General features: G+C 32.3%; 2 protein-coding genes across 2 annotated transcripts; one reads left to right on the forward strand and one right to left on the reverse strand.

The window, feature by feature from the left end:
* Nucleotides 1-15,308: 15,308 nt before the first annotated feature.
* LOC115875312 (dorsal-ventral patterning protein Sog-like) lies at nucleotides 15,309-121,475 on the forward strand. The gene is made up of 5 exons (XM_030890732.1): nucleotides 15,309-16,162; nucleotides 46,114-46,224; nucleotides 91,144-91,247; nucleotides 117,359-117,488; nucleotides 121,453-121,475. The coding sequence occupies exons 1-5, from the start codon at nucleotides 16,042-16,044 to the stop codon at nucleotides 121,473-121,475; spliced, it is 489 nt and encodes a 162-aa protein (XP_030746592.1). The 5' UTR covers nucleotides 15,309-16,041.
* A 4,555-nt stretch (nucleotides 121,476-126,030) lies between these two features.
* Nucleotides 126,031-137,750, reverse strand: LOC115875321 (carbonic anhydrase 1-like). The gene is given in 8 exon segments (XM_030890740.1): nucleotides 126,031-126,178; nucleotides 126,603-126,824; nucleotides 127,014-127,109; nucleotides 127,711-127,749; nucleotides 127,751-127,805; nucleotides 127,807-128,083; nucleotides 133,996-134,030; nucleotides 137,632-137,750. Coding segments are annotated over 8 exon segments (948 nt in total). The 5' UTR covers nucleotides 137,718-137,750; the 3' UTR covers nucleotides 126,031-126,040.
* Nucleotides 137,751-139,997: the final 2,247 nt, after the last annotated feature.

The raw sequence follows: 139,997 nt of genomic DNA on the forward strand, positions 1-139,997 counted from the left end.
TAAATAACTCTTCACCGACATTAAACATTATCAGCGAGGCGCCAAACCAAATTAATTTTAACACTTTTATAATTGTTTTAAAAATAAGGAGCGAAAAAGTCAACAGTCAAAGTTTATTCGTATATCGAATATCGAGGATTCTTCGACGATCTTGAGATTTAAGTAGGTCAACGTTTTATGTTAAAATAAATTAATTATCTTTAATTGACTGGCATTATTATTTAATAGCTTGATTTAGCGTTTTAATAGATTTGCACACATAATGTATTTGTTACGCACTCACGCAAATGTAGATAATCCTCTTGTTGTTTCGACATTGATATTTATTTGCATTTAATACTGTTAAAGAATATTTATTTTATTGATATATGTACGAGTCCCAAGTTACAACTACTTCCCCAACCAACTAAATATGGTTCAAGCAATTTGGGACAAACTATTATTAAAACGATTACGATAGCTATATATACATCTCGAGCTACATACTACATCCTATTTTCCTCCTTAGTTGTCTTAATTATTTTGTAAACTAACTTAAATACAGTATGAAAGAAGAAAATAATGAATGATTGTAACATTTTACCTAGACTTTAAGTTTATTTACTTCCACTTGTAAGTTCAAAATACAGGGTGTCATAATATTCCGTAGATATAGAACTACCACGTATTTTTGGAATCAAAATTAGTTCATTCGAAACAATTTACTTCTTACAAAATATAAATATACAAAAGTACGTTGTTTGTCCGCTAGAGGGCATCAAATTAAAACAAACAAATTTTTTTAAATATTTTAAGAACCGTTATTCAGATTTGAATGAGATTTTGGATGTTAAAGAAAAAAACGTTAAAGAAATTAAAAATAAGCCTAATATATTTTATGCGCCTCCATAGCTTGATATACAGGGTGTCCCAGAAATAAGTGCAAGTATTTTAAGGGGTGGTAGATCTCGATAAAAGAATCATATTGTCTCTTTACCGTTTTTCAAATAAGTCCAAAATAACAGAGTTATTTTACTTTGAAAATTAAAAAAAAAATGATTTCGTGTTTCTGGGGTTGAACTATACTACCAGTTAAAATACTTGCACTTATTTCTGAAACACCCTGTATATTGCTTGATGTGACAAAAAATATTTTTTGGAAGTCACCCTCGGAAAAATATCTTTTTTCCTCAAAAAGTATGTGCGGTGGCGTTTTTTACAAGAGTCAAAATATGTAGTAACAGGAGCGCCGACTTTTATGAAACCTCGTGGGTGCTCATGATATATGGGTAAATGTAAAAAATTTCCAGATTGTACAGTTGTTGCATTTATTACACTTTTTTACATAATGTAACATATACAGGGTGTGTCTTAAATAAGTGCAAATATTTTCAGGGATGGTAGATCTCGATAAAAGAAACATATTTTACCGTTTACCGTTTTTCAAATAAATCCAAAATAACCGAGTTATTTTACTTTGAAAATTTCTAAAAAAATATTTTTTGCTAAAACTTTGAGAACCCGTAGATCTTTTCTGGATTTTTCTTCTTGTAAATTTAATCTACTACCTATGTTACCATATTATCAACAAAGTATATTTTTTAACTAAAGACTAAAAAATTTTCAAAAAATTGGAAATTTCCAAAAAAAAAAATTTGCAAAAAAAACCACATAATCGTGTTTCTGGGGTCGAAACATACTACCCTTAAAAATATTTGCAATTATTTAAGACTCACCCTATATAACAAAATTAGGAAAATACCATATCAATTTATGCCATTTTTGCAATTCTATTGAGTGTAATTTGAGTAATGCAGAAATAAAACTTTTTATATAAAATAAAACAGATACCAATTTCTGAATATATTAATTATAACCGTTACAATCGAGTAACGGCAGGCAGTAAAACAGACAGATACTGTGTTTTATATAGAGCTACAAAATGAATGAAGCTAAAAATTGCTGAGAAGAGCTACTAGTGGAAGGATATTAGGTAGTGGGCAGGGTTTCGATTGGCAAATGTATCCATCAAAACTAAAAATTCTCGAAAATGAACACAGTATCAACATACACAACGAGCTTTCAAATTACAGAGCACATTTCAAAGACTTAGCCAACTAAATTAATTTTCAATGAGTCAACAACAAACAGAAAATAAAATATTGTGTTCACAGCCGCAGTTAGTGGCGATGACCACAGTATTGTTAGAATTCCTTCTAATGGACAAACGAAGCACTTTTGTATAGAAGTAAAATGTGTCCAATACAGTGGCGTAGCGTGGGTTAGGGGCGCCCAGGGCGGAGAGCCTCTAGGATAGAGGTTTGCCGCCCCTACAGAATCAGTCCGCCGCCTTTATAACAATTTTTTGTCACCCCGTAGGTACTTGGAAGGTCGCCGCCCGTGGCATACTCTGTATATTTAATTCTAAAAGTTCTTTAGTTCTACATTGTTTCACTAAAAGAAAATGTTGTTTCTTAATTTTTTCGAAATGCGGTAAGTTAAAACAATAATTGCCGATCGACATTCCTCAACGGAGGACCGAAACACAAAATATCCTGTATGGAATATTCTAGTTTACCATAGGGTGAGCATATTTATTTTTTGGAAAATAGTAAAATATGCTAAAATGTGTATAAAAATAACATAGGTACAAATGAAATTAAATAGGAAATGTTTGCTTGTCGCATTCATCATTTTGAAAAAATAAACTTAAGTAATTAATCATTTTCTTTTGAAGTACTCGGGAGATCATGGCGGATATCTGTCCAGTTTTTGTTCCAGTCATATTTATTAATTCCAAAAACAATATTAGACTACATTACGAGCTACTCCTCTTTTCCAAAAAGGAGTATATTCATATGTACTTAGTAAGGTCTTAAAAAAGTCTGTAGGATGTAAACTAAGTTTCCAGCGACAACAATTCGAACATAGAGATTAATAGAATAGAGAAAAAGGTGTGGATACTATAATTTAATTAAAGAAATATAGTTGTCTTTATTTTAATAACCCACTAAGTGGATTTATCTTATTTTGTTATCAGAAGCCACAAAATCTATGACAATTAGGGCTCAAACATACTGACTATCAGAACGCAGCGACCAGCATTTGATTCAATGTTATTAGGAAACGCAGCTGCGACCAGTAATAACATTGAATCAAATGCTGGTCGCTGCAACCTGGTCGTCAGTGCGTTTGAGCCCTTAGTGTCAGAAGTGAAATTTTAAATGGTCTAGTGAATTTTTGTGAGTAAAATTTCAGCAGACCGATGACGACATATAGCAGACTAAGTAAATGGAAGAAATGCAAGATGTTAGAATGCTTTATGTAGACCATGAGAAGAAGATATTTTAATACAGATAAATTGATTTGTCTGGTATTTTCCGTTCTAATGGTGTTGCATATTGTTGATGTTATTCAATACTACTTTCATGTGCAGTTATTTGAGTAATTTTCCAAATTGCTACGACATAAAAACATAAAGTCCTTTACACACCGATTATACATTTTTATATCAACACATATTACTGAAAAATAATATTGGTTATAGTTGTCTTATCGGTAGTTAAACAATAGATTCTCCAATAATTCGATTATATATTTATTGTCGAATTTATTAATAAAACTAACTCTTTTAATAAACAAAACATATTAGATTGATAAGATAGCGATAAATAAACAATTTTACTTGATTTTAAGCAAATGTCTATTGTTATTTGATTTTTTTGGTATATTCGTAGAAATTAAGATTAGAACATTTTCGAATCGTATTATTTATTATTTCCGTAGAAGTAATATACCGGATAATGGCGGTAAATTTGATTAATAACGCATTGTTGAAATTTACAAATGAATTAGTTACGGGTATGTAAGAAGCTGATGTGGTACCTATAGGTTGTTACAAAGCTGAGAAACAACGGCGAATGCAGATTCTGTGGGGAAAATGCAGAACACCTTATCAGTAAGTGCACCGAGACGACGACCGTTCGTGCCATGAACTTTGGCACGGTTGATGTCGAGGATGGAGAGCTGGCCTCTGTAGAGCCATCTCAGATACTGGCCTTTGTTAAAACTCTGAGACTGAATAATGAGTTATAACTCGTTATAACTCAAGAAAGGGGAACACACAATAGATCGGTAAGGTCGCGGTAATTAACTCCCCTCCTAAACATTCTACATTTTCTACGGGTATGTACATATACAGGGTGAGTCTTAAATAAGTGCAAATATTTTCAGGGCTCGTAGATCTCGATAAAAGAAACATATTTTCTCTTTACCATTTTTCAGCTATGTCCAAAATAACCGAGTTATTTAAGTTTGAATATTTAAAAAAAATTGATTTTTTTGAAAAAATTTTGAGAGCCACCTAATTTTTGCTGTATTTCCATCCCTTTTATTGCCGTAACCATAGAGTAAAGGTAACTATGGTAATATCAGAAATTATACCGTGGGAGAATTTGCGGTAGACAGGCAGTTCTAAAAAGTTTTCGAAAAATATACAGGGAAATTTAAAAGAAAATGCACGATTTTTAACTTCTTTTTTAGCCAAAAAAACATCATAGACGTGTTCCTGGGGTCGAAATATACCACCCCTGAAAATATTTGCACTTATTTAAGACTCACCCTGTATACAAAATTGTGTAAAAGGTGGCTAGGTGACAAGTGTGACTGATGCTGACCCGAAAATACTGGATTTGATTCAAGGCTTGTACTGTGATGGTTTTAGTTATTTAAACAAAGCTATTTAAATAGAGAGACCATAGACCTAACCGCCACCTGAAGAAAGGCAATGTCAAAATGGGAAAGATATAATAAAGTACCTACAATAGTGCGTCGGGCCTCTGTAGCTCCTAGAATAAAAAACTTGAGAACTTCAAAAAAGTGTTAGTGGATCGGTATGACTTTTTTAAATTGTACACCCTGTATATTACTGCCTTTTTTGGCTTCCTTTCAAATCACTTTATTAAATCCTAAGATATGAGTAAATATATTTCGATAATTTCAGAGAATATTAATAAATAAATAAAACAAAAGTAGATAATTTTTCAACCTCCTTTAAAAAAATGATTACAAATACAAGAACTGTCCGGAAAACAAAACTATATTAGGTATTTGCTTTAGATGGTGTATACTTACTTTGCTAGAAATATCGTAATATTAAATCATACAAGGTGTTCAAAATTCTACGTCAACAAAGAACAAACTTTCTAAAATAGAAAATAATTTTCTTTGTTTTCTTGTAAATGTATTGTACATATTATTTTGTTATTAGATGGACAGTTGAAAAATAAAAAATGGTTTTGCAGATACATGCAGTATTCTTTCATATGTTACTTTCAACGGTAAAATACGAGAGAAAAACTATTGGGTGGTTTTGATAAAAATTTACTGTGGAAAATACCATATGAAATATAAAACCGCAAATATCCGCGAAACCGTTAATAATTTTGAAATATTCCAAATACAAAGATGTTCATTTTTTAATTCTCCTTCTATTGAAAAAATAATATACAGGGTGCTGACCATTTAAAAAAACGAAGAAAAATTATTTTATATTTTGAAAAGTTTGACATAGAATTTTGAACATTCTGTATGATTCACGACTACAATATTTATAGGAAAGGAAGTTCAGACCATCTAAAGTAAATACCTAATATAGTTTTGATTTCAGTACAATTCTTGTATTTGTCATAATTTTTTTTTGAATTTTTTTTATTTATTTATTTATTAATATCTCTAAAACTATCGAAATATATTTACTCATATCTTAGGATTATGTAAGGTGATCTGAAAGAAAGCCAAAAATGCAGTAACATTTAAAAAAAATCATCCCGATCCACTTACACTTTTTTGCGCCACCGTATAGAAAATTAGAATATTTTCCTGAAATACATCCTAGTGAGTATTCAAGGTCTGCAATTAAACAAAATTCCCAAATTTTTTATTCTAGAAGCTACAGATGCCCAACGCTCTATTGCCGAACCCTGTACACGAAAGAATATTCATATCTTGGTATAACATAAAAAGCATGTAGCTTGATTGAATAGCTCAATTAAAATCAATATTTTTCAGTGTTAATAATAAATTAGTAACAGATTCTTTACTAAAAAAAGTCTTTAAATAGAATACTAAAAAATAATTCCACATTATAAAACGATTAATGTAACTTATATTTTTTCGCAGACTCTCTTAGATCTATATAAAAACCCGTTAACATATCCTTGGCAAATTTCAAGATCAAGATGTAATTCTAATTAAAGCAATCCTGAACTCACCATGTATATTAATTTCGTGGTATGTTTCTAACGATTGTTATTCGTCAAGCTGTCATTTGAAAGTGGAACCGCACGAGTTGGCGGAATAAATGATAATTTACAAAAACGGCTATCTTTATCTGCGACAAATATTTGATTAATACCATTATAATATAATATGTCATTTTATTCAGCTCCGCGAATTCATTTTGTAATAGCTTACTTATTGGGATGTTCAAGACCAAATAATTTAGCTGACTGTTTTACAATTTGTTTATGTTTCTGTTAATTTGGAATTCAAAAGTGAAACGATTAATATCACCTATAGGTAAAAAAAATCACGCACAAAGGGTGTGTTTTATATTTTGCATATAAAAACTTATGGGAGTACTTAAATTTTTAATTGAACAGTTCTCGACCAACTAAAATAGGAATATAAATATACAGGGTGAGTTTCTTACGGTTCTCTATGGTTATCTCGGAAACTACTGGAGATAGAGAGTCTGTTAAATGGGAAAAGAATTGCAGTTTTGTGGGGTCACAAATATGCACCTTTCAGATTTTTGAAAAAGTTCATGGCTTACTAGATATTTCGAAATTTCGGCTCCTTAAAATTTACATTACACAAACTAAAACTTAAAAAAATAATATCACTACATAGATACACTTTAAGTTATTTTATAAAATGTTCAAAAAATCCACCATTGTTTTGAGTACATAAATGCATCTTTTTGAAACTGAATTTTTAGCTATTATCACATAACTACCGGTCGACTTAATTAAGCTTCTCCCGTACCGTATCTTCGAGTGCCTCTCTTAATTCATAGGTTCTTTTGTAAACCTTTTTGTTAACCATACCGCATAAAAAAATCTAAAATGGATAGGTCAGGTGATCGAGGGAGGCCCATGAGGGGTGGTCGACCTCTTTCTATCCTAGTCCTACATAATTATGATATAAATAATTTTTTAACATTTCTTTCATTGTGGGGGGGGTGGTATTGTCATAATAGAAAAAGTCATGGGACCTCTATTAATTCTATTAATGCGCGAGTATCTAAATTTAACTTTTCTAACATGTCTTGAAAACCGTTCTCTAAAAAACGTAAGTAACGTTCACCGGTCGACGTATCCTCGAAACTGTATGGCCAAGAAAAGTTGAACCAATAATCCTACACGCTTTTCTTCATTGGAAAATTCATATTTACAATTTTTGTTTAGTTTAATTTACAAAGTTTCGATGTGACAGTTTTACATTTCTGAGAGCAACGACGATTGAACTTGTTTCCATGGCTAACCAAGTGAAATTAGTCAAGAAAGATAAGAATTGGCTCCGTAAACTAACTCAGTAATTTTGTAAAAAAAAACATATTATACCTTATATCACTTAAAAAATGGCGCTTTTTATGAAGTCATTGCCAACTATGGTTTTCATTTAAAAAAACATATGTTTGTGTCATATGTCAAAAATGACAGGCTTTAGAAAAAAACGATGAACACGAACTCATTAGGGATTTGGTTACCTACAACTTTTATCTGAAATTTTTAAACTATCTAAAATTTGTTTTTTTTTTAAATATCTAGTAAGCCATGAACTGTTTCAAAAATCTGAAAGGCGCATATTTCTGACACCACAAAACTGCAATTCTTTCCCCGTTTAACCGACTCTCTATCTCCAGTAGTTTCCGAGATATCCATAGAGAACATCGTAGGAAACTCACCCTGTATATAGTCAAAATAATATGCCGTCGAGTAAACATAAGCATTTCAGAATGTTGAAGGGTTTTATTTTAGGATTTTGACAATTTGAAGCAGCATTTTTTGACCCTTCTTAAATCAATTTCGGTTTTCTATGTCGGCTGCGTCTCAAAACTGGCTCACCACTATAACTTTTTTATTTTTTATTATTTATATTAATTAGGATTGATTGGCATATTCAATTGTCTTTGGTCTCTTCCTGTTTCACCGGAAACGACTACAACTTTTGATTTTTAAATAAAACCCTCGGTATATTTATAGTTTATGATTATTGTTAGTTCTCACTGTTCCCAGTAGTTAGTAGGTACGCAGAAAAAAAATCGTGGGTGTTTGGGAAGGCTCGAAATGATACAATAATTATGTTTTTGCGCCGTTTCGCGACTCTTGATCTTGATTGTCGCTTCTTCAGGAACTATAGAAAAAGCAGTTTTTAAAAATTAACAAAATAAAATTAACTAGCCACTCACCCAAAACATATATTAATCCATATGCCTACAAACATTCATATATTACGCAAGAATTACGCTAATACGCCACCCTTGTTCTATTTGAAAAAAAAAAGATTGAGATGTGATTAAAAATACGATTTGAGCATCTTTTAACCAGCTAGAACAAGACACGAAAAACATTAGACGATCGAAACTATTTTTCCAAAGCTCCTTGATAAAAAAAAATAGTGTTAAACACAGTCATGGCACTCTAGATTGAATTTTGAAATTTTGAAAATTTTGAAAATAAGATTTTTTTAAGAGAGAATATCAAAAGTTGACATATGATATGTCATTCTATTCATTTTTATGTGTCAATTTCTATCAAATAAACATACCGAGGGTGCCAAAACAAAAAAACAAAATTGCAGTCATTTCCGGCCAGGAAGTGACCAAAAACAATTGGATACGTCAATCAATTCTAATTTATGTCATATACTAACATACCAAATCTCGACTTTTTATCTGAAAAAATAAAAAAAGTTATAGGGGTGAGCCACTTTCGAGACGCACCCGGTATACAGTAGTGCTAATTAATAGAAATACCATTTCTGTTGACCAGAAAAGAATAAACTATAGACAAAGGTGTTTCCCTTTTTTAATAGTAAAAATGAACGTAAATTTAATTGAGTCTTTTTGTGAATTGTGGTGGTTAAGGAAGGAAATATACACCGTTGTATTAGAGAGAGACAAAACGTTTTCTCAATGTACCTACAAGCACACTACACAGAGAGGTAAAAAAATGAAGTAAGATATTGCAGACTATGTGTGGCCCATGTTGCCCAATATAAAGTAGACGGATGCCCGGGTTGACCACATGGTACCTTATTGGAAAAAGTATAAAAGTGTTGATAATTTCATTACGATCTTTCCGAATTATATCAAGACGGTAATAAAATCGGCCAAATTCTGGGTAATAACTAGTTTAAATTTCCATTGACTGAAACACGTTTTCCAAATATATTGGCTACAGCTTTATAGTACTATCAAATAACATTGCCATTTTTCGGTAGTTGTAACCCGAATATTGTCCAAATTGCTGGTTTTTCCAGCTTTACTGAAAGGGCTGTGCTATTGATACTCGCTCGCAATCGGTATTTAGTGTTAGAAGATTGTCAGTCAAAATAAATACCATTAATATTACAGGTAGGTATTACTATCAATACAGGTACCTTTTTTGGTTTATTGCATGGCAATTCTGTTGTGCACTGGCTCGTTAGGCGATATTTAAGGTGTAAGCTTGTGGGTTTTTGGAGATAACGCGATGAGCCAGGTGTTTTGGTCCATTTTTATTTTGTCTTGTCAGTATTGAAATTATAGTCGTATATTATACCAAAAAATGTTTTTTTTTTAATTGCATAAAACCTTTGAATAAGAAGACTAAGGAAGAGACATAATGCTATCCATGTATTTCATGCATGGTGGGCGGAAAAAGCCACCATATAAAAAGCTCTCGTTGGGGATCCTTGACAGTTCTGTTTTGACGATTCATTTAATTTGATTTGAAATTTTGTGGATTTGTCAGTCTTTACGGGCTTATTTTTATGTTATTTATTATTTATTCTACTACTGATAGTTGTATAAGGTGAAGTAAATCTAGATGGAAATTGTGGCAGAACTTAAAATTAATAGTGACACTATCGCGATTTATCGAAAAGACTCTAAAATAGTTGGTTATTGTAGCGTGCGGTGAATCTCGGCAAAAATTGAGTGAAATAATAGAACAACTTTTCGCTAGTAAGTGACTATATAATATACATACGTGTATTAAACCGATCATTTAGGAAATTCACTTAAATTAACTAAATTATATATTTTTCTTACATTTAGCTTTATTACTTGTCCAAAGATTAGATGTCAAAATTTAGATACGTTAATTTGACTTACCTCCTTCAGTAGCGTATCGGATGTTTGTGTTAATAAATACTTATTATAACATCTATTTTATTTGAATTATATATTTTATAACAATTTTTGTAACTGCAACATTTACTCACAACGTAAAATAAAACAACAAGTGTGAGTTTACCCCACGTCTACCCTATCCTTAGTTTGCATTTTTAAATAAAATTAGAACGACACTGACTTCGAATTTAAGTCGCATACATATTTGAGGCCCATCGCGGTGTACCTAAGATTTTGATATGCTCCTTCCTTAGTCTTCTTATTCAAAGCATAAAACAGATGTTTTTTTTATTATAACCTTTATAAAAATTGGTACATTTTTCCAAATCAAAAATTATTTTTTCAATCAAAAATCAAGAAAATTTGGGGATATATTTTTTTAATATACTACGGTATATTGGTCCTTAAAAATGATCATTTCTCATTAAACACAAATAAAAATCACTTCATGTTTAATTTGTTACAATAAGTCAACTTAATAATTGTTTTGTTATTGTTCTTTTTTTAATGTCATAACTAAATAATAAATATTTGACATACTAAACAATCATGTGGTCGACCTTAAAAGAGAATAAAATATTTAATTAAAAAAAATATTAACTGTTTTTGCCCTTTTAAATCACAACTGACATTGTCTCTAACAACCTTTACAACTATAAAGTAAAAATTCAATTGTCGGATCAATTCTGTTATCAAAAATAATCTAAAAATTTATTATAAAGTAATCTAAATAACTTAAAATATAGTCATAATGTTTTAACATTTAAAACATATATGTAACATTTAAAAAAATACATGTTAGGGGACTAAAATTACACAAGCAGAATAATATTTATTAATAAAATAAATGCGAGTAAAAATAGGAGACTTTACATTAGATTAAGATGGCAGGCAGTATAATTAAAACATGACGTGTAACATATTTTATCAGTATATCTTGTTTTATGTATACTAAAGTTATAATCAATGTTATAATGAATACGACATTAATACCAGCCAGGACAAGACAGGAAAAACATTAGACGATCGAAACTATTTTTCCAAGACTCCACACTCCAGATTGAAATTTAAAATACGATTTTTTTCAAACGAGAATATCAATAATTCTATTCCAATTTTGGAAAAATGTTATACCAAGATATATAAAATATTTAGCACAAAATAGTTAATAACTGAGTTATATTGAAAAAAATTATTGAAAACAAATTAAAAAAAGTTTTATATAAATGTCCCATATTTTATAAAGGTAAATATCCCAAAAATAATGTGTTATATCCAAAAAAAAGTAATGATGAAGTTATTTTTTTTAATAGTAATTCCAATTTTTCTCTAGAGAATTGAATGCATATAATTATATGCATACAGTACATTATTTTTGTTTGATGGATTATATGGTGTTGCCATTCTATTTTTTATTTACTAAAATTTCGTTAAAAATTAAATTTGTATTAGAATTAGTGGTAAAAACCCGGGGTGAATTACACTTTATTAATACTTACCTATATTGTCCTATATTTTCCTGTATTAAGGATAAATGCCTAAAGGAAAATGCCTTTTATCCAAATTAGATGGGTGCTAAAAAACTCAAATATTGACAAAATTATAAATGAATATAAATAAATTCAAGTCAAATAATCCTACTAATTATTCCGCATAAATATTTAGTAGAATATAAGCAATAACCTAGTTTAATAATTAGTGTATGTTCCGATCAATAAACCACATGAAATCTTCGTTTCAAAAGATACATTGCAACTGGTTTCAACTAACAGATATTACATATTATATGAAAAGCACAACAAATTTGTTGTGCTTATGTGCTTTAACTCGAAATAATGTTCGTTTTTTAGTTCTGTTGTTCCGCTACAAAATGAGATATAGAATTATAAATATTGCAATATTGGCCACAGCATAAAAAAGACCCTGTATAAAATAAGGTGAGTTTACCTTTAGGGATTTATCCTGTTATCCTTGATGTTTAAGAAAATACAGGTATTAATAAATTTTAATTCACTCCGGTTTTTTACCACTTTTCGGAATATACTGTTTTTAACGAAAGGTTTAGTAAATAAAAAATAGCATGGCAACACCGCATAATCCATCAAATAAAAATAATGTACTATATGCAGAATTCTATGCTGCATCCAATTCCCTAGAAAAAAATGGGGGTTATAATTTAAAAAAAATAACTTCATCATTACTTTTTTTGGAATACCCTGTATAAAAAAAAAATGTTTTGTCTCCCTGTTATTAAACCACAACCTGCTTAAAAAAAACAGCAAATAACTTAAAAGTCTGGATTGGATTATCCGAGGTGTCTCACTATTGGAATTACATGTACATTTCTTAGCGGTCGTGGCAGTCATTGGCAGGCTTATGGCAGTCGCCTATGATAATTACATGGCAGTCATCAAACAGTCTTCTTCATAGTCATTGGTAGTCGCTTAGCAGTGGAAGGATATTTTGGCAGTACGTGCATTTTTTACACAGGTGAGACACCCCTCGGATTATCTCAAAACATATCTTCGAATTTTGGGGTATACATTTTTGGATTGAAATCATACGGTGTCTCCGTTATTCGTGAAGATAGAAGGGTGCGGTTTGCAAAAACCTGTGTCACTTTTTTGTCAAGCGGAAGATGCCGTAAACAAAATTTTCATAGTCCTCTACGTTTCTGAGCTACAGGGTATTTTTGAAAATTTTGGAATTTGGGACAATCCCTGTATCTCTGTTATTATTAAAGGTATCGAGACGGGGAAAACTGTTTATCGTAGAACTTTTTACGTAGAATACAGTGACGTAGTCTGTTATTCTAAGAAAATAACATTTTTAAAGATATGAACTAAAGTTATGTTTTCTTAAAAGGAACACCCTGTATATTTATAAATTATATGATTTGGCCAGTCATAAGCTTCTCAAAAATATATATCAGTCTATATTTATTTTCACTATTTAGTGCAATATTTAAAAAAATATATTAAAATATCGTATTTATCATTAGGCCATGATTGATAATAAAAGAAACTAAAGAATTATTAAAAAAGTATACTGCTATCTGTCTCTTGTTTTATTTTGACAGCCATTAATAAATTCTTTATACAGGGTGTCCCAGAAATAAGTGCAAATATTTTAAGTGGTAGTATAGTTCAATCCCTGAAACACGCCTATGAGGTTTTTTTCCCGAATTTTTTTTTTGAAAATTCGAAATTTTTTGGATTTTTTTTTAGTTTTTAGTTAAAAACAATAATTTCTTGATAATTTGGCTACATAGGTATTAGATAAAATTTACAAGAAAGAAAATCCAGAAAAGATCCATTGGTTTTCAAAATTTTAGCAAAAAATCATTTTTTTCGGAAACTTTCAAAGTAAAATAACTCCGTTATTTTGGACTTATTTGAAAAACGATAAAGAGAAAATATGTTTCTTTTATCGAGATCTACCACCCCTTAAATATTTGCACTTATTTCTGGGACACCCTCTATATTAGGGAAACTTAATTCTCTATCGCTATTTGTAAATCTTGGAAGCTATCGTATCGGATTTTTTAAATATTCCTTTAGCTAATTTACGTGAAATATACTTTCAGCAAGATGTACACCCCCCCTCACAACTCAACTTACGACGAGAATATTAAATTTTGAATCAATGGTGTAACCAATGAGGACCCATATGATGAAAGCCCCTGATTCCCGGATTTCTCCATTCTGGATTTCTGGTTTTGGGGATTTTTGAAATATGAGATATATCCTGGCAACTAATACAATGTCGAACACCTGGAAAATGCTTTAATAATGCAAGCTTTTTCGATATTTGCAAACCCATCCCGTTATAAAAAAAGAAAAATCTATTCAGAGATTCAGTAGTAACAGTTCAAAAGTAAAATATATCAAACTCAAATAAAATTTTAATGTGTATGACTATTTTAGTAAACCGTTTTGATTTTTTGTTATTTATCACGGCCTACTAATAAGAAAATGATCTATTTTAAATATTTCAGTAAATAGTGAAAATAAATATAGAGCAATATATATTTTTGAGAAGCTCATAGCAAGGCGGATCATATGATGTATAATTATACAGGTGTTCCATTTGAAAAAACCTAAATTTAGTTCTTATTTTCAAAAATATTTTTTTCGTTGAAAAACTGACTACGCCACTGTATTCTACGTAAAAAGTTCTACAAGAATCGGTGTTCACCTTCTTGATATCATTCATAATAATGGAAATACGGGGGCTGTCCCAAATTGCAAAATTTTCGAAAAGAACCTGTAGCTCAGAAACGAAGAGGGCTATGAAAATTTTGTTGACAGTATCTTCCGTTTGACAAAAAAGTGGCACAGTTTTGTGCAAACCGCACCCTTCTATCTTCACGATTAACGGAGATACCGTATGATTTCAACCAAAATGGGACAACCTGTACTTATATTGTGTTTTTGTGAATAACTATTAATGTGATTTTTAGCGACAATAATATAATTCAATAAAACTCAATTACTACCTTTTTGTGCTAAATATTTACAACTTTTTGTATAAATTTTTTCTAAAATTCAATATAGGCGACTTCACCTTTATCCGACGTATATGAAGTAAAATAAAGAAGAGACGCCTATGTATATCAAAAAGGGGAGATGGGCTTAGATTGGCACATTTTTATAAAACGAATTTAAACAAACGCGAATTTCGAGTTCAAATATCTTGAAATTAATTTGACAGAATAATTGACAGCCCCCGCCGTAGAAAAATACATTTATTGTGATTCATGTATACAGTATGTATAATATATTTTAAAAAATAAATTAATTATTGTTAAGTTTAGTTTGGTTTGGTTTGTTTTTTTGCTTCCTATATCAAATTAATCAGAGACTTGTTTTTATCTGTACAGAACTTTATTTTTTACATTTTTTTAAAATAATTTTATGAAACTCACAGAATAAATAAAACACTGACTAGGATACATTCCGTCTAATCTCCCCGATAAGATAAGAACGTCGACTTAAAAACACTACTACATGTAAAACTGTCTTTTTGAAGTGTGAAGCGGACCTGTCGGTGGAATTTCGGTCGTACCGTACGTGCCTACGTCGACAGTGTGTGTTTGTGTTCGTGTTTGGTCAGTACCGTCCGTCTTTCTGCTGCACGACATCCCGCCAAAGCTTTTCGGATTATGCTCGTAATCCGTCATCGTCATGGAAACGAAGAATTTCGGGTTGCGCGCCACCAATCAGAACGCAGAACCGTCGGCCTAGTGAGGTGTCCGAGCGCGGCGATTGGCCGAATCCGGAGGGCACACCGAGCCTCTTACTACGAGAGAATCCTTTAGTCCTTCCAGCAGGATCAAATGAGCATCGGCCCGACTCAGTCAAGCCACACGCGGCTCAGAGTAGGGGAACACTACATAGCACCACGCTTAACTTTCTTCTCGGCCAGTATAGTCAGCGCTTGCAAAGCGTTTCAAACGTCACAATTTTTGTCATTGTGTGTATTACATAAATAGATTCGCCCGGCGTGGAAAATATGTTTCACGTATAAATTTTTCTCTAGCTCATTTTCGTTTGCTCTCGGAAAAGGAGTTTTAATAGAGGACGATTTTTTTTGTGATCTGTGTGTCAGTGCGGCCGTTCTTCTTAGTGCTAAACATTTTTCTATACTAAAAAGAAAAAAAAATGGATATGTTACGGTACTTTGTTTGGTTCTTTTTATTCGTCTCCCTCGTTGGAGTGGTTAGTGCCAGAACCAAATCACCGCTCAAGGACGACGATCTCACTCCAAAAAATAAAGCTGCTGGTAAGTGTAATATTTATTAACGATAAAAAAATAACAACAAAACAAACACCGTCTGCGATATTACTTATATTCAGATATCGACATTTTCAACATAATATATCTTATTGCAAATATGTGTGCAATTTAATAGAGCGTTATTTTTTTAACCGGTAAACTTGACGTAAGTCGATACATCGATTAAAGGTCGAATATTTACCTTTAAACGCCTTTTTATTGTGTTGACTAACACCATACGTTAGGTGCAAATATTTTCAAAGAAAACTTTTTTATTTATATTTTCTCTTAGCGGTCTTTTATAACTCCATAGTAACATTTAAAAATTTCATTTAACAATAATATATTTAAATATAACTTCAAATGTTTTGCATATACATTTCGTTCGTGAAAATATAAATATAATAATTAAATGCGTTTTATAATAATCTTCAGGCTAGTTTTAGCTAAACACACATTTATTGAATAACTAAAATATGCGTGGGAAAATGTTCAAGCTATAATATGCAACTGTTTAAGTTGTTAAACATATTTGACTGACTGGCACATTTTTACTTATCAATTTATTCATTATTTTATCGGTTTATTTGTACTATTAACTTTTTTAAGTTATTTATTTTTTTTGAAAATGTTATAACCAAAATACGAAATGGAATATAATTAATGATTATTACTAGTAATTAAAGATCCTTGTAATTTATGTTCCAATAATTTTCGTTACCTTTAACCTCTAGTGAAAAAATCGTACGTTATCGCCAAAAAGCAGTTTTAACCTTCACCAAAATATCGAATGCAACTCAATATAGAATTTATTACTCTAGCGCCACGCCAATCTGAATGCAGAGAACATAAATTTTATCGGCTTCCTAGAAAAATTATCGTATTCCTGCATATTCCTTAGGCGCTAACCTTTGACACCGACTGCCAATTTCAACATAAATTATATTAAACGTTATTTATTATCGGCTTTCTGCAAGTATCCGTTGGGCCACACAAGGCTAATCCATTCATGTACATAACTATCAATTTACGCCTCTTGAAGTTCTTGATTACAATAAAAAGCGTAGTTGATACAGTTATTTATTTAATACCTCCTGTTGATAGAGTATTCTAAATGAAATAAAATAGGAGGTATGTCCAGTTTTAATTTTAAACTTCATTTTAAACTTAAATTTACCACATAGTTAGTTGTATTACATAGGAGGAATAGGAGGAAAATAAGAGTCTTTAAATTTGTATAAATAATTTTTTTCCTATTTATACCTACAGTATTCTTAATAAATAACTATATTAATCAAGTGGGTTTTGGTTTATAAATTATATTAATTTTAAATTTAACAGTCGTCTATTGTTTCATTTAAGTTGTGATTTGGGATGAGAGTGCAACAGTTTGGGCTCAGTTTAAAGGTTAGTTAACATATTCACTTTCATTGCTACAAAAAAGGGAGAAAAAAATAAAACACATAATAAACATTTTATTGCCACTTACTTTTTCCATTAAAAATAGACATGAGCAAATGTGAGACTAAGAGTATCTTGGTCTTGCACATAATAATAAGTGAGTCGTCAAGTTGCAAAACCCGCCTTATCCACTTATTCACTTTAAAAAATGGCCTAATCATATATACCTAATAGTGGACCCTGAAATCAACATAGAAATAGTCCCAAACTGCAGCAAAATCGCATATTCCTATATAAAATTCATTGCAAATTACGTTACTGCAGCAAAATCCATCTTATCCTCTTATATTTGCTTTTTATTGTCATTATTGTTGCAAATCCCGCATTTTTGCATAGTTTTTTTACACAAGTATAATATTACTACTGACGTCTTATCCATTTCAAATGCTTACCTAATTTTAATAAAATAGTATGTCTAAAAAATCAAGTTAGGATGCAAATATTTTGCTGTATCAAAACCCGCAATATGCATCATGCTGCAACAAAACCGAATCCGAAAAAATTATCCGAATTATTTTTGTGTTTTTTCTCTTCAAAAATTAAATATTAATTTTTATTTCAAGAAAAACGAGATAAAAAACAATAATTCCACTTAATGGGCATAGTTTTTTGTAAAAAACGCTTCAAATATTTGCTAATAGCAATGCATATAGCTTTCTCGAAACAACGTTTTTGGGATAAGACCTTGCAGAGGTTTTGCTGCTAGACTCGTGCAAGTATTGCATTTTTAATAGATTTCTAGTCGTTAGCGTAATTAGCAATTTATCCTGGAGTGGGCCTGGGGGGGGGAGCTGAAGTTGAGCCCGCCCCTCCTGGGCTCAATCCCAGGCCAACCTAGGGCTTTTTTTTAATGAAAAATAATTTTAAAAAACTCATTTTTTAATAAAACGTTTACATGAATTTCTCTATCAATAAATTTCATAGACTTGGTTATCAAACCGTGTTCAAAAAAATAAAAATTAACACATTTTTTGAACACAACAAAATAATATTAACTAAACAAAACTAGAAAACGTCATTTTTATTGCATCACAAGCAAATAAAAATTAATACGTAGCCAAGAGTCATAATTCAGGATTTCTCTGGGGGGTGCCCAGCTGTACCTGAGGGGGGCCCGGCACCTCCGGGCACCCCTGTAGTTACGCCAATGTTTCTAGTAGAGGCAATTCAAAAATATTCTTTTACACCTGACCTCGATGAAATATGATTTTTAGCTAAGGTTTGGAAAAATTAATTACAATTGGGTTTGGAAACTTTGATGTTACCCAACAAAATAAAACACTAAATCACCACAATACACCAAAACACTTTTACTTTTACACTGGACGCGCGTTTCGCTACCTATGTTAGCATCATCAGCAGATGATTAAAACTGAGAGTGTTTTATTTTGTTTTATTTGGTAGAATGAAGCATTACTCTAGCTTTGCCAATACCAAATTTAAATTCATCAGAAGATAAAAATGGTTTGGGTTGTTGGTTAGGTTATAGAAGCGCTTTTATTTTATTGGGGCACCGACTATTAACTGATGGGGTCTATATTCTAATAAATTTACCTAACCGAACAAATACAACACTAAGTGTGAATAATTGTATAATAAAAGTATCGGGTTGCGCAGGGTTTTCCCTACAATTAGGATACTGTAGTATAGCAGCAGGTGGTAAATGTATTTTTGAATTTAAAATAGTTAGCTTTATTACTCTATGTGACTTTTGTATAATATCTGAGAAATTATTGATACAAAAATAAATAATTATTCATTGTAAAATTTTATATTATATTCTTTGATCTTCTAAGAATGTATTGTTATATTATTCCAAGATCATATAAGTCTACATGCTAAGCATCACGTAAAACTTATTGTTTTTAAATCTAAATGAACACAATTATGTGATAAAATATTGGAGTGCGTTCACAGATATATTTTTGCGTCAAAATTATTTGATTTATTGTTGGCGCGACTATCAGATACCAATATATGCTGGGATATATGGTTTAATGCTTGCAGAAGCTTCCTTTCACATCAATATGCTGTAATATCTTTAGGGGATAGGGGTCCTGAACTGGGATTTCGGGATCCCGGTTTATGTTTATCTTCGAAATCCCGATTTAGATTTTTTTTTGGTATAGTCACAGACTAACCTAAATCTAATTTAGTTTGTGTGTGTGTGGTATAGTGTAGTAAGAAGCAGGTTGCTAAGAAATACTCATAGAAGTGTGCCTGTGGTGGAAGTATAATACCCCTAAATATATTTGCACTTATTTACATACATACATTCATTCATACATACAACATACATACATACTGCCATTACTCGCTGATGAGTATTCGACACGCATCAAAAGATGATCACGCAAGGCGTTTTCTTTCATGAGCTTTTCTGTGACTGAAAAGCCCGATACGTGATGTTGTTTGCCTACCGCACTCCGGAAATTCAAAAATCTCATTGCTTTGTTGCCTCTTTACTTTTTGGTTGTCGCTGTTAACTGAGTTTACAATTCTTCTCCATTGAGTTCTATTATGAACTGCTTCTTCCCAATGATTCTGAATGTTAATCCCCTTTAAGTTTTCGTGGAAAATGTCCTTGTACCTTTTGAGTTGTCCACCCGGCCTCCTCTTACCGTCTACAAGCTCACCGTAAAGCAGAGATTTTGGTATTTCTTGCATTCTGCATACATGACCAGCCCATCTTAAGCGGGATTTTGTAACCATGACTTCAATACTCTCGCAGTTAGCTTTTTCAAGGACCGATACGTTTGAGATATGACGGAACCACCGGATTCTTAAGAGTTGTCAAGATGTCTCTGTTGCAACTTGTTTAATGCGTTCATGTGTCGGCGGTACGGCACCCAGGTTTCGCTCCCATATAACATGGTGGGGATTATAATTGTTCGATACACTGCAAGTTTCGTTTTTGTACTCAGGTCATGATTGTAGAAAACCCTGTCTTTTAATTTCCAGAATGCTCTTGAGGCGCTGCTAATCCTGTGCTGAATTCTTAAGGCGCTCCTAATCCTGTGCAAATATATTTGCAGTTTCTTAAGACTGACCTAGCCTATAAATATATTTTTTTAAAACATTGTTATTATTGTTAATTGGTTTTTATTAAAATTCAAACGTTCCTTACTCCACTATTGTACTTATTGCTCTAGATTACTTAACTGAAGTTATCATATACATCATCGGGATATTTATAAGATATATACTTGGAGATGTATCTAACTTAATATTCATATCGTTGGATATTAATATCTTTTCAATCGCAGTTATTATTTATAAAACTGATACAAACATTATGAGCTCAGAAATATATTCGGAGTTGTTTATCACATCACTTAAATTCGTAAATATATAAAGTTTAAAAATTTATTTAGTCCTTATAGGCACAAAGTTCGAAAGATTTATGACTTTGTCACAGGAGGAATTGTGGTCATACGGTTTATACCAAACATATTATACCAGGGATCGCGGTTCTTCCAACTATTGATAGACCAACGGACTGAAACAAATATGGAACGATTATGGTTTCCAAACTTTCGGGATTTGAGGATCCCGGCATCCCGATGTATGTTTATCGTCGAAATCCAGATATTAAATCCCGGGATCCCAACAACTGGAAAAAATTAAAATGCTCAATCTAAAATGATTACACTTCAGTTTTACTAAGATGATATTTTTTATTTTTTGCAAATTTTTGTTTTTTTGCGTTTTTGAAATTTGTAAATATGTAAAATAATTTTCCGCGACAGGAAGGATATTAATTTTCAACAAAATTTTGATTCCGCATCTTTTGAGAACGCGGGGTTGATATATCGCTTCCATTTTGAAGCCATAAATCGTACACCTGTTATTTTTTTGAAGTCCACTATTTTCGAAAAGGCTTACAGAAAGAAAAAAGTGCACGTGATTCATGTAAATAATAGTAATCCGAATATTACAAATCGAGGTCGACGCGACCGTCGCATCGGTCGAAAATAAATTAAATCGGTTTTCTAGGGATGTCTAAAAACATCGATTCATCAAAATATCGATACTATTAAAAATATTGATATATAACCATTCTTGTCCTAGTGTTTTAAAGGTTACAGTAATTTTATTTAAATATAAAAACTTGGATATCTATACGGGATCATGTGCCATGGTAAGATATTTGTGTACAGATTTCATTTCAGCTTGATCATTTTCAGAGTTGTTGTTCTTCTTTCTAAGGGCTTCATCTTTATTTTTTTAATCTGCTTCTTTTTTTTTGAGTTCTTCAATGAATTCGTTAATATTTGATACTACTAGGTCATTTACATCTACCTGATCAAAATTGTTGTTTCTCTCCAGGCAACAACTTTCCTACATAGGCAATTTGCTCAGCAATTTGTTTAATTTGATACCAAGTCTCTGATACCAAGCACTTATCTATATTGCCGTTTCTCATCGAATGTTACAACTCGTTGATTTGTTCTCGTATTAAGTTACATATACATATAAACTTCTAATTTAATATGAAAAAAAAAAATGAATGTAAATGAACCGTGTACATCAAGAGGAAGCCACTGGGTCAAAAATGCAGTGCTGTACGAGACTGGTCTAAGTCTTAATATTGCACAAAAAGCAGAACCAAGACCAAACCCGACCAGTGCGAGACTTCCGCTGGACCAAGACCAAGTTTGTAAGAGACTTGTATTTTTTTCTACGTTTATATGATAAAAGAAATTATGTACATTATGTACAGGGACATCATTTTAAGTGTCTCACTGGATTTATAATTTTCCTGTTTGGTATTTAAAGATAGTAGAAAAATTTTCTAATGTAATTTTTCGCGAAGATGCCGATTCTCTACACCAAATTTTTTTAAAACGTCAGTGTTGACAGATACGACGCCATCTTTATATTTTTTAAATGGAAACCCCATCAAATTTTAACACTGCCCGGTAGACAAATTTTGGCTAATTTCAAAAATATATAGTTTAGTACACTTTGCACTTACTGTTTTCGATATACAGTGGATTTAAAAATGAATTGTTCCAGAATCATTTTAAGTGTCTCACCCAATTTAAAATTTTCCTCTTTTCTATTTTAAGATAGTAAAAAGATATTTTAATGTAATTTTTCGCGAGGATGCCGATTTTCTACATTAAAATTTTTTAAAACGTCAGTTTTGACAGATACGACGCCATCTTGATTTTTTTTAAATGGAAACCCCATCAAATTTTAACACAGCCCGGTACGCAAATTTTAGCTAATTTCAAAAATATATAGTTTAGTATACATTCCATTTACCATTTTCTATGTACAGGGGGTTGAAATCAAGAATTTCTCTAATTTTGATGTATTTGAATATGAATGCCATTCACTTACAACTGAGTGGCATTTGTATCCAAATACATGAAATTTACATAAATTGACCTATCTTATGATAAATGACTAGCATTTTAAAACTAAATTTTCAAAAAAGTTTTTATATACAGGGTGGTCCGAACTGTATTCCGGAAACTTCGGCAGCATATTCTGCAGATAAAAATAAGTAAAAAAGCTCGTATAAATATATGTCCTACAATGCTTAGTTTCGGAGATACACGGTGTGGAAGTTTCATTTTTATTTCGATTTTTTCCAATTAAATTTTAATGTAGAAAATCGGCATCCTCGCGAAAAATTACATTAAATAATCTTTTTACTATCTTAAAATAGAAAAGAGGAAAATTTTAAATTGGGTGAGACACTTAAAATGATTCTTGAACAATTCATTTTTAAATCCACTGTATATCGAAAACGGTAAGTGCGAAGTATACTAAACTATATATTTTTGAAATTAGCTGTCAATTTCAGCTAAAATTTATCATCAATTAGCTAAAATTTGTCTACCAGGCAATGTTAAAATTTGATGGGGTTTCCATTTAAAAAAAATCAAGATGGCGTCGTATCTGTCAAAATTGACGTTTTAAAAAATTTAATGTAGAAAATCGGCATCCTCGCAAAAAATTACATTAGAAAATCTTTCTATTATCTTTAAATACCAAACAGGAAAATTATAAATCGAGTGAGACACTTAAAATGATGTCCCTGTACTTACCTACTTATTCAAAATTATTGTTTAGATTTAATATCATATATTGTTTTCCCGATTACTGCATAACATTTTTAAGAAAGAAATACTCATTCAATATAATATATTGAAAAATAAAAATTTTCGTGTGATATACCGGGTGCGGCTCAAAAGTGGCTTATCCCTATAACTTTGTCTTTTCAATTAAAACAACGAGATTTGGTATGTTAGTATATGACATAAATTAGATCTCGGTATTTTTTTACTTTATTCGATAGAAAATGACACTCTGAATAGAATGACATATCATATGTCAACTTTTGACATTTTCGCATATGGTTTTTTGTTTAAAAAGTGTCCTTGATTAAAAAAGGCTCCTTGATTAAAAAAGGCTTCTTGATTAAAAATTAGTGCTTTGAACACAGCCATGGCACTCTATCTATCTCTCTGTTTTTGAGTGAATATGTCAAAAGTTGACATATGATATGTCATTCTATTCCGAGTGTCATTTTTTATCGAATAAAGTGAAAAATACCGAGGATGCCATTTAAAAATCAAAAGTTGTAGTCATTTCTGGTGAAACAGGAAGTGACCGAAAACAATTGCATAGGTCAATCAATCCTAATTTATATTAATTTATATCATATACTAACATACTAAATCTTGTTTTTTTTATCTGAAAAAATAAAAAAGTTATATGGGTGAGCCACTTTTGAGATGCACCCGGTATATTCTAATAATTTCTTCCTATTTGGATTAAATTACTATAAATAGTACTTATTTAAAGACTTTCTATACAGGGTTAGTCTTAAATAAGTGCAAATATTTTTAGGACTGGTAGATTTCATTCTGGGGAAGAATCCAAAAAAAATAAATTTGCTAAATTTTAGCAAATTTTAGGAAAACATTTTGAGAACCACTGGATCTTTTCTGAATTGTCTTTCTTGTATAATATAATCTACTACCTACGTTGCCATATTATCAAGAATTTTTGTTTTTTTTAACTAAAAACTAAAAAAAATTTCAATTTTTTTTTAAATTCCAAATTTTCAAAAAAAAATTCGCGAAAAAAAACTCATAATAGTGTTTCTGGGGTCGAAATATACTACCCCTAACATATTTCCACTTATTTAAGACTCACCCCTCTAGTGAAAATCTATTCAAAAGATGCAAGATTTGCAAGAGTCTTGCGGAAAGATTACCAAGACTAGGCTCTGTCCTAAATTCGGATGCATGAAAGTTAGGCTTTAAATTAAAATTTTAGTAAACTGTCAAATTGATAAATCTAAGAGAAAAATCCGTTATACAGGGTGAGTCTTATATAAGTAATAATATTTCGATCCCAGAAACATGATTATAAGATGTTTTTCGCGAAAAAAGAATTGAAAATTGGGATTTAAAAAAATAGTTTTTAGTTAAAAAATATAATTTCTTAATAATATGGCAACATAGATAGTAGAATAAATTTAAAAGAAAGAAAACCCAGAAAAGATCCAGTGGTTCTCAAAATGTATCCAAAAAACATTTTTTTTTGAAACTTTCAAAGTAAATTAACTCGGTTATTTTGGACTTTTGGACTAATTTGAAAAAAAAATGGTAAAGAGAAAATATGTTCCTTTTATCGAGATCTAACCAGCCCTGAAAATATTTGCACTTATTTAAAACTCACCCTCTATATTATACAATAAATACATCGAAATTTGATATTATGAAATATTCAAAAAATATCGTTTTGTAGACAAAATTGAAAACGATTTTATATCGATATTTTTATTCTACGAAATGTACATCCCTAATGTTTTCCTCCGATTGAGGACCGTCCTCTAGACGACGGCCGTCTGGGATTAAAAATGAGGAAAAATGTGAGCAGTCAACCAAAATAATAAATAAATTTGGCCAGTCGAAACGGGATATTTTTAAATTAAAAATTTGGACGTGGAAAAGTGCTATTTTATTTGAGGTCCGCCTGAACTCACTTACCAGACCGTGTTAAAAACACTCCAGACAGGCTTTACGCATCGTCTTTTTTTATTCTTCTTACATAGAACGATGGATGTTCATTAATTCATTTTCTGAAGGCTACATAAACATAAAAACAATATCAAAAAGGGAGGTATAGGAATATAAATACAGGGTGCTACAAATTTGAAGTACGAACATTGGTATTTCGTAACCGTAATAGTTCACCAAGATGTCATCAAAAAAGTTTTAAAATTTTCAAGGATTGCTGAGTTTTTTGGAAAGAAATATTTTTTTTTTTGAAAATGAATTTTATTTTTTTTTGTCGTTACTTTTAAGAAAATCAAAAAACTAATTGCACATTCTCATAGCCACTTTATAAGGGCTGTCTGATAGTATTTTTAGATTTTCAAATTAGCTGATTGATAATTTGGGAGATACAGAGGCCAACTTAATTTTTTTAAATATGGACCTATAAAGTGTGGCATATCGTTATACTCAGGAGGCCGAGTTCTTTCAAAATCTGAAATAAAATATGCAGGTCCGTATTTAAAAAAATTAATTTGGCCTCTGTATCTTACAAATTATCAGCTAATTTGAAAATTTAAAAATACCATCAGATAACCCTAATAAAGTGGCTATGAGAATCTGCAATTAGTTTTTTGATTTTCTTAAAAGAAACGACAGAAAAAAAAATTCATTTTCAAAAAAATCCGTTTTTTCAAAAAAACTCGGCAATCCGTGAAATTTTTAAAACCTTTTTGATGGCATCTTGGTGAGCATCCCAAAACTCAACTTTGCCCCAATTTAACCATGTTCGTATCTATTACGGTTACCGAGATACCAATGTTCGTACCTCAAATTTGTATCACCCTGTATATGTACTAATTAATAAAAAAAATATTTACAATTATTTTAAACTCTAATAGAAATCGGGATGTTGTAGAATTTTTATACATAAATATGTAAATGCCATGAGAAGAAGATTTATATTGATAACATATCTAGATATCTACAGCTCTAAAATGTATCGGTAACTAAGTAGGTCCTGTCTATAGGCTTGGTGCATTCTCCGCCGGTGCTGCCACCATCGGACAATATCGTAAACAACTAATATATACAAATACAAGAGTTTAAATAGCGAGTATACGAAAAGTTTACTATAGGTGTCACTATTCTAAAAGTGTTAGAAGTAAAATTTGTGAAAATTCAAAAATAAAAATAAAGAAGTAAATATTTTGATAACTTCATAAAGTCTAACTTGTATTATAATTTATTATTATTCCAGCTAAAAAAAATAGATGAATTCAACTACGGTAGCGGGCATACAGTTTTAATTGCCGGTTTTGCTAGTGTTGTCATAATTGGGGCTATTTCGGCTGTAATGGATTTTTTTTAAATGTAATAATTATTTTAGAAGATGTCCATAAAACATTTACAGCGTTTTCAGATGGAGCGGACCGTCCGCGCCGATGTTTTTTCAAGATAGCTCATCCGGACGGAGCATACGCGACCACTTGTGTCTAGCCCTAGCAGGCAACTATTAAGCCCGGCCCGAGGGGTGTCTCACTATTGGAATTACCTGTACATTTTCTTGGCAGTCGCTGGCAGTCATTGGCAGTAATTACATGGCAGTCATAGGCAGTCTTCTTCATAGTCATTGGCAGTCGCTTAGCAGTGGAAGGATATTTTGGCAGTACGTGTACATTTTTTACCCGAGTGAGACACCCCTCGGCCCGGCCAATCACCTTAGAGTTTTTGACAAACACAAATGAATTTATTTATTTATTTACTCACTTGTTTTGTCGGACTGCTTGAATCCATTTTTGCTTTTGATCAAATAGGTGTAAGAAACTATGAAACTACAAATAATGTTGTTACGGGTGACTTGAATATCTGGGAAAGTTGAGTTATTGAATGGTATTGCACCCAATAACGCTACAATAGCCTAACATTTTTCTGTAATTTTATTTTTATTTTTTATTACTCGAAACAGCGTCACATCACACAAACCTCGTATCTAAGTGTTTTATAGTCTGAACTACTACATAGCAAAAAACTAAAATACTTAAATATTATGGACAAACCACAATTTTAATATTATTTTAATGCGATCAACATGAACTGTAACCGAGAGGGTGTGAAATACATACCGAGAATTTGTGATTTCTGCCGTATACAGCGCCGCGGTCGGAATTTTTTGAATCAACTGAAAACTGAAATGCGCTAAGACCAAGCCTATGCAATACTAGTTCTGGCAGTAAAAGGGAGACACTTTGACTTAAATTTCTTTACCATTTATTGAAAAAAATATATAATAAGATTAATTATTTGGTAATATCTTTATCAAATAGTTTTTTTTTATGTAATTCTTCCATTAGTTCTACTTGAGAACGTGTACTTATGATCTATAAACATGTAGATTACGAAAAGATTTTAAAATATTTTCATTAAACAATGTCATATTAATACATATATTTAAACATCATAATATCAGATAAGATAAAATGTCTGCTTTAATAGACGAATATAAAAATATTCTACGCCTAAGGTTAATTCATTCACCAACTTACTTAATAAACATTTTATATTAATTTTTATAATCGTACATTACTGAAATCATTAATTTGACATTTTAGTTCTCATTTTTTTAAACTGCTTTTGTCACGTGTAGCGAAATTATATTAAAAAATGACGTAATGAGCGCTACAATTAAAAAATATCTATATGTTTACCAAGTTTAGAATGTAGATTTCGTGATGTCAGATATTTGTTCGAATATGAATTGAGGTTATATTTAATTTATCTGTGAGTTTTACAAAAAAAATGGATTGTATGACGTAATGCTTCAGATAAAAACCCTTTACCGTTTTATTTTTCCCAGGTTGCCCTTACAAATCTATAACTGGATTAACATTTTTTTGGATTCTTAATAAACGAAAAAAAAGACAATTTCGTCATCTGCGTTATGTAGTCGCCACTCATTGCCAAAATGAACGTTTGCTTACTACAATTGATGATAGTACACTAATACAAGGCCACGGCGAGTTTTGTCGAAAAATTCGTAAAAATAGCACTTAATGAAAGGTGTTTCCTAGCGGACAATTTTAAACATATGCGAATGGTTTCCAAAATTAGATTCATTTAATTCATAAGTCTGCTCCATTCCAGGAATCTTTCAACTTGTGTAATATCTCCAACTTTCATAATACCATTCGGTTTTGTTAATTTTTATTATCTTTTACTTTTTATTCATTTATAATAAATCTTTGAATAACGTTTAAGTTTAGAAGTAAAAATATAATTAAGAGAGAGACTACTTAATTAAAAATGTGTAAATTTTCCAGTTATTATCTGAAACTATTCATCATCATCATCATTCTCAGCTTATCCAACCATTTCCAATTATGGTTGTGGCCTCCATCACATATTTATATAATCTCTTTGTAGTTGGGCTCATTGTTGTCTATTGTTGGTTATGCGGACCCAAGTTATCCCTGCTAATTTCCTAATATCACGGTCCGATCTCAGGTTCGTTCTTCTTCTAGATCTTTTAATTCCTCGTGAGTACCATTCTGTAATTTTTGTAGTCCATCTGTGTGTCCGTTTTTCTTACCAGGTGTCCTGCCCATTGCCATTTGAGGAATTTGACTCTGTAGATGACATCACTTGGGTCTTTTGTCTTATCCACCCTATTCTTTTACGGTCTGTCTTGGTTATTCCCAGCAAAATTCGTTCCACTGAGCGTCGTGCGACGTGCAGTTTTCTTATGATGTTCGTTTTAAGTGTCCAGGTTTCGCATGTGGGTCATGACTGGTAGTACACATTGGTCGAATGTTTTTCTTTAGATATAGTGGCATTCTAAATTTGAATATGATTGAATTTCTTCCATAGGTACTCCATGCTACCTTAATTATTCTGTTGATTTCTGGTAGTAGAGATCCCGAGCTGTCTATTAGTTATCCCAAATATATATATTCTTCTACTATTTCCAGTGTTGTGTTATTTATTAGAATGTCTTTTCTTTTCACTAGTTCGTTGTACATACGGTGAGTGGAGGCCGGGTGGACAACTGAAAAGGTACAAGGACATTTTCCACGAAAACTTAAAGGGGATTAACATGCAGAATGAGTGGGAAGAAGCAGCTCACAATAGAACTCAATGGAGAAAAATTGTAAACTCAGTTATAACAGCGACAACCAAAAAGTAAAGAGGCAACAAAGCAATGAGATTTTTGAATGTCCGGAGTGCGGTAGGCAGATAACATCACGTATCGGGCTTTTCAGTCACAGAAAAGCTCATGAAAGAAAATGCCTTGCGTGACCATCTTCTGATGCGTCTCGAATACTCGTCAGCTAGTAATGGCAGTTTAGATGCAGGGCCGTTCCGGGCGAGCGTACATTTTGGGGGCGCAAAAAAGTGTCAATCAGTACTTTGTCACAAAAAACCGATGCGCTTTCTTGTTAATAAACAAATACTTAAACATACATCATAGGATAAAGTTTGCTTAGCGTCTTTTTTGCGTTGGCCGCACCGAATAAACAAGTCTAGGGCAATCTGCCGGCAACACATTGAACTCATCTATTTATTTTATTTATTTTATGGAAAGCACTGTTCATTAAAATGTTGTATCCTATGTTATAGGGCTTGTTTCTCTCTACATTTCCTGTCTCACAATATATCGTTTGTGTCGGGGAAGGGATCACAGTTTCATAGTTGTCGATTTTACAGAAATCAGTGCATGTATATTATTTCGTATATTTTTCATTTTATTGATTTTTTGGAAAGCACTGTTCATTAAAATGTTCTATCCTATGTTATAGGGCTTGTTTCGCTCTACAATTTCCTGTCTCACAATATACCGTTTGTGTCGGGGAAGGGATCATAGTTTCATAGTTGTCGATTTTCGAAAGAAATCAGTACATGTATATTATTTCGTATTTTTTTTCATTTTATTGATTTTATGGAAAGCACTGTTCATTAAAATGTTCTATCCTATGTTATAGGGCTTGTTTCGCTCTACAATTTCCTGTTTCACAATTTACCGTTTGTGTCGAGAACGGGATCATGTTTCATAGTTGTCGATTTTCGAAATAAATCAGTACATGTATATTATTTCGTATATTTTTTCATTTTACTGATTTTATGGAAAGGTTTCATTAAAATGTTGTATCCTATGTTATAAGGCTTGTTTCTCTCTATAATTTCCTGTCTCACAATGTACCGTTTGTGTCCTGGAAGGGTTCATAGTTTCATAGTTGTCGATTTTCGAAAGAAATCAGTACATGTATATTATTTCGTATATTTTTCATTTTACTGATTTTATGGAAAGGTTTCATTAAAATGTTGTATCCTATGTTATAAGGCTTGTTTCTCTCTATAATTTCCTGTCTCACAATGTACCGTTTGTGTCCTGGAAGGGTTCATAGTTTCATAGTTGTCGATTTTCGAAATAAATCAGTACATGTATATTATTTCGTATATTTTTCATTTTACTGATTTTATGGAAAGGTTTCATTAAAATGTTGTATCCTATGTTATAAGGCTTGTTTTCTCTCTATAATTTCCTGTCTCACAATGTACCGTTTGTGTCCTGGAAGGGTTCATAGTTTCATAGTTGTCGATTTTTCGAAAGAAATCAGTACATGTATATTATTTCCGATTTTTAGTTTATTGTTTTTATGTATTTGATATAAAATGGGTCAGTTTTTTTTAGGGTACTATTTTTGTTACTAAATATGTTTGTGGTTTTGTTTGTTTTCTTTATTTAATAAATGTTTTTATACTTTAATTAGAATAGTTTTTTTACATTTCCAATTACAAATTGCTCGTTTGTCGCAGAATATAAATTCTTTAAATTTTTGAGATTAAGATTAAAATATATAATTGATTTAAATATAAAAAGGGCGCACCAAAGAATGCTGCACGTAGGCGCCAGATACTCCAGGAACGGGCCTGTATATATGTATGTATGTACATACATTACTTTAGTTTCTGCTAAATTTATTTTGAGACCCACTTTATTGCTGGCTGTATTTAATTCATTAATTTGTGCTTGTAATTCTTCAGAACTATTGGCAATCAAAACTGTGCCATCAACAAATCTTAGATGGTTACAATACCATACGCAGCATATAAGAGAGATGCGCGTAGCACAGGTACAGTTATATGGCAGCATCCAAGGTGCACTTTGTCCAAGTACACTTGTTTCTGTACCTGGGATATTTAATCTCTTTATTTCTATTTCGCTTATTGGAAGATCCTTTATACCACAGGTAACATGTACTATATTACCTGTAATTATACCTTAAATTATCTCTTTTATATTCAGGTCATAAGGCTATATTAATAAGATTGGCGGAAAAATAGCCTGGTTCTAACGGAAGTACAAGGTATTTGTCACGTGTATAGTAATTAATTTAGTACTGCTCATTACAGGAGATTATTCAAGAAGATTGAGTGTTATATTTTCGGGAAAACAAAATCCGTGTTTATTTGGATCATCAGCTGAGGTCGTGAAACCTCGTAAAAGTTTTAATTTATTAAAAAAATTGCACATTCTAACGAGACGTCCAATATGTTTCTGAATTATGGGATTATAATTCTATCGAGAAATATACATAATGATATAGTAAATAACTATAAAATATAAAATACGTACGTAAATATAGGTTGCGATATAATATATGGCACCGTGTGATTTTGGCATTCGGAAAACATTGCAAAATAAATCCAGAGCCGCACTTCATATAAAGTTTAATTGAAAAAATCATCTTAAAAATTATACTATTTAATTATTTTTATGGAATTAAATACTAATTTAGATTTTTCTGTGTGTAGCACCAAAAAAATATGTTTAGGTTAGATAAGTCAAAAATTAACATATGTATAATGGCCAAAATTTTCTGTGATGAATATAATAAAACAGATTTGTTGAACTAATACTTTCTTTATGATAAAAAAATGATAAATGAATACTTATTTTAATGTTAAGCATTTTTTCATGGGTATATTTCCTTCCAGTAATGTATCTTCTTAATGTATCTCAGCCAGGAAAAAAGTAGGTCTCAAAATGAATTTACCAAAAACTAAAGTAATGTACAACTAACTAGTAGACACAATATACAGGGTGTCTTAGAAATAAGTGCAAGTATTTTATGGGGTAGTAGATCTGGTCAAAAGAAACATTGTTTCTCTTTACCATTTTACAAATAAGTTTAAAATAACCGAGTTATTTTACTTTGAAAATTTAAACAAAAAATGCTTTTTTGTTTTAGTTTTGAGAACCACTGGATCTTTTCTGGATTTTCTTTCATGTAAATTTAATTACCTGTGTTGCCATATTATCAAGAAATTATGTTTTTTAAATACTAAAAATATTCCAAAATTTTTTTAAAAAATTCCAAATTTTCAATTTTTTTCGCAAAAAAATCTCATAGGTGTGTTTCTGAGTTTCTTTTATATATTTGGGTCAACTAATATACAGCTCTGGATCTCTACTGCTAGAAATCAACAGAAGAATCTGGAATCTAGAATGCCATTTTATCTAAAGAAGAAAACATTCAAACCTATGACCTAAGACCTATATGCATGTGAAACCTGGACACTTAAAACGGACATTATAAGGAAACTGCAGGTTGTACAATGCTCAATGGAACGAAATGTGCTTGGAGTAACCAAGAAAGACCTAAAAGAAAAGACTGGATACGACAAAAGACTCAGGTAATAGATGTTATCCACAAAATCAAATCCCTCAAGTGGCAATGGGCAGGACACCTAGCAAGAACGACGGACAACAAATGGACCACAGCAATTACAGCATGGTACCCACAAGGAATTAAGAGACCTAGAAGAAGACGAAACTTGAGAGGGGACTATGATATTAGGAAATTAGCGGAGATAACCTGGGCCCGCATAGGCAACAATAGACACCAATGGGCCCAACTAAAAAGAGTGTATCTAAATATGAGAATGACGCTACGTTATAATTGAAAATGGTTGAATAAGCTGAAAATTATGATGATGATGATGATATAATATTATTAAATATAGTACCTAATTAAAAAGCAATAATAGTTTGTTTGACACATTATCTTATACAGTAATATCTTCAAAAGAAAAAAAAATATTAAGAATATATCTACTGATACGGTCCTGAAATAATCATATATAACTTCAAAAAAAATGTGTTTAATTTTACAGGAACAATATTCTCTTGGCATTTCTTCGTATTTGTTACCAAATTACTGAAAAATATTATTTTTGTGGAGTGAATAATGTGTTATGAGTGGTGCTTTACACACAAAATAATGTTTAACACACAAAATATAAGAGACAAATTCCCGATTTTTAACGCGAATCTTTAATCAAAATATATGATTGTGGCAGGTTTGTACTAAATTATTTTTATAAAACATTAATAGTAACTGCGCCGCTTCTTGTTTGATACAGTGGCGCACAAAGGATTATTTTTGGATAGAGGACACAATTACTTTATTATACATACCTATGGTTGTGCTTGGAATGTTAATTTAAACTATTTGAAGGGGGGAATTTATGAAGCTAATTGATTGGTGTTTTTATCGATTGATTGTATTTATGAAACATCTTTCTTAAGATCTACCCATATAAAAAAAGTGTGCACTTTTGTGTGTGCATATTTGAGTCAAAGTGCTCATATTTGAAGTCAAACTTCTTCTTCTTCTTCTTATCACACCCTCTCCTGCCGAAGGTTGGCGATCCAAATGGCAACTGTGGCTCTGTAAACTGCAGCCCGGAAGATTTCCGCAGACGAGCGTTCAAACCATCTCCTCAAATCTTTTAGCCATGAGTTCTGGCGTCTTCCTACTGATCTTTTCCCTTGCACTTTGCCCTCTATTATGAGGCGCAGTATTTCGTATCTACCTATCTCTCATCACATGACCCAGGTATTGCATTTTTCTTTCCTTGATGGTGTTCAGTATCTCTTTTTGTTTCTGCATGCGCTGGAGTACTTCATCGTTGGTGATCCTTTGTACCCATGAGATTCGCAGCATCCGTCTGTATACATACATTTCGAAGGCTTCTGTTCTCTTTTCGGTCTGTGAATCCAGTGTCCAGCTCTCACATCCATAGAGTAACACAGAGAAGACGTAGAATCTGGCCATTCGAGTTCTGAGGTCTCGTCTTGTAAAAAATGATTTAATTGTCACGAAGATTTTTCTCGCTTGCTCAATTCTTGAAAATATTTCTCTTTTCGGGTCGCACTGACTATTGATGTTAGCTCCTAAATACTTTATTGAGGTCACTTGTTCGATTGTTTGTCTCTTGACACGCAGGTGTGCATTTATTGGAGTCTTAGAAAAAAACAATAGTTTGTTCTTGGAGACATTGAGATGCAGTCCAAACATCCCACTATAGTGGACTACGTCAAACTTCTTATTAAGAGCTATTAAATTGTAGGATATGAAGGATATGTTTGAAAAAGTGTAGTTTTTCGTGTTTCGCGGTCTTCAATTTTTACTCCCAGAGCGCGTAAAAATGTTTCACTTCAAAAATATACATACAGATATCTACTTTTATTGACTAGTTCGGTTCTGTTTTTAAAAATTCACTGGCTGAAAACCTGCGCCAAAAAATTATAGTGTCCGATCTCGAGATAAAATAGAAAAAAATACGTATAAAAATATAACTGACGCGTCGCTATTTTCTTTGATAGAATTTTCAAAATGATAAATTTGTTGCCAATAATTCGAATGTTTTCGAAAAACCCAATTTTGCTTCAATGACCTTGTTTATGTTCGTTTAGATAAATATTTTATTGCAAAAATTAATATCTATAACAATAGGCTCTTGAGGATTACGGGTATAAAAATTGAACGCGCGGGCTTATACAAAACGTTTACTGTTGATAAGGAAATTACAAATTGATGCCACTTTATTATATAAACTTAACCATTTTTGACATTTCATGCTAACGAAACAATACCCCATACTTACAGTTCATACCAAATAAACTAATAAAGTTAGAGTTTTTACGGCTATTAAGCTATCTTATACACTTTGCACTAAAAGAGGTTCTAAAAAGAACAATGTTCGAGTGCTAGATCTGCTAGTAAACATTTTTAAGCTTAAAGTATCACAACACTATTTATTTAAACCAAAAACTCAGAAATAAATAAATAAATGCGGCAACTTGACATTTTTTACAGCAGAGCTACCACTTAAAATCCCAGCGCCAAATTTAAGTTCCAGTTAGTTAGCACTGCACCGAATATGTCCATGGTAAGCAACAATGAATTTAAAAATCGCGCCCTCGATTACGTAACTAAAAGTTTAATTGATCAGAAACATATTTATTTTATTCTTAATGCTGCGTACAATAATATTCATTAGTAATTTATGTGTGATGCATTCACTTAGTATCTTTATATTCATTAAATCTTGATATATTTGTATAGTTACATCACATTTGCGTTTACTTTTTTTTGTATTATATTAAGATGTTTTACCATAATGTCATCTTAAGGTACGCGCACACTGACCAGAGCCGCAGGCGCAGTACGCGCCGCATCGACCGAAGAAAAATATTGTTTGTGTTAATTTCAATGAAGGTGCGCACACTAGCCAGAGCCGCACGAATCGCATCGACGAAAATGCGGCCAGCATTGTTGGGCCAGAATGATTTTCGATAAATGCGGCTAGTGCTGCTGACGTCACACGCAATTCCTTCCACTCTACGTAGGTAGGCGAACAGGAGATTAGAAATTCAATATGCTAAGGAAGTTCGCAAATTTTTCATGGCTCATATTGAAAAAAATTTAGTTCATCCTCAATTAAATATGGAAATAATCTGGATTTTTGCAAATATTGCGAACCTATAACTTTCGATTCTTTCTCGTGATTTCTTCTTCTTCTATTAGCAAGGAGCTTATAATTATTTCTTGTCCGTTGTTATTCATTATCGAGAAATATTAAAAAACACGCTTATCACCGCAGGACTCCGAAAGCGACTGATGAGAAATTCAATTGGCAAATACGGGTGTATTAGGGGCAAAAAGAAACAAAATAGCGAATAATGCGGCGCGTGCGGCGTGTGCTGCTCTGGTCAGTGTGCGCGTACCTTTAAAGGCATTTTTGATTGTGTTTTTGTTGTGTTTGTTTGTTTTTTGTTGTTGTGATTGTGTTTGTTGAAGTTTTAGATACCTACAATTTATTTTTTGCAAATGCATTCCCTTCCAAATTAAATTTCTACACCTTGTATCTCCGAAACGAAGCATTTTAGGACATAAATTTAATACAATTCGGACCACTCTGTATATTGGTTTACCCCTTTAAGTTCTCTGTCTAATTAACTAAACTGCAAAAAAATATAAAACGGCAAGTTTATGTGATTTAAAGCGGACTGGGCTGTTATAAAAATTATCAAAATATTTTGAAAGCTTTTGACGGTCTTTATTTTTTTTGATTTATTACCGTTTACACGAGTGAAGAGAACGTAAAAATTATTTAATATTTTTGGCAAGGGAGATGTTCTAAGAATATTTACGGCTTCTAAAAAATCTTTTACATTTTCATTTCGATTGAAAACTTCTGTTTTGGTTGGACAGTAAAGGAAGCAAACAAGGCGAGCAGGTGTCAAAACTTTTTTTTTATTTTCGTCATCGGTTATTGCGTGTCTGGCGGGATTTTCTATCTAATTTTATCGAATTTTATTGGTGATACTCATTATAAATCTACTGTGTGTGTTTTATTGCCCTGGCGAGCTAAAAATACAAAATTGACTTTGTTATGGACTCAAACCAGAGTATACGATTGTCTGGCCTCAGTTACCAAAATCATTGACGTCACATGACTTTAAAATTCGGCTTACGTAGCTGTCACCTCATGGAGAAATGTTTGTTTTTTTGTTACCTTTGTTTATAAATAAAAAAAAAATCAAATATTTTAAAACCGGTGAATATTTTTTATTTATTATTTTTAGAGTCGGAAATTGTTTCTTGTTTTTTTTATGTAATTAGGAAATAATGCAATTTGATTTAATGCATTAATGAGAAGAGACGTCTGATAACTCATAACTACGCATTAGATTGGAAAGTGCCCATAAGGACAATGTGAACACTATTTGGCGCTATTCTTGCAACGGTCGCGACCCAAAGCTTTTGATAATTTTGGATCGGTTCGGCTTTTTCCGGAATTATGTCGCCAAATATTGTTTATTCAAATTTATTATTTTCTTTTAATTTTATAAATAAAATACAGTGTGTTGCATACAAGAAACTTTATTTTATATAAGGACATGTATGTGAAATACCTATGAAACATTGGAAACCGACGTTATGCCACGATCCTCGATGGCTTTTTGCAGTTCACAGTTCACAACACTGTTTTTTAGTTTTTAATGCCACTTTTTCACAATTATCACGGGTTTGAGTAAGTAAAATTTAAATTAAACTCACAAGATGACGCTTTAAACACTTTTAGATATTTTTTCAATAAGGGCGGTTTAAATTTTGAAAGATTTTATAATTCTTGAAGATTCTGACTTTGACAAGAGAAAATTATTTCTGTTACTGTTTCCGGTTGTTCTTAGCAACGGCTATAGCAGCGCCAGATCGCGTACAACGGTCGCGACTCAAAACAATTATATATTTTGACGGGCTTTCCAATCTAAATTTGGACTACGTTATGTCGCTGGTGAAACTGCAAAAACCAACAATCATAGTTGTTAGTTTAGTAGCTAAAGTCAAAATTGACAGTTGTTTGAATTTAGTACAACTTTTATTGGTTCTATGGCGTGTAACCCCTAACACTGCGTAGTCTTAGAACGAAGCTTTACACTTTAAAATACGATTAATAGCACTATTTCGGAACTAATCTGAACAAACCAATGAATCTTTACCTATCTCTATAGTACCGTATGATCGAATAAAAACGGCGACCAGTTGGTTTGGAAAAGACGATCGATGGCATTTCCTATATAAATTTACATATAAAATGACAGCGATCTTCATTTCATAGCCATCGCTGACGCCGTTTTTATTCGATCATACGGTATTTGTAAAGAAAATTACAAATATTTTATTCCATGTTTTCAAGCAAATCTAACAGAATTGAGCATTATTAAATTGCTTAGATATATTATCATTATCTTCGTTCATTATGATATTTCACGTATGAACCGGCAACACTGTATGCCGCTGCTTGGTTTGTCTCTCTGTTTGTCAACCGTTCATGTATATTTAACGCTGTCGTATACATTAAAATACAAACCACGGAAATAACGTCACCAATGCCGTATATTTATTTTTCTATATGTTTTCTAAAAAATAATTAGGTATGCCTCTTTTCGTTATTTTAAAAGAATTCTTGTTATTTTGCCTTGGATATTCTTGATCTAATCTCCACGTACTGTATAAAATCTCGGATCTAACTGTGACTTAACATATATTTTGCGATTTTTAGAGGTTAGATGGAAATATTTAATTGAGCGTGAAGTATACTTGGCTTAATAAATGTTTAGGAAATTACAGAATGGATATTATTTATGTATAATAGATTAGAATGTAACTTGGTCTGATTGAAACTAATCTGGTAATAAGAGGAAATAAGGAAGAACATTTTGTTAGCTAGTTGTAATTAATATAAATGTTTATTAACTACAGTACTCGAAGTTGATAGAAACATTATCGTATGCCAGTGTTTTTTCCTTTGCTTAATAGAAAAGTACACTAGGCTATTTGTAGGTAAATTTATAAATATAAAGTAGATATTTACAAGGAACTGTAGGTATTGATTTAACAGTTTGGTTTATTTAGATAAAAAAAAACCAAACAAAAACTTTTTTCGTTTCAGTAGGTACATATTTTTCAGTCCTGATCAAAAGCTCTCTCTGTAAAATATCAAAACAGCCTGAACAAATACATCAGTTCATTTAATATATTATTCCTGTCAAATATTTGACGTATCTATGTTTTTATTTTTTGATATTTAACATTTCAACAAGTTCAATGAGATAATACAGTGACAGTTGTCTGTCATTTTAATTAAAAAAGGGGGTATATTTTGTATTACTTCATGGATGTCATCTGGCGAAATTGTCTCTTCTCATACTGGAGAAATTTATTTAGGATATGTAACCTTTAAGTGTTAAAATAAATTAATAATTGTTTAATTTTATTGTACTTCGGCTATCGTCTCAAGTTTTAAATTTTGGATAGTACCACAGATAACATTATCTGTGAGACTACTCTTTTGTAGATACTTGGACTAAGTAATCTTTGATTTGAATATTTGTAATTTAGAAATGCCTGGTTGTGCGTAATCACAATGATTTGTGAATACATTTTTGGGGATTAACCTTTAAAAGAAATGGAGGCGTTATCGTATAAAATGTACTTATATACACTGTCGGTCAGGAAGAGTCTTTGGTCGGTATTCACATGTCTAGGAGTGAATCGCTATGGCGATATTGTAAGTCGGAGAGAGGAAAATGCAAAATGTTTATTATACAGGGTGAGTCTTAAATAAGTGCAAATATTTTCAGATATAGTAGATCTCGATAAAATATACATATTTTCTCTTTACCGTTTTTCAAATAAGTCCAAAATAACCGAGTTATCTAAGTTTGAAAATTAAAAAAAAATATTTATTTTTAATACATTTTTAGAGCCACCGCATTTTTTCTGTATTTGCAACACTTTTAGTTCCGTAACCATGGTAATATCAGAGACTAAGAAATGATACCGTGGTAAAATTTGCCGGAAACAGGCAGTTCTAAAAAGTTTTTAAAACAGGAAACTTTAAAAGAAAATGCCCAAAAAACAGATGTGGAAAATCTGTTTTTGCGAAAAAAACTCATAGACGTGTTCCTGGGGTCGAAATATACCACCCCTAAAAATATTTGCACATAATTAAGACTCATCCTGTATACTTGCACTTCTCAGTCTGTTTTACAATATGTACAAGGAAATTAAAAAGATGTACTGAACATATTGGCTATACTCTTCGTACACATGAAAATCGACACCCAAATCCGACCTTGCCGACCGTGTATACAGAGGAGTAATCATATCCATGCATGTAACATTTAGTAAACAATATTAGTATGTAATGCCCTACTTCATTTTGTAAGTTTGATTTTTTAGCCGGCCATACCAACATTATGGTAGGCTAGTAAGGTCGGCAAAAAAAGTTTTTTTAATTTCACTCAAAATGAGTTATTTGGGTCATAAATGACCTAAATACAAAATATTTTCATGGTGTCTGTCTGTCCGTCTGTCTGTAACACGATAACTTAAAAACCGCTAAACCGATTTTAACCAAATTTGGCACAATAATACTGTGGCATCCAAGAATCTGGCCATCAGTTTTTGATGGGGGTGGGGGGTTGGTAAGGGGTTATGGGAGGGGGTTAAAAATTTTAAAAAATCGTAACTCAATAATACAGCAGCTAGCAAACCGCGGTTTTCAAGTTAAGATTACGAATAATATTTGCAACAAAATTTGTAATAACATCAAAATCAGTCAAAGTCGCAGTTTTTGTGAAAAAAAAAATTGGAAAAATTCCTTTACTTTGAAACTAAAATAACTGCCTACCAACTTTTTATTAACATATTTTAGTATGGGCGGCTATACGTGCCTCCCGGCGTCAATTTTTTTTCATTGACTTAGATTTTCACATTCATTAGAAACATTGAAGGTAAATAAATAAATTTCTGGATATCGATGACTAACGGTGAAAATTCAAAGAAATGAAATAAAATACAGAAAAATATACCGGATTTACTAAAACAATAGTGAAAAATATCATAAAACTCGTTAGAATATACATTTGAATCACATGTTTATCATAATGTCTGAGTTTATATCACAGCAGGATTTACATTGAATAAAACCGGGAACAGAGGATTAGATAAATTTTGATGCCGCCGATTGTTAAAAACAATCTTAGTTTAATTTAATCTGCATCGTAACTGCGCACAAATTAAATATTTTTAGAAATAAACCGTTTTATAGGTTCGATTACTTTAGATTAGATTCCATTAGTCTCTTTATAATTGTCATAGTGGGGACTGGATTAATCTATAAAAAGAATGTGATTTGAGCAAATTATCTTGCTATCGATTTTTTTTATTCGAATTTACAAAAAGGATATTTTCTCACAATAATGGAATTATATTATGAATACTTGTTAGTTTACTGTAATCGAAAAGTGACCTTTAAATTAAATATTTGACACATCTTTTTATTATGAGATGTAATAACAAAATTCTAGAAAAAAATATTAAATTGTTCGAAAGCAACTATGCGTTAAATTTATAATTGTCATCCAGTGATGAACATTAATTGCCATCTAGTGTTGATTGAAAAAATAAGAAGATGCGCAAGCTTATGGACGATTTCGTGGTACAAAACCTGTCCGAGATGTAGCTGGCGTCACCGTCAGCCTGTTCGAGATATAGTTTAGCTCTGCGCCGATGCGCGCTGATAGCCGTTTACAGCGCAGCAGATAAAGAATACTGTACCGAAGTTCTACTTTCGACAGAGTGAGTGATTGCCGGAGACAGTGTTGGTTTACGGATTTTGGGTACAGTACGTTAATAATAAGGAATTTCTATCATTAAACAATTTAATATATTATAATATATGATTAAAAAAAGAACTGCGTTAGAGTTGGCTTCGAAATGAAGATCGCTGTTATTTCGTAAGTAAAATATTATGGTAAATGTCAATAATTGTCATTTCGAAGCCAACAAAACGACTTTTTTCGATCATACGACATATTTAGTAAAATATTTTTTTATTTTTGTTGTTTATTCTATGTCTAACACGATTAAATTTTCATTACATAAACGCCGATTTCATCAAAAAACATATTACAGATATTACACATTTCAATATGGCAACACTGTCGCTTCCAGTTCCGCACCGTCTTCGATGGCCGAATTAGAGAAAATAAGTGTTTTATGTGTCGGCCGCAGAACAATTGATGTAACCTATCCTAACCACCGTACAGCACTTGAGACGAAAATGGGAAATCAAATCAGCCTTGTCACAAATTCGCCCATTATTAGTTTTCCACGTTTTTCCATGTATATGATACATAATCTTTATAAAAATTAAGAAGAAAAACAATAAAAAATTAATAAAATGACGCAATTATTTAGCCGATAACGACTGCGCTGTTCTCCAAGCTCGGTCTACCACCGTTCTCGTAAAAAAATAGGCAATGGATCCCGTCAATAAAAAATCGACAAACTTTTAAAGTGGCCAATGTAATAAGTTGACTGCATAAATTTATTTCAATCCAATGAATCCACTAGCTAACATATTGTTCTGTCTTATTTCCTCTTGTTTACAGATCAGTTTCAATCAGACAAGACGTTCCATTCTAATATATTATGCATAAATAATATATATTCTGTAATTTGCTAAATATTTATAAAGTCCAGTATGTAAAATGTAGAATGTATAGGAGGGGAGTTAATCACCGCGATCTTATAGATCTATTGTGTGTTCCCCTTTCTTGAGTTATAACGAGTTATAACTCATCATACAGTCTCAGGGCTTTATCAAAAGCTAGTATCTTAGACGGCTCCACAGAGGCCAACTCTCCCTCCTCGATATCAGTCGTACAAAAGTTCATGGCATGAATTGTCGTCGTCTCGACGCACTCAGTGATAAGGTGTTCTGGTGTTTCCCCTTTTCCCCACAGAATCTGCATTCGCCGTTGTTCCTCAGCTTCAGCCTACGGAGGCATTCGTACTAACAGGAGACACTGTCCTGTTAGAAACCCCGACAATCCGAAGATTGTTTTTACTTAGATCAAGGAAAACCTGTGATTTTTCTCGGTCGTAAGTTTTGAGGAACTTTTTCAAGTGTCTTAGACCGTTGGAGGACATCCATTCCAAGTTACGGATGGAGTTTTTCAGATTTTTCAGTTCCGTTTTCAGTTGGTTCCAGTTTGGAAAACAGAACGGTTCTGGTTCAAATAGTGGAGTGTTCTCTCCTTTCCTAGCTAGAGCTATTTGCTTTTTCATTGCCTTCTATCCCTTGGTGAGCAGGCACCTAGAGTAGGAGGACTTTATTTTCTTTGCCTAATTTGTTGAGCTTGTGTATAAAAAAGTCCCAGAATATTTTACGCTCAATTAAATACTTCTATCTAATCTCTAAATATCTCAAAATATATGCTAAGGTCACAGTTAGATCCGAAATTTTATACAGTACATTTAATTATATAAAGAATACCCAAGGCAAAATAAAAAGAAATTATTTATAGTAATGAAAGGACGCATATTATTTGAATCTTGTTTGTTTAAGTGGCGTACTAAGTGAGTCAACTATAATAAAACCGCCACAAAGATACAGAGAGTACAATCTCGATGGTGCTCTAGTCGCTTGGCACACTGAGCCCTTTTTCGCGTCTACGCATATCAAAGTCGCACAATTTTAAGTGCGGTCGCGACGCAAACCTCCGTTCTGTTTCTATTTGAAGCTGCACTCGATCGGGGTCATCCACACTCCGCGACAACACACACATATACATGCACATAAAATGAATGCAAGCTAAATTTGCCGGCATGAGTAAATGTCCCGATATCGTATCCCTCCCGCCGCATCAGCATTACCGTAAAATTAACCCGATTATTTTATTGAAACGTTTTACTCCCTAGAGGCCTCTCAAACGGGAGACTGGAATTTCGGATTTTGTAATCCGAACGCAGAACATGCATGTTCGTCTGGGACGTCTGGGATACAGATCAGCAATTTATTTATTCACGGTAGGCATCATGACAGCTTCTGAAATGTTTATTGCATTTTGCATTAATACATTTTTTAATGAAGATTACAGATAACACTTACGTTTTCAGTTATTAAAAATATTTATAGTTTCCCTGATGAATTGCTTGATTGATGCAGGTTGATTTTTTATAGTAAATGTGGTATGGGTTATTGAGGAGAGGCAAGCAGGTTCATATCACCAGCTTTGCCGCTACTACTGGATAAGTGAAAATGGTGGTGCTCCCAAAGGATTACCCAGAGGCTGCAGTGACCACCTACCAGCAAATGCTTCTAGAACAGGTGATACTGGTCGAAGTAGTTGCGAGCGGATTGCAACGCAACGATCGACAAAATGTTGCTCAGCTGCGATTTGTGGGGATACACTTTCGGGTGGTCATGCGCCTCATAGATTGTACATTTCAAGAATCGGCGGATTGGTTGGTGGAAACCGCACCTCAGCCGAGAAGAAGAGAAGAATTGGCAGGCGCCGGGACTGGTTGCAGTGAAGGGAGAAAATATCCCTAAAGAGGCGATCATTACGGTCTTTTTGAGACCTGCTGAGCCTCAGAACTCCAATGTAAGGACATCGAGTTGGCGAGTAATCAACTCGAAGGAGGAGGGTCATGGTCAGGTCTTCACAATAAGGAGGCAATAGATATATATACTCTATTATAGATTTGGGACTACACCGGTATCACTTCTAAGGAGAGATCATGTTAAAGAAGTGGAGAAATTGAAGACAGATCCTCAAGCCTCCACCTCACGGGTACCTCAGCCGGAGACAAGCTTCTCGACTGTGAGGGACACGGTGGGCCAAAGCCTAACCATGGAAGGGTGTATTTATACTCTCGTGGGAGGTCCACTCGTCAGGAGGAATATCCTGTTCACCCTACAACAGGAAAATCCCCATGCTTGATGAGTTATAGACTGTATGATGAGTTATTACTCAAGCTCATGAAAGGGGGACACAATAGATCTTTAAGGTCACGGTAATTAACCCCCCTCTCACTCATTCTACATTTTACATAGGCTATTGAGATAGTTACTGCTTATACATAATTAGGGAGACTATTAATTCTTGTATTCTGCATTAATTTTGAACCATATATTTTTATTGCCAATTATTGTTTTTATTTTTCATCTTTATATCTGTGTCTTTGTTTGTATTTTACGATATTAAGTATGGATATTGTATTATAACAATGTTCTATATCTGCAGGTTTTAGCAACTACGTTATTCGGAAGAAATAAGTTATTGTCTATCTAACTAAATTGTTAAGAATTTCATAGTTTGTTATTCTCGGACACAATAATATCAATACTTAAATATTTTATTAAATAATACAAAAAAGCCAACAATTACTACTAAATGTCGATAGCTTGTAGTATGAATTGTCAACTAATTGATCTGTCAAACCTGACATCAATTTTGGATAAATCTGGTAAAACATCAACTTTCAACTTTTAAACATGGTCAAAATGGTTATTGTCAGAATATTCTTCAGTATATTGCTGAAATAATTCAGATTGATTTTTTTATTCGATCCAAATCAATTAATTACATAAATTGTTGATAAAAGTGTGAATGTCTAATAGAAAGACATAACGACAGGCCTAAATGTCTCCAAAAACAAAATGCAAATAAATTACGAAACTTAATACAAAAAATAAATATATGTGTACATGTAGAATATAAATTAATATGTAAAATAAAAAAGAATACTGAACGCTTTATTTCAGCAGGGATGAGCGGAGACCAGCAGCGAGGCGGGACGAATCAGCGTGAACTCTGGAAGACGGGACACCAACCAAGGATGGACATATTAGAAGTACAAGAACCTGAAAAAAGCAGTAAATGAATTTTTTATTTTTACGAATTTAGTAAATTATTTTAATATGTTTATTATAACCTGCAAAGGATTGAAATTTAAAGTTCTTAGAAATATTATTCCACAAATGTGGCGTTATGAAACTAAAGGATTTTTGGAAGTTAGCTGTTCGGTGTTGGGAAATTTTAAACAATGTCAAAAGTAGTGAAATACTGAGAACAAATAAGAAGACTGTTTTGTAGCTAAAATTCGATTAAAATATATGAAATTGTCGTCAGTTATTCCTGGATAAAATAGAGAAATTATTAGGATGTGGCGTTATGTGATCTCTAAAAAGAATGTTAAAAGAAACAAGGAAAGTATTTGTATTTTTTCTAGAGAATCTAGTGTTTATGGCTGTTTCATAAACAATATCGCCGTAATAAATCAAGTGTGGACTAATATAAATCCAGAACTACTGAGCTAGTATACCAAAGTAACCTGTGGCAAAATTGGGTGTAGTCAAATATGAGGTTGTTCACTGATGAGAACGCCAGCATTGCGAGGTTTTGGAAATGGATACCATATTTTGGAAATTTTCACCCTTGGGTTGCTAAAGATATTATTATTGCTTGCTGTTATAAATGGCATCTTTAAATTTTCTCGTTTTCCTGTAAGATTCCTTATGGACAATCTGGGCTTCCGATCACATTATATTGTGCTGCTTAGACTGTTGCACTTCTTTGCATATGTTTTTATACTCGCTATGCAGTACATGCGGAGGACGTTGTGTCCCTCCAAAGTACGACTTCACTCTTTATCTTGTTTTGGTGCCTTCGGTTTTGTTTTTAAAGGCGCTTCCGATACCATTTCAAGTACTTCAACACTTAGCAGTAGTTCGAATGTTGCTGATCATTTTTTACTTGATCATTTTTGATGCTTCTTTCAAATACGGAAGCATCGAGAAAAGAAGAGCATCTTCTTCAAAAATTTTGAATGGCTTATGGTTGTAACTTTTCGTTGTAAATGGAAAACGAATAAAAATTGTTTATATTTAAAACTTTTGAAAGTACGTATTTAACATTATGGTAATTTTCAAGTAACACCACCTCATTTTGCATTATTTAAACAATGTCTTAATGGATTAATAATTGTTTAAATAATGATCGTTACGTAAGTCTGTATTTTAAAATTAGTATTGACTGATTAGCCTTCTATTGATAATAATTATTCATTATCATTTTCTGGCATTAATAAAATATCAGCTGACTTGATACAGAGGTCATATTTGAGTGGTTTTGAATTTTATGTGTCATTATTTAGGTAAAAAAAAACTAAAAAGGAACTATCCGAAACCGGAAATAACCTAACCTAACCTATCCGATAGTCAAGCAACACTAAAAGCGATTAACTCAGTAACCATCAATTCGAAGTTGGTCAAAGAACGCCTAGAGAAGCTGAACAAATTAGGCAAAGAATAAAAGGTCCTGCTACTCTGGGTGCCCGCTCACCAAGGGATAGAAGGCAATGAGAAAGTAAAGGATCTAGCTAGAAAAGGAGCGAACACTTCCCATGAACTGGACCAGAACCGTTCCGCTTTCCAAGTGGAAACCAACTTAAAGCGGAACTCAATAACCTGGAAGACTCCATCCGTTACCTGGAATGGGAATTCTCCAGCGGTCTAAGATACCCAAAGAAATTTTTCAGAACTTACGACCGAGAAAAATCAAAGATTTTCATTGATTTAAGTAAGAACAATCTTCGGATTGTCACGGGGTTTTTAACAGGACACTGTCTCCTCAATGAACACCTGGATAGATTGAAGCTAAGGAACAACAGCGAATACAGATTCTGTGGGGGTAATTGGGGAAACACCAGAATACCTCATCACTAAGTGCGCCGAGACGGCAACCATTTGTGTCATAAATTTGATATGACTGATATTGGAGATGGAGAACTAGCCTCTGTGAAGCCATTTCAGATACTAGCTTTTGTCAATGCCCTGATACTGTATGATGACTTCTATATACTCATTACACTATATATACACTATACCGTATGATGACTTCTGATAACTCAAGAAAGGGGGATAGTTAAACCCCCTCCCAAACGTTCTAAATCCTATGTAAAAAAATAAAGTGGTGGGTAATACATTAAAATATTACGTTAGCATAACTTTGTTCATAAATTTATAAGGAATTTTAAACATACCTTTTCTTTATTTTCTTAAACATTTTGCATAACTGTTATAATTTATTGTGACAAGCTAAACATATATTACTAATTATTAATGTCATACCTTCGAATCGGGTTATCATACAGGAAGTGAATTAAGGTATCGACGATATGCAAAAAAATGTCCTGACGTAGAAACACACTCTAAAATAAAACATATTAACAAATAAAATAAATATAAAAATTATGATAATTACAACCTTGTGGCAACCTGTTTCACGAGCACAATAATTTTAGAATTGCCGCTATATCAAAACGAAAAACATAAACAGCTATACCTACCCAGAATACATGTATGTACATTTTTCGTCTAAATTTAAATTGAATTAAAATTGTTGGAAGTGTAATGTATTTAAACATGCTTATTCATGTACCGTTTATTTTCCAAACACCTCTTTCACTTTCAAATTTGACCACACATTGGAAGATGAATTAAAAACCTGCTCAACTCGCACTATATTATGAATCAAGCCATCAAGCACACTCTTTGATGATTCACTTTCGTGTTTTTTAGATGCCAGATTTATAAAAAAATGATTTATTTAAACAAAAATGTTTTAATTTCATTGAAGCGTCAATAACCCGAGAAATGTAAATATTGTGATTTTTTCACTGTTTGACAAGTCAATTGTAAATATTTGGATATACATACATATACATAATATATAGTTTTCTGGTTTCGGCTGTTAGATACTTATATCTCTCGTACTTGGGTTTCTAGGTTTTCTTGAGATCATGTCATCATCTGGTATTCTTCATAAAACAAAATAAATCAATATTAACTTTATATCATTTTTTTCTATAAATTTTATGTAACAACATTACATTATTTTAGGTTATGAACGAATGCAAATTTTCAATAATGATTAGGTTAGGTTAGGTAAGGTTAGGTGGGTATTATGGTTGTTTTTGTTGCTCCAGATTTCTATTCTCTTCAGTCCTCACCATGTAATTAGTTAAATCGATAAATTCCATGATTGGGATGGTCATGCAAAATTGTGACAACATAATCAAGTATATTTTAAGTAAGAACTTTCTTACACACTTTGATACAAAAGACATTAGTTGGCAGTGATTAAGTAATAGACGAAATACCTAGCATATTTCACACAAATGTCTATTTTTAATTATGACAATTATTACAAATTAACAATTAAATTGATTAACCAAATAGTACAATTAGAGAAATGATATAATATAGAATATATAACCAATGTTTATTTACAACCACAAATGTATATACAGGGTGGCCCATCGAAAACGTTCCGCATGGCATAACGACCAGAGTATTGTTTTTTCAAAAAATCCAAAAACACGTCAATTTTGTTTGTGGGGGGGACAACTTTTGCCCCAAAAGTGATTGCAAAATCTTCAACCCTCTAAGCGGGGTGTCATCCCCCAACTTTTTTCAAATGGGAAGGGGGCTCAAGTGGCGTCGCAATGAAAAGACCTCTATATTTTCCCGCCTCGTTTTTGAAAATCGGTCGAGTCATTGAGAAAATATGAAGGATTGAAATTTGAAAAGTTTATTTAAACATTTATCAGAGTAAATGATAAGGATAAATTCCTTCGACCAATTTAAGGTTTTTTCTTATTATTTCTAGATGTTTACTCATTTTTTCACTTGCCACAAGGTTGAACGATCAGGTGCGGTGGTTGCTAGATAGCTGTTCTGTGATTTGTGCGTTGAAGTTCTTCACAATATCGTTAAACTGACCTACAATAGAATTTCCAAAAATACCAGCCCACACATTCAATTTCTGAGGGTTTTGTGTGTGCACGTCGTGAAAAACCTTGGGGTTGTCCTTAGCCCAGTACCGACAGTTGTGCCGATTAACTACACCGTTCAAAAAGAAAGTACACTCATCCGAAAAACACGCATTAAATAGAAAATTATTATCATTCGCCACTCGTTCACTCATACTTTCACAAAATTACAAGCGACGCGACGATCAAAATCATCTTTGTTGAGTTCTTGTCCCAACTGAATTTTGTACGGGTGGAACTTGTGTTTTTTTAATATCCTTTGGACACTTGTACGATAAACGCCGTGCTCATTGGCTAATTTTCTTGTACTCAGCGTACTATCCATGGCAACTTGGCCCAATACGAATACCTCCATAGCTTCATTTACTACAGGATTTTTCCTCTGCCTCTTTTCATTCATAACTCAATGACTTGATCGATTTTCAAAAACGAAGCGGGAAAGTATAGAGAATAGAAAGCCCTTTTCATTGCGGTACCACTTGACCCCCCTTTCCATTTAAAAAAAATTGGGGGATGACACCCCCGCTTAGAGGGTTGAAGATTTTGCAATCATTTTTGGGGCAAAAATTGTCCCCCTCACAAACAAAATTGACGTGTTTTTGAATTTTCTGAAAAAAAGTTATCCTGCCGTTATGCCTTGCGGAACGTTTTCGATGGGCCACCCTGTATATTACTGACGTTTCAATTTTTGAAATTTTTATAATACCTACCACCAACAAGAAAAGAGGAAAGCTCTTTTTTTCCATTTCTTTTTTGCATGTTTTTCTTTCTCATTTCTACTGCTTCTGTTCTTCGTACAGCTTTTTTAAGCACTTAAGCACTTTTTTTTGTGGTGTACCATAGTTGAAATAGTTTTCGTTATCGTCATTTTCTGACATTATTTTGGGTTTTGTTACATAGTATACAAACCATATAGTAAAGTTTTCATTAATGTCTCAAAATGTGAAACCTCTTAACAGTAAAGGAACACTTTCCTACTCGGTATGTAATATACCATTTATTACTGCTGAAAACAACATAATATTATCATATACTTATACCTTCTCTTCTACTCATTCCTCATTTATTACAATGCAATATATTATTTTTCTGGATTTGGACAACTATCTAACTATGATATTTAAGAACTAGTAAATTAAAAAGCTATTTGCTTGTTTTCATTGACGATATTTTTAGTTAGTTACGAGATAATGAAAGTTTTTAGTTTTTAGACCACTAAAACTGTTAATGGCCTCATATAGATCAATAATAGAAAGACTAGAAAGACTCATATAGATCAATAATTAAAGACCAATCATAAATAGTTCCTACTTATATTAGTCTCACGGTCATTAGCTTTAAAGCCATATACTTATATCCTTTAATACCTTTCCAACTACATGGTGAATCAAAAGTTACTTAAACTAAAAATTAGATATTGTTTTTACAAAATCTCTAATAGCACCGAGGATGCAATTAAAGCATTGCTTTCTTTTCTAATATTTTAACGTTTTTGTTATATTTCATGGTACTGCTATTTTACAATCCCCATCAACATTGTTTTGAAGCGGTTCTACCGTTAATTACAGTGACACCTCTTTTGCATAAGTATTTTTTCACTTACCAACCATCTCTTTCGCTATTGTGATATTTGATGCCATATTTTCCCATTTTTCTTGTGTAATCCCAATTGTCTTGTGTTATTTTATTGCATCTTTTATCAGTCTCAGGTAGATGCGCTGCTCTTTTCTATTTGAAAGCTTCATTTCAGTAGATTGTGTTTCATTTTCATATTCTAAGCATACATCGCGCAATAGACCTCTATGCTACTTAAAGTTTCATTATAATTTCTGCTTTAAATCTCCAAATTTCTACAGATTTCCGTCTAGTATTCATTATGTGTTAAGGAGTAGTTCACGTGCCAGTATGTACGTCCACATTTGACATCTGCAGTGTCACATGATTATCATAATCCTTGATAATGTGACGTTGATGCTAAATGGTAATGGTTTGATTGTTTCTCGGCTAAGTATTTTTTGGCATCCCTTGATGAGGTTTATGATGCAATTAGATTACTACGTGATACGTTAAATTGGATGACAGTCACATACCTAAAAATATTACTATTAAAACATATCTTTAAATATAATTCTTTGTAGATACTAAAGAAAATTATATTTAATTTCATTTAAGTAAAATAATGCACAATATTTAGACGCGAATATTAAAATTACTTTCAGAGTAATATTAATAACACCGCAGCGATGTTTTACTACAGAAGAAATTGTATTTTTAGTTTGTTTGCACTATATTTAAAACAAACTGGAAAAGCATCTAAATGAGTTTAGTCACCAGTTCCATGTAACTTTCTGTTCCAAAATAATAACACTTTCGCTCTCACTGCACACATACTGCAAGCTCCAAGGATTGGAAGCTAATATTAGCATTGCAGACGTGCATTGGCGATATTTTCGTATCGAAATATCTAAAATAAAACATCAATAAGGAATTCTGAAACTAAACCAGTTTTACGGCACTAAATGCCGTCTTCGACACTTTTAACCCGCAAAATAATAATGCAACAAGATTTTATGTTTGTTTTTATCGTTTATTATACTGCCTTAATATTAGTTTTAATAGTTAGATATATCAGATGTATGTAACCAAGCCATACCTCATATAAATAAGGATATTGGAGGGGTATTGAACCTAGTCATATCTAACCAAATTTTACTCTAGTTGGTACATTAGATTATATTGATACCATCAGTATTACACATGAGTGTTACCATTATATTATGATCGATTTATTTGTATCTATTCTTCTTTTTTCATAGGTATTAGTGCTTTCTATATACTGTTTAGTTATCCCAATGATTTTTTTTTGCTTTGATACAATATTTTTATATGCCAAGTTGGTTAAGGAATGCTTAGAGAAGTTGAGCAAATTAGGCAAAGGAAATAAAGTCCTTCTACTCTGGGTTCCAGCCCACAAAGGAATCGAAGATAATTAAAAAGCAAACGATCTAGCTAGAAGAGGAGCGAACACTTCACTAACTGGGTCAGAACCATTCTGATTCCCAAGGGGAAACCAACTTAAAACAGAACTCAAAAACCTGGAAGGATGCATCTATAATCTTGAATGGGAATCCTCCAAAGATTTTCGGTGATTTAAGTAATAACAATTTTCGTATTGTCACGGGGTTTTTAAGAGGACAATGTCTCCTTAATGAACACCTCAATGAAATGAAGCTAAAAAGCAAAGGCGAATGCAGAATCTGCAGGGAAAATGGGGAAACACCAGAACACTTCATCACTGAGTGCTATAAACTTTGTTTGCCACTGATATCGGAGATTTATCTCTGAGATAAGCTCTGAGATTGTATGAGATTGTTTGATGATAACTCAAAAAAGGAGGACACAAGGATTAACTCCCCCTCGCATACAATCTACATCTACATATATGCCAAGTTACACATTCAAAATATAGGAAAACATTACAAAAAAGGAGAAAGTTTAAACATTTTATCGTTGGTGGAATTAACGCATACTTTTTTCCAATCTGTATTAAAATATCTCGATAAAAGAAACTTATTTTGTCTTTACCGTTTTTCAAATAACTCCAAAAAAACTGAGTTATTTTACTTTGAAAATTTCAAAAAAAAAAAATTTTGGTTAAATTTTGAGAACTACTGGATCTTTTCTGGGGTTTCTTTCTTGCAAATTTAAGCTACTACCTATGTTGCCATTATATCAAGAATTTATGTTTCCAAACATTTTTTCAAAAAATCCCAATTTTTTTTTTTTGCGAAAAAAACATCATAATCGTATTTCTGGGGTGGAAATATACTACCCCTAAAAATATTTGCACTTATTTAAGACTCACTCTGTATAACACATAACGTGACAATCGCAAATGAACTTAAATAATTATTCAGTAAAATAAAAAGAAATAAATTCTCAATATTATGTAGTATACCAATAATATCTGTGCCAATATTAAATTAATTTAACACCTATGCATTATCTCATTTAGTAATGCAAACATTAGACTATTGAAGAGGTGCTTAATCACTTAATATGTCCATGTTGATGTGAAATAACATCAATGTTTAAATATACAGGGTGAGTCTTAAATAAGTGCAAATATTTTTAGGGGCATTACCTTTCGACTCCAGAAACACGTCTCTGAGGTTTTATCGCAAAAAATTGAAAATTTGAAATTTTTCAAAGAAAAAGTTGGATTTTTTTTTAGTTTTTAGTTAAAAGACATAATTTCTTGATAATATGGCTACATAGATAGTAAAATAAATTTACAAGAAAGAAAACCTGGAAACGATAGTGGTTCTTAAAATTTAAGCAAAAAATCATTTTTTTTTAATTTTCGAAATAAAATATCTCGGTTATTTTGGACTTATTTGAAAAACGGTAAAAAGAAAAAATAAATAATTTGTCGAATCTAATGTTTAATTATTGATGTACAGGGTGGGTCAAATTCGACGCTTTTAAATGGAAACAACCTTTTCTATAGGAGATAGACAAAAACTAATATCGGTGTCTGGAGCTCGATTTTTGTCAAAAACATGATGGTGAAAACCGCATATCGATATCTGTTACCGTTTCGGAGTTACGTGGTGTTTTTCAAAAATATGCATTCTTAACAAACCGCTGTAACTTTTTTGCTATGGAAAATTTTGTATTTTAATGCAAACATTTCCAAAGCACCTTTTTACGTAGAATTTAATGGTTTTAGTATAATTTTTTTAAAATTAATAATTTAAGAATTATCAACAGAAAATTTGATTTTTTATATGGGACACCCTGTATATTTTTAATTAGCTGAAAAGAATTTAAAATTACCTTTCCAAAAATATAGCACACTTAATATTTTGTTATAATCCCCTTCGTTCCAATAAAATTGAATACAATTTAAAACATATTTTTATTATTTCGGGCAGTATATTCTATGATACCAGTCCCCCATTTCTCTACTCATGTCATATTGACGTTCTGACACAATGACCTCAATGTCACAATAACCTTAACATGTCCAAATACTTGACACATAAATATACACTGCCCAAATATTCTAAAAAAATGTGTAAAGAGTCGTATTCATTTTTTTTGTAACCAGCTGTACATGTTGTTAGTATAGAATTCAATAGATCTATTAACATGCAATAGAGAGAGTGCGATATGTTTATTGCATGTAAAAACCGTATTAAAACATGAATGATAAAACTGTTAAAATTATCTTGGTGCCGGTTATACAAGTACGTTAAAAATTGCAAATATTTTAACGCGGGCTTAAAAATTGCATCAGCCACTGCACTTAAAATTGGCAATTCATCGATATCATTTTACAGTTACCTTTTTTACAGCGGAATAGTTGAGAATCCTCATACTTTGAAATCAAATACGCCGTGTTTATTTTATTTAACGTTTTCAATGACAACAATTATTTTCGATCAACGCCACTACTTATTTATATATTCCTGGGATTTAATTATATTTGCCGGCTATTTTTATAGGAATGATGTAAAATAAGTACGTTCTAATGGCTTTTTAATATCTTTTTACTTATTTTTTTTATATTTTAGCATATTAATATCGTAAATTCCGCTCAGGCAAGATCTCCACTGTGAAAAGTAATTGTTTAGACTAAGGTCAGGTTTTTCCTTCTCGGCTTAAATTCGAACTGATGTAACTTAAACGTAGTTGCGTTTTCTATTATTGGTTTTAAATTAGGGTTTCCATAAAGGTTTTTGGAAATTCCGGACAAGTGAACTCAGAAATCCGGACAAAATCCGGACGTGGCAAAAAAGAAACTAAATTTATTTATGAACTTCTATAGGACGCAAATAATAGCCCAGGAATCAACAAAATATAAACCAAAAAAGCATTCACTTTCCAGGAGTGCACCAAAAGCAAAAAAAAAATAAGCGCCAAAGTATAGAAATGGGTACTTTCGAACATGCGTCGGTTAAGTAGAGCTGTAGCATCGTAGAGACTAAAATATTCAATGTAACTGAAAAATGTATCCAACTGTAATTGGGTAAAATATTTTACTAAGTTAAATTGTTTTTGCGGTCAAGTTTCCCGGACGCTTTTCCAAATCGGGAATCGACCGCCTCGGACACCTTTAAATCCGTACATGTCAGGGTAAATCCTATTTTAAATATCAAAATTAGTATTGTAGTTTTGGTATATTACAAAGCTCTAGATAATAGGGCACCATTAGGGTTGCTGTATTCACTTAGAGCGTTTTTATAAATTTTTGGACGAGTAAGAACACCATCTATTGCTATTGCTCGAAAAGACATTGAGACACATTGCCTACAAAATATTGAGACGCACTATTTGCTCACTCACACACTCTATACCGAATGAGGTCGTAAGAGCTCATTTAGATACTTTCTAAGTAGGCCTTTATTGCTCGTGACCAATTCTGTAAACTAGTAGTATTGTCGAGAATATAGTTAAATTAGTTTAATTTAGATAGAAACATTATTTATAGCATTAGTAAGAATGGGCATGATGTGGGCCGTCTACTGACAGCCAGGAACTACTTACTGTAGATCAGTTATACAACTAAATTTTATTTTTAGGATTCAATCTCTTGATATGGGTGGACGTCCCCAAAGTTGATATGTCTCCAATATCCATTGTGTCCAATATATGTTTATTGAACATTTTAAGTTAGGAACCTATAGTCCTATTCTCAAATAACGAGAAACATACTCTTATGACGTGATGTGCAGTTTCTGCACTTTCAATGTTGTTGACTAGTTTAGACATACTGTACTCTTAAAAGAGTCCCGTTAAACGTTATTTGAGAAATTTGTACAGTGTACAGTCCTTCGATTCAGTCCAAATCTCAACGTGCCGTGGTACAATTAAATTATTCTGGGTGCCGGGCCACAGCGGCATCGAAGGCAACGAAAAAGCCGATGAGCTAGCTAGGGATCATCGGCATCCTATCTTGGTCCAGAACCAGTACCGGGAATACCCAAGTGTATGGCCCATAGTGCACCAAAACTATGGATCAGGGAAAAGCAGAATGTCCATTGGAGAAACAGACAGGAGCACAGACACAGCAAGGCTTATATCCAAGGGCCTAGCTCTAAAACCGCAAAAGAACTGTTGAAAAGGAGGAATAAAATGCGGATTATAACAGGCCTCTTGACATGACACATGGCTGTCAAGTGTTACCTGAACAAGCTCAACCTGTATCAAGGAAGTCTTTGCTGCAGACTCTGCGATAAAGATCCTGAAACAGCGCAGCGGAGCACATAATATATCATTGCGAGGCTCTGGATCGCAAGCGACACTTTCTATTTGGGAAAGCTAGGCTAGAACCGGAGGAACTATGCTCCCATCCTATAAGCTAGTGCGGGGCACAAGGATAGGAGAATGGTTGCAGATATAGAAAGGGGACAGACACAATAATATATATATAGAAAGGGGACAGCTTCAATAAAGATATCATCGAAGAGATGAGATCTGCGATCTTTCAACATGCTGAATATTTTTAACTGCACAGACCACAGATTTGGCGGGAACTGTACTAGACATTAGACTGACAGCATTATCTTTTATAAAATTTGAACTGTAGTGTAAAGAGATCGCTATTGATTTGGTCTTAAGATCTGCATTTTGCGATTTGGCATTCAGATTGAATCGTTGCGTGTAGGGCCCCTTTTACTAGTCTCCACAAATGAGATACCGGCATTGAATTAGATCTGAAGTGCCTTCAACAATAGAATAATGACAGTGACAGTTGTCTATCATTTTAATTCAAAATTAGACTGTATTTCGTGTTATTTTTAGGATGTCGTATATCAAAATCGTACCACCTTTCTTTGAACAAAGTAATAAAATTATATTGCTACTTCTCATGGAGATGTGATATTTATATTAAATAATTATTACTAAAAGTTTTAAAGCCATTATTTTATTGAATTCCAGAAATTCTCAGGCATTTCAGTGGTTCTGACGTAACTAAGTATCTCAAAATTGGCAAAAGTAACGGAATATCTGAAATTAAATCAGGCAGAACGTAAGTGGACAGGAGCGTCGCGCCGTCGCCGTCTTAATTTTCAGACGTCGCGACGCCTTTCCAGTAGGCGTCGTAATCGAGCGTCAATTATTGTCCTAGTTGAAGCAACATAATTGGTTCACGTATGCAAAATAGAAGGAGGAAAATCAAAATTAATGAACGACGACGGCAATGTTTACCTTCGAATGTCGCACCGCAGGAAGCACTTATCTTAATGAAATATACAAAATGTTTATTAACTCGTTACGAGCGATTTTGTTTTTTTTAGATACAGCGTTGTTCGTTAGAAATTCTTATTCGATCAGTCATGAAAGTGATTCTTGCTGTAGTAAATCTGCGTAATAGTACAGGGTGTCCCATTTTCGTGGGTTTTACAGGGTATCTAGTTTATGGGTAGAGATACAAAGATACGGTTTTCACGCTGTTGTCCTACTTTTATAAACCTTAAGATGCTACACACAGATGTGTCTTAGCCCTCCTAGTTCCTCAAATACAGAGCGAAATCGAAAATGTCCTTTAATATAGGGTTATTAGGGTTCAGAACCGGGAAATCCCGGTACCAAAAATACGGGGAATTCCTGGTTCTTTTAAGATATCAAAGAACCGGGACTCGAGGTTATTAATTCCCGGTTCTTTCGGTACTTTTGGGGCTCGGTAATAATAATTAAAAACATATTTTTTGTTACGTGCGAAATACTTTTGATACTATCTAGCAGTCGAAATCAAACTCTTCTACATAAATAGTGATGCTATTCCTTACTGTTGTTACTTCTGAAGATATTTTAAAGTTTCTATAATGCTTATTAGCAATTATAGAAGTTTAAATATGTTATTTTATTATTTTGTATAATACTGCTAAATGTATTAGTTATATTTTTTGTTTTGTATTGTAGTTACTATTTATCAAATTTAGTTAAGTTGGTTTCGAGGTTGTTTGATGCAATTTTTAAGCTACCTATGTATTTTCGTTTTTTTTTTCTTTGTGTTCATGTTTACTTTCTTATGACTTAATAATTTGATATTATTTTCATCTGAAACTCAATTTTTTATCGGTTTTATTTTGAGAACCAACCTTGCTTGCTAATTGACGAAATCCACAGTTATTGAACGAAAGTATTTTAGGACGGTTCCGGAAATTAATTAATACTACCAACTAGGATTGTAGTATTGTAATTTAATTAGGTAATTAGGGTTGTAGTATTGTGTTTTAAAGTAGTTGTAATTTTTCGTTACGTGAGAAAGTCCTTTGATACTTTCTAGCGGTCGAAATTTATATCGATGCTATTTCTTATTGTCCTTGTTTCTTCTCTCTTTTGAAGTTCTGATATTTGCATTTTTAATTCAATATTTTAGGGCTTTTGTCTCAAATTCAGTTAAATTGGTTTATGTTGTTTGATGTGAAATTTAAGTTACCTATACTTTTTTCTTTATTTGTGTTCATGTTAATTTTCTCATTACTGATTACTTAATAATGTAATATTATTTTCATTAAAAATCCCAATTTTTTATCCATTTTACTTTGAACAACCATCCCCTGCATTCTGATTGATGAACTGCACCACCATTAAACAAAAATTAGTCATTATCGAAAAAACCGGGAAATCCCAAGGGACGGGGTACCAAAATTCCGAAAAATTTCCCGGTTCCGAAAAATAGCTTCGGTTCCGGAAACACTAACGGTTATATTATAACTTATCGAAAAGGTGAAAAACAACTGAAATTAACTGCTTTTTATGATTAACTTCAAAATGTTCTTTTAAATAGTATCCTATAAACAATTAATATGTGACAATCAATCATAATAAAAACTTGCCGGAAATTCCTCACTTAACTAGCCTACACCTACGGCAACGGCCCAGCTACGTCGAAACACCGGTTCCCATTAGAACACCGAAGTTAAGCGACGTAAGGCGATACTAGTGGATGGACGGGTGACCGGTTCGAAACTCTGTATCGTGCTGTTGTCCAAAGGCAAAAGTTTAAAATCTATTGATACACACTGCTCATTCACGCCGGTTCGAGGCCGGATGAGATCGGATATCTCGTGAGTAAGAGTCGATTTAGACACTTGCCAAGCCGGTAGGCCATTGACCATGATATGGCCGAGGACCACGGTTCGGATTCCGCGTAAACAAAGTAGGCCCCAGATTAGCCCTGGCATCAAAAAGGAGACGTTAACTTCAAATCTTTACTTTACCTACGAACCTCCAATGATTTAGGAATTCAAGTTAGAGGAACCCTATAGGGTAATATAAGCAATCGTCTATCATTAACAGAGTTTTTTTGGCTCACACCGTCTATCAATCCTACATAATAAACCCAAAAAGCACTTTGCTGTGTTTAATTAAAGAAATCACCGATATTATGCACATAAACTCGGTTTACGTTGACCCGCAAATAGAGGCCATCTCTCCAATCAAAAATTTGTTTTGACTCGGATTCCATTTTTTATTATTTCAAATTGAAATCCAATTAAAACCGTTTGTAGATGTTGTTAAGGTAACGGATTTACGTTTAATCGTTTTTGATTGGTGCATTTTTCCCAGAGCCTTGACAGATAACAGTCGCTGGGTTCGACGTATTTATTATATCCGTTAAATGTTTTAATTGCGAACAATAAAAGATGCGTTATGTAACTTTGGCGAAAGAAAAGGAAACAGTAATGATTTTTGAATTAGTAATGCACGATTGTTGGGTAGGAACAGCGGATGTAACGAGATGAAATCACCAGAAAAAGGATGTTCGAGGAGTTTTTTTCTACGAAAATCGTGCCAAAAAGTAATTATAGGCGCAAGTAATTTACTTTTTTGAACTACTTTCGAAATTACAACTAAATAGACAGGATTTATTTTCCGCTCTTTTAGTATCACCGTTTAACATTTAAAATTATTTTTCATTGAAAACAGTTAAATTAATTTCATAATGGATATTTTTTGGAGATAAATTTATAAATAGTATTCATTATATTGCAAACTTTAGTTTGCAAGGCATCTATTTTCTATTCTATACAATATTGTATAGTTCACATCAAATAAACTTTTAGTCACGTGATGAAAGCTTGAACGGCACAGCGTTGCCCACTTTTACATATTTTTTTTAATCAAAATATTTTAGGAAACAAAATTAAATTAATTATAAATATATAAACAGATTAATTACATCAACAAAACTAACCTCCTTAAGAGCACTTAAAGGACATAAGGGGCCATTTCTACCGCTTTCCCGTTCAAAATATTCTAATAAAGTTGCGATGGGTTTTTACGGCTGTTAAGCTATCTTGTACACTTCGCACTAAAACAGGTTCTAAAACGAACAATGTTCGACTGCAAGGTCTGCTAATAAAAAAATTAAGCTTAAAATAGCACAACACAATTCATTTAAATCAAAAACTCGCAATACAAAACTAAAGGAGATCTAAACGAATGACAATATCAGGAAATAAATAAGTGTGGTAAGTTGACATTTTTTACAGCAGAGCTACCACCTGAATCCCCAGCGAGAAATTTAAATTCCAGTTAGTCAGCCCGACGCAGAATAAGCCTATAGTTGGCAACAATGAATTTAAAAATCGCGCGCTAGATTACGTAACCAAAAGTTTAATTGGTATCGAATATATATTATATTTTAAGATTTTTATTATATAGTACTTCCGGTAAAAACTTCCCTCAATTATTTATTTAAAATTATAGTTTAAAAGTTATCATACATTAAAAGTCTAATAATAGCATTAATGTGTACACTTTATTCTTCCTTCTACAGTCTATACCGTTGTGGCGAGATAAAAAACTTTTTTTGGGGTTTGTTATTTTGTTTTATCTTTATCGTTTATTAAAATAAAACATATTTAAATACCAAATAAAAAAAAATAAAATAAACCATATTTAAACACCAAAATAAATAATCCCTAAAAATCACACAGTAATTAAAAATGTTTTAATTCCATATTTTATAAAATTTTAATATAATTGATACAGGGTTAATGAGGCAGCAAATATTATATTGTGTTGTGTTTTCCTTATTTTATAGGTTTTTTCATCTTTCAAAACTTAGCGAAGTTCATTTATTGAGGCTGGTGCTCCATTTCGCGACCTACTCAAGTATGTCCCAAAAGTATTCTTTGGGGTTCAGATCTAGCGAACACACTGGCCACTTCATTCTGTTGTTACTTAATCAGTCCTTCCTGTCCATATTGAAAAATAACATCAAGAACTAATGATAGAAAAAATTGCAAATTGTTGGTGGCAAGTTCATTTCCTTCTTCTTTTCCTTCTTCTCGTTCAAAAATGAAGGCATTTGTTGACATGAACCAAAAAACAAAATGCTCAGGAGACATAGTTCTGCCCGAAAAATAATGTTTTAGAGAAAAATGCTTACGAAATTATTGCATAGGGTCTGTTAAAGTTAACGTAAAAAACAACACTTCTAGATTAACCCCGTATAATAAGTCAACTACTAAAGTTTATAAAGAACTGAGTTTACGAATTAAACCTGATATATTTAAATACAGGTTGCTAAAAAATTATGAATATAGAATAAAAGAAATACAACAATAATAAATTAAGAATATACATAATAAAGAAAATAATAAATAATATACAACAATAAGAAAATAATAAAAGAAATACAACAATTTAAATTCGAGGAAAAAATGTTCCGTTTTTTCCTCGTGTTTTTGTATTAGTGCATAAAAATGCTTTATGTAATGCAATAGAATTGCGTTAAAATATATACATTTAAAACCTTCTCCAAATTGTAAGTAAACTACTAAATCACGGTTATCGATATTCACCCTTCGGTATCGATACCAAGATTTTATCTGCTCTATGCGGATTAAAATTAGCAAGTGCCAATATAAATCCTTATTATGCATTCCTCGATCGCATGTTATTTTATGCACTTTTTCCGATAGCTTCGCGTGCGTAAACGTTAATTTCCAGCGAATTTGTTACCTAGCAGGAGATAAAAATGACCGTTTGCACCTTCTATATCGAATAATTATGAATTGTCTTCTCCGGTTTTCAATCGCTCCGGTAATTTGTCGTATTACTTTTACGTTCTTTTTTTTTGTTGAGGATTTCTTTATCGATAGCTCTCTGAAAACAACCTGTTTGTTTTAATGGTTTATGTATGAGAGATGCGTCGAAGAGGCATGATCGAGGTTGAGACGCTTTTTGCTAAAAGGAAATTAGATTCTGCTTTAAATCTAAATTGATACTGATTATTTTTGATTATTTGACTTGTCATTATCGGCTTTTTAATAGTGAAGCCTATTTACCACCAACAGGAAATTAGAATTTAAATGAAAAAAAAATAACCTAAATAAATGAAGTCTAATGTTGATACTTACTGCAGAAAAGACTGAGGAAAGGAGCTGAAATGACTGATGAGCTAAGTTATTTTATTTCTTTTTAATTATTAGTATTACCATACAAAAATATAATAATTCATACTTTATAGTTTGGATTCTTTTACCACCCTATACAGGGTGTCCCATTTTGGTTGAAATCATACGGTATCTCCGTTATTAGTGAAGATAGAAGGGTGCAATTTGCACAAGCCTGTCCCACTTTTTCCTACGCCACTGTATTCTACGTAAAAAGTTCTACAAGAATCAGTTTTCACCTTCTCGATATCATCCACAATAACGTAGATACGGGGGCTGTCCCAATTTGCAAAATTTTTGAAAAGATCCTGTAGCTCAGAAACGAAAGGGGGCTATGAAAATTTTGTTTACAGCATCTTTCGTTTGACAAAAAAGTAGGACAGGTTTGTGCAAACCGCATCCCCCTATCTTTGCTAATAACGGATATACCGTATGATTTCAACTAAAATGGGACACCCTGTACATCACTAAATGATATTAGTAATAGATGTTTATTTCAGCTTTCACGTAATATGTGACATTTAAATTTAAACCGCTCACCTAGTAACAACAGTCGATTTAAATGGTATTGACGCTAAAATAGTCTGAGCGTTTGATGTCTCCCAGGTGCGAATTTTTATTTTGCGAAACCTATTTTCGCCATACGTGAGCTCACGGACTATAATAGCCAATGTATTACGAGTGTTTTTCTGCTCGTTATGTGATTCACTTTATAATTGACTGACGTTATGTTGTATTAAACTACATATTAACGGCTGATTCCTGGGTATATCACCTGTAAAAAGAACATAATCGAAAACCTATTGTCACTCATGCTTTTAAAGTTACTGCGTGGGTATATGGGCTTACATCACTTTGTGCTGCTCTCAGTGACTTAAATTTGATCTAGGACTTAGAGGACCCCTTTACAAACAATATTATAACTCTAACCTCTAACACGTTTTCGTAAATTTTGGACTTACACCACTTGGTAGCTACGGGGCTCGGGTGAGAACCCGCGTCCGGTTTGTGAAAACCGCAAGATTTTACCTTTACATATATAGCTTTTTCTTTACAATACAAGCTTTTTCTTTTATATTTTGAGCATAGAGATAGAAAAAAAACAGTGGATAACTTTGAAACGCAGTTATTATAAATATTCACCATTAAGAGAAATGAATTTTTGAATTCGTTTGAACGAATTCTGAAAACAGTTATTTCATTCGCTTGTTGGTACCTTCAAAATTGCGGTTTTGAAGGCGCTGGCTGCATCTTCTGGGAACCTTTGACCAGCAGCCATTTTTAATTTTTGGAACGGCAAAAAAGTCGTTAGGACTTCGGTCGGCACTGTATGGAGGATGATCCAACAATTCGATGTTTTCTTGCTTTAAAGACTCAATTGTTTTTCAATCTGTGTGAGAACTTGCATTATCTTGGTGGAGGATCATTCGTTGTTGAGGTTGAGGGTTAGTTTTTCGAAACTTAGCAATTACTTCCTGTAAACAAATAGATGTACCGATCAGCAGTAACAGTTCTTTGATCTTGAAGAGGAATTGTTGTTACATGACCCGCTTTTGAGACAAATATCGCTACCATCTTCTTGAAAACACTTCGAGAACGGATAACTTTCATTCGTTTTAGTTCATCTTGGAACACCCATATAGCTGATTGGCGTGTATTTTTGGGTTCATAAGAGTAAATCCAGGATTCATCACCTCTGACAATACTGTATATTTTATATTTTTTTATTTTTCAGCGTTAAACCGGTGTAGAGTTTTTTAACAGTAATTGATTCTAATTGATAGCTGTTCTTCTGTCAACAGATGCAGTATGCAATGAGAAACTTACTTTTTACAGATAATTCTTCATTTAACATTTTTTAAAATGAGGTCTTTGAAATGCCCAATGACGTGCTCCCCATGCCGATTTGTTTGGATCAGCTTACGTACCGCATCGACGTTTTCCTGGGTAACTGCCGTTGTTGATGGACTTGTTCTTGGATCGTGGTTAAAGTAATCCATCCACATTTAAAATATCCATACCAACGAAAAATTTACGACTAATATGTTGTCTCATTACCGAAAACGGAAACCAACTCGGAGATACAATCTTGTTGAGACAAAACTGTCTTCGCAAATTGTAAAAAAGTATTGCGTGAAAATATTTTTGGCTTAGTTATATTTTTCGACTGAATCAACTTCAGAAATTCAGTTTAGGTACAGCTTTAAACGAAGCGGTCTAAAATTTTGGCGTTAAGCTAACTAAAGATGGCATTTAATTTAGACATTTGATATATGTTGATAGGCGCCTACTATGTTTCTATATACAAAATATAAAACAACATTGTCAGCGAGGAAACCATAATTTGTAATCAAAATGGGACACACTGTACAATTTGTAATGACGGACTGGGTATTATATCACCGTTAAAATGATTTCGGCTTTATTTTGAGGACATGTTTTTCGTTATGTAGCGATATCAGTTTCGCCTTCGTCGCGTCGCCTGCGCCTCCTCGATCTGCCGCGCTGTTTCGTAATGGCCGATTTAACTTTTGTCCATTTTTGTATCTCTCGCGTACTTTATGACTTTTTATGGACCCACACTCGGCTTGCTAAATTATCCGAGGCATATGGTCGGTCGGTCCGTCTATCGGTCTTGGGCGTGATTGCCATTGCCAGATACGGTCGGAAATGAAAAACGCAATACCGCAATTATTTTATATTTCGATTTTAGCCTTAAGCCCGGTCTAGACATAACGTTTTGCATGTCCGTTAAAACGGAGAAACATCTAGGGACGACAGTTATCCGTCTTTCGTCTTAAAATTCGGTTCAAGTAAAACGTACGATCTATACATTATTGAATATTTTATAATATACAGGGTGGTCCGAACTGTATTCCGGAGACTTCGGCAACATATTTTACAGATAAAAATAATTAAAAAAGTTCGTATAACGTATGTCCTAAAGTACTTAGTTTCGGAGATATAGGGTGTAGAAGTTTCATTTATATTTCGATTTTTCCAAATAATTTCTGAAGTAACGTCAATATTTCATGAAAATTGCCATCTGGGAGTATTTTGACATGAGAAATTTGATTTTGATGGCAATATGACTCGTATTTGTAGGGGGTGCCACTTACATGTTTACCATTTTAATTGGTTTGAACAGTAATAACATTTTGTCCGTACCTGTATAAAACTGCTGAGTGAAAAATATACATTCCCGCGATTTTTTACGTATAAAATGTCTCTCGGTAAAAATCGCTACGAGCAACCGTTCTCAAGATATTTAGAATGGAAATAGTCAATACATGTCATTAGTTATTTTACTGAAAATATAAATTTGGGAGCTTTTTATTTTCTTAAATTAGTCGTAAATTTTTCTTCGAAAAAATGACAATAAAACAGTTTCTGTTGAATTATTGGCACACAAACATTGCAAATTTATGATTTCAGCCTAATAACTATTTAGTCAGAATGTTTAATTAATGTCAATGATGACAGGTATTGATAATTTCGATTCCAAATATCTCGAGAAATCGCTACGAGGATTTTTTGGGAAACAATATATTTATTATATATAATTTTTTAAATATTTTAGGTTTTATTTTTAATTTAATAATTAATATTTTAGTAATTAATGTATGTATTAACAGTTGTCACGAAACCCACAGTAGAAATATTTAAATTTAAGGCAGAAGATACTCGCTATAAATCGAAATAAGTAGAAACAACTTTAAAAATTGGTGTATTGTGCTTAAAATCAAACTTACTTCTCTGACTGCAGTCAAGGGTAATAAAGAACATTTATTGTCACGTTCTCGTTCACAATAGTTTATCAGGAATGCCGCATGCTCTTGTTAGAATCATTTGCTCTATAAAGTAAAATGAAGAACTACTCCGGTTTTAGTGAGGTTTATAGGCTTTAGTGTCAATTTAGATAATATGATTGATGATTGATGACGTGCATCGGAAAATGTTTTGCGATTACAATATGTTCCCATATATTATCATATTCATATATTATGAAGATATTATGTTTCTTAAGTTAATATTAAAAAAAAATCCAAATTTTTTTTCAAAAAATACCAAATTTAAAAAAGAAGTGGCAAAATAAATCTCATAGATCATAGACGTGTTTCTGGGATCGAAATATACTACCACTAAAAATATTTGCACTTATTTAAGACTCACCCTGTATATTTTTATATCTGTCCAAACAGAAGGCTTAAACGTAAATGATGTAAATATACAGCAAAGCAATCTAGAAAAATATCCACTGACGGACAACTGAAAGTGAAACAAATTGAGGAAAGAGGAGAAGAATAAATAATTTGTTTGAGAAAAGTTTTAAACCATTAATAATATTGTGAAAAACAAATAGTTTTAGGAAATACTTACCTATAAATGCGTATTTTTTAACCAGGTGCACATAAATTTGCATACCCATTATTATGTTTGAATATTTTAAGTAATGTATCATCTATTAAATACTAGTTTTTGTTGAGATACATTTTTCAATTTTACTTTTCCAGAACTAAAAAAAATTAAAATAAATAATTCTTGCGTAGAATAAATATGTATATCGGAACAAATCAAAGAATTGTAGGTATACACGGCGACATTAATAAGAAGTAAAAAAAAACAGACAAAAAGTATAAAAGGAAATAGCAAAAAAAATACTTGAAAACAATAGAATAAAACCATAACGTAATTTTGCAACAGCCCGCATAAAAGGAAACAAGCTTTTTAAATAAATAAGACATCGATTAAGAAAAAAAACATTCATAAAAAAACGTTTAACACCTCTTCCGGGCCTTATATCTAGCTCCCACGGTTTTATAGTCCAGATTAATAATCGAAAAATACAATATTTACTGACATTTAAATTTTTAATGATCACGCAATAAAAGTAATATTATTGCAATATAATATTATGATTTCTTAACGATTTAAGATTCGCTGATGGCATAGTCCTAATTGCCAACAGTCCTGAAGCGAACTACAAGCACAAATTAACGAACTAAATACAGCCAGCAATAAAGTAGGTCTCAAAATAAATTTAGCAAAGACTAAATTAATGTACAACGAACTAGTACGCAGAAAAGACATTTTAATAAATAACATAACACCGGACATAGTGTAGAAGATTATATAAGTCAGCAGGGAGTACTTATGGAAGAAACTCATCATATTCAAACCTAGAATGCCAATTTATCTTATGAAGAAAACATTCGATCAATGTGTACTACCGGTCATGATCTATGCATGCGAAACCTGAACACTTAAAAGGGACATTATAAGGAAACTGCAGGTCGCACAACGCTCAATTGAACGAAATATCATGCTGGGATAACCAAAAAAGACCGGTGTAAAAGAATAGAGTGGATACGACAAAAGACCCATGTAATAGACGTCATCCAGAGATTCAAATCCCTCAAATGGCAATGGGTAGGACACCTAGCAAGAAGGACGGACAACAGATGGATCACAAAAATTACAGCATAGCACCCACGAGGAATTAAGAGACCTAGAAGAAGACCAAACCTGAGATGGGACCATGATATTACGAAGTTAGCAGGGATAACTTGGATCCATTCAGCTGACAATAGACAACCATGAACCCAACTACAAAGAGAGTATCTAAATATGCGAGGGAGGCTACACCATAATTGGAAATGGTTGAATAAGCTGAAAATCATGATAATATTGATGATATTATCATTCTAATTATTATTCTGAGTTCTGAACAAACGTAGGCTAAACGAGTCAAAGTAATTTTATGAAATTCTTCTCGTATTAGTTTGATTGGCTCTTTTATACCAAATATATATGCTAAGAAACCCAACATTTTTCAGAACTCGGAAATTATCACTGGAGTTTTGAGTCGCCAACTTGACCATATTACTTAGAAGATAAGATCTTTAGTAACTATTTATCAGACTCCGATTCCGATTGTGAGTGTAATTACATTTCATTAAAAAAAAATAAGGAAATGTTTCTACACCTACTTATTATTATATAATTTATTAACCAAATGAACTGGACTATAATATGATCGTCTGAAATCAACCAACACAAATTTATGCACACCTCTCGCATAATCACACAGGTGTTTAAAATAAGTATGACACACAAAAAGTTGTCTCTTAGAGTTCAAAATTGCCGTTTTTTTTTTCCTTTAACAATGGCTTAAATTTTTACCGCTCTTGAACTCTTCTAGTCTGCTGCAACACCTACACGACATTGGCGGAGATAAATATCAACTACAGGATTTTACCGCCTTTTTTTCGAAGCTTATCTATTGTGATTTAAATTCAATAATATACCTTATTAGAATAATATAAAGGTTAAATATCGGTATAATTTTTCGGGGGTTTACTGCAAAAATTTTGAACATTTTATCGAATTTGTTTATCGATGTACCCAATTCTGGATGGCTGGATACGCCAATGCTGTTAAAGCTTCGTCTGGTATTTAATATTCTATATTGCGGAACACCTTAAAGACAAGCTATTAACATTCAATAAAATGTATTCCTTATTTTTTTCTTCGTAGAGATATGCAAATTCGCTGAATTCTAATGAATCGTGTTTTGGACGAAATCGTAACATTCGCAATATTGCTTTGTTTATAAGCCGTTTTATAATCCTTTTGCGTATTTGTTTAATTTTTAACGCCAACTAACGTTTTTAAAACTGGAATTTCTATGAAGTGATGTAAAAATACTACCCGAGTCGCATTTTGCAAATATGTGTACACATCTATAAATCAGTCAACAAAAACAACATGTGACCTTTAGTTATTGAAATGCAATCTCTGTTTGTGTTCCTACAAATAAATAAATGCAGATTTGAATGTATTTCGTAAAAAAATTCATATAAAATATATGAAGACTACAGGGGAAAAACGATCTAAGTCACATTTTCTTACTTTTGAGATAAATGATTTTGAAACTTTAAAGACTAAAGGAAAAGAAATAAAATAAAAAAAAATATAATAAAATGTAGCCAATCGTAAGAAGTTTTTATCAATAGTTATATGTATAGACATTAACTGATTAACAGACAAAACAAAGAAAAATAATTTGTAGCAAATTTGTTAGATAAAATAAAACTCGTATTCGCTTGGTTCAATGGAAAAGTGATCCAAGTCCATATGGAATAATTCTGTATGTTACTCCGAAAACTCCGAGGATTACTCGTGCTGGAATAAAGAGAAAAATATGTTTTTATTCTCATTTTTATTATTAATATTGTTATTATATTTTCTTAATATTTTTTATTTATTTCTTATTTTTATTATTATTTTTTATTAATATTATTAGCATTAGATTATTTTTTACTTAGGAATAGCGATTTGTTTCTGATAAAATGAAACTACACTACTAGACAGTTCCCTTATGGTTCCACTAGAACATTTCCAGAATTTAATTTCTTTGAATTTAAAACCAGTGACACAATAGATATAATCAGACTTCTTTTCTTAGGCAGAAATAATTGATATTACTCACCATATCTGCATCGTTTAGATGAGCATTGTTTGACGCACAAGGCAAATTTGTGTAGTAGTCTTGCAGAGATTCATCTACGAACTTTTTCAAAAATTGTAACTGCTCATACTTGAGTTTGGGCAAAGGAATTAGGTCAGCATAAAGTTGTTGTGGTGCTCGAATAAAAATAGTTATTCGATTTGTATGCGTTGATATGTTTAAAATGGAAGTCCATGAAATATGGACTTGGATCGGTCTTGGACCGTGAATTCACGTGGACTTACATCGCTTTTCCAAAGTATTAATATTTTAATCGCTGATTTTAGTGGACTTAGATAATTATTTCAGTGTTACATTATTCCTATTTTGGAACGGACACTTCATGGGCATAAGATGGCAGTGTTATCTCAATTTCCATTTTTTTGGTGGGGGTTGGTAAGGGGGTATGGGAGGGTTTTCATGGCCCGGGAAAGCGGTAGTAATAGCCCTGTATGGAGCTGTTAAGGAGGTGAGTTTTGTTAGCTATGCCGGTCAAGCTTAATCATGTGACTAAAGGTACGTTGAATTGGTATAAACCAGGGTTGGAAATTTTTTTTTAAATCAAAAAAATCAGATTTTTTTTGTTTAAATCAGATTTTTTTGATTTTAATAAAAAACATTACTTAAATCGGATTTCCAAAATTAGATGTAATGATGTAATTATTATATCGTGAGTAGTTGCACAATAATTGTACCTGGTTTTATCTAAATTAAAAATTATAGGAATCATTCGCCCTTCTTTATTTATTCAAACTTTTGAAATGAGTTAAGTTTGTTAATTGTATTTTTACATTAATCATTACACTAATTAACAGTCAGTTCTCGTAATATTTATGTATAATGTCTACGTAATTTTACGACAGTCTTTCTATATTTAATGAGTGCCAATAAAAAAACTATAAAACAAAAAATAACCAGCAGCTTTTATGAGCTTTATTAGTCGAAATTCCCACTACGTTTGGTTAGAATTTGATTTTAATATCGTGTATTATTTGATTTTTATTGCACATTTGCCGCACATAAATTGAACTATTAAATAAATTAGGTGATGTTATTAGGTTACCGGTATTAGTCCATAAATTTTACTGCAGCGTGTGTCTACGTATGTCTATTTTAAGATGTTATAATAAAACCGACTAGCAACAGAGGATAAAACCGACCATCGAGCTGTAAAGCGTCTTAATAAATTGGTAATTTGTTAAACACGTATCTTTCTAATGTAATAATGTCAATTATACGGCAAGTGATGATTTAGAGGCTATAAATAAGTTATTGTCTGTAGGGGAAGGTAGAGTAGGAAGTTGGTCTTCACCAAATAGCTTTAGTTCTTCTCGTGTTACTTTTCCATCATAGGGGAATATATTATAGTAAAAAATCAGAAGAACCTTATGATTTTTAATATAGTAAGTAATGAAAGAAAGTATAGTAAATGAATATACATATAAAAATAATATATGTTAGAAGAAATGTAGATATTGTCATTCTCATATCTCATTATTATTGAAAAATATCATTTGTTGAAGCTAAATTTTAAAATATTTAAATATACAAAGTGTCTCAGAAATAAAAAACACATTTTAACTGGTAGTATATTTCGACCCCAGAAACACGCCTATGAGGGTTTTTTGCGAAAAAAATTGTTGCAATTTTTTTTTTCGGGATATCTTAAAAAACTTTTTAGTGCCACTTGTTTATTCACCCGAAATTTTTTTATCTAAACCCTACAGTGTTGCCACCTCCTACATATACTGCCGAATTCAACATATTTGTATTCACAAAATTCAAATTTCTATACAAATTACGAGTATTGATATTTTATTCTTATTAGTGGGCTCTTCTTAACTTAAAAAAATCAGATTTACAATTTTTGTTTATTTTAATTTACAAAGTTTGGATGTGACAGCTTCACATTTCTGAGAGCAACGGCGATTGAACTTGTTTCCATGGCTAACTAAGTGAAATTGTTTAAAACTTATAAGAATTGGCTATAACTCAGTAATTTTTCGAAAAAAACATATTATAGCTTATATCGCTAAAAAGCTTGAAAAATGGCGCTTTTTATGAAGTCATGGCCAACTATGGTTTCCATTTAAAGAAACATAAGTTTGTGTTATATGTTAAAAATGACAGGCTTTAGAAAAAAACGGAGAACACAGTCTCATTAAGGATGTGATTATCTACAAATTTTATCTGAAAACTTTTTGTCTAAAATAGATTATAATGGAATTAGGGACAATTTTTAAAAAATCCGAAATTTGCTTTTTTCGGAATATCTAGTAAGCCATGAACTTTTTCAAAAATCTGAAAGGCGCATATTTACGACCCCACAAAACTGCAATTCTCTCCCCATTTAACCGACTCTCTATCTCCAGTAGTTTCCGAGATACCCATAGAGAACAACGTAGGAAACTCCCCCTGTATATGACATGCTACGCAGTTATTGTTAAAGTTTCGCCCAAAAATAAATATTTGAAAAATTCCCTATATTGGGCGGAACTTATAGTTTTGCCATTCTTTATCTCTATACATATAGTGAATTTAGAATTTAAAACTGTTTTTGTAAGTAAGATATGTAACAAATAACGTGAGGTAACTCTATTATGCTTTATGCAACCCAGTTTATACAGAGAATACAAATTTTATTAAAAATGATAATTTAACAACTGTAGTTGTTTTCAACTCCTTGCCAATTATTTTTCGATTTTATATCCAAAAATAACAAAAATAAAGATCCCTAAAAATCGACAAGACGCGATGTATGTAGTATATTTAGAACCAAACGTTTTACATATATTTCGAAGGATTCGTATTTTTTTCGTTATTTTTATCGAGATTGCAAATTGTTGGCAATTGGGCCTCTTTGATCTTTTGGCAGACGACAGGCGTCTAGGACGGACACAAGAGCTACTACGCTAGACGCGAGTCTAGTCCTCTCACGGGTTACGGACACAGAGTCCCCCCGGGCCCCCTTTCGAGATTAGTCACAATTTTATATGAAGCTTGGCGCGATTTCAATGCCACAAGACGGCAGGCACACCTCTAGACGCGACCGCCAGAATCTTTCATCTTCATCTCGACGCGCCGCCGTTGCTATTAACGTTTCTGTTCAGTGTCGTACGTTTTAACATTTCAAAAAGGTGTCTTATTTCAAAGACAAGAGTTGTTTCTTTTATCTATATTTTTATTTATTTTATCTGATATCTTTTTTTTATTATTTTTGTCAATATTTTGGTCTAAATAAGCTTTATAACTGTTATTTTCAAAATCTTTTTAATGGTTTGTTCTTCTGTAGTTTGATTCTGTAGAGCGAGATAATATATGATTTCTAATTTCAAAAAAACGAGAGATAGAAGATACAATTTACTTCTGAATTTAATGACATGTAAAAGGCCACATTGATGGCATCTTTCACTGCATAAAATTCTTTTAAATTTTGTTTGTAGAAAACTGTTTTCTTTTAAATTAATCGCCCTCTATTATGTACTAGCGAAACTACCGCATCAAAATATCTGATTTGGAGACAGGCTTTAAAAGCCTGTCTCCTTTTGAGACCTACGATTTTATACATGTAACGAGGCTTCTGTTGCGTGGCTAGATATTCTGTGGTACCATGCTGTAATTGTTGCGATCCATCTGTTGTCCGTTCTTCTTGCCAGGTATACTGCCCATTGTCATTTAAGAGATTTGACTCTGTGGATGACATCTATTACCTGTTTTTTTGTCGTATTATTAGGTTATTTTATATCATTCTGTATATTTTTAAAACCCGGTTGACAAGGTTCAAGTGTACTTGGATCAAGTCAACTAGATGCGATCATATAAATATACTTATATAGATATTTCGCGCGTCTCACATTTTCGCTGTTTGTATGGTGTTAACTGTTTTATGAAAGTTGAGTTGGAAGGCTTTGTAGCATCGAATTAAGTTGGCAACCAGCCTACTTACTTTAGTGGTACAAAGCCTTCCTACTCGACTTGGATAAAACAAATAATGCTTTATTGTGCAAAAAGCCAAAATAGCTTAATTGACAAAGCATTTACAAAACAAACAAAAGCACAAAAAATATATAAATAATAAAAAATATACAATACAAATCATAAAATTTAAGTCATTAAAATTACAAACAGAACATACGTGGACAATTGCAGAGCACAAAAAAAGGCGTATCAATAAAATTTTACAATAAGAAAATTGTAAATGGATATAATTTTAAGAGTTATAAAATATTAAATACTCGACCTTTGACCAGTGTGTGAACTGATCAAAATTTTAAAATTCAAATTTTTCAACAGTTACATAATACTATAAAAGCAGCGTAAGTGACACGCGCAGCATTCTTATAAGTACAGCTGTATGGTAGCATCCAAGTGTACTTTGTCCAAATACACTTGGACCGTGTCAACCCGCATTTAAGTTTGTCCAAGAAGATGATACTGACAGTGATGTTTGTTGTCTGTCAACCATGTTGTCTGTCGACATTCTCCGTTAACTCTTTGAACAGTATGAATAGTGTATTTGGACCAAGTACACTTGGACCCTTGGTTATCCCGCCTGTATCATCTTCTCATCTTCAACTTGTTGCCAATTGGATTTTTTTCACACATAAGTACGCGTGCTCAAGTGTGTATGCAGTTTATGACGAAGATAAATATAGTTAGAGTCAAGTGGCAGATAGTGCCAACATAAAAAATTGTGTAAAAATGACATACATATATAATAGCTTATTGAGTGTTGAAGCAATATATCAACAATTCGAAATTCTTAATGCAAAATCTTGGAAGCTTTTTCTTCAATCATCGATTAAAATATTTGAACATATTATCTAATGATAAAGGTTCTATTAATAACTTTAACCTTTTCTGGAATGTTATTAATTAATTTTTATGAATGCTGGCAAGAAAGTAATCTTTAAACATGTTTGCACTTAAAACTAAAGGAAAAAATAAAATACACTGGTACAATGATGGTAAAATAATTTTCATCTAAATTACTGCTTAAAAAAACAGATTGTGGTAGTTAAAACACAGAAAAACCTACGTGGCAATTCAACAACGTATTTTTGTACACACAATTCATTTAGTGTTCTAAAAGTGGTTATTTTAAATATACAACTTGATTTTTATCTCAAAATGATATCCGACTACGCTAGAGTGTTTTATTTGTCTGAATTTTTAACAATCCAGATAAAACAGAAAAAAAACTGTAAAGGTTTAACTAGAATATTTTCTGATACCTTGTAATTTTAACGTAATTATAAACGAGAAGAAACTTCCTCAAGGGTAACTTTAATTTTTCTATTCTAGAAAATATTTAACATAAACTCTACTTAATAGCTTACTTAATATAGTTTTATGCGGGATAATTGCGGATATAATTGTATTAAAGGACGAGACGCCTATGAGCAACAAGAGCGTTCCATTCAAAGGCGAACTGATGGATTATAATCGGTTTACAATTTCTCAGCAAGAATTTTAATCTTATTCAGAAATCTGAAAATATGTATCGCTCTCAACGTGAATTATGACAAACACCGAGGTGGAAACGTTCATATATGGATTTTTGTCAAGATTTTTTTATAATGATTTGATTTGTTAAAAAAATGCAGCCACAGTGGCGTAGAGGGCGTTTTGGGCGGTCAAGTAAATACTTTGTAATTACATTATTAATACAGTGTCTCTTATACTACTGTAATACCAAAGTTTACATGTAAACTTTGGTAATACTGACATATTGCGAGAGTAACCCTGTATTTCTGACTTGGTATTGTCCTAACTTCTCCACTAGTTCGTATATATTTTATACTCTTTTTATACTGAGAAAATACCATAATATATCCATAATTATAATAGTTAATAATTCGACTTATTTTGGTATTCCTGTGACTGATACTTTTCTAAATAATAGTAGGTTAATAATTTAAACAAAAGATACCATATAAGTTCTGTTTACCACATTACACGAATATTATTAAATTAACCTTTATTTAGTTATAAATTTCTTATAAATTGATTAATCATTCTTTAAGATTCCTTTTTCAAAAATTCGAATCGTAAAAAAAATCGAAAAATTTAAGTTATTAAGTACTGTTTTCTTTGAGATACTTATTCAGAATAGTTCTAACAGCTACGTAGGTAACCTAAATGACGTTTGTTATATTTATTACTCGTAATAATTTCATAAATAGATCTAAAAATAACGAGTCAATCAACAGACTACTTGAAACAAAATAATTAAATGTAACGTAATACTTTGTTTTTAACAGTATTAAAATACAGTATTTTAAATAATAGAAATGTGTTGATTAGAATCTGGTCTAATATGATGTAGATTAACTTCCTTATAAAACGTCAGTATCATTAGAGAATATTTGATTTCATTGACAAAAGGATTCGTTAGATACATTTTTTTCATACGAAAGTTTAGCCAAGTATAAAACAGCCTCTACCCTAATCGGAGAACTCTTCGAACCAGATCAAGGTCGCATTTTGTCACCCAACTTTGTCGCATTTCAGTTTATTTCCAGTTGTCTTGACCTACTTCGGTTTGCCTCGACCTACTTTCGATTCTTAAAAGCGCCTGAAAACTACTCGTGAGGAGGGAGTGGGAGGATTTTTTGCCGTTTCTTGTTGCCTCGTTCATTTTTGTTTCGTTTTGAGCTATTTCCAAAACGTGGCGGTATCGGTACCCGAAGCAAAGGACTTTTTTTCGTAAATTTCAGTGAAATAAGTAAACCTAGACGTTTTCAAATATATATATTTCACAGGATTAGTATTTGAACACGCGTTTGTAATATGTAGAGTAGATATTTAAGAACAAAATTTTTCACACCTAATCTGCAGGAATATAATTACAATATGTTTATTTTATTTAATTGTATTATAATTATTAGTATATAAAATGTACATGTTATGTTTATTTACTCAGCCTTAATTGATTAATATACCAGTAGTATTGCTTGATGAGTAATAGAGGCAACATCATCAATGTATCGAGCTGATTGGGAAAATTATTGATTGACCCGATGCAAATAAAAGATACTTTTACATATAATAATAACCTGGTTTGATATAGGTACTCGTAAATCCATTCAAAAATAAGAAATAATTAGACGATTTTTTAAAGAGTTTAACACCATGGATTATAACCTATAAAAGGCGGACCGCCAGAACAGTTGTTGGTCACTGCGTATTGCCCTGCAGTTTTACGATTTTAAGTTTTGGAAATATATTTTTTTACTATATTGTAATTAATAATGTTAGATAGAATAACATAGAGGAATAGCCAATTTAATCTACCATCGGTAACTGTTCTCTAAATGCACTGTTTTTGATTTTTCATATCAGTTTAATATAGTGGTATTACATTACACTTCATTACAAATTAATTATATTTATTCATACTCCACATTTACTTATTTTTCTAAAGCCACCACAACGTTTGACCTTGATTGCTTTGTGATATTTCACAAAATAGTACGATAAAAATTAGTTCCCACGTTTTCTGATAGAAACCAAACCAAACATTTCGGGAATAGTGTAGAGGCGGTTTTATAAGAATTATATTTGAATAAAAATATGCCAATTTCAATATAAAATAAGCTATGATACACGAATCTTTAGTAAACCAAATTAAAAATATAATTTACTGTGTCAAACTCAATATTAATTGATAACAAAGACACAGAAAACAAATTTTAGTAACACTTAGATATATCAGTGCTTCTTGTACGGTGTTACTATTTACCGAAAACTCAGGACGAGTTCGGAACCGTCCGCATATAAATACACTTTTACAACTGGCGCCGAACGGCGAATCCGAATTAAATTAAGATTAAACAGGCTTAATTATCGAGTTAATCCTATGATAATAGTGTTATTTATGATCGGTTAGCTCCGAGCTACCACTCTCCGAGACTCATACGTACATTAATTATTAATGTTTGCTTTTGCATCTTCGTAAAAATCGTCGTTGCACAGCTACGCCATTCATCGTTCGCCCACCGTTTGCCATTTGGTAAGAAAACCGCAACTTTTGCGACGATAAGTGGGTCTTCGGAAGTAAATAACGAAAATATAATAAAGCGTAGGAGTGTATTTTGTCTGAAAAGTATCTCTTCCACTCGTTGATGTTTTTTATCCTTGAAGTTTTTAGCAGTGACAGTAACAGCTGATGGTGATTTTACGAAAGCCTTATCAAAAGTTAAAATTGCAAGGTAAAAAATATAAATACAGTATGGTTAAAAATATTTCTGATTGATTTAGATTAGGGATGGAAACAACGTAAAATGAAACATCGATAAATCGATACATGGATGTTTTCGAAGCAACAGAGTCGTCTGTTTAAAATTTTTGGTATATTTAAGTTTAAGCTGCCTATTTCAAAGAAAGTTCGACACGAGATTTATGATCAGTAAAATAATGTATATTATTCATAAATAATTCTATTCTAATGGTGCGGTACCAAATAAATTGATCTGGATTTAAAAAAAATCTTTATGAGTCGCATTATCATTTTATAATATAAATAAAAAATTAACAACTTAAATTTCTTTATACTTTTATAGTAGTCTGCGCCATTTTGAAGTAGTTTCAAGACAACAGACCAATTTTCCAAAATTTCCCACCAGACAAAATTATCCTTTCCATTTTTTGAAACTACAGGGTTTACCACTTTCTAATATTATGTATATTTCCAGCACATAAAATAACAAATATGTACTAATAAAGCTTTTGTGGTACTTTTAACGGACCAGTCCCACTTCTGATGTAAGCAAATCAACTAAAAGGTAACCACTGCTATGATAATATTGTGTTTCATAATCGTAACATAAAAATGGGTACCGAATATACAAAATTTATATAATACGGAACATCAGGCAAAAATAAGCAAAAGAAGTGTGTTTAGCTTGACTAGCTTGACATGAAGAAACGTGTTTTGCTTGACTTTGTGTTTAGCTTGACTGAATTTTAAGAAAGGACTGACTATTCTGACCAAGAATCAGCATCAATTATTATTATACAGGGTGTCCCAGAAATAAGTATTTTAAGGGGTGGTAGATCTCGATAAAACAAACATATTTTCTCTTTACCGTTTTTCACATAAGTCCAAAATAACGGAGTCATTTTACTTTGAAAATTTTCAAAAAAATGATTTTTTGCTAACATTTTGAGACCCGCTGGATCTTTTCTGAAGTTTCTTTCTTGTAAATTTAATGTACTATCTGTGTTGCCATATTATCAAGAAATTATGTTTTTTAGCTAAAAACTAAAAAAAATCAAAACATTTTTCAAAAAATTCCGAATTTTCAAAAAAAAAATTTCGCGAAAAAAAAACATAGGCCTGTTTTTGGGGTTGAACTATACTAGCAGTTAAAATACTTGCACTTATTTCTGGGAGACTATGTATAACACATTATTATAATTAATACATAATCGTAACAATAATATTCCTCTTACATTCATAACATTGATTAGATTTGTTTATTTTTATATTAAAGAGAAGCGACAACAGTTTTTTTATTTAGTCAATTTAATAAAGTCATTTGTTGTCTTAAATAGGTGTAAACATTTTCAGGGCTGGTAGATCTCGATAAAAGAAACATATTTTCTCTTTGCCGTTTTTCAAATAAGTCCAAAATAACCGAGTTATTTTACTTTGAAAAGTTCCAAAAAATGATTTTTTGCTTAAATTTTGAGAAGTACTGGATCTTTTCTGGGTTTTCATTCTCGTAAATTTAATCTACAATCTATGTTGTCATATTATCAAGAAATTATGTTATTTAACTTAAAACTAAAAAAAAAATCCAAAAGTGTTTTCAAAAAATTCCAAATTAAAAAAAAATTATTTCGCAAAAAACCTCATAATCGTGTTTCTCGGGTCGAAATATACTACCCCTAAAAATATTTGCACTTATTTAAGACTCACCTGTATAGTTGGTAATTATCACTCAGCTGTCGTATAAATAATAATACAATATAAATAATTATAAATTCAGGACAGTTTAAAAATAAATAATTCAAAGTTAATATCACATATACTTACTGTAATAAAAATGTTTTTTACGATGTTAAATATGGAAACTACAAAAACTTTAGCGGCTTCAACTATAGAGCTTAAGATTATAAATTTCAATCAATCAAAAAGTCCATATTCATTGCGTGGCAGAAACAAGGACAAACATCACATGGAAGACCTTTTCTCGCTTTTGATATTAAACAAAAAGACCGCATCGAGCAAAATTCTTCAGATTACTTTGCCGTTTTTAGCGAGCTGACTACTTCTGTATTTGGAAGACTTAACAACAAAATCCAACGAATGCATGGTTATTGTGGGGTTCGTTAGTACTGTTCTGCAGCTCTTTATTGTATATAGGTACCTTATGTCCCATTTTCAAAACGTAGTCATATAATATGCTTCACATCAACTTGTATATTCTTTTGTTATCATTAATATTTGCAATACAATTATAAAATTTTAGCTTTAATATTTTTTATTGTTGTTGTTCACTATATTAGGTTAATAGGTTTACGTAACCTTGCAGTAAAATAAAACAAACCAGAGTTACTCTCAATTCAAATATTTTCTCACGGACAAACATTGATGTTGACCTATTTAGTTACAGAATTAACTTATGTAAATATACAGGGTGTTTCAAAACAAATGCGAAAAACTTCAGGGGATGATTCCTTGTTCAAAATAAAGGGTAGTTTGCTTCATAAACGTTGGGTCAAAAGTCAACCATTAGGGAGATATCGCGGTACACAGATAGCGGAAAAATAATGTTCTTATTTTTTATCTTGAAAACGAAAAGAGATAAACTAATGTAATTTTATGGAAGCATTACTGTTATGAAAACACACTTTCTGGTAATTTTTTCACTTTTTTAAAATGAGTGGAAGGGGTTGAAATAAACTACCCCTATCATTCTTGTTAACGAAATTTAAAGAAAAGTCTTATCAAACACATACAAAAAAATTAATTTGGATAGTTTAGTTTGTTTAGAAACTTTTTTATCTCTTGTATTTTTTTGATAAAACTTACCGATTTGAAATTAAAAAATATAATGTAAAGCATTACATGTCAGGACAAAAAACATTTTCTGATAAAGAATCTAGTGGACTGTTGTAATTTTTTAGGAAAAAATCTAGTCGGCCGCTGTTACTTTTTAGGATGTTCCTAATATTATTTTATTTGACATTACTCTACTGCAATACGTTATTATCTAGATGATTATTATTATCGTTATTATCACTAGATTCTTAATCTAAAAATGTTGTTTGTCCTGACATGTAATGCTTTACATTTTATTTTTTAATTTCAAATCGGTGAGTTTTGTCAAAAAAACACAAGAGATAAAAAAGTTTCTAAACAAACTAAACTATCCAAATTAAAGCATTTGCATGTGTTTGATAAGGTTTTTCTTTAAATTTCGTTAACAAGAATGATAGAGGTAGTTTATTTCAACCCCTTCCACTCATTTTAAAAAAGTAAAAAAATTACCTGAAAGTGTGTTTTCATAACAAATATATATAAAATAAAAACATTATTTTTCCGCCATCTTTGTACCGCGATATCTCCCTAATGGTTGACTTTTGACCCAACGTTTATAAAGCAAAATAACCTTTATTTTGAACAAGGAATCACCCCCTGAAGTTTTTCGCATTTGTTTTGAAACACCCTGTATATCTAATATACTAATCTTATATCTTATGTAGAATATAAATTTACTCAAAATCTTAATTTCATCTCATTTTAACTCTCAAATAATGAATATGAGGTTTGTTGTCTATGCGTCTATTCAAATATAATTTCTAGTTGAAGATTTTTCTCTATATTCGATTCCAATTAAACTTTTAAACGTAATCGAGGGCGCGATTTTTAAATTCATTGTTGCTAACCATGGGCATATTGGGCGTCAGGCTGACTAACCGGAATTTAAATTTCCCGCTGGGGATTTAGGTGTGACATTTATTTATTTATATCCTGACATTATCATTCGTTTTGAAACTTTAGTTTTATATTACGAGTTTTTGGTTTAAATGAACTCTGTTGTGATACTTTAAGCTTAAAAACCTTTAGTAGCAGACCTTGCAGCCGAACATTGTTCTTTTTAGAACCTCTTTTAGTGCGAAGTGTACAAGATATATAATAGGCCTAATAGCCGTTGCAAAAAACTCATCGCAACCTTATTAGAATATTTTGAACAGGAAAGCGATAGTAATGGCCCTTTATATCCCTTAAGTGCTGTTAAGGAGGTGAGTTTTGTTAATGTGAATAATAACTCTTTATATATAGATAATTAATTTATTTTTGTTTCTTAAAACATTTTGATTAAAAGAAAATATGTACAAGTGGGCAACGCTGTGCCGGTCAAGCGTAATCAGGTAACTAAAAGTTTATTTTGATATGATCTATATAATTAATTCATAACGGAGAGTGATCTATCTAAAACGTCATACTTGTATATTATGTCATAAAATAGACAATGGAAGTTTGAACGTTGCTGATTTCTGCCATTTCAGATTATTTTCAAAAATCATAAGTGGCCGACCATGCTGGCTGATTTAAGAGCGACTTCGGGTATCTTTATGTCCTTAGATTCGCATCGCGCCAGATTAAGTTAAAATATATATCGTATGCACTAGTTATACTTACATTCTTGAAAAAACGAAACCAGTTTTCATATGCCAGGAATTGTCCGAGCCATAGTCGTTTTGCAGCCCACCGTGAAGCTAAAAAAACGGTAACAGACGACGAGAAAATTGTTATCCTTATTTGCGTTAACCATTTCTTACCCGTGTTTTTATAATGTTTTATTTCTTAAGTATGTGACGCGGTAAGAAAAAAAGTGGTCCAGCAGCCTGTGACAGTTTCTTTTAGGTAAAAATTTGATGTTGAAAATAATGTTTCTTTGTGTTTCAGTATCCTCTATCAGTATTATACTCGTAATGCTTATTATATGAAGTATAATGCAGTATGATGCAGTATTCATTGGTTTAATAGCACCAGTTATATAAACAAAATATTTAACCAATAAGCAGGATGTACTTAAAGAAAACCGGTAAGCAATATACAGGGTTATCCAATAATAGAGGTCGTTGGCTGTAGCTCATGAACCGATAATGATAGAACAAATCACATAAGTAAATCACAAATTAATGGGAGACTAACTCTTGCTAACAATGCATCGAAAACTTGTACTGGAACCAAACAGCACAAATAAAATTGGTCAATACCATGTCCAATCCCATACAAGTTAGAAGGGGGGTGCGACAGGGTTGCGTGCTGTCTCCACTCCTATTCAATTTGTACTCAGAGGCTATTTTCCAAGAGGCTCTATAGAGGTCGTGGAAATGGGAGTCAAAGTTAACGGAGTGTGGATTAATAACATCCGCTACGCCGACGATACGATCTGGATTGCAGATAATATACACGATCTACAACAACTGCAGTGGGATTCTGTAAGCTCCGTAACAAGAAATTTCTTGCCTAGCCTATGTTATTTGTATACGATTGATGAGTCACTAGACAGGAAATATGTTTACAGAATCGCACTGCTGGTCAACAAGCTAGGAGAACAGAGTAAAGCAATGGGTTTAAACATAAACATCAAGAAAACTAAATTTATGATAATATCCAGAAATCCAGATGTGTTTAAAAACTCCATTATAACATTTAATACAAGGCCCTCTGGCTCTCCAAAGATTGGACATCAGACAAGGAAATTAAATTTCGCATCGAACAAGCTCGGCAGGCATTCTTGAGGTTCCGAAAAGTACTTGTCTGTTCTGATTTTGACCTTAACCTCAGATTAAGATTCGTAAAGTGTTACGTGTGGTCGGTGCTCCTTTATGGTATGGAAGGTTGGACAATGAAAGCAGCTTATTAATAAACTAGAGGCTTTCGAGATATGGCTATATCGCAGAATTCTGAAGATACCTTGGACGGCTAGGTTAACAAATGAGGAAGTTCTGAGACGTGTCAACAAACATCGCGAAATGTTTGAATTGATTAAGAAGAAAAAAAACGCATACCTGGGGCACATAATGCGAAACCCCAAATATCAATTCTTGCATCTGTTAATCGAAGGCAAGATCGAAGACCGGAGGGGTATCGGAAGGAAGAAAATGTCTTGGCTGAGGAATGTTAGACAGTGGACAGGCCTACACGATGTACAGTGGTTAATAAACACCGACTTGCTAGACTTTTTGAAAAGGATAGGACTGGGAAATGTAACCTAAGGATGAAGAGGACCACAATAGATCCGAAAAGGTCGATATCCACCTTGAAGAATTTAATCTAATCTATTTTAAGAGTTAAAATAATGGCGGTCTTAAAAGTATACAAATGAAAACGTCGGCGTCGTCACACTAAGCTAGCTGATCGTTATTTGTAGTACTTGTTAAAGGTCAAGAGAACAATATTAAAAAATAGAGAAATAATTTAAAATTGCCTCAGACCAAATATAAATAAAAATAAAAAATAAAATATATATAATAAGTTCAAAAAAATTAAGAATTTTAGAAATTGCTTATATTTTTTAAAGTATAGTTTGAACGTTGAATGACGATTTGAAATAAATATTTATTTAGCTATTAAGAACTCTAAAGTTTTAAACCAACAATTCTATTTACGAGCTCGACAGTATCACGACGCCGTAAAAATTGTTTTAAAAAAATAATTTGAAACAATTTGTTCTAATTTGGTACATACCTGGAATTAGATAACAACATTCAACGCGATATGCGTCCTTATCTTAAGTACGTCTCAGTTAATGACATTTAAATCTTTTTAGAAATTTTCGATAAGGAGGTCGTTTCACGAATGAACGTAAGATAAATAATATTGTTATACGTTTTATTAGACCAGTTATATAACGGAAAAAACAATAAAAGGGGTTCTCTCAACACTTGAAAAATCGTAAAAGGAAAATTATCTTAATAGTTCCCATATTTGAAAAGCGCTATTAAGGTTTATAACTTCCGCTTTCAATAAACAAGTACATAAATGAATTACTTGTGTAAGATTTACCAAATCAAGATCCTTTTTCAAGATTGAAAATTGAAAAACACTTGTCGACATACTTGTCAGCATACAGCTAATGTCAATATCAAAATTCTTATAATAGTTGTTCAGTTAAATCGAATTTCAGTTTTTTAATAAGTTGAAATGAAAATCGATGGTTGCTATTGAAATGACGATCGATGACACGCCCCGTAAAATGTACATGCAAAATGACAGCGATCTTCATTTCCAAGCTATCTCTGACGTCATTTTTTCAATCGCATGGAATTATTTACCAAATATCCTATACTTATTCACACCCCAAAAAAGTAAGATTAAGAATGAATATTTCACCTTACTTTAAACTTACTTCTATATTAAAACTGATTTTTTGTGGATTTATATATTTAGTTAATAATAAGTGTTTTTATTTCATTCATGGACAGGGTGGACCATTTTGGTTGTTTCTATAGGGTATCCAGGAAACCGTGAGAAATATTCAAATTTTGATACTGCAGTCTCGGGTTCTTTTTTTGAAAAAATCACAATGGCGCAAACAGATCGTGGCTATCTTGATCGGTTTCGAAGCTACAGGGGGATTCTCAAATTTTGTACTTTTGAAGATGTTCGATAGTTTGTTTATTTCAACAAATAAGCAAAAATGAATTAAACATTCTAAAGGCACTTTTCTGTGTAGAATGCAGTGGCGTAATGTGTATGTTGGTTACACTTTGCAAAGCCACAACAAAACTATCTTGTAAGTCTTCTAATGTTCTATTTGCATTTCGATAAATTTCGTTTTTCAGCTCCAGAAAAAGAAGTCCAAGGGAGTGATGTCAGGTGGCCTAGGTAGCTAGAATTAAACTATTTGCTGACCTTTTAAAAATGGCTGGGTTTGGTTGCTCGCGCTCAAAATACCGCTCAAAATATAAATCACTGCCATTTTCTTGAAAATTGAAAAACACTTGTCGACATACTTGTCAGCATACAGCTAATGTCAATATCAAAATTCTTATAATAGTTGTTCAGTTAAATCAAATTTCAGTTTCTTAATAAGTTGAAATGAAAATCGATGGTTGCTATTGAAATGACGATCGATGACACGCCCCGTAAAATGTACATGCAAAATGACAGCGATCTTCATTTCAAAGCTATCTCTGACGTCATTTTTTCAATCGTATGAAATTATTTACCAAATATCCAATACTTATTCACACCCCAAAAAAGTAAGATTAAGACTGAATATTTTACCTTACTTTAAACTTACTTCTATATTAAAACCTGATTTTTTATGGATTTATATATTTAGTTAAAAATAAGTGTTTTACAATATTTTTTCATCCATGTACAGGGTGGACCATTTTGGTTGTTTCTATAGGGTATCCAGGAAACCGTGAGAAATATTCAAATTTTGATACTGCAGTCTCGGGTTCTTTTTTTGAAAAAATCACAATGGCGCAAACAGATCGTGGCTATCTTGATCGGTTTCGAAGCTACAGGGGGATTCTCAAATTTTGTACTTTTGAAGATGTTCGATAGTTTGTTTATTTCAACAAATACGCAAAAATGAATTAAACATTCTAAAGGCACTTTTCTGTGTAGAATGCAGTGGCGTAATGTGTATGTTGGTTACACTTTGCAAAGCCACAACAAAACTATCTTGTAAGTCTTCTAATGTTCTATTTGCATTTCGATAAATTTCGTTTTTCAGCTCCAGAAAAAGAAGTCCAAGGGAGTGATGTCAGGTGGCCTAGGTAGCTAGAATTAAACTATTTTCTGACCTTTTAAAAATGGCTGGGTTTGGTTGCTCGCGCTCAAAATACCGCTCAAAATATAAATCACTGTTTGTTAGACTCAATATAACATTCTAACATATTATATTTCTCAAAATTTTCAAATTTACCCATTTTTGTATTATTTAAAATACCCACACTTCAATCTGTTGAAATGAAATGTCACGCATCCATCAAAACTATGTCCCGATCACCATGACAACCGTTAACTTTGTTACTCGGCGCGGTCTACTACTAAGTTAGTTTGTGGTTGTAGTTAATAGTGAAAATAAATATAGAGTGTTATATATTTTTGAGAAGACCATGCCAAGCTGAATCAGGAAATTTAAAAATATACAGGGGGTTCTATTTAAAAAAAAAACAGAAGTATAGTTAATATCTAAAAAATATTTTTTCCGAAAAAAGTTTGACTACGTCACTGCATTCTACACAGAAAAGTGCCTTTAAAATGTATAATTCATTTTTGTGTAGTTGCTGAAGTAAACAAACTATCGAACATCTTCAAAAAGTACAAAATTTGAGAATCCCCCTGTAGTTTCGAAACGGATCAAGATAGCCACGATCCGTTTGCGGCATTGTGATTTTTTCAAAAAAAGAACCCGAAACTGCAGTATCAAAATTTGAATATTTCCTACGGTTTCTTAGATACCCTATAGAAACAACCAAAATGGTCCACCATGTACATGCAAACAAATAAAAAAAACTTGTAAAACATACTGCCTCCCCTGGCTGTTATAACTGTCTGTATACATCTGTTCATACTGCCAATGAGGGTGCAAATATGTTGTGTTATGTTTTCCTATTATTCAAGGATAAAGCGAATATTTATAATTTCTGCCATCTTCAACAAGATCAATGAATTTTGCATAATACTCGATACTAAGAACTATATTCAATCGTACCTACACTACAATAGTCATCAAAGCAACCTCGTCATTATGAAGAATAACATCAAAAAGTAACGATAATTGAAAAATTGCAAAATGTTTGTGGCAAGTTCATTTTGCTATCAAAAATTAATCAAGGCATGTGTTGATATAATGCAAGAAACAAAATATTCAAGACACATGGTTCTGATCTAAAAATGACGTTGTAGGAAAATTTGCTCATAAAGTTATGAGCACTGTGAAAACACAGGGTGTAAAAAACAACTCTTCGATTAACCCTGTATAAGAGATCAAATACTATAGATTATAATAAACTGATTTTACGAATTAAAGTTGATATATCTATATACAGTTTTCTAAAAAAAATCAAGGAAATAGGGTTAAAAATAAACAAATATAACATTTTAAAGTTGACGAAATTTTTTTCCGTTGCGTTTTTTTGCATCTGAGTGTAATTTGCTATGATCTTGCACCATACGAGTCGAGTCAACTAACATTATCATTAAAAGCACCAGTTCCTAGCCGCAATTTGTACGTACGCGAGCAACGTTTAATTATAAATAAGTCATCGCATAGCGCTACACAATTTTATAATTGGTAGGAGTATAATAGCACCACTACAATAGAGACCGCTTTAGAGATGTTAATTTTGGTCTGACCTTTCCTAACATGCAGCCAAGCCGTTGCAGCAGACTATGCGTCTGGTTGCATACAATTCGCATAGTTTTGTTTCGAAAGGCGAACGAGTGGTATCTTTCAGATACACATGCAGATCTCATTTCCATAATTTTTTATTATGGAAATGAGAGTTATGGCTTTTCAAATATTGGCTTGAATTTTATACAAGGACAGCATATTTCTATAACTTTATACATTTTTGATGACTGTTTCTAGCATTAAAACACTATTCAATGTCAGAAATTAATACATTTTCATATTATTTTACAATATAATTAACTAAGGATAAAGTACAAACCTACAGTACTTCAGAAAAATAAACAGAGATTTACAAAATCAAATACTAATCGCATATAGACAACTTAATAAATAGGTTCATCGGGGAGATAAATATGGATGCTAGAGATGGGGAATATTGGAATAACTATTTTCCAGTGTGATACATGCCCATACGATTGAAAAAAAACTGTTTTGAAGTTTGGAAAGCATGGAAATCGATACATTATCGATCGATGTTTTTGTAAACTAGTCTTTAAGAATACTCTCGCTAGATTTAAGTAGCAAATGTTATTTATCATCATCATTTTCAGGTTATTCAACATTGGCGTAATTAGGGGGGTACCCGGTGGTGCCGCCCCCCCAGGTACTGCTGGGCACCCCCAGAATAATCTTGAATTATGACTCTTGGCTACGGATTAATTTTTATTTGCTTGTGATGCAGTAAAAATGAGGTTTTCTAGTTTTGTTTAGTTAATATTATTTTGTTGTGTTCAAAAAATATGTTACGAGAACACGGCTTTGATAACCAAGTCTATGAAATTTATTGATAGAGTAATTCATGTAAAGGTTTCATTCAAAAAAATTTTTTTTTTAAATTATTCTTCATTTTTTAAAAAACAAAAGCCCTCTAGGCCCCCCCCCCTGGGTTCAACAACAGGCCCCCAGGCCCCCCAGGCTTTTTTTACGTAAAAAGCGTCGTAAATGTATATTTTTCTACTCAATAGTTTTATACAGGTACGGACGAAAAGTTATTACTTTTCAAGCCAGTTAAAAAATATCTAGGCGGTGCCCTCTACTAGTAGGAGTCATATTGACATCAAAATCAAATGTATCATGTCAAAAAACTCCCAGACACCAATTTTAATCCAAATATTGACATTACCGCAGAAATTATTTGAAAAAAATCGAAATAAAAATGAAACTTCTACACCCTGTATCTCCGAAACTAAGCATTTTTGGACATACATCTATACGAACATTTTTACTTATTTTTATCTGCAGAATATGCTGCCGAAGTTTCCGGAATACAGTTCGGACCACCCTGTATATTCTTCTACTATTTTCAGTGTTGTGTTATATATTATGTCATTTCTGACTACTAGCTCGACAAACGAAAATGTTATTATTAAAAATATACACATATTAACTAAGTTAAACGTTTGATACATATAAAATACTTTATTTGAAGATATTAGCGTTTAAGATAGATTACTGAATAAATAACTCGTTACAAATGATTTAATAACAAGTCAGTATAATATCAAGATAAATTTATATAGGAAACATTTAATCAAATTTATATTAATCAATATATTTAATATGTTCAACCATAAATATTCAACATTATAAAATTTAACCCAGAATACTAATCGATAATTTTGTTTCAGAGTGTGTGTTTGGAAAAGAAATTCGCGAGTTAGGCTCCAAATGGATACCAGATCTAGGACAACCAATAGGAATACTGTATTGTATGAGATGCGAATGTGTCCCGGTAAGTTAAAACATTTTATTTAAGAACATATCATTTATTCTAAATACTACATATTATATTCCAAATACTTTTTATAGTTTAATTTTGTATGCCTCTTTTAATATTAGAGACAAGTACATCGTAGCAGTTTGTCTCAAAGTCCAAAGGGTATAATATATCGAAATTCTTCATTAACGCATGGAACAGCTAGATTCTGGAAACTATTTTTTCTTTGCTGCACTGTAGCATTAGGACTTATTGTCAGTCTTATTGTGCTTAAAGTACCAGTGATTGTCAGAGGAAATGTATCACAGAAAAATCACACTACTCACACACTTCTGATGGTGTTATTAAAAACCTAAGTCTTTATTCTAACTTATTTTACGACTTACGACTATTCTCTGATATCTCAACATTTACCATGGGAGCGTTACCATACCACTCCACAAAGCAGCATATCTAATTAGTGTCTGTAATACGTAACGATGCGTTAATAGCTATGTTTTACATTGGATAATTGCTGTTATTAAATTTAAATAGCTTTTTTATTATATAAACAAGATAATAAAATATATGGAGCATTTCTTTAATTTTTTTATTGTTCCATCGCATGTCCCGTAAAATTCAAAACCGGTCAATTTTCCTTCAATTTAACAAACAACAATGCATCGAAAAAAGTGCTATATGGGGCCGAGCCTCCAGCATATTTTTTCCTACGTCTCACTATTTAAGTCAGTGATGTCATTGTCTCGAATTATCGGTCGGATTGTATTTAAGTCAATCAAAGGCGATTTTATTTGGATCACGTCTTAAGTACAATTGAAAAACAATTACGACTTGGATTTTTTATTCATTTTCAATTCGGATTACAGACCAGTTCGATCTCGCTTTCTTCCTGCCTCTTTGTCTACAGGGTGTAAATGTACACTCAGATGCAAAAAAAGCGCAACGGTGACATTTTTTTCAATTTAAAGTGTTATATTTCTGTTATTTTTAGCTAGATTTTCGTGATTTTTTTAGCAAGCTGTATATAATTATACCAACTTTAATTCGTAAACTCAGTTTTTTATAAACTGAGTTTTTATATTTGGCATATTATGCAGGGTTAATTTAGGGGTTGTTTTTTTACCCTTTTACCCTGCACCCTGTGCAATAATTTCGTGTATAAATTTTCCTAAAATACAATTTTACGGTGAAAACCATGTCTCCTGAATATTTTGTTTTTTGGATCGTGTCAATACATGCCTTGGTTAATTTTTAAGAGCGAAATGAACTTGCCACCAACAATTTGCATTTTTTCAATTATCATTTCTTTTTAAAGTTATTTTTCAATATGACAAAGCGGTTTTGGTAATTATTCTGAACTATATACCACTATGAACTGCCCATCATGTTCGACGTTTGGGAAATGCTTGGCAGGAGGGTTAGAGGTCGCGAAGCAGTACCAGCTTCATTAAATGAATTTCGCTTGGTTCTTAAAAAAGAATGGGATAGGAAGAAAAGCATAACGCTATATGGTATATGCAGCCTCAATGACAGTATGAACGGACGCGTATACAGGCAGTTATAGCAACCAAGGGAGGCAATACAAAGTATTAGGGTATTTTTTACAATTTTTTTTTCTGTTTGTATACTTGAGTATTACAGATGTTTTCTTTAATATTTTTAGTTCTGTGATCGTTATTAATGTTTATTAAAACCAGGACTGTATCGTTAGTTTTTAACCTTTTTTTTAGTTACGACTTAATAGTCGCCAAAACCATCTCGTCATATTAAAAAATCACATTAATATGTAATGATTATTGGAAAAATTGCAAATTGATCGTGATCAGTTCATTTCGCTCTTAAAAATTAACCAAAGCATGTATTGACATGAATCAAAAAATAAAATGCTCAGGAGTCATGGTTCTGACTGTAATATTATAGTGTTAAAGTTAGTGTAAAAAACAATTTCCGGATTAACCCTGCCAAATACTAAAGTTTATGAAAACTTAGTTTACAAATTAAAGTTCATATAATTATATAGTTTGCTAAAAAATCATAAAAATAGGGCTAAAACTAACAAAAATATAAAACTTTAAATTTGCATCTGAGTGTATATGAGCGAACAACTGAGATGACTAAGGAGATTTTCATATAACACTCTTCAATCTTAATCCTTTTTATAAAGAGTTGTTCGATTATACTAGTTGAACCAAGATCACAGTATAAATCTTTGTACGAACACATTCACCAGACTTACAATGTAATGTAAGGGCGATCAACTCAGTAACCATCGGCATCGGTTCAAAGTTGGTCAAAGAATACCTAGAGAAGCTGCATAAATTAAGCAAAGAAAAAAAAAGTTCTCCTATAACTGGGTACCACCCCACAAAGGGATAGACGGCAATGAAAAAGCAAACGTTTTTTTAGCTAGAAAAGGAGCAAACACTTCACTAACTGAACCAGAACCGTTCTGCTTCTAAATATTGAAACCGTCTAAATATTGAAACTCCATGTGAAATTTCTCAGGACTTACCACCGAGAACTATCAAAGATTTTCATTAATTTAAGTAAGAACAATCTTCGGATTAACAGGACATTGCTTCCTCAATGTTGTTTATTAGATTACTCAGTAGATCGAAGCTAAGAAACAACGGCGAATGCACGTTCTGTCGGCAAAATGGGGAAACTGGAGAACACTTCATCACTGAGTGCGCCGAGACGACAACCATTCTTGTCATAAACTTTGGTACGACTGATATCGGAGATGGAGAACTAACCTCTGCAAAACGGCTTTAGGATACTGGCTTTTGTCAAAAACTTGAGGCTGTATGATAAGTTATAATTCAAAAAAGGGTGGCACGATCGTCAAACTAAGTCGGTAGGCCAGTTTGGGCCGTCCAAAATACGACTTCAGTACATGACAGGCCAAATATGGCTTGTATATTATATACGGCTTGTATGGGGAGCTACTAAGAATTTGGATTACCATGTATAAGCAAATTACTTTGTATAGGAACGCCCAATCGAAAAATATGGATATGAAATATATAAAAAAATTATTATCTAAAATTTAAGAGAGGAATCACCACATAACTTTTTTAATATACTTATTCAATAACACCCTGTATATTGGGCCGAGAAAATTGTTGCTTTTTCTGAAGGAATTGCTCGATCAAATAAGTATTAAATTATATATGAGAGGGCAATTGTATAATACACGGTGCCCCAATTAAATATTTTCCCACAATTGTTTTTCTCGGCCGAATGGAAAGTTGTACCGTATGATCAAATGAAAAAAAGATTAATACTATGGAACATTCACGAGTGATTTATCGCTGCATCGGAAATGACAAAATGACAGCGAAATTTCAATACTTAATCTGATTCGAATTGAATTTCAATCGTAAATATATATAGTAATTTTTTGGTGTCGCATTATAAACTTTGCTATTTTTTTTAATAAATCTATAGTATTATCATATTTTCACTTTTATATTTGTTGAATTTGTTGGATAGCTCTGCTGTTCACAGTTTTGATAAGAAGTCTGTCTAGGTTCCGGGGTATTGAAATCTAAAATGGAAAAGTTATCATAATTCAGAGGCACAAAAAGCTAAATAACTTATGTTACTCTCTAAAATGACGGATCAACCCGGACAAAGATATAGACATAGACAAATATAAAGAAAGTGCGTTTGAATTTCCGTGTTGACCGTACCGTTTAAAAACTTGTAATGTATTCCGTATAGATATATTTTTTCAAAAATAATCTGCTCTTACTTCGTTCTCATATTCAGCGGCGAAGTTTCCATTGATGCGGGTGATACGTCCCATCCCTTCAAAACATTGTAATACGTTTTCATTTAAAAAATCACTGAGATCTCCTATAATAAATTAAAATTCTTAGTAAATTTATTGAAATAATTTAATTCAATTTCAATTATCTGGTGTGTGTATTGGTCGAGCTTTATAGATAATGCTAAGACCTACGCTAAATGCTAAAAATAAAATATCTCTACAGTGCGATGATGCGACTGTCCACATTACATCGTGAACACCATCAACGCGAGCCGGGGTCAGTGAACTTTCCGGCCACAATTACGTCTCCCGTTCGATGTTTTAGTCGATAGGTGACGCAGGTTTTTAAACACATCTCCTTTACTGTATAAAATAGAAAATAAATATCGTTGCGTGTCGCGATGACCGCTTCTGAGTGTGGCTGTAAAATAGAAATAATTTTACAATCATTCTTCAGTTCTATGGTGTATTCAGAAAAAAATAACTATTGAAGAAGGACCTCCAAAGCATATTTTGAATATTAATGCTAAATTAAAATCGTGTATTCCTCATTTTAGTAAAAATGTTTATAAAACTGAACACTGGTTATGTGGTTGTAAAGCACTTAATAAACTTTTTTGTTGTCCTTGTCTACTGTTTTATCTAACAGATACGTTCATAACTTTGTTTTATACCTAAATTCAATTATTTTTTTAAATTGGTTTGATTATTTTTTTAACCTGTGAGTCTAAAAAACTGTATTGTGTTGGTAAAGTGTTAATTGCAGTTATATACTTTTATTACATCCTCTTGTACTGACGCGACGCCACGCCGCTGCTCATATTCTTTAATTCTATTTAATGTTCCACAAAATGAATACACAATAATGGCAGCATGCTGAATAGATGATGCAATTTGTTACTGTTTTGAAAATTTAATAAACATTCAGTTTTCATTTTAGTGGGTAATCCCAGGACTTTGGAATTAATATTCTCTGTTCACACTATTTAAATTATTACACACCCACTTTAATGATTATTCATGAATGTTTTATTCAAACCTATGCCAAGTAAGCCACTATTTTGTAAATATAATTATTGTTAAAAACAGATTCTGACTGAAGTCATTTCGATAGTAGAAATTGTTACTGATCAAGGTCCTACAGAGTATAGTTGTATGTCCATCCGGAGGATCCCTGAGAGTGGCAATTGTGTCTGTCATTTTAATTCACAGGCAAATTTTATTTTCTGTTATTTTTTGAATGTCCAAATTTTTTGGAAATCTTGTTGAACCTACGTATATCATTTGTGAAATATATAATTGGTGTATCATGACATTACAAATTATGCATTATCATTAATTTATAATCAAAGATCTTATTAAATAAAGTGTTCCTTAAACGGATTTTTGGTCTTTTATGGGGTAGCTTTTGGTCTATTCCATTACTCCCTTTTCAGATCTATTGCGGTCTTCTGATTTCTAGATCGCATTCTCCAGTCGTACCTTTTTCAAAATGTCTTAAAGACTGAATCTTCTATAATATAGTCTTTTGTCGGTGGCTTATCATAGCGTAATACAAAGAAGTGCACATTTGCCAGGCTATCGTAGTGGCATAGAATGCGTTTTGTCGTTTCTTGTTCTGATACAGTTACAGTTACAGAATCTGCACAGTCTGATACAGTTACAGAATCTGCACATGGATTCGCTTATACTACAGTTTATGGTCTGTCTTTGCTTATGCCGTAAAGTTTGGCGAGTTTTACTATCATTTGATTTTCATAAATTTAATGTTTCTGATTGATTTTAGAGCAGCACAGAAGATGTCTACCCTACGATCTCTGACGAGTTGATTTTTGGATTAAAGGATGACTATTTCGCCACACTGAAACGGTAAACTAAAAAATAAAAAGTACATTTTCTGAAGTAATCCTTCTTTACGTGCGCTGGGAGTAAAATTTCAAAGCCGTGTCACGGCACGCGACATAATACGCGAGAAGAAAAGTAGTAAGGACCGCCTTACCAAAAATCGTCCTATTTAAATGAAATTTGGTATGTCGATAGACTGGACCAAGGCCAACTTGACCATGTACGACACGTGTCACTGTGATAGTTTTGACGTAAGAAACGTCAACAGTTGATGTCGTCCGATCGCGATCAAATTTGATAAGTAGGCTATGTGAGCGACGATGCACACGGTTCTACCCTGCATAGTTGGATACGACGCCGACGTTTCGTTTACATCTTCATCACGGTAGGATTAAGGATTCGATATTGGAGAAAAATGTGGGTCGATTTCGGCATAATTGGGGACGGGTTACAGGATGACGCCCTCGGCGTTACGAACCGCGCGATGCCTCTAAATGAACGAAATCATCAGAATTTTTCATAATCGTAGGTCGATTGGAACCAAACTCGTCACGTGGATAGAGGTACCCGATTGGAGTCCTCAGACAGACAGTCGGATAGACGACCATTTTAATACAAATTTGTGAAGGTGAATCAAATTATTTTTTAATTTTTAATTTATTACTTTTTCATTATTTCAAACTACACTTATTCAAGCATGTCCTTCAAATCCGTCAATTTAATAGCTGTTAGTTAAATTTTACTTCAAATATGCGCACATACATTTTTTTTTTGTAAAATGCAACTGTTCAGTTAGGTCGTCATTGACTTCAAGGAAATATATGCTAGGTATATAGTACCACCGCTGAGTTAATAGTTCCAAGTTACATATAAGCGTCACATAAACAAATATATGCCTTATCAGAAATCGTCGCCTTTCTGTATTTAAAGCCATTGCCAATTATCTCGCACTCGGAGGTCCGTCTAATTTTATACGAATGTCAAGGATTTTATTTATTTATTTTTTTCATTCTAAAGCTAAAAATAAATCTCTTGATTTTACGCTTTCCGGTTGTCCATATTATATGGCGTCTTTACTAGATTATCATCTAAGTTGGCTATGCGGCAATAAAATTCATTAACAAACCTAATTAGTAGTAAGAGCGATGTAGAAACCGGCCCAGTCAATGGAGAGCTGATTATGCGCGTTCAAACATTTTTAGCAGTCTCAGACGCAGAATTTTACCTTTAAATTCCGTCTTGCTTTATTTGAATACGCGGCGAATGCGTTACATACTTTTGTCTCGATGTAAGGCGATGGCTTAATGCCGATAACGAAACTATTATTCTGACGTTCGTTACTTTGCAACTATTGAAATAAATTTCTGCTTGGAAGTGGTAAAACTATAAGAAAAAAAATACTTTCTCAATTTTACTACGATCCCTAGTAGATCATGTACTTTTATGTTTGTTCAATTACTAAAAAAGTCTATACAATTACTAAAAGTTTGTCTATACAGGGTGTCCCAGAAATAAGTGCATAAGTATTTTAAGGGGTGGTAGTTATGGTTAAAAGTTAAAAGAAACACGTTTTCTCTTTACCATTTTTAAAATAAATTGAATTAATAATCGAGTTATTTAACTTTAAAAATATAAGTAAAATAGTGGCAACATTTTGAGAACCGCTGGCTACCATAACCGGCTATTAAGCCATTTTCAACTTATTCGACGTCCTGTGTTGCCAGATTGTCAAAAGAAGTATATGCGGAAACAAATCGCAAAACTCTACAGTATCAAGGGTTTTGTAAAGATACGTTACTAAAGTTGTGTTATCACACAAAAAGGAAATATTTGGAAGAAGGAATTGATTAAAGGATGATTCAGGTGAAGGCACGGCCAAACATTGTCAAATGTTATTTATACTTATACATTTATGCTAAGCCGAGCACGGTCCGAGCTTCGCCGGATCGCGTCCGTGCCCGGTCCAAGAAATGTCGGTGTACATTTTTCCTCGGATCCGCTACGTTCCGGCCCCGTTGCGGCAAACATAAATGAGCCGCGGCGGTGCACGGCCCCACCATGCTCCGATTTCAGACTGCAGCATAGTTGCCAACTTGAGAGAAAATTACATCGGCACGGACATGATCCCCGTTGTCCACTCGGTGTAGCATATATTGAAGGTTCGGACGTGGCTCGGTGTCTACTTCACGGAACGTGCCCGGCTCGGGCACGGTCCGGTGTACCGTGAATCATCCTTAAGTCTCCATTTCTGACAAATTATTCTCATGAAGTTCCACCATATTATGTGAACCATTGAACTACTGATTTAGAAAACACAATGACAATCGCACACCACTTTCAACACTTAAAAAGTTTTTTTTTATCGAAACTACTTGGTAATATAGCAATGTTAATATTTATTTTTTCGTTATATTGTAGCTGAAAATAACTGTAAACATGTTGTATGTGTCAAAATAGTTAATGTGTTTTTTCTAGAATTATTAGTAATAGACACCGATAAGATTAAAATATTAATACTCCTAATTTGTGTAGCAATTTAAAATTACAGTGAATACAAATATGTTGAATATGGTTAATGTATAAGATGACAACACTGGAAGGTTTAGATACACCGTAAAGAAATTTCAGGTGAATAAACAAGTGGCACCAAAAAGTTTTTTAAAATTATCCAGAAAATGTCAAGAAAACTATAAGATTTTCAACTTGCAGTTATTTCTGAGACACCCTGCATAAATAACAGTCACATCAGATATGGTGACATATGATATGTCATTCCATTCAGCATGTCATTTTCTATCATATAAAGTAACAAAATACGAAAAAAACATTTAAAACTCAAAAGTTGTAGTCATTTCCGGTTAAACAGGAAGTGACAGAAAGTAATTGAATACTGAAAAAAAAACAAAATGATAAGGATGAAGCCACTTTTAAAAAATACCCGGTATAATTAATAAGTTTTTAAATCACGTCTGCTTTGAACTGATTTTTTTTCCTTTCAGATCAACTCCTTTAATTGCTAATTATTCACAAAATCTTACATCATAGACACAGATGACTGTCATTTGTCTGGCTCCGTCTTGTCAAATATTAATAAACCTCGATACAAAAGGTAGTACGTGGGATTTCGTAAATAATAAGGAATCAAAATAGAATCAGTCTGAAATGAGAATTAGTTATTCCAAGGCTGTCTCAATTAAAAATTTATTAGATCATACGGCAGAGTATTTTGACTGTATTCGTTTTAATGTTACTGCACGAGTTAATGTATTACGGTTTAGTGATGTTTTTTTTATTAAGAATTGATCCTACACAAGTAGGATATACAGGGTGAGTCTTAAATAAGTACAAATATTTTTAGGGGTAGTATATTTCGACCTCAGAAATACTTATTTTTAAAAAAATTGAAAATTTGGAATTTTTTGAAAAAAATTGGAGATTTTTAGTTTTTAGTTAAAAAACATATTTTTTTGATAATATAGCAACATAGGTAGTAGATTAAATTTGCAAGGAAGAAAACTCAGAAAGGGTCCGGTGGTTCCCAAAATTTAAGCAAAAAATATATTTTTTAATTTTCGAAGTAAAATAACTCGGTTATTTTGGAAGAGAAAATATGCTGTTTTTTTTCAACGAGATATACCAGCACGGAAAATATTTGCACTTATTTAAGACTCACCCTGTATATTTTTTCTTGAGAGGGATTTATTTCTTATGACAAATCATGTCTGATTATGAAATCTATTTAGACTGATTATAAGAGATTAAAGAAATAAGGTTTCAAGAGTGTCATTGAATTAGTTTTCCTAGACTTCCATTGTCTGTATTCTTTAATATTTACACAAATCAGTTTGATAAATACGACGATTAGACTTTCTACATAAATCCACTTCTGGACTCTCATCCTTTTCTATATGTTTCTGATCTAATGTTTACTTAAACACGCTATATTTACGGTCACCTATTAAAATTACGGCCACCTAGTAAAATTTTTACTTTTCTTTGTAATTTTCTGTTAGATTTTTAAATAATAATATAGTTTATTAATAATTTAGTAAGCTTTGTATTTTTCTTTTAATTTTTCAATTAATTTTGGAAAAGGTTTATTTTTAAGTGAATTTTTAGCAACTCACTTCCCTATTATTAATATCCTCCCATCGGAGGTCTACTCTTCGTTTAGTTCTTCTAAACCTCCAGACTGTTTTGCTACACTGTTCTTGGTTACGCTATATGCGCTATCATTGCCATTTGTTCTTAGCGACCTCTTCAGTTTTATCTGTAAGTCTGATTTGACTTTCTAATGTAAATGAATTGGTAAAATACTTTTATATGTACTTACGTATTCATACTGGCATGTATCTGTATCACAGGTGCCATGAGAACATGTCCAACAGCAGCAATGGAGGTCATTTTAGACCTAACACCACTGCACAGTGTCGCCGGTAGTTATGCCAATACGACAATGATTAGAATGGTCATTGACGGAAATAGTACTGAGAGAATTTTTAGGTCAGGGGCTTGGAACATCCTCAAAAAGAAAATTCCACTTCTCCAACTCCCAGTGGATAACATACCAAGAATTTACAACTTTGAGAAACATCTCTCTGTAGTATTCAATAATAAAAATGATTGGAAGGAAGAAACGCTAACTCAGCATATAAAAGACCATACCATAACGTGGTATACTGATGCTTCCAAAGCCAAAGCAGGGACAGGGATAGGAGTATTTGGGCCGAAAACCAAATACTCCAAACCAATGGGCACCTACCCCAGTATCCTTCAGGCAGAAATCTACGCTATCGAAAGATGTGTACAATTTATCTTAAATAAGAAACTATCGAAAACAGGAAATTTGATCCTATCCGATAGTCATGCAGCGATCAACTCAGTAACCATCAATTCGAAGTTGGTCAAAGAATGCCTAGAGAAGCTCAACAAGTTGGACAAATAAAATAAAGCCCTCCTACTCTGGGTGCCTGCTCACCAAGGGATAGAAGGCATTGAAATAGCAAATGATCTAGCTAGGAAAGGAGCGAACACTCCACTAACTGGACCAGAACCGTTCTGTTTTCCAAGCGGAAACCAACTGAAAGCGGAACTGAAGAATCTGGAAGACTCCAACCGCAACTTGGAATGGGTGTCCTCCAACGGTCTAAGACACTCAAAAAAGTTCCTCAGAACCTACGACCTGGAAAAATCAAAGGTTTTCCTTGATTTAAGTAAAAACAATCTTCGGATTGTCACGGGGTTTCTAACAGGACACTGTCTCCTCAACGAACACCTTAGTAGACTGAAGCTGAGAAACAACGGCGAATGCAGATGCTGTTGGGAATATGGGGAAACACCAGAACACCTGATCACTGAGTGCGCCGAGACGACGACCATTCGTGCCATGAACTTTGGTACGGCTGATGTCAAGGATGGAGAGCTGGCCTCTGTGGAGCCGTCTCAGATACTGGCCTTTGTTGCTTTGAGAGCCTTGAGATTGTATGATGAGTTATAGAGAATATGAGATAGAGAAAGCCTTGAGACTGTATGATGAGTTATAACTCGTTATAACTCAAGAGAGGGGAACGCACAATAGATCTGTAAGGTCGCGGTGACTAACTCCCCTCCTAAACATTCTACATTCTACGTATTCATACCAGACTATGAAACTATAGTATAATATTAAAGAATAAAGACAATTTCTTGTTCTTGGTGGTTTAATGAAGCATTAGGTATATTTGCATCGCCTTTCCAGACACGTAAATTATATTGTTTATCTTCTAAGACACCATCTAGACAAGATATTATAACCAGAATATATTTTTAAAAAATTAAACTTATTTCTTTATTACAAATCTATTATCACTAAAGCGCAATATTCATCAAATAAGTAGTATTTTGTATTAGATACAGATATGCTGTAGGTACTTAACAACAATTTATTTCTAAACATGAATTATATGCATATTTTGTAACATCCTGTTAAAAATATTGCATGATCTCTTTCTATTTTTACAATAGTTATATTATACAAAACACTGTTAGGTTCATGACGTAACAACTATTAAAATGCATAAAGTGATGATAACCTTTAATTATAAAGTTCATTAAGTTTTATGATCGAACATTTATGTCTAGGTTTTTAAATTAAATTATTTTTTAAACATTAACTTATTATTGGGCGAATAATTCGATCAAAAGATCAATAGGAGTCAATATTTGACATGTTGTTTATGTTAAATATGGAATTATGAATGTAATCTTCTTAGAATATTGCTACTAAAATAAAATGCATCATTGGTTGTTTAAAAGAATAACAACATTCTCATATAAACCATATAAAAAGAAAAAAGTTTAGAAATAAAAAATATAATGCAGTTTCAACATTTCGTCAAGTACTAATTAATTTAATTTTCTGTTTTCTTTTGCGAAACTTATTACGAAAGTAATCCGATCCGTTTTACTCGATGACTAAAACACGGTTATGTCTGTATTATGTCATTTAAAAAGTAATGGACTCGCGATAAAATCGATCCTAAAACGGATTCGCACCGATTATGTCTCGCGAGTCAAAATTGCCAACCTGAAAGATCAGTCAACAATTTAATTTAATGAAAGAGATAAGAGTCAATGCACAGCGAAACGCAAATAAGACCCAGTTTATATCTTCCGGTAAATCTTAAGATTAATCTAAAGTTTAGTTTAAACTGGAGATTTTCTTCTAATATTTAGTTTAAACTGGAGATTTTTTCGCTTTGTAAAATGTTCTTTTTTCTCTATTAAGGCAGGCGGCCACTGCAAGCGAAACTAAACTAAGCCAAGCGATGATAAGATTTGCAAAAATCAGCTTCCATACTTTTAAATGCAACAGCGGCCACTTGAGCGAAACTAAACCAAAATATATGAACGAAGATTCAAATCGTAGTTTAGTTTCGCTTGTTTTAGTTCGTGACAGGTTTCAGCGAAATTTTCGCAGCGATTAATTCTATGATAGCAGAGACACAATACGAAAACGCAGCTAACCTAGCTAACTACTAAGCAAAAATCGTTCCCAGTGGCCGATGAAACTTATTTTCGTTTAGTTACCGTTTCTTTTTACATTCTTAGCTTAGTTCAGTTTCGCTCGCAGTGGTCAACGTTTTGTGTCTCTGCTATCATAGAATTATTCGCTGCGAAAAATTCTCTGGAACCTGTCACGAACTAAAACGAGCGAAACTAAACTACGATTTGAATCTTCGTTCATATATTTTCGTTTAGTTTCGCTCAAGTGGCCGCTAAGACATTTAAAAGTATGGTAGCTGATTTTTACAAATCTTATCTTCGCTTGGCTTAGTTTAGTTTCTCTCGCAGTGGCCGCCCGCCTTTGAGTGTGGATATTTCAATATCCACACTCTAATAGAAGTGTCGATTCTTTAAAGGAAGTCAGCTTCGCGTGGGAAAAGTACAACCGGAAGTCTGTACTCATTGACAGAGAAGACATAATTTTTTGGAGAAGGCAATATTTAACGGAAAATTCGTAAATATCGCAGGGAAAGAAATCTTATACCTAGACGAAACATGGCCGAATGAAGGACATTCTGTTAAGACAATCTGGCAAGACAATAGCATTGGGAGTTCTCGTGAAGCGTTTTTAGGAGTATCGACTGATCGATTTGGAAATCCCTTCCGGGAAAGGACACAGACTAATTATAACGCATATTGGGGAAGATAATGGATTCGTACAGAATGGATTACTACAATTTGAATCTAAATCGACCAAGGATTTTTATGAAGAAATGATGGCTGATGTTTTTGAAAAGTACTTTTCCCAAATGATATCATTACTTGCAGAAAGCTCTGCCGTTGTTGTGAACAACGCCAGTTACCATTCGAGATTAGTAGAAAAATTGCCAAACGCTTCTTGAAGGATAGGAAACATTATAGGTTGGCTGTCTTAAAAGAATATTTCATTCGGAAACGGAATGTTGGAAAGGAACTGGTACAAATAGTTAGGCAAAGCAAATCATAGTTTAAAAAATATGTAACTGACGAAATGACTAAAGTGCTTGGAATAAAGGTACTTCGGTTGCCACCTACCATTGAATTAAATCCCATAGAATATGTGTGAAAATAGAATACACCGAAGAAGAAAGAATAGAATTGAATATAGAGGGTGAGCCTTAAATAAGTGCGTATATTTTTAGGGGTAGTATTTTTTCTAAATACGTCTATGAGTCATGAGGTTTTTTTAAAGAAATTTGGCAAAATTGGAAAGTTTTTTTGGAAAAAAATGAATTTTAATTTTTAGTTAAAAATCAATATCTTAATAATATCGGGTGCATCTCAAAAGTGACTCACCCCTATAACTTTTTTTATTTTTTCAGATAAAAAATCGAGATTTGGTATGTTAGTATATGATATAAATGGATTGATTGACGTATTCAATTGTTTTCGGTCACTTCCTGTTTCACCGGAAATGACTATAACTTTGGATTTTTAAATGGCACTGTTGGTATTTTATCACTTTATTCGATAGAAAATGACACTCTGAATAGAATGACATATCATATGTCAACTTTTGACATCTTATGGTTTATTTGGAATTAACTTAATATGGCTTATTTCAAATTGTAACATTCGATTCATAACGACAATTTGACTCGAAATACCAAGTGTGTGGTACCAAATTATTTGTAAAAAAATGTTTTTTCCAAATATGCTAATGAGCCACCCTCGTTTCATTTGACAAAATTGACATATGATTAAAAATACGATTTGGGCATCTTTTAACCGGCCAAGGCAAGACACTAAAAACATTAGACGATCAAATCCATTTTTCGAAAGCTCCTTGATTAAAAATTAGTGTTTTTAGCACAGCCATGGCACTCTAGATTGAAACTTAAAATATAATTTTGTTTTAAGCGAAAATATCAAAAGTTGACACATGATATGTCATTCTATTCAGAATGTCATTTTCTACTGAATAAAGTAAAAAAATACCGAGGCTGCCATTTAAAAATCAAAATTTGTAGTCATTTCCGGTGAAACAGGAAGTGGTCGAAAAGAATTGAATACGTCATTCAATCCGAATTTATGTCATATACTAACATACCAAATCTCGTTTTTTCATCTGAAAAAATAGAGAAGTTATAGGGGTGAGCCACTTTTGAGATAGATTATTAAAAAATTAAAACTTTAAGAAAACCTTAAAATTTAAGCGAAAATTCATCTTTTTAAATTTTCAAACTAAAATAACTCGATTATTTTGGAATTATTTGCAAATCGGTAAAGAGAAAATATGTTTCTTGTATCGAGATCTATCAGACCTGAAAATATTTGCAGTTATATAAGACTTGCCCTGTATAACTCGTAAACATTCTAGATTTAATTTGGTAACACATTAGCTAGGAAGAAAACAAAATGAAAAAAATTACTTGGATTTTCTAAATCTTTAAAGAAAAGAAACTATTAATGAAATCAAATAAAAGAGCTTTTTCAAAATAAAGTAAAAACTGCAAAAGATTAAATTTTCAGACTGTAGTTTAACTGGAACATATCCAGTAGTTGGAGTTGAGTCTTTAGATTGTAAAATTTACCGCAATCTAATCTGAAGATTAATCTGAACCTATAAGGCTAGCCCTAAGTGAAAAGCGTTTGATCAAATTCGTTTGTCTGTGTTCCACATTTTCAGACATGGTTGCCAATTTGACTCTTTCTAGAGTACTACTCAGACTATTTTTGTTTGTAAATATAGATTTTATAAGAAAAAAATACGTCTTATACAATACTGATAATTTATATCTCGGGGTTTACAGGAAATGAGTTGTTGAATCAAAAAACCAGTAAACATATAAAAGTCCACTGTAATATATCGACAACACAATATTATATTTCATCTAAATATAGTAACACCTGTTTATCGACAGTTTGAGATGGGATCTTTAGAGTTACAACAGAAAACATACGTAGCGATCAATAATGATTGAAATAGTTGGCCACTGGACCTTTAAGGTGCGTATTCATTATCTTTTCCTTTAAGGTGCGTATTCATTATCCGAACGAACGAACGAATGAAAGTGCGGTATAATTAAGGTGCGTATTCATTATCCGCACTAACGAACGAACGAACGAACGTACGCTAGTGGTATGGACGGGGACCGCACGATAGGACCGCACGAGAAGACCGGAGGCATTTGTTGGCAAACGCCTTTGATGTACCGACTCGAAACGGATGGTCGAGCGAACGAACGAACGAACGGCCGCATGCGTTCGGTCCCCGTCTAAATATACCGCACTTTCATTCGTTCGTTCGTTCGTTCGTTCGTTCGGATAATGAATACGCACCTTTAGACAGGGACCGAACGCATGCGGCCGTTCGTTCGCTCGACCATCCGTTTCGAGTCGGTACATCAAAGGCGTTCGCGTTCGGACTTCTCGTGCGGTTCTATCGTACGGTCCCCGTCCATACCACTAGCGAACGTTCGTTCGTTCGTTCGGATAATGAATACGCACCTTAACACAAAAACTAAATCGTGTTCCATATGGTTACTCTCCTCCAATTTTTTGATTAAAAAAATATGTCGATTTTACAAATAAAGTCAAATAAAGACAAAGAAAGGCCAAAAAATTGACGTGAATGAATTGACATATTTTTTGTTTTAAATTTGTCTATCGATAATTTGTTTTAGTATCTTCCTTACTCACTGTCATTACTCGCTGACGAGTATTTGACACGCATCAGAAGATGGTTAAGTAAGGCATTTTCTTTCACTTTTCTGTGACTGAAAAGCCTGATACGTGATGTTGTCTCTCTTCCGTGCACCGGACATTCAAAAATTTCATTACTTTGTTGCCTCTTTACTTTTTGTTAACTGAGTTTACAATTCTCCTCCATTGCGTTCTATTGTGCGCTACTTCCTCCGACTGATGCTGCATACTTATCCCCTGTAACTTTTCATGGAAAATATCCTTGTATCTTTTAAGCTCACCATAAAGGAGAGATTTCGGTAGGCGGTTTTCTTGCATCCTGCATACGTGGCCAGCCCATCTTAAGCGGGATTTAGTAATCATGACTGCAGCGCTATCGCAGCTTGCTTTTTGAAGAACTGATACGTTTGAGACATGGTGGTACCATTTGATTCTTAACAGTTGTCTAAGGTGTCTCTGTTGCAACTTGTTTAATGCATTTGTGTGCCGCGGTACGGCGCGGCACGGGCGGCGCCCAGGTTTTGCTTCCATATAACATGGTGGGGATTATTATTGCTAAGTACACTGCTAGTTTCGTTTTTGTGCTCAAGTCATGATTGTAGAAAACCCTGTCTTTTAATTTTTTTAAGAGTGCTCTTGAGGCGCTGCTAATTCTGTGCTGAATTTATGCTGAGTAGATATTGGCCTTTTCCGTATTCAAACTGCCGAGGTAATTGAATTCCTCTACTCAATAATACTTCTCCGATTTTAATAGCAATGTTATGATTTTCCGGGGGAGTGCACATGATTTTAGTTTTATCGATGTTCAGCTTGAAGTCTCGTATGCCCAGATACGTGTTCAGCATTTCCTGTAATTGCTGTAACGTTTATGCAACTAGAGCGCAGTCATCAGCGTATTGAAGTTCTGTGATGAATTTTATACGTGTTTTTGCCCTGAGTCTTTTTATGTTTAACAGACCGCCGCGCCGTCATACCTGTATCTAACACCCATTCTTCTTTCCTGCAGTTTGCAGTCCACTATAATAGAGAGCGCTGCCATGAATATGTTGAATAGGAGAGGAGCTAGGTCGCATCCCTGCCTAACTTCTCTAATTTGTTTTAGTATCAGTACCAATCACTAATCCAAAAATCGTCTAACACAATATTGCCAACTACCACAACCCCTCTTTAAATTTCGGACGCGGTGATCCTTTTATTGTAGAATTGCGTAAATTAATAATAAATAAAATACAAATGAATAGATACGTCTTCAAAACATTGTTTATGCAGCAAATTAAAGTAAAAATTATTCAAAATACAATTTTTGTTCTGAAATTTCATATGAATTGGTAACTAGTTCCGATATCACTTTCGCGTGTATGTATAGGAAGAAGGTAAGACCTCGAACATAGTGAAGATATATGCGATGGGGGCGTAAAGGTAGAGGTCATCGAGGTCTTTGACCGGCATCTGTTTCATAGGCTACGTCGATGTGATTGGGCTGTGATCTACCGGCATCTGTTTTCGTTGTGGCGCCACCTACGTAACCCATTTTGCGACTTTTATGCAAGCCGCCGCTGTCTCGGTCAATCGCGGACGCGCAGTAGGAGGATATACAGTGTGGAAAGCGTAAATCAGGCTATAATAAATTTTCTTCGTTCGATAAGCAACATAGCCAATATACAGGGTATCACAATATTTCGTGGACATTGAACTACTACGTATTTTTGGATCTGAATAAGTTTATTGGACACATTTTACTTCTATATACAAAAATGCTTCGTTTGTCCATTAGAGGGCATCAAACTTTAAAAAAATAAACACATTTTTTCAGGTATTTTAAGAACCGTTATGCCGATTTGAATGAGATTTTGGGTGTCTATGTTTTGCTAAGTGCTTTAACAATTTAATTTTCACAAATCAAGAAAAAACACCCCTCCATAAATTTTAATATAAATATTTTCCAACTCAACCGACGACCGATTTTTTTTCGTAGAATGGTTCTAGTATTTACTACTTTTTTTTTCTTGTAAAGCCACCGCGCATACTTTTTGGGGAGAAAAAATAGTTTTACGAAGCTGACTTCTAAAAAATGTTTTTGTCACATCAAGCCTATGGAGGCGAATAAAATCTATTATGCCCTAATAACCTAGTTGGCGAAAATATGAAATTTTATGTTAGTGCACACAAGAAGCTTAGAAAAATAATAAATTTTAAATTCATTATCGTTTATTTTTAGTTCTAATGGACAAACGGAGCACTTTTAATATAATAAAATTAAATTATATGCAAATTATTTTGATTCAAACAATACGTATGTACTTGTTCTTATGTCCACGGAATATTGGAACTTCCTGTATACAGGGTGTTCCTTAATGACATGCTAATATCTAAGGAGGTTATTATTGGACCTATTCTAAGAAAAAAACTTCATATGAACATATGTCCTAAACATCTTAACTTTTCATATACAGGCTGGTAAAATTTTCTATTTTTTTTCAAAATATCTCTAAAGTTAGTATATTTAATCCACGTCTTCCATGCATCAAAATGAATATTTTGATTAAAAAAAATATTTTATTTTATAATTTCCTTCCAGCCGATGCAGAAATGATTTCCACACAACAGTCACCACATCAGATTTTCAGCGATTTGACCCTAAAATGATTTTTTTAAATGATCTGATTTTAATTTTTTTAAGCAAAAACTATTCACGGACGAAAAAAATCAAGAGATAAAAAATGTTTAGAAATGAATGGAGATTTCGAAGATAATTTTGATTTTAAGAGAAGTCAGCGGTGTACTACTTTTTTCTCCAAAAATATTCAATGTAAAACCCGTATGGACGAAATTTATGGATGAAATTTCATAAATATATCTTTAATAAAATCAGAGCTATTGGGAAATTCAGTATTGTGAAAAAAAGTTTATTTAGAAACTTTTACCACACTGTATCTCATAAATGAAGTTACCACACTGGTATCTCAAAAATTAATGTTTAGGACATACATTCATATGAAGTTTTTCTCTTAGAATAGGACCAAGAATCACCCCCTTAAATATTAGCATGTCATTAAGGAACACCCTGTATATTCTAGATACTGCTTTGATTTGGTTTGATTGTTCAAAAGTAAGTGTAGCATATCATTGTACTCAGGAGACCGAGTTCTTTCAAAACCGGAAATAAAAAATCCAGATCCGTATTTGAAAAAATTAAGTTGGCTTCTGTATCTCACAAATTATCAGCTAATTTGAAAATCTAAGAATACTGTCAGATAGCCCTAATAAAGTGGCTAGAGAGAATGTGCAATTAGTTTTTTGATTTTCTGAAAAGGAACGACAGGAAAAAATAAAACTGATTTTCAAAAAAATCTGTTTTTTCCAAAAAAACTCAACAATCCTTGAAATTTTTAAAACTTTTTTGATAGCATCTTGGTGAACATCCCAAGGAGCAACTTTGCCCCAATTTAACCATCTTCGTATCTATTACGGTTTCCGAGATACCAATGCTTGTACCTCGAATTTGTAGCATCCTGTATAATAATAATTATAAATATATAATAAGTAATACAAATAAATCTAAAAAGTTAGGTTGGTTCTAAATAGCAAAACACTAATTATTTTATTTTACCGTACGCCTCTGGCTGCGCCTATGTGCATCAAACGATTGTGACAGATTAGCGAGCGAAACACAAAAAGCCAGTCGCGAATTTACAAAATGCATGAAAAGAACCAGAAAAGGAAAAAAAGGCAAGAAACGATCATCGGATATCGGCGCGTACCGGCAAGGTAAACCTGTCTTTCGGTCGCGATTTTTAATTACGCTACAAAAGACTACCAACACCGTATTTGTTAGTTTTATGTGAAAATATTCATCTGAATTATTCATTAACCTATTTTAAAATTCTACGCTAGCCTTACACAACGTACAGGAATGCATCTGGCTCGGTATCGCGACTCTCGTCTACTAGGACGAGTCGCTTTTCGATTATTTTTCGCGCAATATTTCCAATACGTAAGAAAAAAGGTGAGAAATGTTAATTTGTCGCCGGACGTTTCAGTGGCGGTACAATATTTATTAAATAATAAACTGTTGATTTGTAAATGCAAAACACTTTACTTTTGCACTGGACGCACTTCAGGAGATTATTAAAATGTTTTAATAATCTGCTGATGATGCTAACATTTAGTTGGGGTTGAAACCTTTGGTGTTACAACAGCAAAATAAAACACTAATTCACCACAATACACCAAAACACTTTACTAAATCTACCAAACGACTGAGGAAGAGAAAAACTTCTGTCTACCGTTTCTGGATGTTCTTGTCAGTATATAGAACCGATGGATCCATTAGCACTGCTGTATATAGAAAACCCACACATACGGAACAATATTTAATTTCTCAGTCGAACCATTCTAAAACAACCAAAAAAAAAGATATATAGTTAAACACTATGTCATAGAGCAATCACTATATGCAGTGACCAAGAATCTCTGAATTCTGAACTAAGAAATATTAAAACCGATTTGCTTCAGAACGGTTATTTTTCAAAATCCCTAGACAATATTATATCTAATTGCAGGTCCGACTCATTGGTTCGCCAGTCTGAGGAGGATGCTCTCTCTCTCTCTCTCTCTTGACGATCCCATATGTGAAACGAACATCGGAGAAGATCAGGCGAATAGCTAAGCAATATAAAATTAACACTGTTTTTAAGTCTGGGACTACTCTAAGAAGTGTCCTAACAAAAAAAAAACCTGAATCATCAAACCAAGGGAAAGAGTGCATTTACCAGGTACCTTGCGAGTGGGGTGAGTCTTATATTAGAGAGACTAAACGTCCTCTACATGTACGACTTGACAAACACAAAAAACATACGCAAAGAGGTGAAACGATGAAGTCGGACATTGCAGATCATGTGTGGTCCAAGTACCACAACATAAAATGGTCGGAAGCCCGGGTTATCCACAAAGAACCCCATTGGAAAATGCGCAGATTTAAAGAGACCGTATGCATTTCTAAACTCTTTTAGTTTTAATTGCCTGTAATAATTTGAGACTTGTTTAATTAATTTTTAATTATTAGTATCTATACAATGATCTAATGATCTTTATCAACAATATGTTGAGCAACGCAAGATTTATCCGGTCCACCATATCTTATCTGAGCCATATGTTCTTTAAATCTAGTTAATATTGATCTTCTAGTTACAATCTTTACATGAAGTTTTATAAATAACCGATCTTTCCTGAAAGGAGGTGTTTTATCTTCAGGATTAAGTACCTAATAATTGTTGTAATTTATTATTAGCACTATACACAAGTTTATTAAACCACGGGATAACATAACTCTCTATCAAACGGTATTGAAATATATTCTTTTGGCGTATGTTTCTCCACACTTGAAAAGTCGAATTTGCAGAAATCGCAAACTTATACCTACGTTTTCCGATTATTTTATCAACTAATGAAGGAGAATATCCTTTACACTCAGCTACATTCCTAATGTAATTTCTTTCTCTTTCATATCTTTTACTGGTTAAGTGGAAAACTAAGTAATCTATGAACTAAGAAATTTAAACTAGCCATCTTATGTTCAACACTATAATAAGACTCATTAGGAATATATCTGCATGTAGTGGTATTTTTTTCTATAGATATCAAATTCCAAACAATGATTAGTATTTCTAATAATTAGTCCGAGAGATCAGGTAGTAATTGTTAATTTCAAGTTTGACCTCACGTAATGTCATTTTAGAATGAACTGTATATTAAAAACTCAGTGTTCTTGAATAAGTTGTATTTAGATATGTTAGGTTAGGTTATGTTAGGTCAATCTTCTTCAGGTCAGTTAGGTTATGTTAGGTCAGTTCTTTGTGTTTTTTTGCTTCTGACAACTGGAGGAGATATACCTCCTGAAACGTTAAGCATTGTGTTTGTTGGTTAGGCAAATTTGTTTTACTACTAAAATACCACTGATAAACTGGTTTCTGTTTAGATTCAATGCAGGGGTGTTTACAAGAAATACCTGTTTTTATTTTCAGATTTCAGAATTCTTTTCAATAAATGTTTACTTGCTTTGAGCTATTACAATGGCAGTTATTAATTAATCATTAAACAATTCACCTTTACCCCTATCTTGCATATCAAAAAAACGGCACCAATTTGGTATAGAAATGGCACATAACTTTATAATTTTTTTATAACTTTTCTGTGACATTTATTTGCAAGGCAAAAAAAAACGAAAAAAGTAGTTGTTCTTTTATCACACAAAACTAGTCCTTCCTTAAAGCTTGACCATAAAATCTTCTATAGAAACTTTTCTCAGTGAGTCGTCCATTTTCCCTTGCAAAACTACCAGATGAAAAATTTATACTATCCCAAGGAAAATAAGGAAAATCCAACTTACATTCTAGAGTAAATTGCCCGCTAGCCGAGACGGAAAGCTTATGTGGTTTTTCCAACGAGGGAAAAGAGAAGTGGATATAAGTTTTAACTATTTACAAGAAGGATTTATAGTACTATGCTCTCTGATACAGTGCTACGTTATTTAACTTTTTCTCTGTAATATTTGATCTTGAGGAAATTAAATCCTGACACTGCTAATATAAGTTTTCTTGTGGTTCGTAGGTAGTTATCTTCTCATGTTTTAAAATTACGTTTACTTAGCATTAGCATTACTAGGATATCCTATTTTGAATTGTGTTTTTAAGATATTGTGAATGATCGTAAACTAAAAAGTATAAAATGTAATTGAAACCACTAATTTATTCCACTAATTGCGAGGTTCAGAATGAAGCTTAAATAGGTAAAATAAAAGACATTCTTCAACACATTTTTTCCCTAATACAGAGTATTTTCAATTTGGCAGCATGTTTAAACATGTTGCTACATTTATCTATAGTAAAGCTTCATTCAGAACTTCGCAATTACTGGAATAAATTAGTGGTTTCAGTTACACTTTATACCTTTTAGTTTACAATCATTCACAATGTCTAAAAAACACAACTAAAATTAATAGAATATCATAGCAACAGATTGGGTTAGTCAATTGTATCCATAGAGAAAACCTAATATTTAGCTTATAAAACAATCAACTTTTGATTTCTAACCACGGAAGATAATCAAAGGCCAAAATGACTTTTCTCGCAAATTTTCAAGTATAATTAGTGGAGAAGTAAAAAGTTCGTCAACTTCTACTAATTGAAAATGTCTACCACTAATTCTGACGTTCTGAAAGCTTACATTGAAATTAAAGGAACAAACTTCTATGCTAATTGAAACCACTAATTTATTCCATTAATTGCGAGGTTCTGAATGAAGCTTAATGGACCAGATATAATTAAGAGCAGTAGCTGTAATCAGTAAATTATGATCAAATCTATTGTCCACAAACGCGTATTGGTTAGTTTGGCAGGATATTTTCTAATATCTATTAATTACTACACAAAAGTGTTCCTTAAGCCTATATTCCTAAAACATAAAAAATTCTTATGGAAGTAAAAAATTTAATTTCATCCTTCTGTAACATGAATAACATAATGCACCCCTTTTGATCTTTAATTAATGCAGAGCAGCCATTCTCTTTTAAAGATCTCCAGTAGAACTAACAAGGCTCCTTTTGAAGTACAAAAAAGAAGCCCGCCCATTAAATCTGATAGAAAAACTTTTCTCGGCACGGAGTCCTTTTTACTCTGCGAAACTACCGAATGAAAAATTTATAGTATCCTAAGGAAAATCCAGCGTACACTCTGCCGTAAATTGCCGCCGTCCGGGATGGAAAGCGTGTGCAGCTTTCCCGGAGAGGGAAAAAGAAAAGCCGAGTATCTGTTTTAACTATTTATAAGAGGGATTTATAGCGCAGTTTCTTCGAAAAAAGAAAAACTTTCAAATTGGACGAGGTCTCGGCTTTTCGAATCATGCTTTTTGAGAAAGACGGATAAATTTAACGCGGTTAAACTTTTCTGCTGCAATATTTGATGTTCTGATTGAATGCGGGCTACAGTAGAAATATATATGGTTCTGGTTTTTCATTATCTATATAATCAGCAGTTAATATTATTAAATTTATTGAAGTGAAACTTTTTTACGCGCGTTGGGAGTAAGAATTCAAGGTTGTGACACTCGGCCTTGAATGACGGCCGCGAGACGGCCGTGAGGCACGAGCCATGTGCGAGCTAGCGAAAGAATAAGTGATAGCGGCAGTGTTGCCACAGCTACCCCATTCGGGATAGATCTACCCCTTTATAAAACAATTTAACCCCGCTATCTCCTGATAATCTACCCCGATGAAAAATAAGCTTGTGGCAACACTGGGGTGCAACACTGATCTGTGCTATACGCGGCTAAGAAAATCACTATAATACACTTGATATTGTATCAACCTTGTGTACTAGGAAGTAAATTTTCATGCATATTTTCATCCATAGGTTTGTAGCTCCTGAATAACGGTCTAGGTAAAGCATCTAGCTCATTTGCCAGCTCAGAATGAATTAGAATTTAGAGTTAGTAACTCGCATTTTCATTGGAGGACACTGTCATATTTATTTCAAATCAATAGTCAACGAGAATAGTCGTATAATTTAATAAAATTACTGTAAATCACTATAAATAATGAATTGTTTGTAATTGAACTGTAATTTCTGTATTATTAATCCGGTAAATGATGGAGATAAACAATTGTGATTGATTAAAATTTTATTGATATTGAGATGAAACATTCTGAGAATTCGAATAATGAAATGAATAATGACAAGACAACTGACATCTGTCTAAAAGACAGCGATTTAGAGAGACAATTTGATCATGTAAAATTGAGAGTGACAATTTTGATTATGCAAAAGAAATATATATTCTATGAGTTTGCCTAACAATTAACATTAATTTAAAAATAAATCCCCAACATGAATAATGAACAAAATATTTAAACAAAAACAGACCACAGACCACACAAAACAAATTGTTGGTTACTAGCAGTTAGTAGTAGTCAGAGATATAGATCTACTAGTATTTTGGTTTAATGGTCACAGCTGCCAGAGACTATCGGACCGAGTGATAGAATTATCGTTTTTTTTTAATAAAAATTAAAAAACATTATAGAATTATAAAGCTAGAATATACGATTTTATATTAACTCTATTTTATTTAAGTTTATAAAAAAACATTCATAAAAAATATATATCCTTCAAATCCTTCAGTTTGATAGCTGTTAGTAAGAAGTTTCACATCAAATATGAGCACATAGTGCACACACAGTTTATTTTATTATAATCACAACCTATTCATATCCAGCCTGCCGACTTACGATCATTTTCATGGAGATCTGCGTGCCTACCCAGTATATTTCCTCAACTCTACTGAAGTTTCGTTTAAAAAAAAAAGAAAAACAAAAAAGAAAGTCAAAAAGAAGTCGAACAAAAAAGAAAATCACAATTTTTTTTCTAAGTAATAATCAAAACTGTGACGATGAATATATATTCAAATTATCCTATCCTATTAAAGTTTCTCATACTTGGAAAGAATTTTTTTGAGGTGTCTACCAACTTTTTTTTCAGAGTAGGTATAAAATGAAAAAAATATTATTGCCCATATACCCATTGCTATTGCCTAGAATAGCAATGGGAAAGTATTAATATGTATTAATTCAGTCAATAAATTAAAGTTTAGAAAATTGTTTATTTCGATGTCCAATCTTTAATTTCCCAGTACAAGTTTAAATTTTGTGTCTAGAAAATTCATTACCTACGTTCCTGAATTCATTACCTACCTACATTGCTGAAATAATAAAAAAGCGGGACTTGTTAAATAAATCCTTAATCCTGAAAAAGGGTCACCTAGACTAATAAATATTTCATTCCAGTTCCAGAAAAAGCGGAGGATAGTGGGCAGGGTCCAGTGTTACAGCATAAAAGAGAAATGTCCTGTCCCGACCTGTGACGAGCCAGTATTGATGCCCGGCCGTTGTTGCAAGACCTGTCCAGGGGATGTCGGTGAGTTTAATTTATTTTTTATTTGTTTTTCTATTCCTGGAAGCTTTATTAAAGGTGGGCAATTTGTAATTCTATCCCAATATAACGGGCGTTTCTCAAAAGTGGTTAACCCCTATATCTTTTTTATTTTTTAGATAAATAAGAGATTTGGTGTGTTTATGACATAAATCAGGATTGATTGGGGTGTTTAATTAGTTTAGTTTTTCTTACTTCTTACAGTGCCATACTCTATACAGAGCGTCGGCTACCTCTCGCATGTACTTGTGATGTGTCATCAGTGTTACACAGGACCTACAGTTTGTCGCCGAATCCGAACGGCACTAGGTATTTGAGTGCCTGTACAAGGCACATATACTCAAGGTGGTTTGCCATTGCCTTCCTTGAGGTGGCGGCTCGCTGGTTGCTCTATTTAGATAAATCAATATTTTTATTTAAATAAATAAAGCGACCGTACTGGCTGAGGATCGAACCCAGTACCATCGCATCTTTCGCAGCGCAGATCGATACACTACTGCTTGCCTTGCCCCATGTTGCTTGCTCTACGGCCGGTCACAGTTTAGTTCACTTCCTGTTTTACCGAAAAATACTACAACTTTTAATTTTTATATTGTACCCTCAATATTTTTTTACTTTATTTGGAAGAAAATTTACATTCTGAATCTGAATAGTTGGCCTAACCTAACCTAATCTGCAAACTTTTAACATCTTCGCTTAAAAGAATTAGTATTTTAAGTTTCAATCTATATAGAGTGCCATGGCTGTGTTAACACTACCAATTTTTAACGAAGCAGCCTTTACAATTTACAATAAATGTGAACAATTAGACTCGATATGGCCTAATTGTCCACTCACGCCAGATTGACATTTAAAGTATAATTTTTTTTAGTGAAAATGTCAAAAATGGACATGCAGACTTCATTTTCTATCGAATAAAGTAAAAAAATACCAAGGGTACTATTTAAAAATCAAGAGTTGTAGTCATTTCCGGTGAAACAGAATGTAATAGAAAATGAGTGAATACGTCAATCAATCCTGATTTATGTCATATACTTACACACCAAATCTTGTTTTTTCCTCAAAAAATATAAAAAAAATTGGGGTGAGCCACTATTGAAAAACACCTGGTATACAGCAAGTAAAAGCTGGTAATACTTAAAAAGTTAAAATAGATGCATTTTGGTGCTCTGTTTCCAAAACCATCCACTATCCAATCGATATCTGCGTTCTCGAATATTTAATTCTCCGGTGGTTTATTCATTTAAAAAATACATACCATTGTAGCTCCCATAGACGAATGCCAACCGAGTTCAATTAATACTTCAAAATATAAATTATAGCTTAGATTTGATTTGAGGGAAAAAATTGATAAATAGGGAAATAAATTTAAATTGGAATATTCGGTTTCCCGCCGAAACTTGTAATTGTTTTGAATCGCGTCTGTTTCAGGGCGTTGCTAGCGATTGTTAAGAACAATCGCAAACAAGGAAAGACAGCACTTTCTCTTGTCAAAGTCAGATTCTTCATAAGTTAAAAAAATCTTTAGAAATTACTACCGCCATCATTGAAAAAATACTCAAAAATGTTTAAAGCGTTTATTTTCTGATCCCGAGCTGTGTATTAGTTGTCCTAAATATGTTTATATTCTTCTACTATTTTCAGTGTTGTGTTATTTATTAGAATGTCTTTTCTTTCCACTAGTTTGTTTTACGTTACTTTAGCTTTTGCTAAATTCATTTTGAGACCCACTTTATTGCTGGCTGTATTTACAGTTGAGGGTTGGAACCTTTGGTGTTACACAGCAAAATAAAAACACTAAATCACCACAATACACCAAAACACTTTTACTTTTACACTGGACGCGCGTTTCGCTAACCATGTTAGCATCATCAGCAGATGATTATAAACTACAAACTAGAAACCTAGAAAAATTTTTTCTAATATTGCTGTAAACAGCTTTGGGGATATAGTGTCTCCCTGTCGTACTCCTTTGCCAGTTGAGACCTCTGGGGTGTTTTATATATCATTGCTCTAGCTTTGGCTTCTTTGTATATATTGGCGAGAGTTTCTATATAAGGCCTGCCAATACCTTGTTTCGTTAGGGCTTCTATTATTGCCTTAGGATATATCGAGTCGAAAGCCTTGTCAAAATCTATACGCTTCTAAATAAATACATATCTACATTAAAAATTCTGTTAAAATGAGGACTGTTCCGACTTCTTTCTTCTAAAAAACTAATATTATTACTTAATTATTATTATAACAATCGATAAGGAACAATAGCTCGCGTGGGACAGAAACATTAAGTTATGGCGGATTATAATTCTGTAAAGCTGACAACAAACTTCTAAAAACCGCTGTTGTGGTTTCGTGCGAGTTGTTTTGCAACATTTAGGCGCCACTACGCTACTCAACGATATTAATTTAAACGTCAAGAACCTTTTTATTAAGCAATACACACGGTGAACCAATAAACAGCGGCATCGGAGCACCTATTTTACATCCCGCAAAATAAACATTCGTCGAGCCTTCTCGTGTTTATATTTCAATTATTATTTGTTTATTGTTAGATTACGTGTTGAAATATGTAGTAACACGTATTAAATAGATTGATGTACGGTCGTTAATTGATTAGAGTCATAAAAACAAGATATAAATAGGGGAAGGGAATGTGAGATGGCCTTTCTTGATAGCTCGTTTATAAATAAACATTTCTGTTGGATTTCAGCAGTTTTATTACCAACAAATTAATTTATTTTTCATTCATCGCTTTTACATAGAGGGCACTGTTAATTTATCAAGATACAATTATTTCAAATTACAACAAAACATTTATCTAATACAACTAAAATGTATTAAGATTAATGGGTGTAACGGTTACAATTACGAAAAAAATGTTAATCATATTTTAGATAAAAGTATCTTCAATCGTCTATCACGATTTAATATATTGGCACATCATAAATAAATATAATTCAGCACTCTATAGGGGATAAAATTTTGGATTAGACATTTTTATATTTTGTTGTCTATGTATTTTTGGAATTGAATTGTTCCAAACTTCTTAAACATAAAAATTTAGTTTATAATCATCTGCTGATGATGCTAACATGGTTAGCGAAACGCGCGTCCAGTGTAAAAGTAAAAGTGTTTTGGTGTATTGTGGTGATTTAGTGTTTTTATTTTGGCTGTATTTAGTTTATTAATTTTTGTTTGTAGATCTTCGGGACTATTGGTAATTTAGGACTATGTCGCCAGCGAATCTTAGATGGTTAAGATATTCCCCATCCGTTTTTAATACTTTGTTGGCCCAGTCCAGTTGACGGAAGATTTTTTCTAATATTGCTGTAAACAGCTTTGGGGATATAGTGTCTCCCTGTCGTACTCCTTTGCCAGTTGAGACCTCTGGGGTGTTTTATATATCATTGCTCTAGCTTTGGCTTCTTTGTATATATTGGCGAGAGTTTCTATATAAGGCCTGCCAATACCTTGTTTCGTTAGGGCTTCTATTATTGCCTTAGGATATATCGAGTCGAAAGCCTTGTCAAAATCTATACGCTTCTAAATAAATACATATCTACATTAAAAATTCTGTTAAAATGAGGACTGTTCCTGACTTCTTTCTTCTAAAAAACTAATATTATTACTTAATTATTATTATAACAATCGATAGAACAATAGCTCGCGTGGGACAGAAACATTAAGTTATGGCGGATTATAATTCTGTAAAGCTGACAACAAACTTCTAAAAACCGCTGTTGTGGTTTCGTGCGAGTTGTTTTGCAACATTTAGGCGCCACTACGCTACTCAACGATATTAATTTAAACGTCAAGAACCTTTTTATTAAGCAATACACACGGTGAACCAATAAACAGCGGCATCGGAGCACCTATTTTACATCCGCAAAATAAACATTCGTCGAGCCTTCTCGTGTTTATATTTCAATTATTATTTGTTTATTGTTAGATTACGTGTTGAAATGTCTGTAGTAAACACGTATTAAATAGATTGACAGGTCGTTAATTGATTAGAGTCATAAAAACAAGATATAAATAGGGGAAGGGAATGTGAGATGGCCTTTCTTGATAGCTCGTTTATAAATAAACATTTCTGTTGGATTTCAGCAGTTTTATTACCAACAAATTAATTTATTTTTCATTCATCGCTTTTTTACATAGAGGGCACTGTTAATTTATCAAGATACAATTATTTCAAATTACAACAAAACATTTATCTAATACAACTAAAAAATGTATTAAGATTAATGGGTGTAACAGTTACAATTACGAAAAAAATGTTAATCATATTTTAGATAAAAGTATCTTCAATCGTCTATCACGATTTAATATATTGGCACATCATAAATAAATATAATTCAGCACTCTATAGGGGATAAAATTTTGGATTAGACATTTTTATATTTTGTTGTCTATGTATTTTTGGAATTGAATTGTTCCAAACTTCTTAAACATAAAAATTATATATAGGTACACATTTGGAAAAAATAAAACAATAACTATTTGTATATAATAATTATTTTCTGTTTTTGCATGGTAAAGCAGTATTAGAATGTAGATTGTTTGGGAGGGGGGTTAATCACCGCGACACAGATCTATTATGTGTCCCCATTTTTTGAGTTATAACGAGTTCTAACTCTTCATACAGTCTCAGGGCTTTGACAAAAACCAGTATCTGAGACGGTTCCACAGAGGCCATTTCCGACAGCCGCACCAAGGTTTATGTCACGTCTCATGGCTGTCGTCTCGGCGCACTCAGTGATGAGGTGTTCTGGTGTTTTCTCATTTTTCCCACAGAATCTGCATTCGCCGTTGTTTTTTAGCTTCAATCTGTCATGTTAAAAACCCCATGACAATCCGAAGATTGTTCTTACTTAAATCAAGGAAAATCTTTGATTTTTGTCGGTCGTAAGTTAGTCGTTAGTAGAAGAGAAATCACTTCGAGTGTCTTAGATCGTTGGAGGATTCCCATTCCAGGTTACGGATGGAGTCTTCCAGTTCGGATTTAAGTTGGTTACCACTTGGGAAGCAGAACGGTTCTAGTCCAGTTAGTAGAGTGATCGCTTCTTTTCTAGCTAGAGATCGTTTGCTTCTTCATTGTCTTCTATCCCTTTCTGGGCCGTCACACAGAGTAGGAGGACATTATTATCTTTGCTTTGGACTTTACTATTTATTATATGGAACTTGATTATTGTGATGAGCAGTCGTCTGTGTCGGTTCTTATTTAAACAAAAAATAAAAAATAAAAAAAAATAATTGTGATGAGCAGTCGTCTGTGTCGTTTTGGAAAGATTTTTTTTCTATTCCTTGGTGAATCGGCCAAAGCAGTATTAGGTACTAAGAAAATGTATAAAAAGTAAATAAAAAAGTAACAAGAGTAATTCAGCAAATTATACAGTATCAGCTATAAATATGATTTTAAAATTGAATTTTTTTAAAACATTTACAATATTAATATAAGTTTTTCAAATATTCATTCAACATTTGTCAAAAAACAACCCATACACAAATGTAAGTATCGAGTAACCAGAACAAGACGAAATGAAAATAAAATACAGTTTTATAAGTACCTACTGCCTTTTTAATTTATGTTTAATTACATAGACGTGATATGATTGTTATTTGTTTCATTATACCTACTAGCACACTACTAGGTATTGATATAACATCAGATGATCGATATTTTGCAATGGATCTTATTTTTCCTTACGTAAAATAAAAATATAAATAGCTATTATATTTAGAACTGATAATTTACTCCATGACGCTTGATTTTTTATAACGGAATTATCTAAAACAATACTACATTTTTATCGACCTTATCTTAACTGATAACGCAACCTTATGTCCTCTAATGCACTTATGCAGTCTACACGTACGTCCTTGCAAAATATCACAATTATTTGTTTGCGTTCGCAAGACCAGTATGTACGTTTATATAATAATGAAAGCTTTGCCAAAGTAAAATATTCTGTTAAAGAATTTAAGAACTTATACATAGTTAGAAATAGCTTTATGAACGAAAAATACCTACGTATTTATATTACTTGGATCTTGATCCTGAGTAACCTGATCTTGTAAATAATCCTGTGTGTCAACAAGTACTTATCTGTATTATCTAAAATTATTTAAGTGATGCATAATTAGTTCATCAACATTTTGATCCACCCATGTCGAGATTGATTATTAGGGGAGAAACTTTGAAACTACTGAAACCATTTATTTCGCTCGCTTGCTGGTACCTTCAAAATTGCGTTTTTGAAGGCGCTGACTGCATCTTCTGGGGATTGGAACCTTTGAACGCGCAGTTCATGCTTAATTTTTGGATAAGTAAAAAAGTCGTTAGGACTTAGGTCGGGACTATGTGGAGGATGATCCAGCAATTCGATGTTTTCTTGCTTTAAAAACTCGTAAAAAATTGTTTTTCAAGTTGATGTGTGGGAACTTGCATTATCTTGGTGGAGGATTATCGTCGTTGAGGGTTGGTATTCCGAAACTCAGAAATTACTTCCGGCAAACAAATAGATATGTCGAATGAGCAGTAACAATTCTTTGATCTTGCAGAGGAATTGTTGCTGCATCACCTGCTTTTGAGACAAATATAGCCACCATCTTTTTGGAACCACTTCGAGGACGGATAACTTTTGTCGGTTTCGGTTAGGATCGAACATCTCGGAACACCCAAGCCGATTGACGTTTATTTTCGGGTTTATAAGAGCAAATCCGGGATTTATTACCACTGACAATACAGTATATATTTTTGAGTTTCCTGCGTTATACTGGTGTAAATTTTTTTGACACCAATTGACTCTAATTGTTTTCTGTTTTTTTCGTCGATAGATACGGTATCCAACGAATAATTGAGGTTGCAGCCTTTGAAATGCCCGATAATGCTTCATCGTACATCATCGACGTTTTCCTGTCGTTGTGGGTGGACCTGTTCTTGGATCGTCGCAAAGACTAATCCGTCCACGTTTAAATTCTAAATATTCGCAACTGCCAGATCGGTAAGGTATTCTTCTAAAGACAACAAGTCCATTTTTCGATTAACTCGTCAACTTCAAAACTTTGGTTTTACAACTTAAACGAAGCGGTTTAAAACTTTGACGTTAAGTTAACTAAAGACGACAGTTAATTTTAACTGTAATTAACATTTGATATATATACTGACAGGCGCCTACTATGTTTCTATTAGCAAATATAAAAGACAACATTTTCTACCTTGTCAAATATTTGAAATTTTGGAAGTGTAGGTCTGAAATTAGTCTTGATATAGCCCTTAAACTCATCACAAGGGCACTGGTCTTCCAGGTAAAAAGATCTAAGACATCTGGAAGACTCCAACTGCAATAAATAACATTTTTGAAAAATATTTTTTTAAATTACCTTCACCATTTTGTCATTAATTTTAGATCATTTATAATTTTTAGTTAAAAAATGTGTTTAAAATGTTGCATTTTAATGCAATACGCATTGTATTAAAATATGCTGTTTTTCTACTATTAATTTCTTAAATTAGACAAAAAATAAATAAAATTAAACTTTCAACGTTGTTTTACTGGCTGCCTAGCAAAATGAAATGTTATAAATTTTCAAGTAATTTATTAAATTTTTACTGGGACTGGATTCTCTAGGGATACTACAAATTAAAAACAAATATTTGTACGTTCCAAGTATATAATTTATTAAAATATTAAACTTTAAAATATATTTTTGATGTATTATAAGAAAAAATAATATTCTTAATCAGTTCCTGATATATTGCTAAACTAAAACTCTGTATCAAAATTAATGAAAAGAGATACTTATGTGTTTAAATGATTGCTTAAATAAAATAGAACAAATATAACACGTTTGCGTGTCAAGCTTTTTAGTAAATAATTAATAAAAAATATGGTAATTTAATAATTTGATTTCACTATATGGCGAATGCGCCAGGTCTTCGCCTTTGTTACTTAGATATAGTTATTTATTTTCTAGATCATTATTAAATAGATTTAACCAACAATATGGATTTTAACAGAATATACAGCTAGCCAATATATTTTGTGATATTAGTTTATTTTTATATATTATATTTTGGTCTGGTTTTAAATAAAAAAACAACAAATAACTTTTTATATGCATTTATTTAATATACTTGTCAAAGTTCACTAATATTAAGGCACATACATTTAACTAATTTAATGTTCCACTTTCTCTTACTAAAAATAACATATTATCTAACATACACATATAAATATATATTTATTTTTCTCTACACAACAATTATTGTGCGTAAAATCTTTATAAAATTTCAACCACATATTAAAAACAGGGTATATATTATTATTATTTCATTTTAAACAATGAACAAATCACAGCAAAAGTTTTTAAATTCGCAAAATAAAATCTCTTCTTCATTTAAGAATAGAATATAATGTCATATCACTATGGTTTATTGAGTTTTTTGCTTGTTCTGAATACAGAACATAATATAGCTAAGAGCTACATAACATTAATCTATTTTTATTTCTAAAAATATATGTTTTTTTTTATTAAATTCGGCATTCTTTGACTTCACGTTCGTTCAGTGGAAGTGTAGGTCTAAAATTAGTCTTGACATAGCCCTTAAACTCATCACAAGGGCACTGGTCTTCCAGACAGAAAGATCTGAGACATCTGAAAGACTCCAGCTGAAATAAAAAAATAATTTTTTTGAAAAATATTTTTTATAGGCACCTTCACCATTTTGTGATTAATTTTATATCATTTATAATTTTTAGTTGCAAAATGTGTTTAAAACGCTGTATTTTCAAACAGTAATTTAATACAACATTCATTGTATTAAAATCTACTGATTTTGTACTATAAGTTTTATAAATTAGACAAAAAAATAAAATTAAATTAAACTTTCAACGTTGTTTTACTGGTTGCCTAGCAAAATGCAACGTTATGAATTTGCAAGTAATTTATTGAATTTTGACTAAAACTGGATTGTCTAGGGATTTTACAAATTAAAAACAAATATTTGTACGTTGAAAGTGTATAATTTATTAAAATATAAAAGTTTAAAATCATTTTTTGGTGTATTATAAGGAAAATAATATTATACCTTACCTGTTCTTGAGATATTTCTAATGGGTCTTTAAAAACAATCCAAATAACACACTCTGAGCACGGCGGTGTTGTTAGAGATCCTTGGTAAGTGTAGTAGCCACTGTCTTGAGGTAGAAAAGCTCCAGGGTTTACTGGAACTAAAATTTTGGCGGTTTCACCCCTGTACTGGATTTTGTTCAGTTGGCACACGATTTTGTCCAGTTCCAAGTTTTTTCTGCCAGGCTATAAGCAAATAAAGTTATATGTAATGGTTTTGCTTTTTCTGTGTAAGTACATACTAATAATACACTGACATTCAAGAAAATAGATTAAAAACTTGGGGGGCCAAGCAATATATAAAACAATGTGACAAAAGGTAATAAATTTTAATAAATTATTTTAATAAGTGTTAATTCTTAAGTAGTTTTATACCTTTAAAAAAACTCCTAAAACGCATAGGCCATCTGGATGTTTGGCTGCTTCGTTGAATGAAGAATACTTGGAAGCATTCCAGTGGACCAGATGTAACTAAAAAATAAAATAAACATAAAATAAAAGCAATTTACTTTATTACAAATTTATTGGAGTTTTTTTCAACAACGCTTTTTAACAGGAATTATTTTATGAGGTTACTATGCTATATATTACTATGCTATTATTTTTATTATAAATCAACACAGTTTTTATCTAAATTTATGTTTTTAAGCTCTTTCTATACCCAAAGACTGTGTTAAATTAAGTATTTTTTTAATTTTTAACGTTAAAACAGAAATTCAAATTTTCTTTCAGTTTAGCCAAAATCCCTAGAAATAGAGATTTCTCTCCTTGGCTCTCTCTTAAAACTACTAAAATTTTAGATCAAAGTAAGACATATTTTGAAAGAATATAAAAATTTTACACCCGACAAATATAGTTTCCACTTGATTCAGACCTTTACTAATATATTTTTAAACGCCCTGTATACTTTATTCAATATATTGTATTTGAAAATACTTAATTTTACAAAAAAACACTATCATGAAGGATGCAAGTCAAATATTAATATGGGGTATAAATATTATACAGTCAATCTAATATGGACCTATTTCGTCATCTTGGGTCATACTGTATATATAAAATGTATAAATACCTCTCCAGCATATTTTTCACCGTTGATGGTATGTTCCGAAACCTTCCTGGTTGGTTTTACCCCAGTGACAGTGGAATTGTTCCAGAATATATCTCCTCCAATGGACCACCACTTAGTCTACAAAAACACATCTTTTTTAACAAAAAAATAATTAGAATAATTTTTTTCTTCATAATCTTACCTGATCCTTCACCATTTACGTGTACTTTCCAGCAGTACCCTGGATTGGTGACGTCAATGACGTTCTCTGGAATGTACTTCCAGGTGAGTCTCCTGTTGGTGTTGATTGTTTTTAAGTCGATGGGTACGATGTCAATTGGGCTCTGGCGCTGGCCATTGGCTTCCGGGTAGCACTGAGCCCATTTATCTGGACCTACAAAAAAAAAGAGTAATAATCAGTTAAATACTATTATTACTGAATAATTTGGATTTTTTTTTTCTAAAAATATGCCCAATGTAAATTTTTGCCGCCCAAAAATGTCCATTTTTAATTTTTCTCGAAATTTTCCGCAAGTTTAAAAAATAGTACTTTCTATGTCTGAACGTACTCTCCTATACAACCCTATACCCTGAACAAACTTGTGCAGGTCCTTGTTAGTATGGGAGTATAGTTCCTTCGATTCTAGCATTGCTTTTCCAAATAAAAAGTGTCGTTTACGATCCAGAGCCTCACAGTGACACATTATGCGCTCAGATGTTTTAGGATCTTTATCGCAAAGTTTGCAGCAAAGACTTCCATGATACATGTTGAGCTTGTTCAGGTAGCGCTTGACAGCCATATGTCCTGCCAGGAGACCTGTGTTATAATCCGTACTTTATTCCTGCAAAATATTAGCAGTTCCTTTGAGTTTTGGAATTAGGGTCCTTTGAATTTTAGATACTTAGTTACCTTGAGGCCTTACCATGCCTCTGCTTTTTGTCTGTTTTGAAGTGGACTTGCTTTTTTCCTAATCCAGAGTTTTACTGTATTACGATATTTGCCACTTCAATCAATTATTAACATTCAATTTATTTTCTAAGACATCCTGTTATATTTATACTAGTGTGTACCCGCGACTTCGTTCGCGTCGAATTAATCATTAGTAATGGTGATGATAAAGCAAAGCAAGAATTTCCATTAACATACAAACTGGAATTAGGTCCTTGAATAAAAACACCAAAACACTTTTACTTTCTACACTGGACGCGCGTTCTCTACCGTGTTAGCATCATCAGCAGATGATTATAAACTAAAGTAGATTGTAGATTGTACTTTAGTTTATAATCATCTGCTGATGATGCTAACATGGTTAGCGAAACGCGCGTCCAGTGTAAAAGTAAAAGTGTTTTGGTGTATTGTGGTGATTTAGTGTTTTATTTTGGTGTGTAACACCAAAGGTTCTAACCCTCAACTGTAATAAGGATTTTATATATTAGTATAGATTTGAGGGGCGTTTTCACCCTCTTGGAATTTGAGATTCGAGAAACCCCTCCTTATCGAACCTCTACACACCACAGTCAATCCGTTTGACAAAAATCAGCTTTAATCGTCAAGCAGTTTAAGCAGAATCCTGATTACTCAATGATCATATTTTATGAAACATTCTGTATAAATTTTTAAAAAATCTTAAAATATGTAAAAAAACAAAATAAAATATACGTGTTTAAGCGTTTTTGCGGAAACTTGACCGTTTTTTAAATAAAAAAATATTGTAATGTTTGAGGGGTGGTTTCACCCTCTTGGAACTGGAATTTCGAAAAATCCCTTCTTATCGAACCGCTACACCCTAGAATCAACCTGTATGCCAAAATTGAGCTTCTTACGTTGAGTGGTTTGAGCAGGATCGTGATTAATCAGTGATTCAGTCACTTAAGGATTTTATATATTAGTATAGATATACATATTAATTATTGTCCTCTGCAATATCCACTGTTTTACAAAAATACTGACCAGCGTGACCTACCATAGAACAAGATTTTTAAAAAATCGATGTATAATGAGCGTCCTTCTTGTTAATAAATTGCTCATATAAATAATCACACAGACAAGTTGTTCTAGATTTCTATACTCATATTTCCTATACTCGTAGCCATTCATATCTGATAATTATAGTTCATTTAACTTCTTTATCTGTCAATATTTCTATAAAAGTTTTGATCTTGATTTAAAAAAATAGATAAGCATTAATTAATGTTTAATTAATGTCGTTTGTTATTGATAAATAATTATACAGAGCGTGTATATTTATTTACACCCTGTATATTTGGCGATGGGAAAATCGCATGCTATAATTGTTAAAATTAATTTTATCAGTTTTGTTAAAAAATAAGTACAGTGCGTTTTTTTAGAGTTATTAATAATGGCACTAATATAATTAAAATTGATTTACGTAATTTATTGTATTAAAATTACTGTATTTTAATTTTAATACAAAAATAGATATTATTATTACATATATAGACTGTATGATCATAAGTTTCAGAAGAATCTACCAAGACACTAAAAAGATTTTTTTAATTTCTAGAAAAATGTCAAGAAAAATGTATAATTTTAATTTATTTTTGAAAATATGCTTACAGATGTATTTCCGGGATCGAAAAATACTGTACTGGAGTTAAAATACTTGCACCTATTTAACAGACCCCCTGTATAGTAAAAGAAAACATTTATTTCGATTTTAAAATGGTTTTTATTGGAAATGATCTCAAAAAAAAATATACACCTCATCAAACTTTTTTTAAACAGTACTTTGGCTGTATTTCAAATTTTACGACGCGAAAAAAAATTATTTTTGTTATGGACCTTCAAAATAAACTTCAAATTTATCGACTACCTATACCAGATGTTTCTTTTTACGTTTTCTACCGATGCATTATGTCAGAGATTGCATTTTTCAAGTTCAGCCAGATGCAAAACTGATCGGGTTTAAAAGTTCGGATTTTAATTATAGAAAATCGACATCTGCTTGAATCTATATATTGCTTTTTATCACAGTCCAGTAAGTTTGTACCAGAAATACTAAATGAAATAGATCACCAATTTTCATAAAAATACAACATTGTTCAAATTAAAGTGATCTCAAAGTAAATGCGAGTAACTTAAACAATGCTAAAATTTTAAATTTACATTAAATCATTACATATTATTGACTATAATGTCGTATATAAATGATGTATAAAAGATTAGACTTTCTAGTTTTTAGATGTTTTTAATATGACTTAATATGCAAGCATGTTAGTCTGTAGAACCACCCACTGAAGTTTGGTACAATGGTACACTATTTATTTTACTCTCTACCTAGGCATTCTATTACTACTAATGTTTATGGTTGACAGAGTTTATTTTTCTTTAACTCCTTTAAAAGTATTAATTTGTTCATGTAAATACGTCTTGTAAATAAGTCTGTTAACATGCAATGATGCTATCAGGTCTGTATATTGCAAAGAATATGTTTCAAGTCGTATAATCAGTGATTGTGTGACATGGTTGATTTTTATTGTCAAATTAGGCGTCATAAATATTTATTATCGTTGCATATAAGTATGGCAAGACATATGGTAAGGGTTATTTGCATATAAATATGTCGTACATCCTCGCCAACGTATTTATAAATATTTTTATAAACAGTTTGTTAATATAGATTATAGAGGAGCTACAAAACCAAACTTTTGTAATATTTTTCATTTGCCATTTTTGAAAGAAACTAAAAATATATGATAAGTTATTTAACTTTCAAATAACTATTTATCAATAATGCTTAATTTTGAGAACCACAGGTATTAACAGGGGATCAGCCAGCTTATTTGACACCCTGTGTTGCCACCTGAGGTTGCCACATATGGACGAGAATGAATATCTTTTTAAAAATACTTTTCAATATGGTGATAAAAAAATCTGTAATAATTGTAAAAACTTTTTGTCCCAATAAAAAAAATTCAAAAAAAACAAAAATTAAAATTCAAAGTTGAGTTTTTCCAAAAAAATCTAATTTAATTTTTTTCTGTAGAACATAGTAAAGATAAGCTGGAAAAATTGATAATTTTTTAATTAATAATTGGTTGCTGATGTAACACACGGTATAAAGGAAGCATTTAATCAGATAAAACTTTTTAAAAGCTGTATTTTTTGCTTTAATGCGCAAAAAAAATCTATTGTTTTCAAAAATATCGTGTCCAAACTTATTAAATCCCATATTTTGTGATTATAATATTTTTCTATTTGTGCATTTGCATGCATCTGCATATTTATTGCATCCTTTCCTTAATAACTTAATAATCCCTAATTATTTCTTATTAGGCAAACGTAACAAAATTCTATAATTTCGTAGAAAAAAATACATTGGTTTTTCTTTAATATTAGGAAATGCAATAGATGGATTATTATTAAAAAGAAAATGAACCATTTTGATTCATTTTTTTACGAAAGTATTATTATTGGCAAACCCTGAAGGTTAAATTTATTTTATTTTGAATTGTATTTATAGAAAAAAAAATGTTATATAAAAATTAAAAATCATTAAAAAGAGAAGTTGTTTTGAAAATTTCAGTATGATTAGAAATTTCAAGAAAATTTAAACGTGTGATGATATATTCATTTTTATTTAATTTTCTGTATGTGTAGCTTATTACTTTGATGATGTTTACTATAAACAAACAAATTAGTTTGATTGAAACTATTTCTTATATTCATAACAAGTGTATTAAACAAAACGATATTGATTTTTAATGCAAGTGCGAATAATAAACAAACAAGAGCCATTTTTATTTAACATTCTTCTTTTTTAATTTATATACGATACCTGTAGGAAATAAATAAATTGATAATAAATTATAAACAAGAAAGGAAAAGTTTATCATCGTGACTAGACTGCCATTTCCTCTGCTAATTGTTCATAATCAGGATGCGTATATTTATTTATGTTGTTTATATACAGCATGCGAATTTAAAAGATCTAACTTACTCTTTAAAAGTACGTTGACCATGTTAAACAGTTGCAAAATATATAACATTCAAAAAATATATAATTTTGTATATTTTTTATACATTTGAGATATTCTACCTACTACAACCAAACCAAACCAAACAACAAAATAGAATATACGTGTTTAAGAGTTTTTCCGAAAAACTCACCGGTTTCTAAATAAAAAATATTCTAATATTTGAGGGGTGGTTTCACCCCGTTAGAATTCGAGTTTCGAAAAATCCCTTCTTATCGAACCTCTACACCCTAAAGTCAATCCGTTTTCCAAAAATCAGCTTCTTACGTCAAGCGCTTTAAGCAGGATCGTGATTAATCAATGACCAGATTTTTCGAAAGACCCTGTATACATTTTTAAAAAGTCTTAAAATATGTAAAAAAAAGAAAATAAAATATACGTGTTTAAGCGTTTTCTTCGGAAACTTGACCGTTTTTAAAATAAAAAATATTGTAATATTTGAGGGGTGGTTTCACCCCCTTGGAACTGGAATTTCGAAAAATCCCTTCTTATCGAACCTCTACACCTTAAAATCACCCTGTATGCCAAAACTGAGCTTCTTAAGTTGAGTGGTTTGAGCAGGATCATAATTAGAGTAACTAGCAATTTATCCTGGGGTGGGCCTGGGGGGGAGCCTAGGGCTGAGCCCAGGGGGGGCCTAGGGCTTTTGTTTTTTTTTTAAATGAAAAATAATTTATAAAACACATTTTTTGAATTAAACGTTTACATGAATTTCTCTATCAATAAATTTCATAGACTTGGTTATCAAACCGTGTTCCCGTAGATTACTTAAATACCTACAAATTTAAAAAAATTAACACATTTTTTGAACACAACAAAATAATATTAACCAAACAAAACTAGAAAACGTCATTCTTACTGCATCACAAGCAAATAAAAATTAATACGTAGCCAAGAGTCATAATTCAGGATTTCTCTGAAGGGTGTCCAGCAGTACCTGGGGGGGCCCGGCACCCCCGGGTACCCCTGTAGTTACGCCAATGGTTGCTGTAAAGAGCTTTGGGATATCGCGTCTCCCTGTCGTACTCATTTGCCAGTTGGGAACTCTGGGGTTGTTTTATATATTATTACTCTTTCTTTGGCTTCTTTGTATATATTGGCGGGAGTTTCTATATAAGGCCTATCAATACCTTGTTTCCTCAGGGCTTCTTTTATTGCCTTAGGATATATTGAGTCGAAAGCCTTCTGAAACTCTATAAAGGCAATGGCTAGAGAAAGTTCGTATTCTTTTGTTCGGCTGATAATTCCTCTTAGTGTATGTAAGTAATTTTAATTATAATTAGCAGTATATTAACAATAAAGTCTTACCGTTGTCCTCGTTGTATCCCCACTCCAGTGGCATCCTGAAAAATACAATTAAAAATATCAAACGTCAATGACCTATCTGTATCTGTTTGGAAACTAGGCAGGTGTAAAAATACTGTTTATTTTTGTAACAGAGAATGTTTTTCACTGTACTCATGTTCCCAAGTAACATAAATCTTTGTTTATATTATTTTGTATTAAAATATCGAAGAAAAATTGAATTTCAAAAATAATAAATGGTATTTGACATATAAAAGCTGTTTTTGTGAATTTAAAATTTTCCAGTGTGAGACAGAGGACTTGAAATGTGTTGGAACACTTCCAAAGATTATAAGTATAAACAAATTAGACAGACGTTTTAATTCAATTAATTTTAGATAAACGACTTTGTATTTAATGCATCTGTATAGGTAGTGTATTGTGGTAAACCGAATTTCGAAGAAGATACTATTATACAGTACTGCCTGTTAAACATTTTTAAAATCCTTCAAATTTAGAATTTTAAGAAGGCTTTGAATAAACAGTAAATTTACCTGAGCTTATAAAATATGCAGTACTTTGGTTTGAAAATATGTATATACCCTGTATGTTGACAAAAATATTTTCAAAATGTGCGTTACCATTGCCCCTATATTATGTAAAAAAATGGCGCCGGGAGGCACGTATAGCCGCCAATACTAAGATATGTTAATAAAAAGTTGGTAGGCAGTTCTTTTAGTTTCAAAGTAAAGGAATTTTTTCAATTTTTTTATCTCAAAAACTGCGACTTTGACTGATTTTGATGTTATTACAAATTTTGTTGCAAATATTATTCCTAATCTTAAATTGAAAACCGCGTTTCGCTAGCTACTGTAATTTTGTTACGATTTTAAAATTTTTTAACCCCCTCCCATACCCCCTTACTAACAACCCCACCCCACCAAAAACTAATAGCCAGATTCTCGGTGCCACAGTATTTTTGTGCCAAATTTGGTTAAAATCGGTTTAGCGGTTTTTGAGTTATCGTGTTACAGATAGACGGACAGACAGACAGACAGACAGACATGACAGACACCATGAAAATATTGTATTTAGGTCATTTATGACCCAAATAACTCATTTTGAGTGAAATTAAAAAAACTTTTTTGCCGATCTTAATAGCCTACCATAGCGGTAGGTATGTATGGTCGACTAAAAATTGTAATAAAATTCACAAACCAAAAACCTAATATAGAGAGCTTTTCGGAAGCCTGATTCTCACCCTGTATATGAAAACATGGATATCATTATACTCCTTCCTCCTTCCTTAATCTTTTTTTTCAAAAACAGAAACATATCGTTCATCTGTGTTTTTTTTTAATTTCTTGTGATTATTACTACTGTATAATAAAAATACGAAAATTTTCAAAAAATACTATTAAAAGAAGCTGTATTAATCAAAATAGACTGAAAAATATATGTTTAATTTTTAAATATAAACATAGCCATATATCCCTAAACAACTTGACAATATTTTTATGAATTTGTAAATCAATCCATATTTACAGTAGCGGATTTTGTTCATAAAAGGACAAATTTGCTGACAACTAAATGTTGGGACAAGTATTTTTAAATAATTAATATCATCATAGGCGGCTTTGCTATAAACATCACAAATGTCGCAAACTGTTTACTTCAGCATTGACAGCTTGTAAGTGAATCGATACTTTGAGTAGTGAGATTTACTGTAAGTAATTTTAATTTTCTTAATTTTCAATTTTGCTAATTTAATTCAAAGTAATGGTCCGTGGAAAAACTACAAATCAAAAACTACGCGAAATTATCATTCGTCAATACAGTACGGGAAAAACAATTCGAAAAATTTCTGATGATTTAAGTTTTCCAAAAACCACGGTCTTTAATATAATAAAAAAAATAGGGCGAATCTGCCAATGTAGACGTTAGAGGTAAAAGTTCGGGAAGGCCAAAAACTGTATCTCAGAGATATTTACGAAATTTAGTAAAAATTTGCAAGTCTGCGAGAAGAAGTACTCTTCGCGAAGTAACAGTTAAATGGAATACTGTAACTGGTTTAAATATATCAAGAGAATGTTGCCGAAAATATATCCATAAATGCTGTCTGGGGTTTTACAAGGTAAACTTTATTTTGTGTGGATAATCAATTACCTGAAGATTATTGATACAAATTCTTATTTAGGCCAAAGAAAAACCGCTACTGACAGAAATTCAAAAGAAAAATCGCTACAATTGGGCAAAATCTAAATTATCGTGGACACAAAATGATTGGAATAAGGTTATATTTAGCGATGAGTCTAAATTTGATGTTTGCGTTGGAGATAATCGAAAAAGAACAATACGAAATAAAGCAGAAGCCTTTCATAAAGATTGCTTAAAGAGGATTGTTAAATTTCCTAAGGGGATTATGGTTTAGGGTGCATGTCAGCAAGAGGTTTGGGCAAATTGAATTTTATAGATGGCACTGTTAACGCCTAAAAATATCAACATATACTTGAGACCTCACTTTTGCCTAGTGCTCAAGAATTGTTTCCAAACGAAGACTATATTTTCCAACAAGATGGAACATCGTGCCATTCAGCAAAATCAACTAAAAATTGGTTCGGTAATAATAATATAAAAAGTTCTATCCCATGCAAGTAGTCCGGACCTCAATGTTATAGATATTGTGTGGCATAAAATGAAGCAATATTTAAGAAACCAACGAACAATTTTTGATTTGCGGACAAAACTGCAGGAAATTTGGGATAATTTTTCTCCTCAAATGTGCCAATCTTTGGTAAATACAATGCCATTAAGAGTTTAGGGAGTTGTTAAGGCGAAAGGTGATGTAACTCCGTATTAAACAAATTTCTTGTTGTGCTCTCCCAATATATAGTTGTCGAAAGCAAATTTGGCTTGATTTTGGCAAAATAAGCTATTATCAAAAAGTGATTTGTTTGCAAAGGATTTAAAAATATAATCAAATTGTCTAGATCATATTGTAATGTTTGAATTTAGAATAATAAACAAAATAAATTGAGTCGTTTTAACAAATTACTATATTTATTGCAAAAAAGACAATCCCCAACATATAGTTGTTAGGGCTCGTATAATAAAAATACGAAAAATTTCAAAAATACTATTAAAGAAGCCGTATTAATCAAAAATATTAGATAAAATAAACAAAATTTCTCTTTATATTGGACGGTGTTGATATTATTTAAGACCATTAAACAAAGTTGAGTGCCAAAAACATAAAATAAACAAAACTTTCATCGCCAATCGTTATAAAGTGTTTTAGGATAGATCTATAATAAGATTTCTATACACAGAAAAAAATAAGAGCCAGGTGAATAGTTTAATTTGGATTTTTTTATATTAATTGTGAGGGAGGTTACACTAATAAGCTGAAAATGATGATAAAGATAATGATGATGAGATGAATTTAATACATATTTTTGTGCATTGCTGTTAACATTAAACATACAGGGTGTTCTATTAAGTAGAAATAAATATAGTTTTCTGATACAAATTTTATCAAATAATCTCGAAACAAGAAAAACTTATACGAGAAAAACTATATAAGTAGGTTGTATACTACGTGCTTTTAGAGTATAGAGTTTCCTTGAAAAATTATAGTAAAGTAAAACAAGAAAAACTTACAACTGCAGTCCATTGGAAGTTATAACAAGTCTGTCCTTGTTCCTTGTAACTTTCAGCCTTAGTAATATATTATTTTGTTTGTTCATTTTTGCGCTACTTTTTTCTTGTTGTCAATTTGTTTAATAGTATGCACTGATCGACTGAGGTGTTTTCTTTGCGGTATAGCCTTTATGAAATATTGGGTCTCATAGATGTTAAATTATATAGATCGACAATTTTTAAAGTCAAGTGAGTAAGAAATTTATATTCTACTAGCGTGTACCCGCGACTTCGTTCGCGTCGAATTAGTTATTTGTAATGGTGATGATAAAGCAAAGCAAAAATATCCATTAACATGCAAACTGGATAAAATTTTCTCACATTTATATCAGCATGAGAAAAAACAATATGGCGATATTATTATATAACTTGGTTTGGTTTGGTTGGAATTTGACTCTCGAAAAATCCGTTTGCCAAAAATAAACTTTTTACGTCAAGCAGTTTAAGCAGAATCGTGGTTAATAAATTACCCAACTTTTTAGAACACCCTGTATGATTTTTTAAAATATTTCAAAATATGTAAAAAAACAAAATAAATTATGCTTGTCCAAGCGTTTTCCCGATAGACTAACCGTTTTTTAAATAACAAATATTGTAATATTTGAAGAGCGTTTTCACCCTCTTGGAATTTGAGATTCGAGAAACCCCTCCTTATCGAACCTCTACACCCCACAGTCAATCCGTTTACCAAAAATCAGCTTGAAACGTCAAGCAGTTTAAGCAGAATCGTGATTACTCAATGGTCATATTTTATGAAACACCTTGTATAATTTTTTAAAAAATCTTAAAATATGTAAAACAACAAAATAAAATATACGTGTTTAAGAGTTTTTCCGAAAAACTCACCGGTTTTTAAATAAAAAATATTTTAATATTTAAGGGATAGTTTCACCCCCTTAGAATTTGAGTTTCGAAAAATCCCTTCTTATCGAACCTCTACACCCTAAAGTCAATCTGTTTTCCAAAAATCAGCTTTTTACCTCAAGCGCTTTAAGTAGGATCGTGATTAATCAAAGACCAGATTTTTCAAAATACCCTCTATACATTTTTAAAAAATCTTAAAATATGTATAAAAACAAAATAAAATATACTTGACCGTTTTTTAAATAAAAAAAAATTGTAATATTTGAGGGGCGGTTTCACCCCCTTGGAACCGGAATTTCGAAAAACCCTTCTTATCGAACCTCTCTACACCCTAGAATCAACCTGTATGCCAAAATTGAGCTTCTTACGTTGAGTGGTGTGAGCAGGATCGTGATTAATCAGTATGTCAGTCACTTAAGGATTTTATATATTAGTATAGATAATAATAAGGGCAAGTAAATACCTGAAGAAATCATGATAGAGAGAATCATGGGGAGGGAAAAAAGAGAGTCAAAAACGCCTCACGTGATCAATAGACACCCCTTAAGTGATACATTGTATTTAGCGAGTTTGTCTATGGTTTTGAATATCTCTAAGCAGATACCAACATATTATTAAGCCTTTTTGTGTTAGAATTTTCGATAATAAAACAATAATCTGTCTAGGTACAGTATTAAAGATACGATTTCTGGTGGATTAATAGATAAAAAGGATTTTCCGCTATCATGGAAGAGATTTTGGGGTTTAAAATATCTGTATTATACAGGCGGCACGTGATTATAAAAAATGCTAATTCCTGTTAGCAAAAATGTTTAAAAAAACGATTTGATAAGTGGGTTTAGTAGATGTATATGTTAAGGCAAGTCTACACATAACGTTTTAGCTGTTGTTAAGCCTTACTTCGTTCAGTCAAAACATTTTAAGAAAAAGGTTAAGTTAAGAACAGGCGATTGGGAATATTGGGTCGCTCTACCATGTAATTCTGAGTACTACAATGTAATAAAGGAGTTATGAAGGAAATTCAGTGTTTTATTTAGAAAATACGTACTGCGTTCTGACATTAGAAGTGGGATCGACTTACTAAAAGAACTACAAAGTTTTATATAGTGTCAATATGCCATGTCGTGTGTGAATCTATACGTGCTGGAAAAGGATATAAAACCATAGAGCAGCAACAAGTCCTGCAGTGCTAGTGAACAAAAAGAATGATAAAGGAAAACTTAAGAAAAGGTAAACACTACAGAAAAATTTAAAAATTGGACTATTACGTAAAAATCCTTTGGAAAAATATCACACCTTCTACATAGAAAATGGTAAAAGGCATGGCTGTTACAACCTGCAAAACCCAAACATAATAAAGTCATATTTGTTAAAATAGACCTTTTGAGTGGGCATGTTGATGTAAAATCTAAAGCTAAAAGGATACATTTGAATAAGAGACATAGGTATCAATTAAGTTAGCA

The sequence above is a fragment of the Sitophilus oryzae genome, unplaced genomic scaffold (assembly GCF_002938485.1).
Source record: "Sitophilus oryzae breed Bouriz unplaced genomic scaffold, Soryzae_2.0 scaffold_1372_pilon_pilon, whole genome shotgun sequence".
Lineage (NCBI taxonomy): Eukaryota > Metazoa > Arthropoda > Insecta > Coleoptera > Curculionidae > Sitophilus > Sitophilus oryzae.

Excerpts from the sequence above, each read along its gene's own strand:
- LOC115875312 (XM_030890732.1), top strand. The coding sequence starts at position 16,042 with ATGGATATGTTACGGTACTTTGTTTGGTTCTTTTTATTCGTCTCCCTC. Across the intron at positions 46,225-91,143 it reads ACAAGAACCTGAAAAAAGCA|AGTGTGTGTTTGGAAAAGAA; the intron begins GTAAATGAATTT and ends ATTTTGTTTCAG. Across the intron at positions 91,248-117,358 it reads TGAGATGCGAATGTGTCCCG|TTCCAGAAAAAGCGGAGGAT; the intron begins GTAAGTTAAAAC and ends ATTTCATTCCAG.